We start from the raw sequence: 124,595 nt of genomic DNA on the forward strand, positions 1-124,595 counted from the left end.
TAATCCATTGAGAAGATTATCAAGATTTATTGATGTCACTAATACCTTTCAATTTGTTGTAGAACTAATACTCTAAAACTTAGAGCAGTTCCATGTTTTGTTGTAAAATTAATACTCTAAAATTTAGAGCAATTTCATATATAATGGGTGACCTATTAAGAAATTTATCAAATCATGATGTCACAAATGTTATACCTTTCAATTTGTTGTAAAACTAATACTCTAAAAAATTCTTGGTAGTGAGAATATTGATGTGATATGCCTCATTATGGAGTCGGCATTGCCAAAGGTTGCACAGCTCGATATCTTCAATTCGATTAGTATTGTACACAATATGACATGCATTATTAAAAGATGTTAATTAATTTTGTGTTAAACTGATCAAACATGATAAAATTATTACAATACTTAAGCAATCATATTGAAATTGTAAAATGGGTAAAATGGATGATAATTCGTGCATCAATTGCCAACTAACCTTTTTGTTCTTCTTGGCTCTTTCTTTCCTTTTTTCTTTTTATTTATTTTGTTGATGCAAAATATCTTATTCTCTAAATAAAATATTCCTCCCCTTCCACTTAAGTGGATCATTTTCTTTTCGATATAAAATTTAATGAGTTAATTTTTAGTGTTTCAAGCGTGTTTGGTAATAAAATTATTATAGTAAATCGTTTCTACATAAGAAAATTGATTAATTTAATTGGGACGTAGGGAGTATATTCCAACAAGTATTTCCTTCGAGATATTTAATTTAGTCATGCACATAAATATTTATTTCCCACAAAATGATGGTTACCTCTCAACTGTTTGAATATGATTTAATTTGTGCTAGTTTACTTATTTGCTTTCTATATCCATATTTTGTACACTTCTAAACAATTTTCGAGGGAATTGGGATGGATCATTCATCAAATAACTATATAATGAGAGCAATTGATATTTTAAATTTTCAGCTATAGAATTAATGACTTCTTCATTTATCAAGACCCAAAATAATAGATTTCATGTATATATATAACTTAAACTATATCTTTTGAATTCTAAATTCATAAATTGAAATTTGTCTCACTGTTGGGCTCTTGGTTAGCAAGCACAGATAATTAACAACGAAAGGGATTCAAAACATTGATATTATGAAATCATCTCTACCACACAGATCGCAATCCTGCAACAGTACATTGAATAATAAACGATTGATTACTAAAGTCGTGGCTTACAATATATATATATATATATATATATATATATATATATATATGCTGTTTTAATTAATTTAGTCGTGTCAGAGAATAATAATATATAAATATATCTATATATATGTATTCTTATCACAATCCTGTGCAAGAAAGCATTGTACATGTCAAGCTCACCAGCCATTTTTATTTTGCAGATGTGTGGAATGGAATCATTCCAACTGTGAGAATCACATTGCAGGATTCAGACAACCTCTTCCAAAAGCCTGCTTCATCTCTCTCTCTCTCAAGAATCTCCATGTTTGTCCAGCACGCCTGCCTTACAATGCATGCATCTGCAGCCGCTGGATATATGCACAGTATCTTGGAGTAAATCAAGAAGATACTAATATTTTAAAAAATAGAGGATTTTAATGATTTAATTATTGCATTATGCTGCCTTTAGGGGAAGATTGGGAATATTTACAATATCACAAAGATATTGTCTAAAAATCTTCCTTTGTGTGAAGTGAATCTTCTCGCATTTCAAGAATATATAGTGCTACTCCAACTGTAACCCTTAAAATAAAGAATTCATCATTTCACACTATACTACTAGCTAGTGCTGATTTAACAGAAAAAATTCCATTTGAAACTTTGAAAAAAACCCTAAATTCATTACATTACACACAATCTCAATGTACCAAACACAGTTACAGTAGCCTTACATACCGATCTAAGCATGAAAAAGTAATTAAAAACATGATTCATAATTTCATAATTTCATATACCACACCCCAAATAAGAAAGAAGCAAACCCTAATTAGCTTCTCTAAGCTGAAACTATATTACATAACTAGGGTTTTGTCTTTTAAGGATATGCACCGTTAGCTGTCGGCAAATCGGCGGCCCACGAAGCGTTGGAGCCCCAAAATCCCATGTGATCGGCGGCGGCGGCGACCGCGACCGGCGCCGATTCGAGAATGGCGGAGGAATTCGCGATCTCCGGGTAGAAATTGGGCGACAATCGGAGGCGGTGGTAGAGCTCTTGAAGGCCGTGATGCTGAGCTTCGACGAATTGGGTTTGGTTTCTGTGCAAGGCCAGATTGGGGGAGGTTTCGTCTTTGATGGCGAGGTGGTTAGGGTTTCCTCGGATTAGGGAGAGGAAATGGGAGTTTTGAGGGGAGGCCCAAATCATGGGGTTTGGAATTGGGGAGAGGGCCATCTCGGACTGCTGCTGCGGCGGCGGCGGCGTCCTCAGCTTGGCGGCGGACTTGGCGGCGATGGCGGTGGCCTTGTTCTTGCGGCAGCCGCCGCCGATGGGGACGTTGCGGAGGGCGCCGCCTTTGGTCCAGTAGCGGCGGCAGGTCTTGCAGAAGTGGCGGGGCTGGGTGAGGTTGTAGTTGTTGTAGTAGCAGAATTTGGTGTTGGCGGAGTCGCAGCGGGGGCACCGCAGATTCTCGGGCGCCGCCGCTGAGGAAGGAGGGGGAGACGGCGACGGGGAGGCGTGGTCGAGGAATTCCTCCGCCGCCGCCGCCGCAAGGGGTGGTGGTGGAGAGCTTCGATCGGTCTCCTCCAATTATGCTGACGCTACTCCCCCCCAAGAGCTCTTGAATCATCTTTTTCGTGTAATTGCTCTTTTTCTTTAGAGGAAAAAGGTGAGAGAAAGTAGAGAGAGAAAGGAATAGGATGAGAGGGGGAGATGAGATGAGTTGAGTTGAATGGGTTTTGGATTTGTTGAGCCAAAATTTATGGGGTGGAGCAACAGAAGATCTCTAGCTTTAATATGGGATAAAATAATGAAAAAAGGGACAAACCCACTTTGTCTACTATCGAAACTAAAATGCTTTGAAATTTTGGATTTTAGTTGTTTTTCTGGGTTACTTTTATTTTTCACTTTCCTTGTTTTTTTATGTTTTTAGGGATGTAGAGTGAGACAGCCCTATACTAGTATTATTATTCTTCCAATTATTTTAGTGAGGAGTGAGGACAATACTAAGAGGGGTATATCTAGCTTAGAAGAGATATTAATTAATCTAATACTATATGTGTCTCAAATTTTTACTTTTTTAAAAAAAAATCTGAAGTTTTAGGCTATAAAATATTTTGGTATATAAAATTCAACGAAAGAAAGATGACTTATCTTGCAGTTGTTGGAATATCCTATTAGGAACCATCAGTATTGAAAAACGTTGAAAGTTCGAGATTTACTTAGATTTGCTTCGATACCATTATATTGCATCCAAGACCACCTCTTAATTTACTTTTAGATTTGTTTCGATATTAGTCATACCATGCATTATTATATTTATTCATATAACTTAGCATCATGAAATTCAAAGAATAATAAAAGTAACCTCATAACTTGTGTCGGATCATCTAAGTATTTGTTAGATATACTCCTTTCCGTACTGTAAAAATAATCACAGAAGAAAATAACACGAATTTTAATAAAAATATTTGAAGAAAATAACACGAATTTTAATAAAAATAATCAAATACTTCTCAAGAATTTATAATCTCTTAAATAACTTTTAAGTTATTTTGACCGGGCTTAATAAGCTCAGATCAGTGTATTAATAAACCTAAAACAAATAAACCATTAAAAATTGATGAGCAAATATTAATATCTATATGAAGCAAATGGATGCCATATGTAGGAAACAAAATCAAAATAATTTATGAAAACACAATTCAGAAGTTCATCCAAACAGTTACCAACAGAAAAATTCTGTCGTGGAATTGTCCTAATCCAATTCTTTCTTGTGAAGTGTCAAATCATGTAGAATTTTCCAGCACGTCGAGGTTGCCTTAAACAACTATATATGCATCTCCACAGCACGTGCTGCACGAAAAAAAAGATTGTTATATATGCTCAAATTTTATTTATTATTTATCGAGGAACATATATATATATATATATATATATATATATATATATATATAAAGCATATTACATGTAGAGAAAGTTTAGTTTAAGTGACAAATGCGAGGCATTAAAATCTTTTTCTTATAAGAGATCATTAGTTTAAATTCAGAAATTAAGTTTAATTCAAGTTGTATTTTTATTTATTTAAAATATTTAATTTAATTTGTACTAACTTGATGGTTATGTGATTGCTATTTATTTAATTTATTACTCTCTTCGTCCCAAACGAAATATCCTGTTTTTCTTTTTGGACTGTCCCAAACGAAATATCCTGTTTCCTTTTTTTGGTAATACACTCTCTCTCTATACTTAATATTTAAATAATTTCCACCAATCCACTTTATCTACTTTATACACATTTCTTAATCTCCGTGCCGAAAAGAAATATGACATTTCGTTTGGGACGGAGGGAGTACTATAATACACATTTTGTTGACACATGATATATATATAATTATATTGCAGAAAAATATAAATCAGATTACATGGGCATATATATAGCCATATAGGGCCAACCAGCATGCCTTTTCTAATCCCAGAAATTTGAATCTTTGAAAGTATAGTCATTTAAGTTGGAAGTGGGAATAAACAGTAGGGAATTTACAATGATATCAGCAATCAAGAAAGATTTGTGAAAGGAATAATCTTGATTAGGGTGCGTGTGCTTTTTTGGTGTTGAAATGCAATGATTATAGTTTCAAGAAGAGGGCCTCATGGCGTGGAAAAACGTGAAAAGGCTAATTTGAAACCATTTTCTTATTTCACATTTTTAATTTATTCTTCATGACCTGCATTAAGTCTTGATTTGAAATACAGAAATAGAGTTCTTATTGTAAATTTTCAAGAACGAGGGATATTGCAATTCATCGTAATATAGTCATGACATTCTAATATTTTATTTAGTAGGATTAAGAAGTAGTATAAATTAATACATTATTCTTTATAAATTTAAAAATCTAAAAAAATTATCACTATAAAAAAATACTGCTTTATTAATTGAAAATTCAGTTGTTGAAATAAAAAAACGATCGTCAACGCAAATAACGATTGTTTTGATCGATCATTATTTGTGTGGTCGTTCCAAATATTAACGATTGAAAATTTGATTGTTATAATTTTGATCGTATTTTTTGCTTTTATTTTAATTGATCGAAATTATATTTTTAACGATCGAATTATCGGTCGATAAATTTGCTTCAATCTTTTGCATTTGTAGTTGTAAAATTTGCTCTTTTGTTGTTGATGAGTTCTCCATTAAATTTTCAATTCTATTTCTTTATTCGATTGCCTTAAAAAAAGTAGACATTTATTCCTTTTTTTACCTTTTGTTCTTTTACCTTTTTCACACCTTATGGACGTTATGACGATCTAGAACCACTGCCACTATCACCGCTTAAATTGATTAAAAAAAAAAATAATAATCAGGTGAGATAGGGGATTCTGGTAGTGTATTCTGACTGAAGTAATGAATACCTTTGTTGTCGAGAGTTTTGTGAATGCCAATCAAACTCCTCAAAATCTTTCATAATAGACCACACATGCTCGAACTCGAATCATTTCTTATATTTCACGTCTAGGCTCTAGTGCCTCGATTCTTTTTGCACGAGTAAACTGCATAATGAATAAAGTATTGTATATGCGACGACAATGAAAACGAAGAATGAAGGGGGAAAGGTATACCCTAACAAAAACCCATGCTTGAATTCATTGTTAGTGACAGTTGGTTCAATATTTTAGGATTATTTGCAGGGGTCCATGCCAAATACTCCTACTTTATACAATGGTGGAATAAACAAAAACAAACAGATAATATGCGTACAAAATGTGTTTGTTTTTATTTGGGTGTCTTTTTGGTTTGAATGTGTACAGCAACACGAGCGGGGATACACCTGACCAGACTTGACCGCGCGTGCCGTCCGGAACTCCAGACTCCAGAGGCGAGAGAGAGAGGTGAGGGACTTTTTCTGATAAGAGCGGCTCTTGATTCAGTGACTTTTTCGGCCCATTATTAATAAGATTAATTTGAGGCGGTGGAGGTGGTGGTGGTGGTGGTGGTGGTGGTGGTGGTGGTGGGGGCGGACAACGACGTGAGAGTGGTGGTGACCGGCCGGGCAGCAGCTAGAGGCTGCCCGGAATAGATGATATTGTCCACGTCAGACATTCCTCGATTCTCGGGCTATTCTCTTCTCTTGTTCATCTTCCTCCGCTTTTGCATGCGCCCCACCATTTCGCCAACATGCACGCTGCCCCGTCGCTTTCACGATAACGTTTTCTTTTCTTCTTCTTCTTCTTTTCTTTTTTTTTTTTTTTTAATTCCCTCCATTCCAATTCAATAATAGCCCACAAGACCTGAAAACGAATATTAAAAAATAAATAATTTAATATACTTCCTCCGTTTTATTAAGTACGGCTCGCTATTTTTTGACACGATTAATATTAAAAGGAAGAGTAATTAAAAGATAAAAAGGATAGATAGTGGTGGAACTATAACTTTTTGTAAGGTATAGTAATTTTTTTTTGAAAGAAGCCATTATTAACACGACAGACGGAAATAGAAGGGAGTCCATTATTAATGAAACGGATGGATTAATAAAATAGGAGATATAAAGTAGTAGTAGCTTTTTTTTAGGGTAAAATTGTGAAAAAAAGTAAGAGATAGAAATGAAGATATTATTTTTTAAGTGAAGAAGAGATAATTTATGGAGGCCACCCAATATGGTACTCCCTCCGTCCCACGAATCTTGACACATTTTCCTTTTTGGGCCGTCCCACGAATCTTGAGACGTTTCCATTTTGCGTAATAATTATTACCTTCTCTCTCATACTTTATCACTTTTATATTTTATTAATTACACACTTAAAACACTAATCTACAACTCCTTAATTTCTGTGCCGAATCCAAACGTGTCAAGATTCATGAGACGAATGGAGTATTTGGTGTAAATAATGAGTTGTACGAGGGTGTTGTATGATTTTTCATTTTAGAAAGTGGCCTATTGAATTGGGACGTCCAAATAAAGAAACACGACCAATTGAATTGAGACGTAGACAGTATAATCTTCACCCCGTTCGCCAAAAATAGTCTTATATAAGGATAGATACGTGTTTTAATAATATTGAATACGGATATATTTGTAGGGATAATGTTAATTAATGATAACTTTTAATTGCTTAATCATTCATTAACTTTTATAACTTAATTTTTTTACTTTTCCTTCATTTTAGTACACCTTTTAGGCCATAAAATGAGAGCTCACATTCTTTTGCCTCATAACTTTGATCGTTTTGTAAATGTAGGACAATTTTTTTTTTTGGGTTTACAATTGCATGATAAATTTTCAAAAATTCGGTATAAATAGGACAAATCGAACCCCAAAAAGTAATTTATCCTGCAATTAAAAGTTCAAAAAAAATTGTTCTACATTTGCAAAACGATCAAAGTTACGAGCCTAATAAAAGATTGATAAACGAATTCTCTTTTTCTTTACTAATGTTTTTCCCATTGAACTTTCACCATAAAGATTTTTAATAAGACTCCGCGCGCCCTTAATTAAGTCTTTGTGATTTCAAGAATGTTTTAGATTTTTCTTTTTATTTTTCTCTCTTTTATAATATGTCTATTTCAACATGTATTATATCTCGTGCATTACAAAAAATAGCCACGCAATGAGGACTCCAATTCGAAGAACCACCTTATCTCTCCATTCACCAAAATCCACCTTATATCTCCAATCTCCAATTCTTATATCTCGTGCATTACAAAAAATAGCCACGCAATGAGGACTCCAATTCGAAGAACCACCTTATCTCTTCATTCACCAAAATCCACCTTATATCTCCAATCTCCAATTCGCTCCCAAGAGGGATCAAATTCCGGGTCACTTCACTTAAGTGAGGACCCGGTGGCCAGTGGGCTAAGCCCCCTGGTTAACAAACTGATGACCTTATATATGTTTAGATCATCATATACAAAAAAATGTACTTGGTACTTTTCCTTAGTGGGAGATGTGTACATAAATCGATTCATTTTACATTAAATTCAATCAAGAACCATTATCCCAAAATGTTTGAACCGTAGAAAATTGTAGTCCTATTATATGATTGGACCCAACATTGTTCACATTGTGAATGTGAATATTTTGAGATTGTCCATGATCACTAGGACCAGAAGATTTTACAAGTCTATATATAAATGTCACATTTCCACATGCATGCTAACACCATACAAATTTTAAGACAAAACTTAGTGGTAGAAAGCTACGTGACAATTCCTCTAGATTGAATGACAACATATGGGCCCGTTGTGCAAAAACAAAATCATGACATAACACGTAGATTCAATTCCATTATTATATTGATTGTCGCCAAACATGATAAAATGGACAATAATTGGGCAAATTTTTCTTGTCAAGCAAATTTCATGTTATGACTTGGGATGCATGACAGCTTAATTAGTGTTCATTCAAAATATTTACAAATTTTAAATGGGTTAAATATCATTTTAAACTTTAAATTACTTTTGCACTATTAATTACTTCATCCGTGATCCATTGATCTTGTTCTATTTCTATATTTAATAATGATTTTACATTATAAATAAATAATATGGCCCCACATCTTTACACACTTTTTACTACAATAATTATACTCTGCTTAATAACTGTGCCAAAAAAATGAGACAAACCTAATGGGACGGAAGGAGCATATTTTAAAATATCGAAAATGTATTTTCAAATCTTGGATATTATTGATTTTGTATCAATTGTATTCTTCCTCAATTTTTCACCTTTTGAATCTTCAAGTAATAAGGTATATAACGAAGTCATTTTGTACAATGTGGGTGCGTTCTCTTTGGTTGTAAATTTATCATGGGAAAATGAAGGATAAACAAAATTTCACCCTTTAAATCCTTCCTTTCTTTTCTCACATTTCCTACTTGACCCTTACTCATTCCTCATTTACACTACAAAGGAGGGACGCACCCTGTAAGTTAAAAAATATCTAAATACCGTGGCATCCAGAGACCCACGTCGAATTTTTTAGAACCAAAAAGTTGGACGAATTATACAATTAATACAAAATTAATAGTTCAAAATTTGAAACACTATCTTTGATAGTTCAAAATATAATAAATGGTGCAAAAATAATTTGAGGATAAAAACAATATTTACCCCTTTACACATTTTAAATTCTTAGGCTTCTTCAAATATCAAAATGTGAAGCCCAAACCCACCACCAATATTTATGGGCCCAAACCCATTTTCATCCAACCCAACAAACATCTCAATTCTCAAGCCCATTTTTAAATTAATGGTCTTTTTGGATTAGAAATTTCCAGCTCTAATATTTTTGCATAATTCTTCCTCTCTTTGCTTTATCAGTGCTAAAAAACCCTTCAATTCCGCCAATTCATCTTCCTCATCTGTTTTTGAATGCTCCAAATAGTTATAGAAGCTGCATTTTCTGGATTCTGCTGATTTCTGCTTGAGAGATTTTTGTACACACGCCACTCTATCTCTGATCTGAATTTTTGCTCTTCTCTGTTTTTCTTTTTTATTTTGTTCTTCTTTTGCAAATGAAATTTCACTCGTCTTCTTTCTAAAATCTGGTCTTTTGCAGTTTTGCTGAAGTTATAGATGGTTTAAAAGGCGCAAAAACTGTAGTTACAAAATTACAAATAATCCTCACGGTCGGTGTGTTTGAATATGGTAAATAGATGATTATTAATTTGGTAATTAAAATAATTGCTAGGTACAATGTATATTTACAAAGTTAATCTATTTCATGTTTTTTCCTTTTTCTTTTTTCTTTTATTGAGGAAGTAATATAGGTAATCTGTTTCTTGTTGCAGTCTCTTTCATCGCAGAGGATGTGTATATTTGACGACTTCGAAGCTGCACGCTACCGTTAATCAGTGCTCTCTTTCTCTCCGGTCGAATTTCTCCTCGATTTGCCCCTGCTAGAAAAGCTTGATGAGCTGCGAAGTCTGCCAACTCAAAGAACTCGTGAGTAAATCTCCACGTCGTGAATATTGTTTGTTGGTGTCTATATGTTTGTACATGCTTGCTGTTTAATTGAAGTTATCTTACTCGCTATTATCTGATCTAATCGGATTAGGATGTTGAGCACTTCGAGATACGCGAAGTTCTTCGATGTAAGTTCGCTTCCTCGTCATCTCTCTTTTTCTTCTTCTGTTTTTTAATGTACTGGTGATAATTCTAGGTCTTAACTTGCTTTGATGATTCATTTATTTATTTCTAGGTCTTAATTATATGTGTTTGGTGATTGAATTTAAATTACTGAAAATGGGCCATATTTATTGTATAATATGCTGTTAATCTCATTAGGTGCTGTGAGGATTTACTCAATGTAGGAGGTGTTTGATGTTTTATTTGATATCATGGAAATCAGTTTCCTATGATTAGAAAGATGTGTGCTGCCCAGCAGTTTCTAATAGGATTAAGTTTGGTTGCAGGCATTCTGCACACTATTTTGTTCCACAGAGCTTTAGGGCTTGTGCGCCCGAAAGACATTGATTTGGAACTTTTCGAGATTACATATGTAAGTAATTTCGAGTTTCTTCCGTTATATGCATAGTGTTGTCAGTAGTTATTGAGCTATCATTTTTCAGTGCACATGTTGTTATATCAGCTAAAGCTATCAATACAATTCTAATTTTCTGCACGGTTTTAATATGGTTTTGGTAGCAACATTCATCTGTTGTTAGGACTATACTTTATTGATTTAATCATTAGACATCATTGGTAGGCCTGATTTATATCCTGTATTATGGTAGTCGAATATCTGTATCTTCTACATGAATACTGTTATGATGGCTCTGTGTAATGTTTCTTTGTAATTTATATGATACTCCCTGTTATCGTTATATGTAAAAGAGCATTCTACCCATTTGGGTGAGATGCTCTATATGGTTTCCCTATAATGTGCATGTAGAAAATGAATGAAATATTTTTGCTCAATGATTCATATCTCTAACCTCAGTATTGAATTCGTTTGTGTTGTATGCTCAACATTTTCTGAAATCTACATATGCAGGTGCAATGTGGTGATGTAGAACTTGAGAGGAAAATAGATGAGAAGATTGACCAATTCATAGACAGGGTGGAGAAGCACCCGAATAAGAAAAATCAGGTATTTATTGCCACAAACTTGTAACTTTTTTTGCTTGTTCAAGCTTGGGTACTTTCTTTATTTAAAGATTATGCCCATGTGATATATTGATTTTACATTTTCTCTAGTGAAACATAGAGAAGGTGAGGTACTGGTAAATCTGATTAGCTTTAATTCTGTAGCTCTAGAGGAGTGTCCACTTCCCTTCTCTCATCATTCGTTGTTGTGTAGCATTAGAAAGGGTCTCCACTTACGTTCTCTCTCAATGTTTTTCTTTCATTTTCTTGATATTTCAATCTTTGTTCAGATTCATTCATTGACAGTGTGTAGTGATGCAGATATGTTTGTCCTTCTATGAGGTCAAAAACAAACAGCCTACATGGTTCACTAATAAAGTTGAACGCCTCTACTGGGAACAGTGGTACATAAACTTGAACGTGGCACAACACCAGAAAGGACATTCTGGAAAGTCTACCTCTTCCAAAATAGTAGTCGATCCTGGAGGTATTATCTGTTATGCAATTTTTAATATAATCACAATCCGTTTCATAGTCAACAGGCATATATAATGTTTAAGTGCGTGGTCTTTGCTTTCTATATTGGTACTACAGCTGAGGAAAGAACTGTTCGGCGTGCAGCGCTAGAAGCTTCGCTTCGTGATGTTCTGTTTCAGATAATTAAATTTGTGAATGAAAAGAAGGATCATATTCCTCCGATACCAAACCTTGAAGGCGTCTCATTCCCCTATGAAATTACTATCTCAAGGTATTTTGACTTTTGTTTTTTGCAATGTAGTGATGTGAATACTTGTAGTGTTTTACTACACTATTACATGCTATAGATCTACAGTTTTTCCAAGTGAACTGCTATATGACGATTACTAAAAGGAGGTATTTAAGGTTTAGAGGTCATACCCCTTTTTCAAAAATTGCATATTGATTTCAACACATTTATGGTTTAATTACTGCAAGTTAAAATCTGCCAAGAACTTGGCACTGCATATAAGCTGAAATGTGCACCACTTTCCTTGGAGGTGATATTATAGTATCAGAATGGCATGCTCACTGTGTGTGCTTGCACTTCTAGTGCATAAAACCTTTTACAATATTTTATGACTTATTTTAATGAATCCTTAATAATATTATTACGGAGTGTTATCGATACAACTTACAGGACTACAACAATAGGTTAACTATTGAGTTGTGATTTGAAAGATGAATACTATGAATGATCTAAAACTATCAATACAAGACTTATTCAGAGGCCATCCAACGGAAACTTAGTAGCCATTTAATAACCACATCACCTAGAGACGTCATTTACTTGTCAATTAAATTAAAAGACTTCAAATACACTGTAGCTATTAATGAAAAACCTAAATACAAATCTCTGTCTGCTGTCTATGATTCCATTGTGAATGGTTCCGTAACTCTTTGTCTTTGGTAATCTCTCTCCAAATTCCACCATGAGTAATTGTTTGACATATTGGAAAATAAAATCACAATGCCCCAGAATTGAACTTATAGAATTTGTGCTTTTATCGATCAAGAGTGAAAAATCATTTGACTTGTGCTTAGTACTCAATGCTATAATTGTAATAGGCTGTTAATATGGCATCAATGGTGTCAATGTTTGTGCTTGCCTTCAACTTTTCTGGGAACCATTGATGGTGGAATTAAGGGAGAGACGCAGAGAATGTAGGCTTAGATTTGTGTTTTATTTGTTTATTTATTTTATAATTGTCTATTTGAGTCTCTTTATTTTAGTTGTCAAGAAAATGATGTGTCTTGATGATGTGGCTATCTAATGGCCATGTCTGTATCTGTTCGATGTTCTTTTAATACTATTAAATAAATAAGCCTTAGATCATTGGAATCTCAATTCATCGTGTACTGCATCAATAGTTAACCTATCTTTTGGGTCTTGTATATCAGTTAGAATTTTTTTGTTTAGATTTGTATCATTTAGAACTATCATAAGAACTAGTGAGAAATAGATTTTAAACAAGCAAATGGAATACCTTTACATTGTATTCTAAATGGCGTAATTTCCCCGTGCACACCATGATAAATTCTGTGCCTCTATATGCTCAATGTATTTATTCGAATAGCTTAAAGAATTTAGAAGCTTCGGCTAAGAGACCAAAAGAGACAAGAGAGTTAATACCAACCAGCAGTCTCGTCCTTTGATATGAACAGTGGTGTCCCATTAAGATGTCTTTGTTCTTTTCACTTCACATAACTCTATTGCTCCTCTAATTAGGTAGCAATTTTCTAAAAAATAGAAAAGTTAGTAATAATAGAACTAATGAAGTAGCACTAGTAAAAAATGAAAAATGCAAATGATGACCACCCATAGTTAAGCCAAATATTGTGCTATTGTGTATATTCATCTTTATTAAGACCTCTGATGCTTTCTGTTGGTATCAGTACTATTAGCTAGCAGGGCCTGGTTTAGGATTTTGAGTAATACTGATATTTCCCCACTATAATAGTAAGAAATGAGAATGCTATAAGATGAGTAATCACTCACCACCAATTGCTGTCAATTAATTATAAGAAATCTGATTGTTCTTCTCCATGGGACACAAAGCATTTAGCTTCTATTTTCTATTCAAATTAGGATTCATTTTATCGGGGTAAACAACAAGGAGAAGTATTATGGTCTTAGTGATGAAATGAACCGTCTCTTGTAGTGATTATCTACCATATTTCCTATTGCAATGGCAGAAACGCTTAATGTAGTAGGCTTACTCATGATTGATACATTGGTTTGGTGCTTACAAAGAGTGATAACCTTCTGTTTGGATGTTATTGATATTTTGTGTTTCCTAGCTCGATGTAACTGATGCTACGTATAAGCTGCTGAGTCATGTACTGCCTTCTTTTAGTTCGTCAGATTCTGCGTTTGGAATGGAAATGTTCAAGAGGATGCTCCAAACTGGGCAGCCCACGATGCTCAGCTGACTCGAGGTCATATTTCGTCTTATCGACTTGGAACGAATATGCTGCCTGTGAATATTTTATGCTAAATTATGTAAACTGAGCTCTAATTTACACTCAAATTGAAGTTATGTACCTCCATTGAATATGCTGATGCCTGTGAATATTTTCTGCTAAATTATGTAAAAGGAGCTCTAATTTACAGCCAAATCGAATTGATGCTCTGGAGAAGCACGGTGATTTGTGTACATATCGACTTTATGTAAAACTATACTTATTAACTATTCTTTGTAAAAACTTTTATTCTGACATTTGATGAATTTTAAGATTATGATTGGATTCGTGGTTTTGCAAGTATCAACTATCGGCTTTTTCCTCTCTCTTGACGCGTAATTTTCGACAATTTTTTTTCTTTATAAATTACATAAGTAAATAAATAAATTTCTTGAATTTAAAGAAATTTAAGAAATTTTCGAAAATTTTTGTTTGTGATAGTGTGAACTCTACTAATATTTTTTTTGAAATTAACTCGACTAATATTGAGTCCATTAAAATATATTCAAGAGTTGATTACAAGTAGACTCCATTTGAGCAAATCCACAAAATTTACTACTCCCTCCGTCCCATAAAAATTGGCTGCATTCTTTTCGGCACAGAGATTAAGAAAGGGATAGTTAGTGAAGATTAAGTGTGGTCCCCTCAAATTTTATGTAATTTTTGAAACTTAATTAAATTGTTAATCTCAACCAACTTAACCACCACCTTTTTCACTTTTTGTAAATTTAATTTATTTTATTTATTAAATTAAAATCAATATTTTCAGTTTTATTTTATTCACTCATTACATTTAATTAAATTAAACAAAATTATTTTATTCAGTTTTATTCACTTAATATTTTCAGTTTTATTTTATTCACTCATTTAACTTATTCCATCTACCTATTATATTTAAGGAAGTCAATATTTTAAACAAAATTAAACATAAACACTTCAAATCAAATTTATTCAACCAATATTCATAATGAATGAAAAACGTGTAAGAGGCGGCTGTTAGTGAAAAAACAAATTAAAGAAAGCACACAATTAGAGAAAAGAGGCGCCAGATTGGAATTTTTTTTGCCTCCAAATATTTTCATTTCAAGAGCTGTACATTTTCATTAAATATTTTCAAATAGGGTTAGGGGAAATGAGTGAAAAAAGTAGGTTAAATATGTAGCCAACACAAGGGATTTAATTAAGGGATAGTGAATTAATTAAGGGATTTAATGAAGAGTAATTTTTACCTTTTTCAGAAAGTAACCAACAATAGTGACACAAACTAAAAAAAAAATGTGGTAAACTTTAATGGGACGGAGGGAGTATTATTTTGGTACGAATACATTCAAATTGATTTAAATTAGTGTGATTGTTGTAAATTAGAGAGAACTAGTATTTGTCCCCGTGCGAGGAAATAATTTTGCATATATATAATAAATATTAAATTAATTATAATAGTTATAAATATTTTTGTGTCGAGTTTAGTTTTATTTGCTATGTGTGGAGTTTAGTTTTTATCATCCATCATATTTCTGTTTGCTTATCTGGAAATTGAATAGGATTACTCGTTGTGTTTCCGCTTGTCAGTATCCCTGTGGGTACGATACTCGAGTAACTCGACTTACCAATTGCTATGATTTAATTTTGTGATTGTTAACTAAAATTTATTCCAACTAATTAAAATATATAATTATTTTTAATCATTTAATTTTACTTTTATTAGCTAATACTAATACGTTGATTTTTCAAAGTTATGGTATTTAATTTTTGTAGAGACGTATCATCTATATTTCCAAATAATTGCGTAGTAGTCAAGTGTTCGGTCCCACGAATCTTGACACGTTTTTCTTTTTGGGCCGTCCCACGAATCTTGACACATTTCCAAATAAGGTAATAATTACTCCATCCGTCCCACTCAAAATGTTCCATTTTCTATTTTGGGTTGCCCCACTCTAAATGTCTCATTTATTTTTTTGGCAATACCATCTCTCTCTATACTTAATATTTAAACAATTTCCATCAACCCACTTTATCTACTTTATACTCACTTTACCTACTTTATACATATTTCTTAATCTCGGTGCCCAAAAGAAAGGAGACATTTGGAGTGGGACAGATGAAGTAATACTTTCTTTCTCATACTTTATCACTTTTATTGCATTCTCTCTCCTATTTTATCACTTTTATACTACTTTATTAACTACACACTTAAAACATTAATCTACAATCCTTTAATTCTCGTGTCGAAACCAAATGTGTCAAGATTCGTTGGGCGGAGGGAGTATTATTCAAAAACAAAAGTCGAACATAACATGCAGCAATCACACATGCTGCAGCCCCTACATTCACACACGTAACTCAGATATGTCTCGTATATATATATATCAATTAAGTTGGAAACACCTCACCTCAACCACAAAAAAAAAAAGAAGTTAAAAAGTGAGACATGAACATGATCCAGAAAGGCGAAACGAAGCACTTCGTTCTAGTTCACGGTTTCTGCCATGGAAGCTGGTGCTGGTACAAACTCGCCGCCGCGCTCGAGTCCAAGGGCTGCCGCGCCACCGCACTCGACCTCGCTGGCCCCGATCGGAATGATCAGCTCCACCGCGATTCGTCGTCGTTCTCCGACTACGTCCGCCCGCTCACGGATTTCCTAGCCTCCCTTCCCGGCGGCGAGAGGGTCGTGTTGGTCGGCCACAGCTACGGCGGACTCGCCATTTCCGTCGCCATGGAGAATTTTCCCGCCAAAATATCGCTGGCGGTTTTCCTCACAGCCTACATGCCTAATTGTGCGGACCCGCCCGCATCTCTCATCCAGGAGGTAGGGATCTGACTTTCTAAATTAGGAATTTAATTTAATTTCCTGATTGGTCAATCAAATTTGTGTGAAAAATGCAGTTTTTCAAGAGGAGCTCGACGAAATCTTTCATGGACTGCGAGTTTACGTTTGATGAAGACGGCGTTCCGCTCTCCGCCGTCTTCGGCCCGGAGTATATGGCGACCACAATTTATCGTAACTGCTCCGCCGAGGTCTTCACACTAGCTCCTTTCTACTTTCTTTTGTCATATTCTCAACTCCTTAATTTCAGTTTTTTATAAATTAACAGTGCTAAATAAATAAATTTTATGGTCGCCGTCACAGTAAATTCAAATCTAGGAGCTTTGATTGTAGGTATTAATCTCTACCGTTTGACCAACACACGCACACCACATTGATTATTATTGAATCCAATAGAGGGATAGAATGACTTGCCTAATTTAGTGGGAATAGTTATTTTAAATAGAATGATGATTTCTAAAAGAAAAATACCGGGTAATGAAGATAGTGCTAAATAGTAATCACTCCATTTCCTCCTCTATTGCATAAAAGGTTATTTTTATAAATTGTTAAATCGATTTTAAAATTTTACATAATCTTTCACTCCATTTCCTCCTCTATTTAAAAGGTTATTTTTATAAATTGTTAAATCGATTTTATTAAATTTGTGCTCAAGAAATTTTACATAACCTTGGCGGACGGAGGGAGTATTTTGTAAGAAATATAGTGCAAAATAGAAAAATATCTCACCACTAAATCGAATTAAAAAAAAATATTATTAAAATTTCAAAAATTCAAAATTTGGAAAGCGTAAGTGCATCCACATCGACTTACACTTACTCGAGTCAGTCTATCCGACGAGTCAGTCGATGCAAGCGAGGTCGACTCGAGACTTGACTCATCACATTGATGGACAAAAAGAAAGAAGAGAGAAGATGAAGGAGCTGCGGTTAAAGAGAGAGAAACGACGATTAGGGGTTAAATAAAAAAATTTAATGGGCCATAATTTGGGCTTTTGTTAAATTTTAACGGCATATAGTTTGAGCTTTTGTTAAATCTTAAAATGATATATAGTCATGTATATATTGACTCAACCAACGTGGATGCTCTAATCTCCCGCTAAGTATTCTTACATTATGTTCTTCCTTTTTTGTTTTTTGTCAGGATTTGGAGATGGGGAAAAAGTTGATAAGGCCGAGTTTGTTTTTCATGAAAGAAATGAGCAAGAATGGTGTGGTGTCGGAGGAGAAATATGGGTTGGTAAAACGTTGTTATGTAATATGCGAGGATGACGATGTGATGGATGAAGAGTTTCAGAGATATAACATTGAGAAAAGCCTTCCACACGAAGTCATTTCCATAGAAGCAGCTGGCCATATGCCCATGCTCACCAAAACTCTTTGTCTCTCCTCTTCTTTGCTGCAATTATCTCATAAATATTACTAGTTCTCATTATTTGAATTCTTTTTTTCACAATTTACTTGAGACGCCAATTGTATTTTCTATCGCCGCGGGAAAAAATAAAATGAGTCAAAAGTTCGTGTATTCAGGTGTCAATAACCCTTTTGATTTTAGTATATACATATTTTAAAGTTTCTTCAAAATTGGAAAATGATTATTTTCCAATTTAAGAGTGGAAATTATATCTGCAGAGGCACAATAGTTAACTTTCACCCTGAAGAATTATGGTATTATGAGACATGCGGAAATGATCTATATTATAAAGGTGTTCTAAAAGGAAGTAAGATTGGAGATCATTGCAAAAAATGCTAAAAGACGATTGGATCTATATTTATAAGGTAATTACTTTTGTAAACTTTAAGCAATAAAAAAATTACATATAATGTGATGATTATAAATAAAATCTTAGTAACTATGTTTTTGATTTCCTATTATAATAAGTTACTGCTGAAAGTCATTTTGGTTTCAAAAATACATATTTCCTCAATCTCACTTCACTTGACCTAACTATTTTCAGCACAATTATTATAGCTATAGTGACAAACACATACTCTGACATAATGAACAATGCATCTGATCCAAAAAATATTAAGGATAGGGCTATCTTGGCCTCCACCAATAAAGTGATTGATACGATTTGGACGCATTTGATAGGGCTATCTTGGCCTCCTTATAAGAAATTCAAATTAACTTAATCTCACTCAAAATATAATTATTACATTTTTTTCTTAAAACTCGTTACTTTTATTGGACCCTAATTTTTTATTTTTAGGGATGAAGGGAGAATATTTTATTTAATAAAAGACAAAGAAAGGGAAATGAATGAAGGAAAGAGCGTGGAGAAACTATTCACGATAACGAAGTAAATGGCAATTAGTAGGAGAGCGGGCCCATAACCCATTCGACGGTGCCTTTTCATGCTTCTAATGGTTCCATCTAGATCCAAATTAGGATTACGAGTTACCAGCATTAATTGGTATTTACGGTGCTTAATATTGTGATTAATAATTGGGAAAAATGCGATTACTATTATTAAAAGATAGAAAAAACAAAAAACACGTAATGGTGTGTGTTGTCTAAGCGGTAAGGGGTTAATGCTTAATACCAAATGTCTTAAGTTCGAGTTATCTGTGGGGCAGTCTTTAAATTTATTTATTTAATACTGTTAGTTTATTAATAAAAAAAAAGAACCTAGCTTAGGAGCCGAACCTAGTTAAAACCTTCTTAAAGAAAAGTCGAAGAAAAAAGCTTTAGGGAGGAAATTGTGTCGACAAAAATGAAAAGTCCCCCTTAAAGAAAAGTCAAAGAGAAAAGCATAATTTAAGGGGAAAAAGAGTGCCCCTAATAATAATCCGACGAAACAGCGGAGAAAAAGACAAAGGAAGATAGCAAAATTGAGCTTCCGAGTAACTATCACCCAATTCATATAATCTTTCGAGAGAGTGCAATATGAAATTAATTTAATTATATTTTTTTTCTAAAAAAAAGTTGTTATTACCCAAATAAAAGGAAAAAATACACTCACACTCTATTCCTCTAGGTGACTCGAACCATCGACCTATTGTTTTGAGGAGAACGTCTTACCAACAGAGTGCGCTTCATCGTCATTAATTTAATTAGATTATCAAGGAGCAAACACGTTTTACATAATTATGAGATCCCCGTCAATTTTTTTTGTCTTGAACCTTCTCTAATTAGGCTTATATAGTTATATATACTCACATTAATAAATCACAATTCACAACACAAACCACATATATATCTATATATAGCAATGTCGAAGCATATTGTTCTAGTCCACGGCGCGTGCCACGGCGCATGGTGCTGGTACAAGCTCAAGCCGCTGCTGGAGGCGGCCGGCCACCGCGTCACGGCTCTCGACCTAGCCGCATCCGGCATCGACCGCAGAAGCCTGCGAGAGCTCCGCACCCTCGCCGACTACTCGCAGCCTCTGCTGGAGATGATGGCGGCGATTCCGGCGGAGGAGAAGGTGGTTGTGGTGGGCCACAGCCTAGGTGGGATGAATATTTCTCTTGCAATGGAAATGTACCCTCACAAAATTAGTGTTGCCATTTTTCTTGCTGCTTTCATGCCTGATCACACACATCCACCATCCTATGTTCTTGATCAGGTAATTTATCATCAATTTATACTTCTTATTTATATAAAGTTGTTTGAATTAATAGTCTTTTAAAAATTGTAATAAGGTGAAACTTAAGAACAAATATAGAAAATATACAAAACAAAAGTAAAGTATATACCTTGTTTTTTTTTTTTTTTGATAAATTACATAAATACTCCCTCCGTCCCGCGAGTCTTAACACGTTTGGGTTCGGCACGGGAATTAAGGAGTTGTAGATTAGTATTTTAAGTGTGTAATTAATAAAGTATAAAATTGATAAAGTAGGAGAGAGAAGGTAATAAAAGTGATAAAGTATGAGAGAGAATATAATAAAGGTGATAAAGTAGGAGAGAGAAAGGTAATAATTATTGCCCAAAAAGGAAAACGTGTCAAGATTCGTGGGACGGAGGGAGTAAATAAAGAAATTCAAAGACTGCGCGACTGAGGACTCGAACCCAGGACCTCAAGTCTTGGGCATTAATCGACGAAGGAGTCGAATCCAAGACCTCAGGTCTTGCGTATTAGCCTCCTACCGCTAGGCCAACACACACACACATAAGTGGTGATTTTTATATAGTGGAAAAATGGGTTCAACCCTTGTTTAAAATGAGTGATTGAGATTTTATTAAGGGTGATTTTTTTTAAATAAAGAATATCTGTTAGGATAAAGGATAGAGAAAAAGATGTGAGATCGTATTCCAAAAAAACTTATGTGTATTTAATAGTTTGGTCCAGTTCCGATTTATCGTGTTTAATTATTTGGTAAAAAACTTATGTGTATTTAACAATGAATATATGCATTTAACTTTATACATTCAGCATATTATTCTCATATTTCACATTATTTGTACATTTTAACAAAGATACATTTCTCACAATAGCCTTGACAGCGTTAAGATAGAAGGGGGCATCACCTAAATTTGATCTGACATGGATAATAGTAATTTTTTTTAAAAAAAAATTGTTACAACCAAAGAAAGAAAAAAATCCACTCACACTCTAACTCCTAGGGTGACTCGAATTCCCGACCTATTGATTGAAGATGAAGCGTCTTACCAACAGACTACGCTTCGTCGTCATGAATAATAGTAATTCATTGCATTTGATAGTTTTCAAGGATCTAATATATAGAAGGCGGCATCACCTATGATTTGACATGGATACTAATTCATTGCATTTGATAGTTTTGGAGGATCTAATTAGATAGGAAGGGGGCATCCCCTGTGATTTGACATGGATAATTCAAATAATCTAAAACTAATATCAAGATTATCAATGTATTATAATGAATTTAAATAATTTAAAACGAAGAAAAAGTAAATGAGGGAGATACAAAAGAAATAGATAAATAATTAGGATGTTATAAGTGGAACAGGTGAAATAATATACTACTCTCTTCGTCTCATTTATTTTTGTATATTTGTTTTAGGTACGAAAATTAAAAATAAATGGTTAAGAGTGTGAAGTGAATAAAGATCATTTATTTTTTATGTGTAGAGATGATAGGAATTGCATAATATTTTTGAAAAGCGCCATTATAAATAAGATAAATTGAAAAAGAAAATGTATCAAGATTAGTGAGACGAAAGAAATAATATTAATCGACATAAAACTATATTTGCACAATCGCACTAACTTTAACAAAATTGAAAGTCTAAAACTAATTGTGTGCGTGTAGCTGAGAGCAATCGACAAATGTAACTGCTGCTGCCTAATTTTACCGAAATTCAAAGTCTATTGCAAATATAACTATATGTCGTTGTCTTTTTTTAAATTTTATCCAAAATTTATTGCAAATAATACTCTATCCGTTCCTACTATCTTAAAACATTTTTTTGGACAAAAAAAAAAATTGTGTTTAAGTGAAAAAGTGAAAAGATAAATAAAAGATAAATTTTTTATTAAATAAGAAAATGTCTAAAGATAGGTGGAACGCAAAAAAAAGTATTTCAAGATGTGGAACGGAGGGAGTAATATAATTTTTCTTTCTGCCTACATTAATAATTGAACTATACTATCTTATCAAAACAATAAATAAATACTCCCTTCAACCACGAAAAATGGGACATAATTATTATTTTTGATGTTTATGAAAAATGGAACACTTTTCTAGTACACTGGCCCACATTTTTTTCTTATCTTTTTATCCATACAAATTACTCACTATTTACAAAATAATTATCTTTAATTTAATCTCAATCAATCATTTCATATAATGATGAAATTTTTTTTTCCTCTGGTACCGTTGATGGACTCTTTCTCAATAAAATTTCCTTGTTTTCTGATAAAAAAAAATTCATATAATGATGAAACAATTTCTCGACTACATAAAAATCATCATCTAATTAAAACTTGTGTCTAAAAAATATGCCTTATTTTTTGTGGACGAAGGGTGTAATTAAATTATAATGAATTCTAATTTAGTAGGTGATAAATTTATTTATTCAAACATATTTTATCTGTTTTATCTGTAGTGAATGTATTACAATACTATTCTCTCCGTTCCATTTCTAATGATGACACAATTTTTTAGGCACGAATACTAAGAAAAAAGTATTTAGAATGTAAAGTAAATGAGAACCACTTGTAAAGATGATAAGTAAAATAAGTTTATAGTATAAAGTTAATGAGGACCACTTGTTTAGGGTGTAAAGTAAGCTGCGCACCGAAATTAAAGAGAGTTACCAGCTCTAACTATTTCTATTTTTAGAAAGTGGCATAATAAATGAGACAAATTAAACAGAAAATTGTGCCATTATAAATGGGACAGAGGGAGTAGTATTTGTTTAGCAAAAGACATTTTTTTTCTTCTTATAATATATAGTAACACTTGATTTAATTTTATATACAAAGCTTAATATATATATATATATGTTTTAATATGAAGTATAATGAGAGAACTCCAGCAGAAGAATGGCTAGACACAGAGTTCTTACCATATGGCTCTCCTGAAGAAAATCTTACTTCAATGTTTTTCGGCCCAAATTTCCTCACCTCCAAACTTTACCAACTTTCTTCACTTGAGGTACATTTCATCATATAATTATGTATTTGTGTGTATGTATGTTTAATATGCTTGCTCCAAATTAAGAAATACTATACTCCCTACGTCCACGAAATGAATACTCATATTTCATTTTTCGTCCGTCCACGAAATGAGTACTCATTTCCCTTTTTAGCAAATGTAACCCACAAAACTCTTTAATTAATACACTAAAAAAAGTGGGACCTTTATTCTATTCACACTACACTCAATACATTTATTAAAACCCGTGCACCCACAAAGAGGTACTCATTTCGTGGATGGATGGAGTACTCATTTTCAAGAAATGTATTTAGCCCCTTTATTTGTCTTCTTTGAAAGAGATAATATTTGAAGACTTTTCTTCAAAAGGGCGGACCCATTCAGTGGATTGTTGAAACCATGTTCCTGCAGGATATATTAAAATATTGGGGTTATGATCAAAAAATATATTGAATTATGAATTTTAGGAAAATTTGTAATTTTGACAAATATTTTTTAATTAATTAAAAAATACATGATTTTTATATTTTTGTTGCAATTTTTATCTGAGTTTGACTTTCGGCGAAACTAGAGCTTAGTTGGCAGTCGGAAGTTTACCTGATGTTGGTCTAACTTTTGATGATGAGAAGTATTTAGAAGGCAAAAATTAATATATTTGACTTAATTTCGACTATCAATTAAGCTCTAACTTCGTTGAAAATCAAACTTAGGTGAAAATTGCAACAAAAATATAAATTTATGTATTTTTTTTTATTAATTAAAAGTTCATGTGAATTAAAATTACAACTATTTTCCATAGTTCGTGTATTTTTTTTTACCATAACTCCTAAAATATTTACTGAAATGTCTTTTCAGCGAGGAAATATTCATTGGATCTTTTTATCTTTTTTTTTTAATCCATTAAATTTAATATTTTTTGTGGTATATAAATTTCCTCTGGCTGTACATGACTTTACTTTTTTAATTAAGTAATAATAAACCCCAAATCTTAAAATTATGCCATCCGTGGTGCAAATTAATACTCCCTTCGTCCTGCCTCACTTGATCTAGTTCTTTTTAACACATCTATTTAGGAGAGTTCGATTATAGTGTAAAAGTATGTAAATATGTGTGGACTTATATATGTTGTAGTGCAAATTGATTGCCAAAAAAAGAAACAGATCAAGTCGAATGGGGCTACACGAAAAGAAAAAAAAGGCCAAGTCAAATGAGACGGAGGAATACAAGTTAATTATATGTGGATGATGTATTGTGCAGGACTTGGAGCTAGCAAAAATGTTGATAAGGCCAAGCTCTCTATTTCTTGAAGATTTATCAAAGAGGAAGCCATTCACAAAGCAAGGGTATGGATCAGTGAAGAGGGTGTATGCAGTGTGTACGGAAGATAAGGGTATTCCGGTAAATTTCCAGCGCTGGCAAATAGAAACAAATGGAGTGGATGAAGTGAAGGTGTTAGAGAATATTGATCACATGGCTATGCTCTCAAAGCCCCAAGATGTCTGCCACTGTATACTGGAGATAGCAAATATTTATGCTTAAGATTCACTTAAATCTTACTGTTAATTCATAATAGCATCATTATTTGAATATTCTCGAAGAAATTATTGTATATGAACCTTTTGATTTTACTCCCTCAGTCCACTAACTCAAGACCTAAGAGACAAAACACGGGTTTTAAGAAAAAATGCAGATTTATTAGTTGAGTGGAGAAAGGAACCTACAAAGTGTATTGTTTATTAGTTGAATGGAGAAAAAGTGTATTGCTATTGGGACCCACCAATTAAAATATGAACAAAAACTTATTAAAAATAGATAGGCCTTGAGTTGGTGGACGGACCAAAAAGAAAAGAAGGTCTTGAATCGATGGACGAGAGAGTATGTTTTAATAATGTTTTCAGTATGCGATACTCTTACATTCATTTCTATGTTATTTTACTCAGTAATGAAGTTAGGATTTTAAAAATGGGTGGACGAAAATATATTTATATATAGGGGTGGAAAATCGGGTTGCGGGTATCGGGTATACCCTCACCCGTCCCGATACCCGCGCGGGTATCGGGTACCCGATACCCGCAAAATTAGGGTGGAGGGTCGGGTGCGGGTATCGCATCCTCAAAAATCGTGGGTAGAGGGTACCCGCGGGTATACCCGCGGGTACCCGCAATAAATATTTAAAAAATAAAATTAAATAATTTTATTTAATAATATTAGGAATTAAACCAATTAACCAAAATTAAATATTAGGAATTAAACCAATTTTATTAGGAATTAAACCAATAAATATTAGGAATTAAACCAATAAATATTAGAAATTAAACCAATAATATTAGGAATTAAACCAATAAATATTAGGAATTTTATTTAATAATATTAGGAATTAAACCAATTAGGAATTAAACCAATAAATATTAGGAATTAAACCAATAAATATTATGAATTAAACCAATAATATTAGGAATTAAACCAATAATATTAGGAATTAAACCAATTTTATTTAATAATATTAGGAATTAAACCAATTAACCAAAATTTAAAAATAAAATTAAATAATTTTATTTAATAATATTAGGAATTTTATTCGTCACAGGTTTTATGGATAATCGATGAAATAGAAAGGATATTTTCAATTTTTTTTGTGAAATGCGGGACAAAATACCCTCTCGCGGGACGAAATACCCTCCAGCGGGACCAAAAACCCGCAAAATTACAATTAAAAAAAAAATCGCGGGACTGTGAGGGTACCCTCATACCCGCAGCGGGTATCCGCTGCGGGTATTCGGGTACCCGCATCGGGGAAGAGGGTCGGGTGAGGGTGCCGTTTTCGGCAGTTTTCGTCCCGCGGGTACCCGCATTTTGCGGGTAGGGTACCCGCGGGTACCCGATTTTCCACCCTATATGTAGGAACAAATTTGGGTGAACAAAATATAATTTTATTCATATAAAATTGAATATATATATATATATATATATATATATATATTAGTGGCTTAAAATGGTTCTCCGTTCTTATTTTATTAGTGGTTCTTATTTGAACCTCTCCCTATATATATATATATATATATATATATATATATATATACACACATATATATTAGTGGCTTAAAATGGTTCTCCGTTCTTATTTTATTAGTGGTTCTTATTAGGGTTGGGATCTATGAAGAAGTAACTATATTTCGTTCTGAATAAGTCAATAAATTTACCGAATAAATCACGCGACCGCACGAATAGTTATTAAACTGAATAAACACGTACATTTTTCGTTCATACGCTCGCGTGATTTATTCAGTAAATGTATTGAGTTATTCAGCCTTCGTTGTTTCCTTCTACATTTAGCATTCTTTATTGATCCATTCCATATATATATAATAAGAGTACAACTTAAATACAATAATTAAAAAAAATTATCCGGGCGACTGTCGAGTCGAGCCTGGGACTTGGCCTCGTTCCTAACTTTACCAGTAATATTGTAATTAACGCTCCAGTTTTCTAAGATTATAAATAATATTAGGAAAATATTGAAAAAATCGCTAAGCTGGTCAATAATGGTTGTCCATCCTTCATTAACGATAACTACATTAATATCAATACGAATTAAGGGCGGCCCATCCTTCATTAACGATAACTACATTAATATCAATACGAATTAAGGGCGGTCCATCCTTAATTAACGATAACTACATTAATATCAATACAAATTAAGGGCACGTTTGATTTTCAGTATTGGATTAATCAAGATATAAATTATCCTGATAATTTAGTGTGGATTAGTCATGATTTCTAATCTCATATGGGTGTTTGATTTCATTGGTAATTAATCCCAAAAAGTGTTTGGTATCCATTGGAATATGTTGGATTAACATATCAAATACCTAAATTATCCTCACATATTTTACCAAAAGAAATTCGTGTCCTCAAAAATAAGATGGAGGCATTGGTATCCTCACAGCATCGTTTGGCGTGAAAAGGGTATCAATTTTCGATTTTAACATCTCGGTATTAAATTTATCCCATGAGGAGGGTGGTATAATTAGTATGGGTTAATCCCACAAAATAAGCTAGAGTCTTGGGATAAACCTGGAGTTGACCATATTAGTAGCACATAATACCAAACACTGCATAAATCCATATTAATTTTACTTATCCGGCTTTTAAACCCATATCAAACGGGCCCTAAGGGTCTAGGCTCGACAAGTTAATATTGCATCATATAACCTAAGTCTTTAGTTTTGGTTGAGTCAGTTACTGATTCATCCATGCTCCGGGACTACTTATGAGCTAAGATCTGCATTGATCTGGCCATATCAATTAGTTTTGAGTTTTGTATTTTTCATTTAATTTAAATGACACCAATTTAAATAACACAATTGTTAAGATCAACATTTAATTAATTTAAAATACTAAAAATAAAATTACAAACATCTCCCATTTATCTTCTCTCTAAAATATCATGAGACCTGTACACAGCGGTATATCTTCTTCTTTATATATACGGATGAGAATGAATCATAATTCCTCATATTTTCCACAAATACAAAAAGAGAAAAATTATTTACTCTCTTCAATCTTCTATTCTACTCCAAATCGAATAGCATATATAGTAATGTCGGCAGCCGCGGTGCATATAGTTCTAGTCCACGGCGCGTGCCACGGTGCATGGTGCTGGTTCAAGCTCAAGCCGCTGCTGGAGGCGGCCGGCCACCGCGTCACGGCCCTCGACTTAGCCGCCTCCGGCATCGACCGCAGAAGCCTGCAAGACCTCCGCAGCTTTGCCGACTACTCGCAGCCTCTGCTTGAGCTTATGGCCGCGATTCCGGCGGAGGAGAAGGTGGTTGTGGTGGGCCACAGCCTAGGTGGAATTAATATTTCCCTTGCTATGGAAATGTATCCTCACAAAATTGCTGTTGCTGTTTTTCTTGCTGCCTTCTTGCCTGGTTCTACACATCCACCATCCTATGTTGTTGATCAGGTAAATTCTATCCTATGCTTTCGTATTTTAGTCTCATAGATGCTATAATTGATCAACTTTTCACAAAATATTTGCACAAATAATTCTTCTGTCTGACCGAGTGTATGGGTGAAACGAGTCGGATTGAGGCTAGGGCGCAGGTCTGGGCGCTGACTGCGAGCCTGGCCGAATAATTTAAAGTAATTATTGTTGTGATGAAAAATAATAATCGACGTGAAGAGTACTTAATATTTTTAAAACATTATCTTTTTTTATATCAATAATTCATTTATTTTTATAATAATTATTTGACCAAAATAAGTACTTCGAGGCCTTCGCTCCGCGCTCGCACCCCTCATCCCCACTGCTCTGCCCAAGCCCGCCCCCCACGCCCTCCCCTCACAGTCCGCGCCCGCACCCTCAGCCATGCCTTCACCCTTCCCCTCACAGTCACGCATTGCGCCCGTGTCTTATCTAGCGCCCGCATCTTTCGATAAAGTCGGAGGTCGAGTCAAACTTGTCTCACTTATGTACTCGGTATTACAGGAGACCAACTCAAATATTTGGCTCCGGCTGAAGTAAATGAAATTTATATGTAATAATTTCTCTGCGACAACACAATTAATTAGACAACACAATTAATTAGATGACATATTTTTTCCAATTATAAATTAGATATGATTAATAATATTTTATTTTATTAATTTCATGTTTTTATTTATATAAATTCGTTTGAATCATATGCGTCATTCCGTGTACCAAAGCTAGAGAGTGGATAAACATAAAAACAAAATGCTCTTGTGACTTTAGAACAAATGTGTAAAACAAGAAGATTTTGGATAATATATTCGTTCAAATAGGCCCCTAATATTGTTTTATCAAAATTTATACTAGTATTTATTTCAAAAGAACAAAGTTATGTGTATCATTAATTTCTATATTTGGTAATAAGGTCAAATTTATTAGGCCCCCATTACTAAGAATTAACGTGCTATTAGCTAGTTCCGAACCATGTTCCTTCCTTGTAGTATATGTAGTTCTCAATTTCTGAGATTTAAGATTGTATACGCAGCCCCAGTCACCCTTTTTTACTTTTTAATGGGCCCAAGCCCAAATAAATTTACATGAAGCAAAACAAATCGGTTGGGGTTGTTTGGGGGGGGGGCAAAAATAGTTAAACAATACTAATTACATAACACTATTAGTAATTTTTTCTTTTTTTAGGGGGTACAACTGTACCCTCATCGCTCCTTATAGATCCTCCACTGAACGAATAATCATAAAATTTTGACATGATAATCATATACTCCCTCCGTCCCATTATAAGTGAGACCTTTTTTTTGACACGAAAATCAACAAATGTGTATTTTGTGTGTAGGTGAAAAAGTGAAAAAATGTTTAAATGGTAAAACTTTTACCCAAAAATGAATCACGGGACATCAAAAATAAAAAGAGTCTCACTTATAGTGGGACAAAAGGAGTACATATAAGGAGGGGCTACGCTTAAAAATACAAACTAGTTAAAATGTGTGAATTCTATATATATGTAGAATATGTATGAATTAGTTGTGTAAATATCTGAATTTCGAAAATTAAAATTTTAGTTATTTATAGAATTCGAACGCAAGATTATAAATTCATTCGACAAAATGATGAATCAATCGTAAATCTTGTAACTACGTAATATTGTTGTTTTGTTTTTATTTGAAGATTTCGAAGGAAATTCCCGCAGAAGAGTGGCTAGACACAGAGTTTTTGCCCTATGGCTCTCCCGAAGAAAATCTAACTTCATTGTTTTTCGGCCCCAACATGCTCTCCTCCAAAGTTTACCAACTTTCTTCACCTGAGGTACGTTTATCTATCTGATTTATTTTATTGAATTTTCCTCATATTTTATTTATCATATAAACTAATTGTAAAATAGAATTGATTTTACAAATAATCAATTCATTTCCATCAATTCTCAGAGAATCATTATAAGAGATTTTTTTTTCCTTTCAAAGTTGGTAGCACGTAGTATATATAAATAGGGTAAATATTCGATTCATGAGTTCAAATTCTATAGGTAGCAAAAATTTTAATTTTTGCAATTCAGATATATTTACATACGAAGTGGTGGGATATAGTCCAAAAATATGTAGGAAATTTATTTTGTGAACGTTCCATAAAGAAAAAAATAGAAAATTCTTTCATGAACAAATTAAGGGAGTATGATTATATATGTTTTAATAACTATATTAACTAACTTTTAGGATTGCTCCTAATTAGCTTTAGATTCTAGCGCGCTCTCTGGCATATACTCCCTCCGTCCCAAAAAATTGTGACCTCATTATTATATCTGTACGTCTCTGAAAATTATGATATTTCCTTATTTGGAAATGACCCCACAAACTTCTCCTCTCATTATTTTACAAAAAGATGTGGGATCTAATCTCCATTTAAACACAGCTATCACACTTTTTTCTTAAAACATGCGTCATCTCCATTTGTTCACAAATTTTCGGGACGAAGGGAGTATATATTTAGTGACAAGTTATATATGTTGGGCAGGACGTGACACTAGCAAAAATGTTGATAAGGCCAAGCTCTCTATTTCGTGAAGATTTATCAAAGAGGAAGCCATTCACAAAGGAAAGGTATGGATCAGTGAAAAGGGTGTACGCAGTGTGCAGCCAAGACATGATCATTCCAGAAAGTTATCAACGTTGGCAAATAGAAACAAATGGAGTGGATGAAGTGAAGGTGTTAGAGAATGCTGATCACATGGCTATGTTCTCTCAGCCACAGCAGCTCTGCCAATGCCTACTGGAGATTGCAAATATTTATGCTTAGAGATTCCTCTACTTGTTCATGCATGGATTCTCTGTATTTTAGTAACATACAACGTAACACATATATATATACTTTTAGTATTACAGATGATGTATCTATTTAGTATATTTTTGTATATATCATGGGGCATCTTATATACTAGTGTGATGATGTGGACGTAATTATGTTCACCTGCTCGGGTCAAGTACAACGGGTGAAAAACATGAATAAGAGCAAAGAATCAGCCTTGGCAGATCACCATCGACATCATGGCCTTGATACATTTCTAGGGCTGTAAACGAACAGAGCTATTCGCACTTCAAGAAAGACAAATAAAAATTTTTGTATGAGACAAGGTTCGAACCCTTGACTTCAAGGCATAATAGCACTAAATAAACTTCCATTGCCATTGAACTACATTTAGCAATTGTTGTAAACTTTAAACTTAATAAATTCTTATATATTACAAAAAAATGAATTTATGTATATTACGTAAGAAATAAATTTATATATATATATACATATATTAATATACTCAATGTCTATGTCTATATTTATAATATGTAGCTAGCATTTGCAACCATGCTCCGTGACAATGCATTGAAACATCTTTAATTAAATATAACTTTCATAATTAGTCAAATTTCACAATTTTATAAAAAGAAAAACATAATTTACTAATAAACCTTCAATTTTATTATAGTCACACAATTGATTTCAAATATATTATAGATGTATGTGTCATGTGTGTATAAGGATAAATGTTATGCCGTATACTTTGAATGAGCACCGCTTACATTTAGTCGATATTATAATTATTCTTTTTATTTTATACATATATTTTTTAATTCTAATACATCAAAAATCATTATTGAAATTACTAATTTATCAAATTGCAAAAATAAAAAATCAATTTGTTCATTTTTACCTTAACTCCAAATAAACGAATTAAAAGAACAATCGAGCTTTGTTACTTTGTTCATTGTTATATCGTTTAATAATATAATATCATACATTGATATTATATAATATAATATATATACTATATAATCAAATCATGCACTATAATTTATGTGTTGTAGTCCATATCTATATATATCATGCATGTTATATATGTTGTATACTTTGAATGAGCGTCACTTATATTTAGTCGATATTATCATTATTCTTTCTTATTTAATACATATTTTTAAATTTTTAATACATAAAAAATTATTATTGAAATCACTAATTTATCAAATTGAAGAAATCAAAACTCAATTTGTTCATTTTTATTTTAACTCGAAATAAATGAATAAAATGAACAATCGAGCATTGTTACTTTGTTCATTTTTATATCATTTAATAATTTCATGCATTGACATTATACAATACAATATATATACTATATAATCAAATCATCTACTATAATTTATGTGTTATAGTCTATATCTATATCTATATATATCATACATGTTATGTTGTATACTTTGAATGAGCGTCGCTTAGTCGATATTATCATTATTCTTTTTTATTTTATACATATTTTTTAAATTCTAATACATCAAAAATTATTATATAATACAATACAACATATATATACTATATAATCAAATTATCTACTATAATTTATGTATTATAGTCTATATCTATATATATATCATTACATGTTGAAATTATATAAGTAACATGTATACTTTATCATCATATTATAAAACTATATAATATATAAAATAAATATATATCTAGTAGATAATATACAGTAATAAATTAATATAAATATATTATATCATTCTATCATTGTATTTATAATGCATGCAATATAGTCTATATTAAAGCAAAAACAAAGACATGGAAATTATTATTCAGTGCGTCTTTCCGTTTTCCATGCGTCTTTCCGTTTTCCATTTTTCCATCAGTAATCAATTCACGATCAGTAATTAGGTCTTTCCATTTTCCATCATTCCATATTTTCAAACCCTTCTTGGTTCTTGCCGCCATTCACCGAATCACCATACCCACGATCTTTCAGCTTATCAAGGTTCTCAAACCATCACCGCCGCCGTTCGCTGCTCACGGTCGGTCGACGCTCGCTGCTCACCGTCGGTCGACGCTCGCTGCTGCTGAACTTTGAGAGCAAGTACGTAATAGTTTAACTGTGATGAACTTTCTGTTTTACTATTATATTGTGACTTCAGATTTTCCAAAATTTATGAAACTTTGTACGAAAGTACTAGGGAGTAATATGAAGGTTTCTGTAAATTTTCAGACCAATCCAATATGTTTTGCTATTTTTCCTTGAATTTAATAAGATGCTCGCAGAAATAGTTTAACTATGATGAACTTTCTGTTTTTCTATTATATTGTGACTTCGGATTTTCCAAAATTTATGAAACTTTGTACGAAAGTACTAGGGAGTAATATGAAGGTTTCTGTAAATTTTCAGACCAATCCAATATGTTTTGCTATTTTTCCTTGAATTTAATAAGATGCTCGCAGAAATAGTTTAACTATGATGAACTTTCTGTTTTTCTATTATATTGTGACTTCGGATTTTCCAAAATTTATGAAACTTTGTATGAAAGTCACTATTGACTTATGAGAGTTTAGATAAAGATTCAGGTACCACAGCTACATTTATGGAAAAAATGCTTGAAAAGATGAAGTTGAAGTTTGATAAGTATTGGGGATCTTGTAATTTATTGATTTCTATAGCGGCTGTTTTAGATCCTAGAAACAAAATGAAGTATATTGAGTGGTGTGCTGACAATTGCTATTCTGGCGTGGAAGGGATTGAACTTAAAGTAACAGTTTTTGAGACATTGCGAAACTTGTATGCTGAATATGTAGAGGCTTATAGAGTTAGTACTAGTACTACTAATATTGTGAGAAATGCTAGTGATGCTCAAACAGGAAGTTCTAGCAATGTTAGTGGTGTTAGTAGTGTGAAATCTTGTACAAGTAGAAGCCAAAGCAAATATGAAAGCTTTAGGAAAACTGTTACTAGTGTTGATCAAATGAAGTCGGACTTTGATTTGTACTTTGAGGAGGCAGTTGAAGAATGGAATGAGCCGACTCAGTTTGATGCAATTGGATGGTGGAAGATGCATAGGATAAAGTATAAGATCCTATCAAAGATGGCTTGTGATGTGCTATCAATTCCCATAACCACAGTAGCTTCAGAGTCTGCCTTTAGTGCTGGTGGTAGAGTTATTGATCCACATCGTGCCTCTTTAGGAGTGGATACTGTGCAAATGCTACTTTGTGCCGAAGATTGGCTACGAGCTCGCTACGAGATCAAGGGAAAAGCCAAGGTAAGTATCAGTTTTAATCTTTATGTCTTTACTATATATACGTCTAATATTTAAATTTATGTGTTTATATTTTTATAGGACAAAGAGAATACCAAAGAGATCACTTTCACTTAAGCATGTCATCAATATAATGGGTAAATTATTGTTTTTATTTATATTAGTCTTATTATTTATATTTGTATTATTCTTAATTGTGTGATTTTGATTTTGTTGCTGCAGTAGTGACGCTTTGCTAGATTGGAGAGAATCTACAAAATCAATGCTTCTCTTATATAGTAGTTTTTGGTGTGTATGTTTGGACTTTTTAATGTTCTTCTAGTTACACAAGACATTTTAATTGTTTGGATTGTTGTTTAAATTATGTTATTTTGGCATGCATGTACATTTGTTAGAATGATTTTTATTCGTATTGATGCTTGTTTTGGACGATTGATTAGAATATATAGAAAATAATTTTTCTTTGAGGTCGAGCTCTCGAGCAACAGGTTGATTAAAAGTACATGATTTCGAGCTTGACACGAGCTCGAACTCGAATATTCGAGCCGAGCACATTTCAAGCCTACACGAACCTTTAAACGAACATAAAACGAGCCGAGCTCGAGCATAAGCTCGAGTTCGACATTAACGAATAAAACACGAGCCGAACTCGAATCGAGCTCGAGCTTGATATTTTGATGTCGAGCCGAACTCGATCATGAACATAAAAGCTCGAATCGAGCTCGAGCCGAGCTCGAACACCCGAATATTTAAACGAGCCGAGCTCGAGCAGCCTAGTATTCGGCTCGGCTCGGCTCGTTTACAGCCCTATACATTTCACCCTTAGACCAGCACCAACGGTGACACTGGGGTAAGGTCACGAGAATAAGACAAAATATGTGGAATTAAAATTTAAATGGAAAGTCATGATAAAACCATGACTTGGTGTGTCAGCCGCCCTCCGGGTCATACACATTTTCATTTATATTGTGCCACCTGGCAATTTTTGATTGGGCTTTTCATTGGTGTTTTATTTCTTTATAAATATAATTTAATTACAATTTTTTTATAAATCCAAATCAAATTATATTAAAATTCTTATTAATTTTAACTCAATAAATGTAGCCTAATTATACTATATTCTCACAAACAAATTAAATTTCTCTCTTCCTCACAATTTCACATTCTCTTTAATTTTTTGTTCACAAATTTATTTTTATTTTAAGCTATGAATCCAAATCATACTTTATTTTTATTTTTATTTTAAGCACATAAGAAAAGTTTGGCATTGACAATTAAATATGTAATTTGCATTTTCTAGTTGTATTTTTAAGTTTCACGTATTGTACTTTAATTTATTTAATTTATCTCATCGAATGAAATACTTTGGGGACCGTTATTGTTGGAAAATCATATTAGGAACCAGCATTGTTGGAGAACGTTGAAAGACGTTCAGAACTTTTTGTCATCTTTTCGGCTTCGAATTTTGTATAGCGGGACATTTTGTGGAAAAAACTGAAAGTTCGAGGTTTATTAGGAGAAAATGAAAGTTCGGGATATTTTATGGAAAATGCTGAAAGTTCGGGACATAAAACACTATTAACCATTTTAAAAATGGGAGGACAAAAATATTTATATATGTAGGAACAAATTTGGGTGAACAAAATATAATTTTATTCATATAAAATTGAAAAACATATATATATATATATAATAAGAGTACAACTTAAATACAATAATTAAAAAAAATATCCGGGCGACTGTCGAGTTGAGCCTGGGACTTGGCCTCGTTCCTAACTTTAATATTGTAACGCTCCAGTTTTCTAAGATTATAAATAATAGGAAAATAATGAAAAAATCGCTAAGCTGGTCAATAATGGCGGTCCATCCTTCATTAACGATAACTTCATTAATATAAATACGAATTAAGGGTCTAGGCTTGACAAGTTAATATTGCATCATATAACATTAAGTCTTTAGTTTTAGTTGAGTCAGTTACTGATTCATCCATGCTCCGGGACTACTTATGAGCTAAGACCTGCATTGGTCTGGCTCATATCAATTAGTTTTGAGTTTTATATTTTTCATTTAATTTAAATGACACCAATTTAAATAACACAATTGTTAAGATCACCATTTAATTAATTTAAAATACTAAAAATAAAATTACAAACATCTCCTATTTATCTTCTCTCTAAAATATCATGAGACCTGTACACAGTATATCTTCTTCTTTATATATACGGATGAGAATGAATCATAATTCCTCATATATCCACAAATATAAAAAGAGAATAATTATTTACTCTCTTGAATCTTCTTTTCTATACAAGTAGCCTATTACATCATCACAATTCACAAACCACATCGAATACCATATATAGTAATGTCGGCCGCCGCGGTGCATATAGTTCTAGTCCACGGCGCGTGCCACGGTGCATGGTGCTGGTTCAAGCTCAAGCCGCTGCTGGAGGCGGCCGGCCACCGCGTCACGGCCCTCGACTTAGCCGCCTCCGGCATCGACCGCAGAAGCCTGCAAGACCTCCGCAGCCTTGCCGACTACTCGCAGCCTCTGCTTGAACTTATGGCGGCGATTCCGGCGGAGGAGAAGGTGGTTGTGGTGGGCCACAGCCTAGGTGGAATGAATATTTCCCTTGCTATGGAAATGTATCCTCACAAAATTGCTGTTGCTGTTTTTCTTGCTGCCCTCTTCCCTGGTTCTACACATCCACCATCCTATGTTATTGATCAGGTAAATTCTATCCTATGCTTTCGTATTTTAGTCTCATAGATGCTATAATAATTGATCAACTTTTCACAAAATATTTGCACAAATAATTCTTCTGTCCGACGGAGTGTATGGGTGAAACGGGTCGGATTGAGACTAGGGCGCGGGTCTGGGCGGATCTGGGCGCGGACTGCGAGCCTGGCCGAATAATTTAATGTAATTATTGTTGTGATGAAAAATAATAATCGACATGAGGAGTACTTAATATTTTTAAAACATTATCTATTTTTATATCAATAATTCATTTATTTTATAGTAATAATTATTTGACCAAAATAAGTACTTCGAGGCCTTAGCTCCGCGCTCGCGCGCCCCTCGTCCCCACTGCTCTGCCCAGTCCCGCCCCCCACACCCTCCCCTCATAGTCGGCACCCGCACCCTCAACCATGCCCGCACCCTTTCCCCTCACAGTCACGCGTCGCGCCCGCATCTTTCGATCAAGTCGAAGGTCGGGTCAAACTTGTCTCACTTATATACTCGTATTACAGGAGACCAACTCAAATATTTGGCTCCGGCTAAAGTAAATGAAATTTATACGTAATAATTTCTCTTGGACAACACAATTAGATGACATATTTTTTCCAATTATAAATTAGATATGACTAATGATATTTTATTTTATTAATTTCATGTTTTTATTTATATAAATTCGTTTGAATCATATGCGTCATTCCGTGTACCAAAGCTAGAGAGTGGATGAACATAAAAATAAAATGCTCTTGTGACTTCAGAACAAATGTGTAAAACAAGAAGATTTTGGATAATATATTCGTTCAAATAGGCCCCTAATATTGTTTTATCAAAATTTATATGTATTTCTTTCAAAAGAACAAAGTTATGACTTATGTGTATCATTAATTTCTATTTGGTAATAAGGTCAAATTTATTAGGCCCCCATTACTAAGAATTAACGTGCTATTAGCTAGTTCCGAACCATGTTCCTCCCTTCGTCCCTTACCATTACTCACTCCGTCCCATTATAAGTGAGACCTTTTTTTTGGCACGAAAATCAAGAAATGTGAATTTTGTGTGTAGGTGAAAAAGTGTTTAAAAGGTAAAACTTTTACCCAAAAATGAAAAAGTCTCACTTATCGCAGGACATCTAAAATAAAAAGAGTCTCACTTATAGTAGGACAGAGGGAGTACATATAAGGAGGTATATATGAAGGAGGGGCTACGCTAAAAAATATACGAACTAGTTAAAATGTGTGAATTCTATATATGTAGAATATGTATGAATTAGTTGTGTAAATATCTGAATTTCGAAAATTAAAATTTTCATTACATATAGAATTCGAACGCAAGATTATGAATTCATCCGACAAAATGATGAATCAATCGTAAATCTTGTAACTACGTAATATTGTTGTTTTGTTTTTATTTGAAGTTTTCGAAGGAAGCTCCCGCAGAAGAGTGGCTAGACACAGAGTTCTTGCCCTGTGACACAATGAAGGAAACTTCATTGTTCTTCGGCCCCAATATGCTCTCCTCCAAACTTTACCAACTTTCTTCACCTGAGGTACGTTTATCTATCTGATTTATTTATTGAATTTTCCTCGTATTATATTTATCATATAAACTAATTACTATAAAATAGAATTGATTTTAGAAATAATCAATTCATTTCCATTAATTCTCAGAGAATCATTATACGAGATTTCTTTTTTTTTTTTCCTTTCCTTTCAAAGTTGGTAGCATGTATGTAGTATATATAAGTAGGGTAAATATTCGATTCATGAGTTCGAATTCTATAGGTAGCAAAAATTTTAATTTTTGCAATTCAGATATATTTACATAAAATTTATATATTTACATACGAAGTGGTGAGATATAGTCCAAAAATATGTAGGAAATTTATTTTGTGAACGTCCCAAAACGAAAAAAATAGAAAATTATTTCATGAACAGAGGGAGTATGCATGATTATATATGTTTTAATAACTATATTAACTAACTTTTAGGAATTAGGATTGCTCCTAATTAGCTTTAAATTCTAGCGCTCTCTCTAACATATACTCTCTCCGTCCCTAAAAATTGTGACCTCATTATTATATCGGTACGTCTCTAAAAATTTGTGACATTTTCTTATTTGGAAATAACCCCACAAATTTCTCCTCTCATTATTTTACAAAAAGACGTGACATTCAATCTCCATTCAAACACAACTATCCCATTTTTTTCTTAAAATTCGTGCCATCTCCATTTGGTCACAATTTTTGGGGACGGAAGAGTATATATTTAGTGACAAGTTATATGTTGGGCAGGACGTGACACTAGCAAAAATGTTGATAAGGCCAAGCTCTCTATTTCGTGAAGATTTATCAAAGAGGAGTGCATTCACAAAGGAAAGGTATGGATCTGTGAAAAGGGTGTATGCAGTGTGCAGCCAAGACATGATTATTCCAGAAAGTTTTCAACGTTGGCAAATAGAAACAAATGGAGTGGATGAAGTGAAGGTGTTAGAGAATGCTGATCACATGGCTATGTTCTCTCAGCCACAGGAGCTCTGCCAATGTCTACTGGAGATTGCAAATATTTATGCTTAGAGATTCCTCTACTTGTTCATGGATTCTCTGTATTTTAGTAACATAAATGATGTGTCTATTTAGTATATTTTTGTATCATGCGGCATCTTATATATTAGTGTGACGATGTGGACGTAATTATATTCACCTGCTCGGGTCAAGTAAAACGGGTGAAAAACATGAATAAGAGCAAAGAATCGGCCTTGGCAACGAACTTAGCCTTGGCAGATCACCCTTGACAAAAAGATCACTCTATTGATCTGGTTTTGGTACCTCTGGTACCTTCTGGCTTTTTTATAAATTTTTTCCTGACCAAAAAAAGATCACCCTTGACAACTTGGCCTTGACATTTCACCCTTAGAAGCTTAGCTTTGACAACTCAGCTATGACGTTCCATCCTTGACAGCTCAGCTATGATATTTCATCCGTGATATCTTAGACTTGACAGTCCAGCTATATCAACGCCACCCTTAGCACTCCAGCTATGTCAGCGACATCCTTGGCGATTCAGCTCCAGAACAAAGATTGTTGTAACAAGATTTTTAATGGTACCTTTACCTCATTAATTGGACCAGCAGATTAATTTAGGCTCATACTAAATTTCAGAATTAACAAATTTCGTGTACTTTTTTAATAAGATTATTTATTTGATTATACATGGAAATTTGGCTACATTTTATGTTATTTATTGGCCATTAATCCTATATTAAAAGAAGACAATTATTTAAATAGTTGTTGAAAATGGAAACGAATGATAATTAAAAGAGTGATGCGTGCTTGACTAGCCAATATATTTAATCATTTTGGCTTCCAATTCCAGCTACCAATTTGATCCCGAAATAGCCACAACCATATATCTCACTTGAAAGCATGTAATAAATAATAATAAATGGGTGCAAATCGCCGCATGTGCATACAATATACAATTCAAATGTTTTTATTCCATATATAAATCAAACAAAATTTTGATCGACCTATCAAAGGCGTGAAAGGTTGCCAAACATGTCAAACTTATTATTGTATAAATAAGTCATTTTTTTTAAACCGTCAATTATGAGAAATGATTAACATATATCATATAATAGAGGATGAGATCAAGCATCCCATAATTTTATGTATGGCACTATGTCCCTCTCTTATAATTATTACTATTTTAATAATAAATTTTATTATAATACTATGCATTATATATACTTAACTTTCATTCCAAATAAAAAATAATAAAAAAATACTACCATAATTTTTAATTTATCGACCTATTATGAGCTGATAAAAGTGAAAATAAATTTAGAATTGGCTTAGAAAAAATGGTATTTAGAGTTAAATGCTCAAAATTAAAATTTCAATGTAATTAATGCCATGTTCTCATCATATATATTGCTTAATTATGAGAAAACATGTGGGACATTTAAAGCCAAAGAATTAGAAAAGTCCATGTCAGTTTCTTGCAATAGTTATCTCACAACAATTCTAATCTAATCATGTGTGCAAATTGCCAGAGCCTTTTTAGCTTTATTTTAAAGAAAAAAAAATTATCATCTTCTCCAAAAATCCAAAAGCGGAGAAGAGATCAGATCGAAATGGTTGCAGTATTCAATAAAGAACTCCTGAGTTGGTACCTCATCACACTCAAGCTCAATCAAGCAGTAGAAACCGGCTTGCAAAATGCTCAAAGCCCCACCAACTTAACACCCCTCGATTTCCCAGGAAAAAAAGGCGATGAGGCGGCAGCGGCGGAGTCGGAATGGGTGGTCGCCATCAAAGAGAAGCTCGAGCAAGCCCGAGCCGATGACGGCGCGTGCGCGTGGGGGAAGCTCTCCATCTACAGGATCCCGCAGAGCCTCCGCGTCGGCGGCGACGACAAGGCCTACATTCCCCAGACCGTCTCGCTGGGGCCCTACCACCACGGCCGCAAGCGGCTGCGCGGCATGGACCGCCACAAGTGGCGGGCCCTCCACCGCGTCCTCGAGCGGACCGGCCACCGCGTCGAGCTCTACCTCGACGCGGTGAGGGAGGTCGAGGAGCGGGCCCGCGCCTGCTACGAGGGCCCCCTCGGCCTCCCCAGCAAGGACTTCGTCGAGATGCTGGTCCTCGACGCCGTCTTCGCCCTCGAGCTCTTCCAGGGCGCCGCCGCCGGCTTCGCCGCCCTCGGCTACTCCCGCAACGACCCCGTCTTCGCCATGCGCGGCGCCATGCACTCCATCCAGCGCGACATGATCATGCTCGAGAACCAGATCCCTCTCTTCGTCCTCGACCGCCTCCACGCAATCCAGTGCCCCGCCGCCACCGCCGACAGAGGCGCCGTCGCGAGGCTGGCGCTCCGCTTCTTCGACCCCCTCATGCCGACGGACGAGCCGCCCCCGCCCCAGACCCGGGGCGGCGGCAGGCCCGCCGTCTTCTTCGATCCCCTCACGGACCAGGGCGGTCTGCACTGCCTGGAGGTCTTCAGGCGCAGTCTCCTCCTGGTCCGCACGGGGCCGAACAAGCCCGCCCCACGCGTCTGGATCAAGCGATGGTCCCACGCGGGGCGGGTGGCCGACAGGCGCCGTCAGCAGCTGATCCACTGCGTGACGGAGCTGAAGGAGGCCGGGATCAAATTCAAGCGGAAGAAAACCGACAGGTTCTGGGACATCGACTTCGACAGCAGCCGCGGCGTGCTGCACGTGCCGCAGCTGCTGGTCCACGACGGCACGAAGTCGCTGTTCCTGAACCTGATCGCGTTCGAGCAGCGCCACCTCGAATGCACCAACGACGTAACCTCGTACGTGATCTTCATGGACAACCTGATCGACTCCCCCGCCGACGTGAGCTACCTGCATTACTGCGGGATCATAGAGAACTGGCTGGGCAGCGACGCCGAGGTGGCGGACCTCTTCAACCGCCTCTGCCGGGAGGTGGTGTTCGACATCAACGACAGCTCGCTGTCGCGGCTGTCGGAGAAGGTCAACAGGTACTACGACCACCGGTGGAACGCGTGGAGGGCGAGCTTGACGCACAAGTACTTCAACAATCCATGGTCCATTATCTCCTTCCTTGCCGCGCTCGTCTTGCTCGTCTTGACTTTGGCGCAGACGTTTTATACTGTCTACGCTTACTATGCTCCGACTTCTTGATCCAACAATCATTCTTTTATTTTTTTTGTTTGCTTATTTCTTCATGCTGTTTCGTTTTCTGCTTCACACAATAGTGCGAGTGATATTTTTTTTCCGTCCACAAAAAGTATAACACTTTTGATGGACACGGGTTATAATAAAATTGGCGATGATTTTTATATATGTAGTGGAGAAAGGATCCCACCATTTTATGAGATGTGTGGTTGAGATTGAATTTGAGATGATTTTTGTGTAAATAAGTACTTGTAAGGATAAAAGTTAAGAAAAAATGGCAAAAGTGTCATATTTTTCGTAGACGGGGGGAGTACTTTTGTTTAGAACTATAGTGAGAGTGATTTTGATTCTTTTCTGAAGCATGTATTGAAGTTTGTAGATGTGGATGAATATCTAGATATGTAAGTACTTATTATACAAATTTGAGAACATTGTGGGATGAATATGAGAATTTTGAGCCTCTACATTTGGTGTAGTGAAGTTTTGTAGATGTGGAAGTGGAAAGAAGTGGAATGATTATCAGCAATTTTAGTGCGATGTAATTTCTAATTGGACTGCAGTATTCTGATTTGAGATCACATCTATGATCAATGTTGTTGCAGGTTTTCATAAGTCTGGAGATAAATTTCTGTGTACACACTGTGGGAAGACAAACCACACAGTGGATAAGTGTTTCTTGTTGCATGGATTTGGCAGGGAAGGGGAAAACCTTACCAGAAATTAAACAATAATTTCCATAAATCTATTAATCTCCAACTGTGTCATATCTTCCTTTCTCTCTTGATCAGTGTGCACAATTAATCAGTTTGCTTCAGCAAATGACTACACAAAATCAGCAAAGGGTCTTCTCCTAGCTAGATCTGCTGCAATAGCTACTTGGCCATCTGGGAATAATGGTGCTTCAGTGATCATATATTACTATCTCTTCTCATTTGTTCTACTTTTATTTCATCATCCCTCTGGATTTTGGATACAGGGGCAATACTTTTGTTAACCTTCCAAATGGAAACAAAGCTCCAATTACCAAAATACTATAGTTCTTTCCTCCTCTATCACTTTACATTATGATGCGTTTACTTTGCATGATTGAGTATTTTTATCCTCAAGAGTAGGATATCTCCAATCCCACCCTTTCATAGGATAAGATTCAAGCAAACCTAGCTTGAATGATAAAAATAATCAAGAGCCTTGATATCCCAAAGTTACAATCGATCAAAGTAAACAAGGGATTAGCGCCTTACTATATTTATCTAATCCTTCAAAGTAAACGCCCCCTATGTGTTTTCTGTTCCATGTTTCACATATAATCTTCTTTTAATTAGTGATCTTACCCTCTCATCCAGTTGTGTTGTCACCTTTACTCACTAAACTTGTACTTATTCAGGTGGCTTCTCTGGATACTGCGATTGGAAAGGGTAATCAACTTGGAAATCTCTATATCTTAAAAAGTACTCCATTTAAACAGTACCCTATATATATACTCCCTTCGTCCACGAAATGAGTTTCCATTTGAGGGTGACACGGGTTTTAAGAAATTCATTAAGTGTGTATTAGTAGAATAAAGGGCCCACTTTTATTGTGAGTGAGTTGTGTAGAGTACATTTACCAAAAAAGGAAATGAGTATTCATTTGGTGGACAAACCAACAAAAAAATATAGATACTCATTTCGTGGCCGGAGTGAGTATATGTTATATATATATATATAGGGGAGGGATCTATAGAGAATAGCCCTCTAGTAAAGAATAAAGAATTAATCTAAGCCTTTAGATATACTAGATCCGACAACCATGATTAATTCCAAATATTCATTAAAAAATCTTGTTTAGTTAATATAAACCATTTTAATATTCCTTTGAGGGTTATTCAGTCTTTTAAATCCACCCACGATCTGCCCAAATCTCTCCCTTCCAAATTACACGCCTCCATTAACCCCCATTTCTAGTCTCATTCTCTCTCTCTCTCTAATCTCTCAATTTCGTGAAGCTGCTGTTAGGTGATACAATAGAGATATAGTGCGCACCAACTTTTTAATTTTGATCAAATATGCTTCTGAATCATCTTCTTACTACTATTGAATGTATAATCATGTGTCTTTCTTCACGTGTTTTTTTTTTTCTCTCTTTTGCTGAATTGCTTAAATTTTGGAATTTTGGGGATATGCGTTTAATCTAAAATTTATCTTCAGCTTAATTATTGGAAATTTGGGGAAATTCATGCGTTTAGGAAACCTAGATATATTCTGTTCATTTATAAATTGTATTACGTTCGTTTACAAATTGTAATTATTCATTATGAATTATAATCCAGAATGATATTATTGATATCTGATTCATAATTGTAAAATATTTAATATGAAACATTTTGAACAAGCATAAAAAAATTCTGAACATTTAAATAAATTATTCGAATTTGGTCTTGCTTATAAAAAATATTTCGAATAAGCATAAAAAAAAGCACGAACACCTTAATAAAATATTTGAATGTTTATTGTTGATATAAAATATTTAATATAAAATATTTCGAATAGCCATAAAAAATTTATGAACATCTAAATAAATATTTCGAATAAGCATAAAAAAAGCACGAACACCTTAATAAAATATATTATAATCCAGAATGATATTATTGATATCTGATTCATAATTGTAAATTATTTAATATGAAACATTTTGAACAAGCATAAAAAAATTCTGAACATTTAAATAAATTATTCGAATTTGGTCTTGCTTATAAAAAATATTTCGAATAAGCATAAAAAAAGCACGAACACCTTAATAAAATATTTGAATTTTTATTGTTGATATAAAATATTTAATATATAAAATATTTCGAATAGCCATAAAAAATTTATGAACATCTAAACAAATATTTTGAATAAGCATAAAAAAGCACGAACACCTTAATAAAATATTTGAATTTTTATTGTTGATATAAAATATTTAATATAAAATATTTCGAACAGCCATAAAAAATTTATGAACATTTAAATAAAATATTCGAATTTTAATTGTTGATATAAAATATTTAACTTACTATTCTGAACGTATAGGTTTGAAGAAACTGAAACCCAAACCTAAAGGAAAAAAACTAATTAAGAAATAAATAAAAATTAATGGAAGATATCTTCAAAACTATAACTAATGAAGGAAAGAAATTCGGTCAATTTTAAATTAAGCATAGACGGTTACATTAAAAACACAAAAATTACTTAATTACCCTTAATGAAAAAATCGGTCAATGATAGAAGAATTAATAAGGACCGTGGGATTAAACTAATCTAAGGGATTATAATCATTCTCTATTCTCAAATTACTTAGCTTTCTCTATGGATCTTCTCCCTATATATATATATATATGAGAGTAGCGTAGTCATATTTATTCTCACATGTACTCTTATATATATATTAGAGATACAGCTAAAGTCCATTAATACGCACGAAGTGCTCCTTATTCATGCATGCAAATTCAAGTCCCTGCCAGAAAATTAAAGGCTGAAGCTATGTATATACTTATAAAGTATGGATCCACTGAATACAAACTTTATTTAATTTGTCTGTTGTGTTTAAAGCATTACTGAATGGGTAAAATATTTCTTTTTAGCCCATAATTTGATGAGCGCTTTTTCGAAAATAACCCAACTTTAATTACTGAAATTATAAAAGTAGAGTAATATTCATGGTTGTACACTTGTACTTATTTATTGTTTATGTCCCGCAAAAAATATTCGGCGACTAGATATTGATGTGTTCCGTCGAATGTCCACCATAAAAAATACTCCTACATACATAAATAAGTTATAATAAAAATAACATTGTATCCATTAAAAAATTAAGAAAGAGATAAATAAAAAATTCAGTCGTAAATCAGTTCGTTAGGGCCGCTAATTTAACGACTGAAAATTTTGACCGTTAGTTTTGATTATTATATATAGGTGTTTTTTTAATTAGTAGTGCTTGTATGTGTATAAAATACTATCACTACTTCATTTGAAAATCAATTTTGTTCATATTGACTAGATTAGTTTGTAGTTATTGAATAATATAATAGTTTAATATTAATTTGATCGTTCCCTATATTATATAGATGTAAAAGTGTCAGATTGTCTGGCAGATGGGCATACTCGTCACACGAGTTAAGACCCATGAAATGACAAATCTAAGTGGTAATATTTTAACACTGTATTTCAAATACCTGATATATAGATATTTTAGTGATGTATTAAAAATGGATATAATATGATGGATTTGGTAATATGGGCTCTATATAAATACTGTATATAGTTGGAGAGGTAAACAAATTAAGTGAGATAAAGTGAAAAGAAGAGGAGAGAGAAGGAAAGGATCTATGGAGAAGTACGATGTGGTGAAACATCTTGGAGCTGGAAATTTTGGAGTGGCGAGGCTTCTCAGGCATAAACAAACCAAGGAGCTCGTCGCCATGAAATATATTGAGCGTGGACATAAGGTAAGCTACCTCTCTCCTCTATCTCACCTATTTCCATCATTAATTCTCATCGTGGTGAGCTACATGCTTTGATTCTTGGTATCGGGTTCTGTTTGGAGAATGATATTGGGCCTATCGTGATGTTTACCGATTCGCTTCTGGCTATTCACGTGCTCCGTGACACGTACAAGGGCTCGGATTCTTAGTGACGAACTTTAGGAAACTTTTGAGCATGCTAGGCCGCCGTGAGGCCAATATGGCGGCCCACGAGTTGGCTCGTTTTGCTTTTACTTCTGATGATGTTATGATCTGGAAGTCGGACTACCTGTTTTAGCTTCTGGATATCGTTCATTCGGATATTAATACATGAGTTCGGATTTCGCCTCAAAAAAATAAAAAAAATATTGCAGATTGACGAAAATGTGGCGAGAGAAATTATCAACCACAGATCGCTTCGCCATCCCAATATTATTCGTTTCAAAGAGGTCTTCTTCTTTCTTCTTTTGTTTTTATTCTAATTAGTCGTTTTAATCCATTAATTGTTAATTAATTGATTTGATTAGGTGGTTGTGACGCCCACACATTTGGCAATCGTAATGGAGTACGCAGCTGGTGGAGAACTATTTGATCGAATATGTAGTGCTGGTAGATTTAGTGAAGATGAGGTCAGATTTATTTGATTATATATTACATATAGTAATTAAAAAATTTAGGTTTTTTTAACTTTGATGTCTCCATTTAATTTCTTAATTATTTCGAGCTGACTATACTTATGTATTTTAATATTAGGCGAGGTACTTCTTCCAGCAATTGATTTCTGGAGTCTCCTTTTGCCACTCCATGGTATGTAATTCCTAATTATAACTATATCTAAAATATCGTATAGTTTAATGGGATCTCTCCACGATTATTGATCAAAATCAATTTCGCGCTGTTATTTTAATATAAGCGTAATGTTTTCAATAAAAGGAAGAAAAACATATTGTATCAAAGTTTGGCACTTAATTTTTTCAACATCTTTTTAAAGTTTATTTGTCAACATAAAGAGGGTGTTTGGCTGAGCTTATTTTAAAGAGCTTATAAGTTTTTTGGAGCTTATAAGATATAGTTTCTTAAGAACTTATAAGTTGTCAAAGTGTTTGGATAATTGAACTTAATTATAAGCCGGCTAGAGACAGAATTTTTAGTTAGAAAGAGAAAATTGAAAGAAATGATGAAAATAACAAATTATAGTTAATATTTATAAAATAATTGTTACATATAAGATTATAAAAAAAATAAATTAAGATAGATGAACTTATTGTTTGGTGAACTATAAGCTGTTCAAAAACTTATTTTGTCAAACACTTTAAAAGAATTTATAAACTTTTTAAAACAGCTTATAAACTATTTTAAAGAATTTATAAACTAAGCGAAACACAATCGTCACACATTTTTTCAAATGTTTGGAACTTTTGAGTAGTGGTTTATAATATAACAACTGCATTTTAATGCAAGTAACTTTGCAAAGGCCCCATATTTACCAAAAATAAAAATGCAACATTGACCAAAATTTTTTTATAAGTGAAAATGCAAAAACAAAAGCATCTAGATCTAGTTAAAATAAAAAATAATAAAAGTGCCGTAAACAAATAGCTTACTTTATTTTGCCATGAATTCTAGTGCAATTAATGATTCATTCATACGCACTTCAAGTTTATTCATTAATACATAATGTTTTTCAATAAAAAGTGTAATATTTGACTTGAAGCATCATTTCATATGGCATTGAGTTAACGTGACGGTATTATTTTCAATAGCTCGGTTGATTTTATTTTAATTTATTGATAATTGTCGAAAATATATATGCATGTGCAAAATGCAGCAAATATGCCACAGAGATCTGAAATTGGAAAATACGCTGTTAGATGGAAGCCCAGCACCACGCCTCAAAATCTGTGACTTTGGCTACTCCAAGGTTAATTTGATTTTCACTTAATTAAACTATACTAATTTATCAAATTAATCCATTATTTGGAAATAAAAATAAAAAGTTAATGAAATGAAATTGATATTATTATTAGTCATCGGTGTTGCATTCAAGGCCCAAGTCAACGGTTGGGACGCCGGCGTATATAGCACCGGAAGTCCTCTCTCGCCGAGAATACGACGGCAAGGTATATATCTAATTAATTATTTTATCTAATAATTAATTATTACTTTGAATTAATTCATAAAAATCAGTCTTCAATATAAGATTTTTAATCGAATTTTTGGAATAAAATCAATCTAAAGTACCCTTGATTTCGTTACGATATGTTGTCTGATTAGATGGACTCGGCCCGTGATTTAGTCTGGGGACAATCGACAATATCACATATGATTAATCATTACTTATGAGTCTTGGTCTCTTTATGTGACAAAATTTATCTTGAATAATCTTGAGCCCGTTTAATCTTGAGTAATATCGGACCAATATCATTTGTTTTGGAAATCAACACATTCAAATATATAAGGAACATACTATAGCCACGAGTTGGGAAATAACTATGTGGATGTATTAGTCTAAATTATAAATTGATTAATATGTAGTAATTAGGAAAACTGGAGTTTGATCTACTCTCTACCATAGAAATAATGAGTAACATGGATGAGCACATGGACTGTCACAAACAATATATAATAGTCTGCACTTTCTCCATCTCGAATTTATCACTTCAACTAAACCTTTTCTTTTCGCTTCAATAACATATCTCATCGTTCATAATTATTCTTTTCACATCAGCAGTAAATTAAAAGTTATCCTGATCCAATTGACTTCAACATTTTTTTATAGATTGTCTCATTTAATTATGATTTAATTTCTTTTTGAACCATTTTTTTATACATTGTCTCGTTTATTGGTTGTACCCAAGTTTTTATGTATTATTTTTTAATATTATCTTTTATTAATGACTGAAGCACAGTCTATCGGTAAAACGTTTTTCCTTCAACTAATAAATCAGAGGTTCGAGTCACAGCTAAAAACCTCCAGGATTGTGAATTACAATTCACAACTTAGAAACTTTGTAATTGTAAAATTGGATATTATATTTTTATCTTTGCAACGTATCTTAATATTTGTATTAATGTGAAAATATATAAATAATGTTATTAGTTTGGGAAATAGATGGCAGATGTATGGTCTTGTGGAGTAACCCTATACGTGATGTTGGTGGGAGCTTACCCCTTCGAAGATCCAGACGACCCCAAGAATTTCAGAAAAACTATTACAGTAAGCTAGCTTGTGTTTAATTTGGTTTGTTATACAAATATTATTTCAATCATATCCTTATATATATATATATATATATATATATATATATATTAATTCTGCAGAGAATAATGGCTGGCCAATACAAAATTCCAGACTATGTTTATATCTCCCAAGATTGCAGGCACTTGCTCTCCCGTATTTTTGTTGCAAATTCCTCTCGGGTACGTATTTATCTACTCTACACTTAATTATTAATATATCAAATCCCCATTTTGTATCAAAATAAAAGGACCCATATACATAAAAAAGATGAAAGTTTTTTTTTTTTAATTTAGAATATATCCCTTTCATTGACGAAAATTACAAAATACAATTAAAAAACAAAAGAGTTATGACCAAAAAATACACGAACTTCAGGGAAAAAAAGTTACAATTTTCACCTGAACTTTCAATTAAGCCAAAATATACATTAATTTATATTTTTGTTGCAATTTTCACATAAGTTTGACTTTCGACGAAATTAGAGCTTAGATGACAGTCGAAATTAAGTCAAATATATTAATTTTTGCCTTCTTAGCCCTCCAAGCTTCTAAATACTCCTCATCATAAAAAATTAGACCAACATCAGGTGAACTTCCGACTGCCAACTAAGGTCGAATTTCGCCGAAAGTCAAACTCAGGTGAAAATTGCAACAAAAATATAAACTTATATATATATTTTTTAATTTAATTGAAAATTCAAGTGAAAATTACAACTTTTCTCAAAGTTCGTGTATTTTTTTGTCCATTAACCCCTAAAACAAATGTATTCTCACATAATTAATTGTATGGGTGTTGCAGAGAATCAACATAAAGGAGATCAAGAGCCATCCATGGTTCTTGAAGAACTTGCCACGTGAACTCACAGAAGTAAATCAAGCAGTGTATTACCAGAAAGACAACCCCAGCCTTGTCTTCACTTCAGAGCGTCGATGAGATCATGAAGATTGTGAGTGAAGCCCGAAAACCTCCGGCGTCGTCTAGGCCCCTCGGCTTCCGATGGGGAGGAGACGAGGAGGATGAAGGCAAAGAAGACGAGGAAGCAGTTGAAGAGGAGGAAGAGGAGGAGGTAGAAGAAGAAGAAGAAGATTATTATGAGACGCAAGTTAAGCAAGTTCATGCGAGTGGGGAGTTTCATCTTAATTGATGGATTGTGTTTGTTTAATTAGTTTATTATACGTCTTTTCACAAAACTGCGTATTATGTTATCTAATGATTTTATCTTATTGGATTTCAAAATAAACAACATTATTTACGTCTTTAATTCAAATCCTGCAGCATGTAATCTATAAGTCGAACACACTTAAACGACGATTATTTTTCGTGATTGATAAGGTACATGATTAAATATTTTTCTTTTTATTATTATAACCCTTTTATCCTACCATTTCAACAGAATATGAATCAAGCAAAATTAGCTCAGATGATACTCCTTCCATCCATTATATCGTTTTCACTTTATGAACGGCACGAGTTTTAAAAAATGATGAATAGTAGTAGGTATTGGTGTGAGTGAAAATTGAATCTCACTATTATTATGAGTGAAGTTTGTCGATCCTACTGCTATAAATGAAAATGAAAATAATATCATGGACAGAAGGAATATATTTTTATCAAAAATTTTGGAATATTCCAAAATTTCAATCAATCTATATAATATATAAAAGAGGAGTTTTGTCCTCCATTTTTTTCTTCTATTTTTTCTCTCTCTTCATCCATCGAATTTTTCAATATTTTCTCTTTTTTTATAATTTTAATTATTTTCTAAACATCACAAAATTTTATTTATGAAAAAAAATATTCAATATGCATCTTAAATTTAATTTTGTAACAAGTTTTTTAATATGGTAAAAAAAATCATCAAAAATGAATTTAAAACGAATAAGTTATGAAAATTTTAAGATATTTTATTTTCTCTCTCTTCGCTAAAATTTTATAATTTATTTTTATTGATGTTAGTCCATGAGAATATTTATTCATTTAATATGTCGTGTAATACTCTATAATAATAATGTGTAATGTTAATTTTTATTATCAAAAAATTTGAGATTATTTAATAACTATGATTATCATTAAACATTATACAAAGTTAAAATTTGTAATTGATGAGGTTTATCTTTAATTTATTTTTAAAATATATTTTTATTTAAAACATGTGGTTGAGTTCGATGTTCGTCGTGCATCGCACGAATGGTCATACTAGCTAGTTTTAATAAATAATGGGTTAACCTATATTATTTATATCTATCTATGTTAATCCTCAAAAGTAAATCCACCGAGAAATTATAAAATACTAGAACGTCCATTCGTGCGATGCACGACGAACATCGAAATTAACGATATATTTAAATAAATATAAAATATATTTTAAAAATAAAAATAAAATAATTCACTTCAATTATTCAATAAAATCTTGAATTTAAAAATTATATTAACAACTTTGTATAAAGTGTAATAAAAATTATTCAATAACAAAAATTAGCATTTATACATTATTATTATAGAGTTACACGTTGTAATAAATATTTTCATATACAAACATAAATAAAAAGTTACTCCCTCCGTCCACCAATTAAAGGCCTAGGGGAAAAAACACAGATTTTAAGAAAAAATGTATTTTTATTAGTTGAGTGGAGAAAGGGTCCCACTTTTTTGTAAAGAATCTTTGACTTTTTTGATTAAATAATGAATAAAAACTTACCAAAAATAGGTAGGCCTTGTTTTTGTGGACGTCCCAAAAAGGCAAGTAGGCCTTGAATTGGTGGACGGAGGGAGTATAAAATTTTAATGAAAAGAGAGAAAATAAAATATTTTAAAATTTTCATAACTTATTCATTTTAAATTTATTTTTGATGTTTTTATACAATAGTATTAAATTTAAGATGCATATTGAAAAAAAATCATGAATTAAATTTGACAATATTTACAAAAGAATTAAATTATGAAAAACTAAAAGAAAAAAAGAATGAAAAAATTGATGGAAGAAGAGAGAGAAAAAGAGAGGGAAAAGATGGAGGGAAAAACTCCTCTTTTATATATTATATAGATATGTGGAAACCTGTCTCATCCAACATCAAATTATTACTAACACGGTGTTTTGGACCTTTTGGTTGAGCTTATAAATTCTTTAAAACTTATAAATTATTTAAAAACTTGCTCATGAGAATATTTGACAACATCAAACTATTACTAACACGGTGTCTTGGTCGAGCTTATAAATTCTTTAAAACAAACTTATAAATCATTTTAAAACTTGCTCATGAGAATATTTGACAAAATAAATCCCAAACAACTTATAAGTTTTAAAAATAAACTCTTAACAACTTACAAAACCCCAAATAATAAGTCCCTTAGCCCTAACTTATTTTTTCACAATCTTATAACCCTACAATAGGTTTCTTATTTCCAACATATACCTTCTGATTTTCTCTCTTCAATATTTCCTCTGTAACTAAGATTCTCTCTCTCCAACTCATAATTCTAGGTTTGCTAACAGATCTATCAGAAGTCCAACAAGAAATATACTAACTCATAATAAACATATACATATTCAAAACGAAGGTTCTCATCATTCATCAATATGCACCAACCGCTTAATAAATTTATAAGCGGACATTCATATAAATGACAGGGGTGTATACGACGTCGTGTTCGTTCAATATAAGAAACTTGAGAGAAAAACGAAAACAGAGCGAAAGAGAAACTCTGCTTCAAACCTGAATCATTAGTTAAAGAAAAAGAAGGAAACTAGGTAGCCCACTGCTGGAAAACTAACCTGTACGCCAAGTGATAGACAAACCATGAGAATCTCAGCTTCCCAACCTTCTCATTTGCTGCTTCCTCCTCGTTCCACTCAACTCGATCTAGGTGCAGCGGGAAGTCTCTGATAGATCCAAGAGGTGTGATGGTATGAATATCCTGCTTTCTTTGTATCCGTTTTGTACACAACTGCCGACGTTTTTCATTCTTGATTTCTTATCTAGGGCCCATATATATTGCACAGAGTGTGTGTATACAGAGGCTAGTAAGAGGATGAAAGGAAATGGAGGAAATTGTAGTCACCGAGACAAGGGCAATATACCCCATTGGTGAAGAAAACCTTGACCAGTGGTCACCTCGAGCACCAGTAGAACAAGAACTGCCAACATGGCTGCTCTTCCGTTCCATGTTTCAGCACTTTTTGTCCAACCCCATTCCCAAACTACTACAGGAGCGGGAAGCTCCCTGCGTTGTGAATCATATGCTGCCAATAGCTCCTCTACACTGCCGAGTGGGACTAAAGACTGCAGAAGAAACCATAGACACCTTTTAAATCTGGACAGTCGTACAAAGAGCAGAATACTCGAGAGAAAACAAAGGGATACTGGAGAATCTAGCAGATGACAATTCTATGTTCGATATGTAGATCCAGAGAAAACACAAGTGAATATTAAGAAAAGGCAAAGAATATGGAGATCCAGCAATTGCAATATTTTTGGGGCTAAAAAACACCACTACTTTAACCAAGAACAAGTTGGCTAGCCTATGAGAGGCTGAGTGATAACACAGAAAAAACACCATTACTTTACCACAATTTTGCAGCTTTCAGTAGTGATTGTGACACCTACCATGAGCATTGATACTCAGCTAAAAGGAAGAAAAAAGATGGAAATGGAAATATCAAAGACGGGAAAACTAAAATTGCGATTTTCAAGCTTTGACAAAAAAATAATATTAATTAATTATGTTTGCTTCTAATGGAGGAGCTCTAGTACACCCTCCTACGATAGCATGTCTCAAATAAGAACTAAACATTTTTAATTTAAACATGAGAATTAATAATATAAATTACCTGTCGAGCTTCGAGATTTGAGACGGCCATCGCTCCAACATATGGAAGGCTTTCTATTACAGCATCAGCCAAATCTGAAATAAAAGTAGGCTCGCAACCAAGAGCAGGAACTCGTCCCCACTTTTCTATGCCAGATTTTAGAGCCAATTCTTTGTATTCAACATCCATTTCCTCCAAGGTTTCAATATGTTCACTGACAAAACTGCGGTAAAATATTGATGGAAAAACATGTGAATAGCTAATAGTTGAAACAGCCATATCACACAGACGACGAAAAGTGACCATTTGTATACTCCCTTCCCCTATCAGAGAACACAAGGAAAAAGATGAGCAGAATGGTGGCATGTACTGACTACACAGTCTTACCTAATTGGGACAGCTAGAAGACTTTTCACTCCTTTTTGTCCAAGTTCAATGATTGTATCATCTGTGTAGGGTTTCAACCATTCAACGGGTCCAACTCTACTCTGTAACAGATTAAGACAAAGAAATCAAAATAGCGAAGAGATAACTGCACATTGAGACTCTAGAAAACCAAGAAAAAGACAAAGTTCAAAGACGTAAGAATGAGAACTCAAAGATAGCATGAAGTTCAATTTGTTGCAGTGGTACCACAGGCCGAGGGAAAAATTGCAGAAGCATGTGCAACATGAATGAAGACATAAAGTCAGAGAGTAAATGAACTTTTGTGGTGAACTTTTACGCCGTAGATCTAAAATTCAAGCTTATTACTTTTACAAAATACAAAGCTAAAAAAAGTGTAATACCTGATAGGCAAGGGTATATGCATTATTTACCCTTCTTTTTTCTAGTTCTTCCATGATCAAGTCAACACATTCCTCCATCTCAGCTTTGTATGGATCACCAGCTTCCTCTACATATGCAAGTGGTACCCCATGTGCACTAAAGAAAATCATCACCTGTTATAAACAACTATTATCAAATGAAGTATAATGAGCATCCAACTAATTATGTCTTTTTTAATTTTGAGTTTCTGATTCAATCATGTAAGTAACTTTTACAAAACAACTTGAGCAACTATTGGAATGAAAGGAACGAAGCATATAAACCTCCACCATCATCATTACCTCTTCAGAGCAATCAAAGTTTCCCAACTCCTTTTGAATCAAATCTGCCATAGCTTTTATATATCCTTCTCGCTGGTACCAGGAAGGAATTACAGTATGCTGCATGTTGACTAGATACTCATCCTCCCTAAAGTATAACAAATTATCATGAAACGGGATTTTCTCGGCCATGAAAGACTCCATACATGAAATTTACATCCAGACATAAGCACCTGAATATACTCTCCAGAAGCCGAAGACTTGAACCACTAGTAGAGATTGAGAATTGCGGGTAGAGTGGAAGCACAACAAGCTTTGAAATTCCAGTCCCGCTTTATCTAGACCGATGAAAGTCGAAAAAAATTTAGAGTCACAGATAATAATATTAATACATATTGAAAACTATAATGCTAGAAGTAAAATAGTAATCAAAATTCTTAAAGTTGTTGACTCGCTTACCAGTAAAGAATAGAAATAGTGGGATGTATGAACTACAATAAGAACTTATTAACACACATACACACACAGACAGACTGTTGGGATCTTGACGACCATTGTTTTATTCTACTCTTAAAATTATTGAAACTCCATACCCCCCACTCTCTCTGTTCGCCAAAAGAATAATCTCAATGAAAAGCAATATTTGAGTGTGAGGCTAGACCTAAGACAATTATTAATAAAGAAATCACATACCACAGCTATAAGCTGCTATAAGCCAAATGTCTATGCACAATGATCATAAACACTGCGGTTTAATTCAAAGCAAACTCATAAGCAAGCATACCTGTTCAATAGCTTCTTCAGTGAACGGATGCCAGTAGCGCATACCAACATACACTTTTGCAGGGACATTCTTGTCACACAGTGCCTTTCTCAACTCCTCAGCCTAGAAATAGCAATTTGGTACAGTTTGATGGACTTATTACATATGAATCATATCAGAAACGCCTAGAGAATTTAATATATATATATATATATCTTACTTCCCATGGTCACAGCAGTCAAATTTTAGAATTTAATATAAAGCATCAAGCCATATAAGTACCCATCCTATTAAATTTAAAGATGAATGGGCCTTCAAAACAAGGAAAAGTATTGAAGTATGGTAAACTATTCTCCCATATTTCCCAGTATGCAAACCTTTCATGAAAAGTGAAAAACCAAAATGCATTATAGAAAACTCTGGAATATACCAACGTATATTTATTTCTGATACTTCACATTCTATGCCCCCAATATTTTTATTATTCCCAACTATCTAATGAAAATAAAGTACCTGCTTGATGTTGGTGTTTATATGAATTCACGGGAAATCAAATCACAACCTTGAATATATCCTATTTTAAGCACACATGATATGTTATGTAAAACTATGAAAACTGAGGTAGAGTTTCTATTCATATCAATAAGATCACACCTGAGCATCAGTGATACGACGCAGTGGAGAACCACCACCAATTGAAGCATATCCTTCTCTGCTCTTCCGTGATCTAGCAACCGATATAAATTGTGCCAAGGGCTTCTGAAGAAAGCGAAATAATCTTGGCAGTCGAATGATATCCTACTTCCCAATATGCAAAAACAACAGAGAAAAGATTGTAAGTCATTTCCACAAATTACCAGAAAAATGAAGAGAATGGTATAACCAAGAGATACTAACTGGATCTGCAAAAAGATTAAACAGGAACGGCTGTACATCGTCTAGAGTCTCAGGACCTCCAAGGTTAAGCAATAAAACTCCAATCTTTTCATTACCAACTAGGGCAGGGGTGGACGTTTCTTGAGAGCCAGAGGTAACCAGGGCTCCTGATCGTGTTGAATGCTTGATCGATTGCTCTGCAAGTACAGAAGATGTCTTGGACCACCCCAAGGGGCATCTTGCAACTATGGATGTCTTTAAAAGATTAGGATTGGAAAAAGTTTCTAACTGAGAAAATGGTAGCACATAGCAGACTTTGGCTCGTGGCAGTAGTCTGTAAGAAAAAGGTAGCACATAGCATCAGAATTTTTCAGTAGCGTTATATATAAACCAGAAAACTGGAGGGGAAAAACGCAACAAACAATATGCTGACTTCTGTTTCACACTACATCACGAATCGCATTAGATAATCCAAGCCTAAAGTTATTTTTGCACTCTCTAAAGTCTTCCCCCAGGCCTCAAAGCCCAGCTGTAATGTACAAGGGTTTTACATTACCACTGTAAACATGAATAACTTAGTTGCATCTTCTACGGTTTTTCACGTATTAAATTATTAATACCTCCAGCTGGAAGCCATCCAATACTAGTTTGCAAGCTACATCCATTCTAGCCTAAATCAATAACATTCACTACTCAGATACAATTCACAATTTGAACTGATTGTAGTGTAAAAAAGAAGCAAGGTGATGCCATTTGATATCAATAGGCCAGCCTCTCATAGCTTTGGGTGGATTTATATCAGCACTTAGGACAAGCAGATAGCAAGGTACAGTTAACCACAACCATTGAACATTTGAACTGTATAAACATCACATAAACTTCTCATTCCTTTGCAATTCTCTCCCGAAACATCCTCGTCTTCACGAATTCTAATATTTTAGATAGATTAGTGCACCCCCATTTTCCCATGCACCTACCAGCAAACTTAAACCCTAATTTTGCCCCTCCTCAAAAAATGAAGTCAACTTCTTCAGGGAAAAGCAACCACTTTTACATGCTAGAACCCGCAAAAGTAAAACACAAATAGATAAATCACGGATTAGAATGAGAATTCACACATTGACACCACTTAAAAGCAGAATTTGAAGCAAAGCAGTAAGAAAATGAGTAAGTAATTACAGAGAAGGAGAAGGAGCTTGAATTCGTATATTCATGGAGGATTGGCTCATCTCGAGATTCTAGAGAGAGCGAAGGAGTAGAATCTTTTTCACAAAAAGATTGTGGAAATAGAGGACCCAGCTCTGCATCGTCGCTCAACACTGTGGCTATTTTGTTTGTGTATTGGCATTTGGCCACGTGTTTCACGGATTATCCTTCCCTCGCTCACAGATTAAAACAATGGATATTACACATACATACTCACTTTTGAAGCTCAAAAAAGTCAATGTAACTTGTGCGTCGTGTGACGAAGGTAATAATTAATTCTGTTTAATTCGATTCTCAGTCATGCGATTTTTAATTATTAGTAATTTTAAAAAAAAAAGAAAAAAATACCAACTATGTTATACTTGGTGCTGAACGATAGGGGTTATGTATGACCTGAAGCTTGGGTTCGAGTTTTGTCGTGTGGTAGGATGGAATGAGGATCCGTCAATCCGCGGATCCAGATCCTTTTTTAGGATCTGGACCTGGAAAATGGACCCATGGATTGGACCGGATCTGATTATTTCTATAATTTCGGATCGAATCTGGAGCAAAAATCTGAGACAGCCGTCCATGGATTTTATATATAAAAATTATATATTTATTTTATTAACTCTAATTTAATATACTAACTAAACTATATAAATATAATATATAATGCAATTAAAGATATATTTACTTTTATTAATTTAGGTTAGATCATTATCATATATTATATATGTAATATTAATTTCTTGTTCTAGTAAATAGAGGACACATTGTTCACGTTTTAGTACTTGATTTTATTTCGATGTATTTAACTTTGATAATTTTTGTAGAAATGGTTATTCATTATTTGATATTGTGAACTAGACAAAATTTATTTTATTGGGATTAATTTTTAGATTTACAAATTATTTTAAAGACAAAAATATGATCCGGTCTGGACCCGAGACCCGTGGATCTATGGATCTGGACAGATCTCATTTTTTGATCCAATGATTACCGGATTGGCCTAAGTCAAAAATCCGATCTGACTGACCAAGCAAGATCCGGTCCAGATCCGGCCCATGCATCCCCGTGTGGTTTTGAATTTCTTTGGGTTCGAGTTTTCGTCGCACGGTCTTTGAATTTATTTATTTACTTATGTAATTTACAAAAAAAGAATACCAATGTTATTCTATACTTGTGCGTGTGTTGGCCCAGCGATAAGAGGTTAATGTCTAAGACCTGAGATCTTTGGTTCGAATCCTCTGTCGCGTGTTCTTTAAATTTTCTTTAATACTACCTCCGTCCAAAAAAAAAATTCTTAGTAAGGGACGGAATGAATTTTAATAAAAATGATTATTGTATTGTGAGTGGAGAATGAACTCCATATAAAAAATACTAATATTTATAATGATAATTAATTATATTATGAAGAATATTTGAAAAGATGTCATCAATTACACGAATGAAGCTATGAATCTTCTGAGGATCTCTCAAACATTCCACCAACAGTAGAGCTTCAGACAGCAAACAACAAACTTGAATAGTTTAAATAGCAAAAGAGAAACAAAAACAAGCACAAAATAAAGTAGATTTAACAAGCACAAAATATTGGTTTGACTACCAATATGCCAATGTACCCATATATAACTCCACAACCATTATAGCTACAAAAGATACAAGAAGACATACAGATTATCTACACAGAGAACCAAAGTGAAAGGAAATATATAGCTATGGTCAGTAGAACAACTTCTTCTAAAGAAAATTCAAGCTCAAGCTCAATATCTTGCTATAAACCTCAAGTTTGTGAAACAGCTACTATTAGTCACCCTCAAAATAAAGTGCCTGTCCCAGCATACACACTTCTGAGAACATCAGTCAAGTTCCTATAACATCATCCCATGTTCCGGCTGAAACCTCTAGGTGCAATCGGCAGTTTAAGGCACGATGGTGGCAATCAACTCAAATCCCGACACGAACACCACATCCAACCAATTGAAGCGAAAGGGTAAGCATTTTCCAGAGCGATAATACCTTCAGCTCAGTCGCTAAAATCTGTGCTCCCACTGTGTGAACTACTGGCATTTCTACTGTGTAATGAGAGGCTTCTTATGTGGCCATTAAGAGCTGATCCATCTGTCTTATTCTCCTGAAAGAACTTTTCACGCTCGACGTGTTTAGCAGGCGGTGGAGGGATTGCTACTGCCGGTCTTCCTAGATTTATATCCGGATTCACTGCCAGAGGCAATGGCCTAATGGTTTCTGCCTTAGGCTCCATATTGGGCCGCTGTGTAGGTTCCTGCTGACGCTCCACAGTTAGGGGCCTTATGAGTGGGCGATGTAACATTTCCCCATGAACAGGGAGCCCCATCAGTCCTAGTGGTCGATCTATCTTGTAATCTTCATCTTCGGGTCGCACACAAGCTTTTCCTTTCCTTATCCTGTTCAACATAAGAAGCAGCTATATTGGTGGAAGGCTGAGAAAAGATAATAGATGAATGATCAAACAGAATGTTGTACCAAAATCTAAACAGTATGTGGAACAAATATGACCATTACCATCAAAGGGGAGCAAACATTAAAAAATAGCAATAACATATCATAAACTGCCAATGTCAGACAACCATAAAATATGACTACGGGCAATATTTGTTCCCAAAACATTCAGATGTTCCTCCCAATCAGTAACTCAATATACACATATATATAGTATGCATACCGCCGAAAAAGTTGTTCAGCCTCTTCCTCCTCCTCCTCTTCTTCGTGTCCAATGGGAGTTGTACTAGACATAATTCTGTCAGCTAGAAGAGAATCATGCCTCCGCAACACTCTTTCAAGCTCCTCATTAAGCTCAACTGCTCGTGTAACAACTTTTTCATCTCTATGGAATATAAACAAATTGAGATTTTAATAATAAAAAACACTGTCGCTTGTAAAATTGCAAATCAACCATTGAAGTCAAATGAAAATGTGTCACCTCATTTAAAATTAACCTTACATTGATCTTGTCAAAATTTTGTAAAAAACAGAGCTAACAGAAGTGATGATGAAGGTATGGGAGTTGACGTAACTAAGCTAAGTTAGGAAGCTATGAATCTACAGTTCCTGGACATTGAGTAGTGCCAATGACATTCTTTAAGAAAACACCATCACTTACCGGGAAGTAATTGCCAGGTGCATTACTCGTTGCTTTTGGAATGAACATTGTTCCACAAGATCTAGTGTAAACTCATCCTTTGCTCCCTGTGAGAACAATAAGTAATGATCATGAGTGCATTTCCGAAGGCAATCTCAAGTTCAATTACATTTTTTTGATTGCTGCTCGTATGCTTTCAAGATAAATTTTTATTCATCATTTTACCAACTTTCCATCATAATGTGCTAACAACTGCAATAATATATTTCTGAATCTCACTTCTATATGTCAATATATTTTAGTTGTACTTTGTAAGTTCAAGAAAGTGAAAGTCAATATTCACAAAGCATTCATTTACTGCACACCAGGTGACCCACCTCGCACTGACTATCCAATATCTATCATGTATGTATTGCAAGTTAAGAAGACTTTATCATATCATCGTTAGCAGAAGAATATACATTTCACAGCAAATACCTCGGGGTGTTGTGTATGAATAGTGTCAAGGACATCCCTCAATACCTCCAATGCGGTTCCAGCTTTCTGGAGAATACTGAAGAAAAGTTGAAAGTTTCAGTAAAAATGAAGAACTACAGCATGAATAAAACTGTTAAGAGAACATGTTCCCTCCTTCAATATGTTGAGCTGGTACATATTACGTATTTGCAAAAGTTATACCTTGATTCTGGAACACCATGGGCTTGTGCTTGTGCTTGTGGAGCATTTATTTCAAATTGAGGAGCAGCAGGCTCCTTGTTAGGTGGAGTAGGCGGCTTATCGACATGTGGGGTAGCATGAGGTTTTGGGTTATCGGGTGGCCTCTGAGGAAATTGCACTCCTGCACTCTGGAAAATATTATGTAAATTGACAATGGTCATAAAAAATTAGTTTAGCTAGACATATAGGGTGTCTTGACATGGATATGTTGCACTCTGGCAGTGTCCAAGGTTTTCCTTGTGATGGCGAATAGAAAAATTTTAAAAGCTAGGTACAGAGATATATCGAGGGATTCACATCAAGTAGATTTACAGATTATGTAATAACTTAACAACCAGCCATCTTAATTGGAAAAAACTTTTCAACTTAACCGGATTTTGTAATCATTTTTACAGTATTAGGTAACTCTTATCCAAGTGAAGAAGTATATGGTTGAGCCTCTTCGTAAGTGGGATGGACTCAACTAGTAATCAACCAAATTAACTTTATCCATTATTGTTGAAACGTGGTAATAAGTCACAAAATCAGTAATGGATACCTACCACCAATTCATAATATGATGAATAATATTGAGGAAATCTCCCAGAAGCACCACCAACAGATGTCTGAGCTGCGTCTAATAGCAGAAATACCTTTTCTCGTACTGGAAGGTCCGACTGTAAAAGGTGGGGTAAATATAATGTACGTTTACAAATCAGCCAAGAACCAAAAGACAGCTATCGAAAAATACCCACCTTTTTCTTAACTATCTTCACAAGTATGGGGAGAACTCCTGTATCTATAACTTGCTTATGTATAGGTTCGCCGATATTGTTTATCAACATCTCCAGCAGCTGTTAAAGAATGGGTTGAGAGCAACAGGAAGTAAATCATGTTTGAATGAGGAACTATTGCCAATAGAAAAATCCTCCACTGCCGATAAAGTGGAAGGACTTCAAAATTCAGCACTCACCATTATGGCGTAGAGTTGAGTGTTAGAGTGTTTGCTCCCCAGTCGTTTCTTGATAGCTTTGACAACATCTTTAGCTAATCTGCATTGTTAAACATGCAAAGCACAGCTAAGTAAATAAATCAGGCATTATCAAGACAGAACTGCAGTGTACTAACTTAACACTAGTCATATTTGATACATAAATAAATGCATCTGATAGACTTTAGACACCGCTTCATGCCTTTATGCAATTTAAACTAATCTGATTTTAGAAAAGATGTAGAATGTTATGACCAGAATGTACAAAACATTATCCAGAAGAGCAGTGTACATAAACATAAGATAAAATGTAGTAAGAATTACCTGTGATCATGTGCGACTTGTTCACAAATCTCAATGTTTTTTGTCCAGTCCATTTCATTAAGTTTGTCGCTTGTTGCGGCATTTACGAGTTCAGATGCCATATCGATGATCCCTTCAGCAAGAAATATCACAAAACATCACCATGCAGAAAAGAGGTCTGAACATACATCAGAAAGCCTAAAAAACTAATCGGGGCTACCAATCAACAGCCTGCCCTTCTACAAACTCATCATTAATATTTAACACCCAATAATACACTGCTAAACTTTTACACAACCAATAATCCTTCATGCTCACAAGTTACGAGTTATCAGTTATATCGCAAGAGCACTAAATATTCGGTATGCTAGCATGAACCATAAATTTTGTGATATAACACATAACCATGAGAGCAATATTTCTTGTTACCAAGCAAGTTTGGATGCCATATCGATGATCCCTTCAGCAAGGATTATCAAAAACCATCACCAAGCAGAAAAGATGTCTTACCATATACTATCAGAAAGCTTACGAAACTAATCGGGGTTACCAATCAACAGCCTGCCCTTTTATTCACTCATCATTAATATTACACTACTAAACTTATACACTCATCAACAGCCTGCTCACAAGTTACGAATGATCAGTTATATGGCAGGAGCACTAAATTTGCGGCCATAAATTTTGTGATATAAGTAACACAACCATGAGATCAATAGTTCTTGTTTACCAATCAAAGAAGAAACAATAGGCAAGAAAGTTGAGATCACCCCAAGGCATTAATAACAATATAACACCCTGAGCCCAAATTCGCCATAATGAATAAAATCAAAACATCCGGAACTAGGCAACTACTATTGAGCATCAAGAACCGTTTTCAGAATTGTTTCCTGATGCAAGTGATGGTTTGAACTAATATCAAATTTAGTTAGCTAAAATCACTGTGTTAAAACATATCAACTCTTGTAAAGCTTCATAAATTGTGCTAATCACCTTTTACAGGTCTCGAGATAATTCAAAATCTAGCAATTAGAATAAAGTATCATAATCATGAAAATCCCCCAAAAAAACAAGGAAGAGAGAGAGTGAGAGAAAGGGGAGAGAGAGGGAGGGAATCAATCGGAGCATAGCTTCTAAAAATACTTCTGTGAATAACAAACAAACATTTGCAAGTTCCGTTATGTCATCTCATTCTCAAGCAACTGCAAACTTAAAGATCCAGATATTCAATCATCCATCATTTTCATCTCCTTATACAAGAAATTCAAAAGAAAACAAAATCGGTTTATCCATCTCCATCTCCATCATTCACCCTTTTCCTTAACAACCACTCAATCACCAAAATTTCAAAAACCATATGAATTTAAATTAAACCCTTCAATTCCCTTATCACACCCATTTAGCTCCAGATCTCAAAATTACGTCCAAGCACGCGATCTCCAAGAAACCGCGAACCCATCATTCTTATCAAAAACTAAAATTTAAGTGTTGAGTTCGGAACAATAACAGCAAAACATCCAATAGAAAAGAAAATCTCAAACAATTAAGTAATAATTATGAAGAGAAAGAAAGTGCCCACCTGGGAAGCAAGCAGAAGGAGTGAAACCAGCAGCTTCAAGTCTGTGATTTGTACGTAGATATAGCTGTAATCATTGACGACACGTATGTACAACTGTATACATAGGTGTATCAATCATCAGGAAAAGGAGTAATAAATTGAGATTCTCTGCTAACTGTAATTTTTACTATTTCTTTTTCCGCTTTAAGGGGCTTTATATTCTTTCCATGATTTCAACTTTTCCTTACTGTTAATTTAGCAACCCTAATAACAATGATAAAAACAAGAGCTGTTGAGAATCTCTGGCTGGAGTTGTTTTTATAAATCTTTATCGTGTGTGTTTTGCAGTTTTGAGTTTCTAAGCAGAGTGAAAGTGTGAAAGGGATTGTGTGTCGATCAATACCGGCGTTATTTGGCTGGAGCTCATTTTTAGGACAAAAATATCCCTACTCAACGTTTCCTATACATTTTTTAAAGAGTGAAAAATATAAAATTGACTAATTTCATATAGTAAAATTAAAATTTATTCACAGGTAAAAATTTAAACTTTAGCGAGTTTTTTTGTACAAAATACAAATTTATCCTTAACATTAAAAATTTAAAAATTGACTTCTTCTTTTTTTTTTCTATCTTTCTCAATTCTTTCTCTTTCAAGTTTAGTTTGATATCTCTCTCTTTTTCTCTACATAATTCTAGAAACTCAGCACCCTTTTCAACCCTCTCTATCTTTCTCTTTCTCTCTCTTATACGTTTCAGCGATCGCACGACGAGAACACTCGGCACACCTCCGGAAGAAGGTAGCCGGCGTAGAACATCTACCACCTCCAAGCGCCCTTGACCGCCACGGTCACCGGCTGCAGTATTAAACTCATATGTGGTGTGATTTTTTTTTTTTTTTTTTGATAAATTAACAATTTTGAATAAAAGAAATTTAAAGGTCGCGCCACAGGGAATTCGAACCAAAGACCTTTGGCCATATGCATTAACATCTTAACGCTTGGCCAACACGCGCACACTGTGGGGTGTGATTTTTAATTCTTGTGAAAGTAGTATGTCAGATTTGGAACGGATTTGAAAATTCATGCATTTTATTAAACTTTCATAAGTTCGTGTTAAAAATGAATTTTCGCCAAAATTGATGATTGTTAAAAAACGCTTGTGCAAATATTTTCGGACAGTATAGTTTAACAAATTCAGCCCCCCAATGATGAATCTTGGATCCTCCTTCATTCCTACATATCAACCATCACCTTAGTACTTGGTCTTGATCAGCTCTATGCTCCATTCTTGACTGGGATCTAATCACTCCTAACCTCTACATTTGATTGGGATTACTCAATCCATATCCCAACACTATAGGGCCAATCCCAAGGAGAAAGAGCATGCATGAAATTATCACTTCCAACCATTAAAACCATATACTATAAAAGACGACTACTACAAACTTACAAGTTCCAAAAACAAGTAGAGAGCTGTTGAATTGTATTGCTTCATAAAATGCATTGTGGTTGATTTGGTCCATACATTTATTGAATATGAAATAAGTTGAAGCAAATATTATTTGGGAAAAAAATAAATAACGAAGAAATAGTTGTTGGTTACATGAGCTCGATGATGGCGCGACCAACGATGCTCTTCTGATCGAGGTCTTCAAATGCCTGCGCCGCCTCTTCGAATTTGTATTTTCTTGTAACTGCAGTCTCCAGATTGAAAATCCCCTGCTCTGCTAGCTCCACCAATCTCGGAAGGTCTTTCTTCGCCCTCCCTCCATACGACCCTATTATTTTCACCTACACCAACAAAATTCAACTCATTCATCACCATTTTTCTACCAATAAATTTAAGGGGCGTTGGCGTGTAAATACTCTAACTTTTTCCATTTTTTTAGTTTTGCGTCCCAACTTTAAAATATGTCACATATCGTTGGAGTGTATAATGAAGCAGATAAGTTTATTGTCAATGTGGGATTTGGAAGATGGTAATTGTAGAGTTTGGGATGCCAATTCGGTTGTCGTGTCAGCAACGATTTGGGGGTAGATACTCGTTGGGTGCAAAACAATACAAAATTCGAGTATTTATAGGAGATTTTAGTTACCTTTCTTCGAACCAACTGGATAAGGTCGACCTGTCCTAAACCACCAGAGGGAGAGAGGCCAATCATTACAGCTTTGCCTCCACCTCGCACACTTTGTATGCATTGTTGAAATGTTTTTGGGCCCCCCAATGCTTCCACGGCTATGTCCACGCCCCTTCCATCTGTCAGTTCCTGTTCATGATCATGATTTAGCTTTGTGTATACATTAATTTGAAGTCAAGATTGAAGAGTATATATATATATGTATGTGTGTGTACCTTAATCTTAGCAACAGCATCCTCCTTTCTTGAATTAATGGCGTGAGTGGCTCCAAATGCCTTAGCTGTCTCAAGTTTTTCATCTTGAACATCCACTGCAATTATCTGAGAAGCCCCAAATGCCTTTGATATCTGCATAACACTGTTTCATTTTCTAGAGACGTTTACTTTGCATGATTGATAAAATGCGTGATTGAATATTTTTATCCTCAAATATAGGATTTTTCCAATCTCACATTTTCAACAGGTTAAGAATCAAGTAGAATTAGCTTAAATGATAAAAATAATTTTATCATGTAATAAATAGGGCTTAATCCCAAAATATTTGCTTTAAAGTCCATTAATAATTTAAATAATAGAATGGACTTCATTTAGAATAAATAATCCCAACTTTAAATATTAAAATTTAAATCAAGAGATTTAAATTCACTAAATAATTTAGTGTAAATTCAAACATTTTTTTTTTTAAAAAAAAATAAGGCCAAAAATTCGTAGGCTTTATTAATCAATTAACAGTTCAAAACTTAATTAAAATGGGCCCATTACATTTTATTAAATAAAAATCGGCCCATTCCTTTTTTTTTTACAAAGCAGGAAGGCCCAGCAACATAAAATAAAATCGGCCCATTTTATTTAAAACTTTCGGCCCAAGCTAAATAAATAAATCGGCCCAAACAAAATTAATAAAAAAAGCCCAATTAAATCCTAACCCTAACATAACACACATATATCACACACACAAACACATAACACACGCACATCACACAAATACACACACTCAGCACACACAACACTCTCACTCTCCCTCTCGGCTCTCTCTCTCGCCTCTCTTACTCTCACTCGGCTGAGGGCGGCACCGCCTCCGGCGCGCCGCCTCGCCGGACGTCTCCCCTCTCCCTCTCACTCTCATCGCTCTGTCTCGCCGGAAGTCAGCCGCACGCCGCCGCCTTCGCGTGCCACTGCCGCCTCCGCCGTGGCCAAGCACGGCGCCGCCTGGTCGTCCCCAGCCTTGGAACAGGGTGACAGAGGCCTCTCCGCCGCTGCATGTGCCTTCTCCGGCCGTTGTGAAAAGCCGAGCGTCGCCGCGCCGCTTCCCCCGTTCTCCGCCGTCTCCGCCATGGCCGGAATCGTGGTGGATGGCCGAGCCTTGCCTCGCCGTGAAGGTAGGCTCCAGATCTGAGCTCCCTTTCCTCTCCTTTCTATTTTAAAAAAAAAACAGATCTGAACTCCTCCCTTTTCTCCTCTTTTCCGGCCGAACAGAACCGCCGTTCGTGTCGCTGCGCCGCTGTTTCCGCCGCGTCGCCGGAAAAGATAAGTCTCTCCCCCTTTTTCCCGTATCTCTCTCTCTTTTTTTTATTTTTACAGAAGCCCTAACCATCTCTCTCTCTACCCTCTTCTCTCTCGTTTTGGCAGGACAAGGGCTAGCGGCTGTGCCGCCGCCGCCGTCGCCGACCGTGAGCAGCCCCCGGCTGCTCTCACCTCTTTCCCCATTTTCGGACATACACAGAAGGCAAAGACACAAGAACCCCCAAATTTTTCAGTCCAGATTCAAAATATAGAACAAGTTAGGGTTTTAAAAATCTGTTCTTTCATCATTCATTTCCTTTTTATTAAAACTGATTGTACATGTAATAGATTAGAGAATATAGTAAAATGTGTGCGTGTGTATTATTCTGTTGGTGGTTCTCTGATGGTGATAAGCTGATGTAATTGAAACAATAATAGTCTAAAAGAAGTGGTAATGGATGCGTGTGTTCGATCTGTTTTCATTTGAATCATAGTTTTGTAATTTAACAAATGAATGTATGGAGAAAGTAAAGTAGGAGGTAACCTTGATAATTTTCTGAACTCACAAAGTTTGATCTGCGAATCAACAATTTAACAATGAATTTGGATCTGAATCTGCTTGATTACTGGAATTTGGAAACATAAACATAGTTAAAATGGAGGGTTGTATCCCCAAGGAAGAAGAAGAGAATTGGTTGGAACACTTACCTCTGCACTTTAAACTTTGTTGGGTGTGTTGAAAAGAGAAGGAAAGAGCGGATGAACTAATAGAAGGAAACTTAGCTTTTAAAACTTGGCTTTTGTCTAATTGAAATGGCAGAGGATTGATGATAAGATTTTGATTAAATAAAAGCTAATTGCATGTTGAGATGTTAAAGGTGTAGAAGATGGCTGGCAAAAGAAAGTGTAAAGAGTGTTTAGTGGAATGATGAGTGTGTGGAATAATGAGTGTTTAGTGGAATGATGAGTGTTTAGTGGGATGGTTGGCATATGATGAGTGTTTCCAACACCATCAATTTATTTAAGAGTAAGATGGATGTGGAAATGTGTAGGTGCTAGATGAATGTGATGAATAAAATTCTTATTCTGTATTTGTAATACTAATTTCGGGTTCTCATATAACGAAGCTTCGTTATAACTCTCTATAAATTACATATTTTATAACTCGTTTTATAAGTCGAAAATTAATTACGACTTCAAGTAAATAATAGAAATATTATTTCTATCGTATATAAATTAAATAACATGACTTTGCTAAGTCAGTTATAATCCGAAATAATAATTATTGACTACTCAATAATCCTTTAAATCTCAAACGGATTCAAAAAAAATAATAAGAATTTAGCACATCAAAACACATATATAACAATTAAATCATATCAGATAAATCAAATCAGTTTTATTATTAATGGATGCCGAACCCTAATTATTAAGTCTTTAATCAGTGATTAAAAACTGGGATATGACAGGTATCCAGCGCTCGTTGCGTATCCAGCGGTGCTGGGACTCAGCGGCGTTGGTTTTCATGGAATTCAATTCCAGAATTGTCCCGTAAAGTCTTCGAAAATCAGTGAAAATCGGGGTGAAATTCAATCACGAATTCTTTGAAAGTCATCTGGAATCTATGTGAATTCCATGGAATTTAAATTCCATGGACTTTTTAAAGTCTGTGGAAATCCACAACGAATACACCCCCCTTAGTTTGATATCTCTCTTTTTTTCTCTACATAATTCTAGAAACTCACCATCCTTTTCAACCCTCTCTATCTTTCTCTTTCTCTCTCTTATATGCCTTAGCGATCGCACGACGAGAACACTCGGCACACCTCCGGAAGAAGGGAAGAAGGTAGCCGGCGTAGAACATCTACCACCTCCAAGGCAGGCGGCTTCGCCCTTGACCGCCACGGTCATCGGCTGCAGTATTAAACTCATATAGGGTGTGATTTTATTTTTTTTTTGGATAAATTAACAATTTTAAATAAAAGAAATTTAAAGGTCGCGCAACAGGGAACTCGAACCCAAGACCTTTGGCCTTAGACATTAACCTCTTACAGCTTGGCCAACACACGCACACTGTGGGGTGTGATTTTTAATTCTTATGAAAGTAGTATGTCAAATTTGGAACGGATTTGAAAATTCATGCATTTTATTAAACTTTCATAAGTTCGTGTTAAAAATGGATTTTCGCCAAAGTTGATGATTGTTAAAAAAAATGCACGAAAATGAACTGTACGCAATGCACAAAAAAATTTGCTTCGGAGCGGGGCCCGTGCAAATATTTTCGGACAATATAGTTTAACAAATTCAGCCCACCCATTGATGAATCTTGGATCCGCCTTCATTCCTACGTATCAGCCATCACCTCAGTACTTGATCTTGAGCTCTACGCTCCATTCTTGACTGGGATCCAATCACCTCCTAACCTCTACATTTGATTGGGATTTACTCAATCCATATCCCAACACTATAGGGACAATCCCAAGGAGAGAAAGAGCATGCATGAAATTATCACTTCCAACCATTAAAACCATATACTATAAAACACGACTACTACAAACTTACAAGTTCCAAAAACAAGTAGAGAGCTGTTGAATTGTATTGCTTCATAAAATGCATTGTGGTTGATATGGTCCATACATTTATTGAATATGAAATAAGTTGAAGCAAATATTATATGGGAAAAAAATAAATAACGAAGAAATAGTTGTTGGTTACATGAGCTCGATGATGGCGCGACCAACGATGCTCTTCTGATCGAGGTCTTCAAATGCCTGCGCCACCTCTTCGAATTTGTATTTTCTTGTAACTGCAGTCTCCAGATTGAAAATCCCCTGCTCTGCTAGCTCCACCAATCTCGGAAGGTCTTTCTTCGCCCTCCCTCCATACGACCCTATGATTTTCACCTACACCAACAAAATTCAACTCACTCATCACCGTTTTTCTACCAATAAATTGAAGGGATATTGGCGTGTAAATATTCGAACTTTTTCCATTTTTTAGTTTTGCACCTCAACTTTAAAATATGTCACAAATCGTTGCTGACATGATAGCCGAATTAAGAGGGAAGTTTGGAGTGTATAATGAAGCAGAAAAGTTTATTGTCAATATGGGATTTGAAAGATGTAATTGTAGAGTTTGGGATGCCAATTCGGCTGTCGTGTCAGCAACGATTTGGGGGTAGATACTCGTTGGGTGCAAAATAATACAAAATTCGAGTATTTATAGGAGATTTTAATTACCTTTCTTCGAACCAACTGGATAAGGTCGACCTGTCCTAAACCACCAGATGGAGAGAGGCCAATCATTACAGCTTTGCCTCCACCTCGCACACTTTGTATGCATTGTTGAAATGTTTTTGGGCCCCCCAATGCTTCCACGGCTATGTCCACGCCCCTTCCATCTGTCAGTTCCTGTTCATCATCATGATTTAGCTTTGTGTATACATTAATTTGAAGTCAAGATTGAAGAGTATATATATATATATGTGTGTGTGTGTGTACCTTAATCTTAGCAACAGCATCCTCCTTTCTTGAATTAATGGCATGAGTGGCTCCAAATGCCTTGGCTGTCTCAAGTTTTTCATCTTGAACATCCACTGCAATTATCTGAGAAGCCCCAAATGCCTTTGATATCTGCATAACACTGTTTCATTTTCTATATTCAGGGTGCGTTTACTTTGCATAACTGATAAAATACATGATTGAGTATTTTTATCATCAAATATAAGATTTTTACAATGTCAACTTTTCAATGGGATAAGAATCAAACAAAACTAGCTTAAATGATAAAAATAATCAAGGACATTAAGATATCTCAAAGTTTCAATCCATCAAAATAAACAAGTGATACGTTTACTTTACATAATTGATAAGATGGATGGTTGAATATTTTTATCCTCAACAGTAGGATTTCTCCAATCTCACGAATAAGAATTAAGCAAAACTAGTTCAAACGATAGAAATAATCAAGGGCCTTGGATATCCCAGAGTTTTAATCCATCAAAGTAAATAAGGGATTAACCTTACTATTTTTATCTATCAAGGTTAATCATTCAACGCATGATTGAGTATTTTTTTTCCCACAAAAATAGGATTGTTTTAATCCCACATTTTCAATGGAATAAGAATCAAGCAAAACTAGCTTAAATGATAGTAAAAAATGATCAAGGGCCCTGAGTTATCTAAAAGTTTCAATCCATCAAATTAAACAAGGGATTAACTTTACTGTTTTTATCTGTCAAAACTAATCATTCAAAATAAACGTCTGTTCACGAACAATGTAAGGATGGTTACCTTGAGCCGACACCGCCGATTCCGATGACGGCGACGGAGTTACCAGGTTTGACCTCAGCAGCATGAGCAACTGCGCCATACGCAGTGAAAACAGCACATCCTAAAACGGAAGATTCGGCATAAGGCAGTGTGTCGGGAAGAGGAGTTAATCCGTTTGCTGGCATCACACAGTACTCAGCAAGACCTCCCATGCTAAACATGGAAACCGGTTTGCCTGCAAAATTCATACACCCTCAAATCTTATCTTTCACCAACAACAATTAATGTTAAATAAGCATATAACCAAGACAAGATCATGTTACAACATGTAATGTGGGACCTAGTGAGTAATACTTATTTATTTCTTAACATTCATGCCCGACCCTTGTGTTCTATTAATGTGGAACATAGTGAGCAATACTTATTTATTACTGATGTGACGATGGACGTAAGTTTGAAATCTTTATTATCAAGCATTAACCATTCTATTATGACACTGACAAACGCATAATACTATAATTTCTTCGCCCACGAAAAAATTATCAAAATTTTCTTTTCAGTTCGTCTACAAAAAAAAATTGTTACTTTCATTTATAGTAATATGGTTCTCACAACTCCACTCATATTTAAAAAGTGAAATTTTTACTCCACTGACAACTTCACTCATATTTTATAAAGATTCGTATCGTTTACGATGTGACAAAATTATTGTGGACAGAGGGAATATTATGATTTGATATGAGTCACCACACACACAAAATAGATGATATAAACATAGTGGTAAAGATAAGATGGATGTATGATGATGGAGTAGTAGAATTAGAGATGTACCACTGCCTCGGAGAAATAGTCGTGTTTCACCATCATAAAGTGTCCCTTTTGCTCGGTTATAAGAAAAGAAGGGCTCACACAAGTCATCTTCGCCCTATTTTGCACTCAAAAAAAAATAATCTCACATTTATTCACTGCTCTAATTAATGGAGTATAATAATAACTTGAAATTGAGAAAGCAGACTAATATTAATTATTTCTTGCCTTTGAGCAGTAGAAACAACTTCCGCAGGGCATGATGAAAGCCCCAATCACTTTAGATCCAACAGGATATCTGAAAATTTGAAATGGTAAAATATATGATTTCAAATTTAGAGGATTAGTAATGGTTTGTGTTCCAAAATTTCAAAAAATATGTTCTCAATTTATGCTTTTATTTAAATGTCCCTTTGAGGATATCTAAGTGATGAAAACCTTTTCTATAAACATAGAGGTCTCGAGTTCAAACCATACTGTTTTCCTCTTCTCAAGAATTAAAAAAAATAAAAACTTATTTATATCCTCTTATAAAAAAGATTTATATATGGAGTAAGAGGTTTGTAGTGAGTTAAAAAAAATAAAGGAATTGTGGTGATCTAGTGTTTCAAAATGAAGCTGTCATTTTAGTTTTGAACGAGTAAATCAAACCTTTGAATGACATTAGTGTCGGTGAGGGGGCCGTGTTGAACGACCTCACCGGTAATCTCATGGCCAAGGGTGCAAGGGCACGGGAATTTAAGGTCGCCTTTGATCACGTGCAGATCGGAGCGGCACGCGCCGCAAGCTACATCATGCATTGTAAAACAAGTGGGTAATGAGCCGTTTACATTGAAGGATTAACCTTGAAAGATAAAAATAGTAAGACTAATCATTTGTTTACTTTGTTGGATCAAAACTTTGGGAGATCTCAAGGCACTTGATTATTTTTATCATTCAGACTAGTTTTGCTTTATTTTTATTCCATCAAAAGGGTGAGATTCGAGTAATCTTACTATTAATAATAAAAATATTCAATCATTCATTTTATCAATCATGCAAAGTAAACGCCTCCTAAAAATTTATATAGCAAATCATAATTTATATTTAAATACTGTACAATTATATATTAATAATATTATAAAATACTATTTCTTTGGTTCGGCTCAAAGTGTTTCATTTTATTGGCATTGATATTAAGGTGTAGATGATTTAAGTATAAAGTAAGTTGTTTATATTTCCATTGTCCCAATTATATGGGTTTGTTTTCTTTTTTTAAAATGTTCCAAATATATAGATTGATTTTCAAAGAAAGTGAGGCATTTTTAACTCATTTACTAACATATACTAATTTAATTTTGTGATTAACTCTAGTATTAATAAATGACAAATAATAAATATTTGTATATTTTTTTTTCAATTATTTTTTTAATTACTGTGTAAAATTTAATCCCCCTATAAACAATAAAGTTAGAAAGATAAAATAGCTTTCTTGGTGTATTTATATCCAATCAAATGAAAGAGAGAATATAGAGAATAAAAGTAATACTAATACCTATACAACATGGTATATATGCAAGTCTGAAAAAAAAAAGTTTCCTAATCAAGTTAGAAAGTACTTAACTACCAAGTAACTACCTACCTATACAACATGGTAGTTATATAACTACCTACACACCATGACAAGTTTCATAGTTTGATCAAAAGTAGAAGCTTGAAAAAAAAATTACCCTTAGTTTTGATGAGAACTTCATTGGCCTTGGGTCGTGGCATCTCAAAATCCTCATAAGTGATGGGCTTCCCCTTCTCCCAAAACACCGATCCCGTCATGTACGAAGGCACCGTGTTCACGTGGTACCCGGCCGCTGAACACGTGCCTTCCGAATACCATCGCCGCCCTGACTCTTCAGGGCGGCGATGATAAGAGCCCGCGGCGGCGGCGGCCGCCATGCGGCGGCTGCCGCCGCCGAGGGCCTTGCGCAGGAGAAGAGAGCTCCGGCAAAACGCCATTCCAATAATGCGATCGCAATTATTGGGTTATTGGAGTGGTTGCTGTGAGGTGACAGTGGAAGTGATCATGTAGCTAGCTAGCTACCTTATGTGCTGAAGAAGTGAAGCATTTACTATTTTGTACCAAAACGTTTTTGGCGCACACAATTGTTTTTAAATAGATATATATTTTTTTAAAAATTGGGTTAAATTATTGGAGGGGGTAGAGCCCCACCAATCAATGCTCATCTACTCTGACAATAGGACTGAATGGAGTAAAGAAATGTTACCCTACTCGATGCCAGGTCACGGATTGGTCACTGACAGTGATGAGGGGAATCTTTTTTTAAATAATGTCGAGATTAATTTTGTGATCCTATCTCGTTTGATTCAATTATTCAAACATGAATGAGTTATATATAATTGGTCTTTTTATTTTTAGAATAGTGAGCAGTCGATCTATGGAGTTGGGTATATTATATTTATATACTATTGCAAGGGATGAATGTTTTCCGTAGGCAGTAAAGATGCCTTTGTATCGATTTGATTCGGATCTTGGAGATATATTTTTTTGAAAAGTTAGGAATTCGATGGAATCGTCAGATTTTAATAATTGAAAATTTATCTTTATCTATTAAAATAAGTATTGCTGTCTGTGTAGACTGTGTTTGTTGATTAATTTCACGATAATTGATATAAAAATATATAGATCGTAATCACTATGGTTCACCGTTCACGGCAACAAAATGGAATGGCTGATATTTGTGGGCTTTTAATGGCTGAATGGGCTGCACTTTCGGCTCTAATATGGGCCCTAAAAGTCCGCCAAAAAGCCCTTCCATAATTCGCCCCATACTCGGCTTTATTACGGGTCCCACTCAAGATCATATGAAATCGATACTTACTAATCTTGCTATATTGGATGAAATACGATTAGACAATAAAGGATCCAATTCGAATTTCTTTTTGCTTTCACTAATTTTATTGAAATTTAATTAACAAGAACACTTGAAAATTTCTATGACCGAGTTAAAGCGAAAATCAGCAAATGAGGAAGATATCTTTATTTCTTCTGTGTATGATTCAAAATAACCTTGCAACAAATTTAAAGTTGCAATCTATTGTTGCATTTGTCGTCTTAAGAAAGTTAACATTAATTTACATATATTTTTCTTGAGTATGTATGTAAATTTTATATTTTAATATATACTCCCTCCGTCCCAATAATGAAGACACACTTCATTTGGGCACGGAGGTTAAGGTGGGGTAGATTAGGGAATAAAGTAGAGTGCCCAACTTTATTAGTGTATTTGATTAGTAATTGGTTACTGATTTCTTTTAATTTTATTTAAATGTCTACTGCCGCCGGCCACTACTACACCGCCGCCCACCACTACACCGTCGACCACCACCACTGCCGACCACCACCACCGCCGACCACCACCGACAACACCACCAAAACAGCAAGAGCAAAATCAAAATCGAATCCAGAAATGCAGAAAATTAAAACCATGAAAATCAAATCCAGAAATCAAAACAACACAAAAAATCGAATTATGAAAATCGAAACAACACAACCAGAAATCAAATCTAGAAATCGAAACTAACACATCTAGAAATTTCGAAACCATGAAAATCTGCCAATTTTGTTCTCTCTCATTCCCAAATTTGAACCATGAGAATGGCGGCGGAGATGAAGGGTTTCAGAAGGACGGTGGTGGCCTCACCGCTGCGGCGGCCGGAGAAGGAGAAGAGAGGGAGATGTGCGGCGGTTTCAGACCCGACGTATCCGAGCGATGCCTTCGCCTCTCCAGAACCAGATCCACCACTATCTTCCTCTCTCAAATCGAACCTATAAATTGAGGGTGGTGGTTTGGCGGATCTGGGGTTTTGGGAGAATGAGAGGAAGGGCGGTGGTGGCGGATCTGGCAGAGGAAGGGCGTGGGAAGGGGCGCCGTTTGAGGGAGAAGCGGAGAGAAAGAGGGAGGGGCTAGGGCTCGATGAGATCTGGGGATGAAGATGGCGGCAGAGGGACGAGGAGAGGAAGGCGGCGGCGATTCAGAGGAAGAACGCGGCAGAGGGACGATGAGATCTGGAGATGAAGATGGCGACAGAGGGACAAGGAGGTCTGGAGATGAAGAGGGTGGCAGAGGGACGAGGAGATGAGGACGGCGGTGACTATAGATAGAGGGGTGAGGGGGTGTTCGGCGGTGGTCGTGGCTCGCCGGCGGCGACTCCGCCGAGAAGGGGGAGAAGATGAGCGGCGGGTTAAGGAGTGAAGAGAAATGAGGGAGGCGGGTGAAGAGAAATTAGGATTTTGTATTAATTTGTACCATAATTAAGGTTCAATTAATTAGTTATAATTGAGCCCTAATTATTTCCATATATAGAAATGTGTCTTCATTATTGGGACAGCCCGAAAAGGAAAGTGTGTCTTCATTATTGGGACGGAAGGAGTATAATTTTTCATAAATAACGATGTTTTGATAATTTTACATAATTTAATTGTTAAAATTTTATGAATTATGCAAACTACACGCCTCCCAATCATTCTCTAATCATTTTAACTACTAAAATCGGTATGGAGTACTCTCTCCGTCCCGTCAAGTTTGAACAGTATTTTTTTTTGTGTTGTCCTGCAAAACTTGAGAACTTTTGTTATATGATATATTTATTTTTAATTCACATTTTCAATTTTTAACATATCATATTTAATACACAAAATACTAATTTTTTAAAATTCGTGTCGTGTCGAACAAAAATTGCTTAATATTTGCCAGACGGGAGGGAGTAGTATTTTTTTAGTTTAGGATGGATAAGAAGCATTGACTGCTGCGATTCGCAATTGGCAATATTTTATGCCCAAGAAAATTAAATTAAATGTATCATGCTATCGACAGCTATGATCATTCAGTGATTGTATTCTTCTTTGGGAAACGCTAATTCCAACTTTTTCCATCGCAATCTCCGATGGCATTTTACCGAAGCTCCCTTTTACTGCGCAAGGCCTTCGGCGGAAGCCGCCGCGCGGCCGCCGTGAGCTTTTCGTGCAGTTCTCGGGTGGAAGGTTGCTCCGATCGCCGAAGATGGTATTCTAGCTCGGAAGCGGGCTGTGAAGGTACAACCATGAAAGCGTCGGGGTACCACGTGAGCAGCGGGCCTTCGCACATGACGGGAGCAGTCTTCTGGGAGCCGAATAAACCCATCAGTTTCGAAGATTTTGAGATGCCGCGCCCTAAGGCCAATGAAGTTCTCGTTAAAACCAAGGGTGATTTACTTGACTTTTTTTTTTTTTTTGGTTTTTTTACTTGGGTGGTTTACTTGTTGTGCATTACGCTTTAAAGCTTGTACCTTTTTGTTCTTGATGGAAATAGACTGAATTGCTGATGAGAAAGTCAGTGGTGTGATCAGGTAATGAACTTGTTTTGGTTGTGCATTTCTTTTGTTATGATACATTTTTTTCTTCTTCTTAGCGTTGTTTATTTGTATACTGCTATTTTATATTGATTATAATAAAACCATATACATGCATATTTTTAGATATTCACACAAATAAGGAAAAAGTTTAAGGTCTCGTAACATAAATTAGAACTTAGCTACAAATTAGAAAAGATTAGAATAACAAGTATATATGAAAATCTATATGCTTGCAAAGTGACCAAAAAAAGAAAAATGTCCATTGGCCTGAATGAGACTTCGACTAAAGGTTACATTTTTATTTATGCAAAGAGTATAATTATTCAAAAGTTCTTACATTCAAACAATAATCCCCCCTCTCCCTTTAAAAAGAATTAAGTTAATTAATCTTGAGTCAAAAAGGAACATTATTTATAAAGGGAGTAAACATTCTATTTGTGTATTTGTGTTGATGTAATTCAATAGAATTATTGTGTAGAAGCTAGTAGTGGGGTGGGGAGGACGGGGCAGTTGAATGCGAGTCTGAACTACACAATGAAAGAAAAGAACAAAGTTTTTTCTTATTTCTTTTAGCAGAACTGAATCTTGACTTGATTTTTAGTGGTGATTGGAAACCGTTGAGGGCATTTGCTTTTGCTTTTTTTATGCTTACTATCATGAAATAGTGTATATATGCATTGATTAACTAAAATCGCCAGCATAAACATAGTGATTGCTTCTTGATGATTAATATGCTGATTGAGCAAAATGCTGTCACAGATTAAGTATACTAAGTACTTCTTTTGGCGTGTCTTTGACATTTAGTAATGCTCTATGCATGTACAATACTGCAATTGCGTTTGAACAAATTTAGCGTGTGGAGTCTGCCACTCCGATCTGCATGTGATCAAAGGCGAGATTCCCTTTCCCACCCCTTGTGCTGTAGGACATGAGATTACTGGTGAGGTGGTTGAACATGGGCCTCTAAGTGACCGTAAAACCATTGAAAGGTTTGATAAGCTCGAATAAATAAAAATAGGGAAAGAAAGTACAAATTTGGATCTAAAGTACTAGCATAGTTTCAATTCTAGACTATTATAAAGATATTTACAAAAACGAACCTCATAAATCTACAACAGTTCAAATCTAGAACAGAGTCAATGTTCCGACTCATTTTCTTTTAAACATTAATGAACCAAACAAGGCCGTTTGGTTGTAGATGTGGAAATAGTTTTGTGCACATCATTTTTATTTACTTTTCGAGATTACAATGAGTCGGTTCTAGATTTGAACTGAGTTAGATTTATCAGGTCTGTTTGTGTACTGAAGTGCAGTCCAAACCTGAAACTGTGCTTTTACTTTGGGTCGAAAATTTTACTTTCCCCATAAAAATCGAAAATAAATTATTTTTTTTCTCACTCCAATATTCAACATTGAACCATGTACTTTTCTGTTTGCAATTTTCAGATTTCCTGTTGGCTCTCAAGTTGTTGGGGCTTTTATAATGCCTTGTGGAAATTGTTTCTTCTGTTCGAAGGCAAGAATATTAAGTACTCCTATTTGTATGTTCATCTGCATCTGAGTTATTAACTCGGTAAACTCAAATAACTTTTTGACAGAATTATGACTTGCATGAAAACAGGGTCAAGACGACTTATGTGAGGATTTCTTTGCTTATAATCGAGCAAAAGGGACACTTTATGATGGTGAAACAAGGCTATTTCTTCGAGGCAGTGGTACATTCCTGACTAATTACTCTTCCCTTACGAACAATAATAAAACCTGCAGCCTTTCCTTTTGTTTTTCTTTTTGTTGTTCTATTTTCTCCGCAATTCTGCAGGAATTTTCATCCCTACAACTCTGCATATCATTTAGATGTTAATAATAATATAGTATTATGGGAAAAATCATCAAACTTCACTGCAAGTATGTAAAAAGAATCTTTACTTTTATTATGTCAATTTTATTTTTTTGGCATGTGGCTGACATGTTATTGGTGCCTTTGGGATTGAGTGAAGTAAGCAAGGGCTTGTACAAAAATTCAATACTTAAGCTTATCTGTAATTATCCCGTTCATGAGAGCTTCACCCTTCACTGATGTCTAATTTCTATATGGAAATTCATGTGTTTACCCTCACTGATTAGGTATTTGGTTTATTATGTGCTGGTTCTTTAGGCAAGCCAGTTTATATGTACAGCATGGGAGGTCTTGCTGAGTTTTGTGTGGTTCCAGCACATGGATTAACATCTCTGCCGAGCACATTGCCTTACACAGAATCTGCTATCCTAGGATGTGCAGTTTTCACTGCCTATGGCGCAATGGCTCATGCTGCTCAGGTGCGTCCTGGTGATGCCATTGCTGTGATAGGCATCGGGGGTGTTGGCTCTAGGTAATAAGCAAATGCATCATATGTTGCGGAACTTGCTTCATGTATTTCTTGTGGTTGTACATCCAAGTGTTTGATCATGAAAGCTCTGAAGTTGAAGCTTGTAATAGTAATAAATCATGTCAGTCATGGAAACTCTGAAATTAAACCTTTAAAATAGCAATAACTCATGTCAAAGAACCCACTAGCTATATTGGTTTATGTGTGTTGACAGAAGGGAATATAAGAAGAGACTTCTATCAAGGGGTTTCTTTGAGATCCCGTTAACCTTTATAACTTATCAAAAAGATAGTAAAGTTCATGGTTCTTTACAGTTGTCTGCAGATAGCAAAGGCATTTGGAGCTTCTGAAATTATTGCAGTGGATGTTCAAGAAGAGAAACTTCAAAAGGCTAAGATATTTGGAGCCACTCACGCCATAAATGCACGAAAAGAGGATGCCGTTGCTAAGATTAAGGTGCATCATCTATAATTCATTAATCTTTAGTTTCAACAGATACATGGTTATGAATTTGGAACTTAATGCTTCAACTAGGAAATAGAAAGGTCCACTAGGGTGTTATTTTGAGAGACAGGCACAAAACAAAATAACCATGAAATACAGGTTTAGATTACCAGGAGCTATGAATATTATTTTATAGTCGGTGCTATCCTCAACAAAGCCAAGAGATGTGGAGCGTGTTCCCGAATTAAAGTGGGATGAAGCACGTAAAATCATGTCTGTAGTTGTTTCCCACATCAGCCGAAAAGATTACTATACAATCTACATTTGACAAGCGGCTTTCGTGCTCGTGAAATTTTGTTTTTCGCTTGTTGATCCCTGATGTTGGTCTCTTTTCAGTTTTAGCCCTCAACAAATGATCATTACTGTGGAAACTGTTTGCTTCTGAAATCCCTTGCTTGCAAACTTGAAACAGGAAATTACAGGAGGAAGGGGTGTCGACGTAGCTGTGGAAGCCTTAGGAAGGCCCCAAACCTTTTCACAATGTGTACAAAGTGTCCGGGATGGAGGTAAAGCTGTAATGATCGGTCTAACCATCTCTGGTGCCAAAGGGGAGGTTGATATTAACCATTTGGTTCGTAGACAGGTCCGTACTCTTCTTTTCTCTCTTCTTTCTCTACATAATAAACATCACACAAAGAATTGGAGTGTGTGTAATGAAGGAGTCTCATAGAATGTGTTATGTTTGGTTGCAAACTTGCAATTTATTACAAGAGAAGATGGGAGAATTTTATTACATTTTTGTGATCCCCACCTTTTGTATCCCATGTTCTTTAGGGTGGAAAAGTAAACCTTTTCCCCTCATTTTAGCTGGAAAAGTATCATCACATCAATACCCCATAATAATATTATCATGAATAAAAGTGAAAGTAAGGGAAAAAGGGTTGCCCCATAAATTTTTCATGATGTATTGGGAAAATTATCCATCCTACATAACATATCAAAGGAAAGAGTAGAAAAATGATGATAGTATAAGCTTTCCACCCTTTTTCCATCGAGAATTTGTGGTTCGAGAAAACGTTGAGATGATCCTCGTTGTTTTGCAAATGCCGTTGCAGATAAAAGTGATAGGGTCTTACGGAGGGCGGGCGCGACAAGATCTCCCGAAATTGGTGAAGCTGGCAGAGAAAGGCACTTTTAATCTGCAGGCTGCTGTTTCAAGAAAGTACAAGTTTGAGGAGGTAGGAGAGGCATATAAGAACCTAGATCAGGGGAGCATTGTTGGGCGTGGTGTGGTCGAGATTATGTAATCACAGTGTGGTGAATTTGTTGGAACTAACAAAAGTTTATCTCTTCACTTGTTTGAGGTTGTGTTGCTTCAACTCTTTGCATGTGGTTGGATTTGTCTACATCTCAAGTCTCATCAATTAAACTTCAACAAAAGCAAATTTAAATATTATATTATAATTGTGTTACAATATCAATATAAATAATTCAATTATATTAAATTATAAATTATATGTAACTTATAACATCTATATAATTTACTATATATTACATGAATGCATACAAGTATGAGAATATAAATATCATCAAATGATATAAAAGTGAATAAAATATAATATAGTATGTAAATTATACTATAATTTAATATAGTATAAATTATTTATATTGATATCATAACACAATATATTGATATAACTTACATACTATATTATATTTTATTCACTTTTATATCATTTGATGATATTTATATTCGCATACTTGTATGCATTCATGTAATATATAGTGAATTATATAGATGTTATAAGTTACATATAATTTATATGTTAGACGTAATATTTTTTATAATATAATACTAATATTATAACTATGCTATTATATATGTAACTATTATAAGTTAGATGTATAATCTATTGTAAACAATAATTTTAGTTATATATTATAACTATACTATAATATCAAAATAAACAATTTTATTTTATTGCATGACTTATACTAGTATATTTTATTTATTTTTGTATCAATGATATTTATAAATTCATGTACAGTTGTATATATTCACATAACGTAGATTATATACATCATTTTATAAAATTTATAAATATTTTTAAAAATATAACATAAAAATATATATTATATAATTTAAAACTATAGATTTTGATACGATATATACCGCGATTTTCGGTATACCAATATATATAGACAACTGCGGTATATCAGAATAAGGTATTGTACCTTATTACCGGTATATACCGAATATTAAGGTATATCAGAATAAGGTATGATACCGCATCACCGGTATATACAGTAATATTCGGTATACCAGTAATACGGTATCATATCGTGTTCCGGTATATACCTTTAATACGTTATTTATTGATTTTTCCGGTATATACCGCGGTATCGGTATACACCGGTATCTGGAAAATTCATACATTTATCTTACCGTAAATCTTCGGTACGGTATCATACCTTACCAAAAAAATCGGTATACCTTAAATTCGGTATTTTACGGTACGGTATGGCCGGTGTACCGAGTTTTCGGTATATTTTCCCAGCCCTAGCGCCGTCCTCTGACGGACCGTTTTGCCAATATCTCCCTCGTTACACGTCGAATTGCATGATTTTTGGGCCCTTGGTTATCTTTCATGATGGGGAACATGTGGTGAAATTCCCTCGCCGAACCGCTTCCGTGCTAAAATCGAGATTTCGGCTCCCCGAGCCACTTAATATGGCTAAAATGGCATCGGCGAACCACTCGCCCAAAAATCGACCGACACAGATTTCAATTCTGATCCTGCTCCCACGTAGCCATCCTAAAAATATTTCCAACGGTCTTTGAACGGACCAAATCCGACAAGGATATGTTAGGAAACGGAGAGGACGTAGCGCCGTCCTCCGACGGACTGGTTTGCCAATATCTCCCTCGTTACACGTCGAATTGCATGATTCTTGGGCCCTTGGTTATCTTTGATGATGGGGAACATGTGGTGAAATTTTCTCGCCGAACCGCTTCCGTGCCAAAATCGAGATTTTGGCTCCCCGAGCCACTTAATATGGCTAAAATGACATTGGCGAACCACTTGTCCAAAAATCGACCGACACAGATTTCAATTCTAATCCTGCTCTCACGTAGCCACCCTAAAAATATTCCCAACGGTCTTTGAACGGATTAAAACCGACAAGGATAGGTTGGGAAACGGAGGGGACGTAACGCCGTCCTCCGACGAACCGTTTTGCCAATATCTCCCTCGTTACACATCGAATTGCATGATTCTTGGGCCCTTGGTTATCTTTCATGATGGGGAACATGTGGTGAAATTCCCTCGCCGAACCGCTTCCGTGCCAAAATCGAGATTTCGGCACCCCGAGCCACTTAATATGGCTAAAATGGCCTTGGCGAACCACTCGCCCAAAAATCGACCGACACGGATTTCAATTCTGATCCTGCTCCCACGTAGCCACCCTAAAAATATTCTCAACGGTCTTTGAACGGACCAAATCCGACAAGGATAGGTTAGGAAACGGAGGGGACGTAGCACCGTCCTCCGACGGACCGTTTTGCCAATATCTCCCTCGTTACACGTCGAGTTGCATGATTCTTGGGCCCTTGATTATCTTCCATGATGGGGAACATGTGGTGAAATTCCCTCGCCGAACCGCTTCCGTGCCAAAATCGAGATTTCGGCTCCCCGAGACACTTAATATGGCTAAAATGGCATTGGCGAACCACTCGCCCAAAAATCGACCGACACGGATTTCAATTCTGATCCTGCTCCCACGTAGCCACCCTAAAAATATTTCCAATGGTCTTTGAACGGACCAAATCCGACAAGGACAGGTTGGAAAACGGAGGGGATGTAGCACCGTCCTCCGACGGACCGTTTTGCCAATATCTCCCTCGTTACACGTCGAATTGCATGATTCTTGGGCCCTTGGTTATCTTTCACGAAGGGGAACATGTGGTGAAATTCCCTCGCCGAACCGCTTCCGTGCCAAAATCGAGATTTCGGCTCCTCGAGCCACTTAATATGGCTAAATTGGCCTTGGCGAACCACTCGTCCAAGAATCAACGGACACGGATTTCAGTTATGATCCTGCTCCCACGTAGCCACCCTAAAAATATTCCCAACGATCTTTGAACGAACCAAATCCGACAAGCATAGGTTAGGAAACGAAGGGGACGTGGTGTCCCTAACATGATTTTGCAACCCAAATTTGAGTGAGAAATCAACCATTGACTTTTAATTTTTTTGGGATAATGGTAGTTTATACCATGAACTTTAAAGTTATTTATAAAAATGACATGAACTTTTAAAAAAAAATAAATAAATAAACTAATCTTCAGAGTCATTTGTTAAAATGACATGAACAATCATCCTTAGTTTAAATTGAAGCACTTGGTGATCACAATCTTTTGCATAAACAATAGCTTTAGTTTTTTGCGTGTTCAGTGGAACATCCTTCTCAAATGTGCTATCTTCATAAAAAAAAAATTGTGGCAAAATTGAACTAACCATTACATTCTTTGAATTCCAGACAAATTTTGAAGTTGATGGAAAAATTGAAATTTTGTACAAAATTCATGAATTTTAATGTAATTAACCCATCAAATATTAAATTTGCAACACATAATATTCCCTCGCACGGGAGGTATACTAGTGCTTATAAATATGGGCAAAGTGAAGCATGATAATTCAAAATTCATTAAAATTAACGAGTGCAATGCATAAAATAACAAGATTAGCAGCAACTTCAAATTGAGCGGCCATCTTGATGGGGTATATTACCAAAATTTCCATCCAATGATGGCCGATGAAGCCGAGATTCCGAAAATTCTGTCCCGACAAAGAATGTGTGGGGATTTCATCTCATATAGAACTATCTACTGTATATTCCCAGTAAGCAACAATATCATTCAAGATGGCCTTGCCACTTAACCAGGGTGGTTAGCTGCATCTATACCTCCAAAAAATAAAAAATAATGCCTATAGATCTTTCCACCTGTTCACATACTTAAGGAACGAGTGCGTAGCATTTTCCCCAGGTGGGGCACGAACACGAGTTGACCTCCGTACCAGAGCCTCTTCCATTGCATCCTCCCTTTGCACAGCCTCCGTTGATCTTTTTTCTAGTTCCAAGCTGCAGAAATTGAATTGAAGAGAAAATATATTAGGTTATCCGTTGCGCAAGTTTAGCTTCACCAAGCTCATTGAAAGATGCATCGAGGGGATAACTGCATTCACATAGTAGGTTATACATTGTGCAAACGATAGATTGCATTGGCAATACATTAGGATGGTACCAAAAGGTCATAGAAGAACCATAATATTAAGCCTACTGCTAAAGCAATTTCTTAAGAGGGTATTATTAACAGGAAAGCAAGATATCGTACATTTTAAAGCATATTATAACCATTCAATAATCCAAAGCTCTGTGAGTTACTCGTGACTAAATAAGTACTCAGCTACATTTTGTTAAACCTGCTCGAAATTAAGGATAAATTGATTGGCAGAGAGTAAGATTTCTTCCATTGAGCCAAAGGTGTAAATGAACGAATCTCCAACTCCACAAATGCTTATAAAAAGAAATCAATAATTAAAAGAGTTCAGGAAGGTCTATTGTTTGTTTTTACTTGGATATAAGTAGAACAGTTATTACATTCTTCACTAAACAAAAATCACAAAATGAATCCTCGTTCCCCCCACCCAAAAACAAACAATAGTAAACCAACCATGACTTAGTAAGAAACTAGCAAGGCACACATGTCTCAAATGTGGTACATATGAATTTTCAAATAAAGCATTTATTTAATTAATTCTATTTTAGAATATTTTCATTACTTTACAATACTTTATTTACTGTAAACTATTCTAAAACTGCGTAGTAGAAAAGGCTTGACTAACAGAAATATAATTTGTGTATACAAGAGGAAACTTTGGTATTAAATTCATATTATGTATTAACAAGAAACTATGCCCTTCTCTAAGCAAGGTTGTAAATGGCATATCTTGACCATCAAATTTAGGTTATATATACTTAACGACCCGTAGGAACAATTACATGATGAGGATATACCTCTCCCTGCATTAAGTTTCCAAGAAACACAAACATCTAAAATAGGTAAAGACAAATTGGCTGACCATATTTTGTTGTAGAACTTCTCCAACTGCTTCTTCAGGGCTCTCTCCCTCTCACCTTTTGTATTCATAGAGCCAATCAAAGCATCAAGCTGTTTTAAAAAAGAGATAAATTTTTTTGATATAGCACCAAAAAGAAAATGAGAAAGTCAAATTTGGCCATAATATCATACCTCTTCTCTGGTCTGATAATAACCCCACTGCGTGGATTCAGAATTCTCAACAAATATTCTGCCATCACGCCGAAAAAACCAATACCTGCAATGATTTCGGTCTTTTCCTAATGGACTTGTGCGTATAAATCTCTTCTCAATCTCCCTTTCAAGAAATTCTTTCTGCAAGATGTAGGATTTTGATGTGTCAGAGAAAAGCTCGCATTATACTATACCTCTTTTTCATCTCCATTTTTATCCCTTTCATAGGATAAACAAAACAGACATGCACAATCAAGAAAATATGTACATTGCACACCCATGGGACACACAAAGTGCCAGAGAGATAGAAAGAAAAGCCTACCCTTTCTTTAGCACTCTTCATCTCTATTGATTCCTTAATCTCATTTTTCATCAATTTATGGATGTCCCTCTTTGATGGATGATTAACATCTTCAAAGGTTGTGTTCATCTCAACCTTCCGTTTCTTAGCATTTTTCTTAGTTGTGCTGTCTCCTTCATTCTCACTGTCAGAGGACATCAGAGGATGACAAAGAGAAAAAGAATATAAGATGCAAATCCCAATTTTAACTTAATTCCAACCTGTGTCCAGATGAATGATTTGATTGAGAGCGAACTTTCTCATTAGTAATTCCATTGCGTGAGCCTGTAGCTCTTTTACCAGTAGCTTCTGCCTTCCTACGCTCCCTTTCTTCTCTCCTCTTTCTACCTTCATCTAGAGCTTCATCTCTCCGTGTAGCAGAAAATGCCTGTCCTTCTTCAATATACTCATCCAACATGTTCTTCGCAGTTTCTGTCTCTAGAGCCTGAGTAACCAGTTCGCGGAAAATTGCCAATTTAATATGAATCTCTAACAAGGCGTAATGTCCTCGTTTAATGGTACTTATGTGTGAGGATATTTTCGCAGCAGAAATTGTTTCCAGGAAATCGCATAGATATTCAATCCAGGTAATCTGTGTAATCTGAATGGGGTAATTTCATATCAAATCTCCAAACAGCAAACAGAAAACAAGCTATTAATGGATCAACTTATGCTCAAACAAACTAAAAATAAAAGAGTTCACCTTTGGTTTCCTTTTTCGATTTTCTACCACCATCGCAAACTCTCTGCTGTCCTTCACAAGTAAGCGGAGAAGAGATGAACAAGATTCCACAATAAGGATTGGAGTGCTGTCTTTATAACAAAGCGAATTTTCGAAGTCTTCTAAGGAGAAAGGAGATAAACTCAACAGCTTTCCAAAAGAAGTACAAAAATCCCACACCATCAAAAGATCCCCGACACACTCCATAGGCACATTGAAATCCCTGCATGGGGAAGGCCTTTCTGTCAGAAGTCGATCTTCTGCGGTAGGTTGCACCAGCAAGTCATCAACTGGATACTTAAAGGACTGATCCTCTGGAAAATAACATAGGTAATAAAACAGAGAGAACTTAGTTAAAAAACATCATCCATAGGAGCATCCCAAATATCTATTAAAAAACAGCATGCACCACCCCATGAGACAAAAGAGGCACAGAAAGCCTAAAAGATTAACTTCAACATCATCTCTCCTCTTACCTCCATCAGCACTCTTTCCCATCAACAAAGATGCAAGTTTATTCCTCCGCACATACACTATAATCCCCTTTTCACTTGCGACCTTTTTATAATCAACAAAAACAATCTCATTGACAAATTTCCAAGAGAATTAAAAAGATATATAAGTTAAAAATAATATCATATTCACCTTGGCACTTTGTGTCTCTTCCCTTTTCTTCCTCTTCCTACTACAAACAACAAGTCCATTTTGTAGTGAAATATCACTTTTCATTTCTTCAGGAGGGATAGTTGAGATCCCATGCTTCTTCGATAAATTGTCATGTAAAACCCAAGGAAGACTTCGGTAAGTTGAATCTTTGATGAAAAACTTCAGAGCCCGTTTACTAAATGGTGGATTCTTGACTTTCAATTCATCACCATTAACTAATGCCTTTCCACTGATAGTTTTGTCATGACCCAGCCACTCAATTTCATATTGTTTTATGTCGGCAACCTCAACAACTTTTACAATTTTGCATAGATGTAAACGACCATCTTTTCTTCCATATACTTCGTCACCCTTGGTAAGGGGCCCTTGAAACTTTGAAGCTATTGAATTGACCAGATCTTTTAAGTTCAACATACCTGCCATGAAATCATTTAAAAAAAAATAAGAAAAACTAGGCTAATCCCAGTTCAAAAGTAAAAGGAGTATGTAAATTCGATGAATGCAGTCTAATGACTAAAGGGAGCTTTAAAGAGGTCACCAATGCAAGCATCATAGGTATCCAAGAAGACTAGCATTTTATTTTTTCAAATATAGGCATTGAACAGCCAATTTCAATGCCTGTCATGGAATAACTTCTTATTGATGGCTCTATATCTATATAAAAGGTTAATGCTGCACACAAATAAAGAAAGTTATTTCTGCTTCATAAGACAGGGAGACAAATGGAAGGTCATATGCCACAAGATTACTCATACAACTAGCAGAAAATAGCATTATAATCCCCAGAAAATTGTTGTTGAATTTGGAAGCACCAATTTCACAAGATTTGAATGAATATCATCAGATTGAATCATCCATGTTTGATTCTCAATTGTTAATCTTAGTTTCCTCTCGATACTCTTCCTTGTTTTGCAAATAAATGCTCGATACCAGAAGTTCGCATAAAAGACAAACTACTATCCAACCTCCATCAAATCTCTAGGAAATGCATGTAATGTCAAAAACTACATCTAGGTACAAGGGGTCATATAAAAGATGAAGATTCGTGCATCTTTAATCAATATCTTAAACCCAATGCAAGAGGAAGCATAGTATATGGATCTCTGATCTCTCACACTGTCACACAAAAGACAGTTAATCTTACACCCTAGATGTCACTTACCACAATGTAAACAACTTTTGACTAAATTTAGAAACTCACTCCCCCCCCCCCCCAAAAAAAAAAAAAAACAATTGTATACTTAGACCAGCATGTTTCAGTATTCTGTAACAACATTGTTGATGACGGCGCAGGAAAAAAGAAGCTGAAATAACAAATATTACTAATTTGATGTTTGCAAGTATTTCAAAGTTTCTGTAACCAATTTAATTTAGTTCCAAGAATGTGGTTCTGAGTGCAGAATATAAGCCCAAAAGGAATTCACTGAAAATTTTATGGTGTCTCATTTCACAAGCAAGTACCACGAGGCAATACCATCAAGTACTCAAACCTTTTGCCACGTGTTAGAAGCCATACCTTTACAGTTGGCATTGCATCATATAGATTAGGCAACAATACAACAGAACAAGATAGAGACACGGTTTTTAACATGAGAATCATCCTTAAATTTATGCAATTAGATGGCTAAAAGAAAATGGCAGTGGACTCACTGAATTGGACATCATGAAGAATCGGAGCTACATATTCGGCAGGAACATATTGTATTCCTTTAGAAGCTTCATTTTGTTTTCTTTTAGAAGCTTTTTCTTCTGATACCAAGGCTTCTTCATAGGTCAAGTGTTCCTTCCCTGTGGCTTTGCATGTCCAGACACTTTTGCGATATAAGTTGATCCTCTTCAAATATTCACTACAACATTTAAGATCAGGGCATTATACAAATAGTTACACTACTTGAACTTCTATGAGCAATTTTGCTTGAATAGAAACAAAACTTACTTATAACTCCTGAAGATTTCCTTTGTGAACCGGATTTGAAAGACAAGCTCATTAGGGTTTAAATCCTCAGGCTTCTCAATTAACAATAAATGGCCTTCTTTTCAAAAGAGGCATACTGGATTTCTAAACTTCTCAATTTTCAAAGGCATAACCTGTTAATCAAGAAGAAAAACACGGATCAACACGCTATATCGAAAATTGTTAGTTACTGAGATCCCTGGAAGCAAAAAACCCCGAAAGATGCCAACAAATCACAAGAATAGCGAGAATTCACCTAATTCGCAAGAAAATAGAAACATAAAACATCAAGAACAGAGACCCAGTTCGAGAATCAACAAAAAGAGTAATAAACAAGAACAGTAGAAAAAGAAAAGATTCAAAATAAAATTGAATTTTGACTAATGGACAGCTACATTCAAAACAGAAAAAAATAAAAAGAAGACGGAAAAAGCAAAAAACAACAATTTTGCATGCATTGGAGCTGCGGCGACGAGTCAATGGCGGTTCTACAGACAAATGCTACACAGAAACACAGTAAAAAATGTTCATACAATTATCACACACTCCGAATCAACGGAAAATAAATTGTACATTGACATAAGTTCACATGCATTCGATTTATTTCCCGCCAGGAGTTGATTTAACGAAGCAATAAGTGCAGAATCGTACCGGGGGGAGAAAATCGGTTGGATTGGGGGGTCGATTGAGAGGGTTTTGATGGCATATGTGTGTGTCTATAGAGGGAGAGGGGCGCGGAGAGAGAGAAGAGAGAGGCGGTGGTGGTACGTTTTTTCGCCAGTGAAGACTGACGTTTGGTGCTCTCTCATGGAATCCCCTCTCTAACAAATGAAATGCCTATTTATAGTCAATTGAATCTCTCAATTTTATTTTATTATTTTAATCTATTGCACATGAATCTTCAATTAAAATATTGGTGTTTTTTTGTGTATTTAGTTATTATGGTTGGACGCTTAGCTAGCAATATAATTTTATATTGCTTCTATAATTACGTATAATAATTATTAGATTACGATCAAATTGATCATAAAGAATTGACAAAGGCAAAAGGAAATGCATTCTAAAGTTATTGTATTTTTATTTTTACTTTTTTGTCTCTTGAGATTTTCATAGAATATTTTTCATTTAGGTAGGGACATTCATATACAATTATTAACAATTCAGATATGAGAATAAATAGTGTTCCCCAATACCTTGTCTTGGACATAGGAATTTTAAAAATTTATTTACACGAAGCTCAAAATATATATTCTAAAGTTTCAATTCAATTTAGTAAACAATGAATTAGCTTATGCGATTTTTATCTTTTTAGGTTAATCTTAAAAAATAAACGCCCTTTAAGAATACACCGAACTATGCACTTTGCTTCTTATCACATTTTAATATTACTCAATAGGGTCATATGCATATTTGTAACATCATTTAATACACATGTCGTCTATGACACAACAAGATTTTGCAACAGAGGATGTTGCATACAACTCTCTTCTTTTTTTTTTTTGATTAATTATACAAGTAAACAAAAAAAATTTAAAGATCGCACGACGATAAACTCGAACCCAAAACCTCAGGCCTTGAGTATTAACCACCTACTGTTAGGCCTTGGGAGTACAATTCTCCTCTTATATACATCATGCATGGTTCAATCGTTGCCAAACCACAACACCACACATTATCTACAAGTACCTTAACTCGTGATGGCACTACTCAGTGATTTCTCACTGTCATGTCCATAATTTATGGAGATACTACTCGACGACGAGCGCGTTTCTGTAGAGTCGTCATCGGACTTCTTAATGTTTTTTTCTTCGAGAAGAGAGTCAAAGTACTATTTTACCCTTGACTCTGGCTTCTGCTGCTCCTGTTCAAAGTTGGGATTGACTCGTATCTTTTGCAGCAGATTGCTCATCGGCTCTGTTCGGGGGTGAACGAACAGCTGGCCTGACCGATGGCCTCACAGCTCCTTCTCCTTTCAGAGCGGCCTTGGAAAGGCTTGCCAAATAATTCAGCCAAGCGAGGAGATCGAGGATGTATGCTTCCGTCTTTTGCTTGTCTGCATGGTGGAGCGTCTCGATTTGCATTATATCAATAGGCCCGGCAGCCCTGTTATTCGACTCAGACCTGCATATAGAAGTGAGAGCATTGCTTTCCTAGTTTGGTGCACATAGTTTTGATGGTAGAAATGTTTTCCTCAACTTAATTGTTAGGATACTCACCCTGTGTTTCCCCACTCTCCAACCCAGCCGAAGCCATGATGAGCCCTGTGTAAACCGCTCAACATTAGACACTTTGGTAAAATGGGACAACTCTTCACTAGAAGGATCTTAAATCTTACTTAGCCGTATTTGTGGCGACGGGCACAAGCCAATGTAGAGTCTTTTCCATCTCATCTTTGCACTTCTGCCGCAGTTAACTGCAGATGAGACACTATAAGGGTTAAACTAGTGTGAAAGTGAAACAATTCTGGTAAGGAGATGTATTAGGCAAATGTTTCATCAGAAGCATACACTAGGGAAGGTGCATTCTCATCAACATTGATGCCAGTGCTCACAAATGGCGAATCAGCGTATAAAATGCAGAATCAATTGATAGCGACAAAAAACAGTAAGAATACCTCCTTCTCAACATGGAAAGACTGCAGCTTGGATCGTAAAGAATCTTTTATGTTTGGTGGCAGGCCCTGATACAAAGTATCTCTAGAGCTTTGAGGAATGGAATTCGAACGCGCTACCTGTTTACATAAAATAAGAATTTGAGCCATAGAAAATAAAACTGAAGTGGAAAATACTAGTTAGTTCTCCAGCATAAGAGCTAGTAGACAAAAGACCAAAACAAGCAACAAGCAGTAAAAGCCTTTATATATCAAGACATGAATGAAATATTATTCCCACGGGGCACAATGGTTAGGATGGAAAGAGCAAGAAAAAACTATCTTGGCAGGATTCTCGTAATCACCAATGGCAAGAGCAAAGATTTACTCACAATTGAGTCAATCTGCAGAATGATGTTAGCATAATGTAATGCAAGCCCAGCAGGTCCCAACCTTTGCCGATTGTTGTTGATTTCTTTATCCGGTATCTCACTATCTGTTGGTCATGAAGTAAGAATACATGATCATGATAAGTGCATAAGGGCGTTAGTTATAACTAAGAATCTCTGCATTAAAACAGAACAAAAATTTGTAGAGGAAATTCTCTTATGGAGGAGAAAGCGAGCATCAAATTTTATACTCAATTTCCTAATGTATTCAAGGACAAAGATAAACGCAACTCAATCCTAAGATATTAAAGAGAGAGAAATGATCATATAAGAGGACCAAGTGATCAACAACAATCTCTTACATAAAAACTGGAGCATTTCGAATATGTATAACATGCCTGCCTTTACTAAGGTTCTGCAAGACCAGAAATATAGGACACTGGGCCACCTATAATTTGCAATTAGGAGGAAATTAATTAAAGGCCAGTGCATGTTCTACTGAACAAGGCACTAATTAGATGACAAGTGTTACTGTTGACTGTACAATACCAAGATCCGATGATAGGGTTATATGGAAAACCTAATGGGTTCTTGCCCTTATTGCAATCACTAGTACAACCTATGGTGGCAAATGTATATTTAATCTCGTCTAAGGGAGCTCATACATTAGGACTCATCACAGAGGACACTAAGAGGGTGTTTAGCTGAGCTTATAAGCTCTTGAGAAGTGTTTGTCAAAATAAGCTCCTAAACAGCGTATAAGCTCCTAAAAAGTAAGTTTCTCAACCTCAACTTACTTTTTCTTGATCTTATAAGAAACAATCAATTTATAAAAATAATCCTACTATGGTTTGTTCTTTCCAACATATACCCTTTTCATTTCACTTTGCCTCACTTTTCTCTCTGTAACTAGCAGTTTCTCTCTCTAACTAATAAGCTTAATTATCCAAATACTTTGACAACATATAAGCTCTCGATACATTACATCTTATAAGCTCTTGAAACATCCGATAAGTTGTTAGAGCTTATAAGCAATCTAAAATAAGCTTAGCCAAACACCCTCTAAATCAAATAGAACAAAGGATAATTTTATTGCTCACAGCTTTCAGTTCATTGCCTATTAATTTGATAGTAAATCAAGCTAGATTTTCCAAGTTCCTTGAAAAGAAAAGGTAGTATTTCCAAGACAAGTTCTATGAATCAGATGACATTAATCAGCCAAATTCAAGCTCAATTGCCCCTGATATCCAGCTCTAACAGATACTATGAGAATAGGCACATTTTCCAGTGATTTATGTTATTTGCATTAGTAGAGAAGAGTCAGAAGACGATTTCAGCCTCTTTCTAAAATAAACTTTGAGGTTGTACTTATACCTGGATTGCCAAACTGTATGGTTTATTTCCTGATTAAGAAATAGCACGATATCAACAAGCTTCCCCATAACCTGTTCTCCAACAATAGACAGGTTTTTAGTTGAGAGATCTCAACAGTATACCAAGGGAAAAGGAACACTAAGAATGCATAATACGGCACAGAAATATGTAATTTACAACCGTCAAAGGTACATAAAATCATTTGCTTGTTTAATCAAAGAAACAAAAGTATCTTATAAACCAACTAATAAAAGAAGAATAAGGTTTATATTTTCATTAATCAACATGATTAGTGGTATCATACTATGGCGAAAAATTTTACACATCCAAACAAACAAGGAAGTGAAAATCAATGGTTGTCCACAACTTAATTTGAATAAATATTAGCCAATTTTGAACTAAAGGGAATAACGAATAAATCAATGTAACACACGAATAGCCGTATCAAGTTAATGTGGTGAAAATCTCACCTCGTCCAGCATTCGAACCCATGTTAGAATGACTATTCGTGCATTACATTGATTTATTTGTAGATTTTATTGAGTTATTCGTCATCAATTCTCAATCTCATTCGTTATTTGAGAGAGAGAGAGAGAGAGAGAGAGAGAGAGAGAGAGAGAGAGATTGTAACAGCTTAAACAAGTTAGTAATCACATATTATCTCATTCCTAACGAGAAAACTTAGGTTGAGTTTAGCATTATCTAGTACCGACTTCTTTTCTGTATATTTTCCACTAAAATGATTTATTGAGAACGGTAGAAGCTGATTTACTGGAACTAATTGCTCTTATTGCTAAGGAATTATCAATGTACCTCTAACAATGGACAAGGGTGTATGTCACTGCCGAGAAGAGAATACTTGGTGTATGAATTGATCATATATTCCAGAAAATGAGAAAAGAGAAAACTACCTCGTCCATAGTTCTGGACCACAATGACTTTTTCTTTAAGGTTTTCACCAGTTTCTTTTGGTTTTTCAATTCCGTAGCCAAAACGTTGAGGCTGTTGTCCCTGTCTCCTACAGAAACAGAGCATAAAAGCATATTCAACTTTCAATTAAAAGATACATATCTTATGTTGTGAGTCATTATATGTTCAGAAATGGAAAGAGATCAACATGAGCTGTGATTTTTCAAAGCTTTGGTTTTCAGAAACGTAGATGCTTTACTCTAGAGGTAGACCAGAAAATCAAGTACATAGAAGAAGCTTATCAACACTAGTGTTTATATATGACATCAACTCTCTAATCATACTACATTAGTAAACACATGCTGATCGCCAGATATATAAAATTTCATATAGCAGTTGATGGGGAAAGTTAACGAAAAAAAGAAAGAAAGAAAAAGGGTATTGGAAGCAACATGTTAGAATACTCACATAGTAAGGTAGAACTGATTGGTCTCTTTTTTTTGTGTAAGTCCGATTTGTTGCAAAAATAACAAGTTGTGTATAATTGCAAAGCTCTGAGAAGGTATAGGAAGCATACTAGTGCTGATGTATTGTATAAATAAGGCAACTAAGACTATCGTCAGAACTCTGAATGAAATCAAAGTAGTGAGAAATGTAAATGTTTCAAATTCCATTCCACCTGACTTTTTGTTAGGGGCATACTCATTTTTGGATTAAATATAACAAAAAATCCTTCTTGATATGCCAACTGTAGTTTCTTTATATCTCAAAAAGGCATGAGCTTAGTAGGGTACAGTGTCTTCCAATCAATGATGTGCCCCCTGATCAGGTCAATGGCTTAGCTTCCGGGATTATGGTACAATCCAGATTATGAGATGGGTATGTAAGGTACCAAGTCAGAAGGGCTTAGTCGATTTTTAATTATGTGCATTCTGGTTAAAAGGTGGAATGTAAATTAAAAATGCTTTAAAAATAAATCTTAATTCAAGAAAAAGAATATGCTCTTCAGAAAACATATTGCTCTAGTGCATACCTTTAAAGAAAATAAAGCCAAGGAAAAAATAATAGATATAAATATTTTAAAAAATTGGCATGGTTTCTTTCCTTAGACATTTAAAATTAGAATTTTAGCGGAAGATAATGGATTGTACCCAATCAGCTTTTTGTTCTTCTTATACCTTTATCTAGGTTACATATTATCTATCATTGATTAAACCTTCTAATTCTGTAAAGAATTCTCTAGCCTTAGCCTGTTTTATTCATGAGTGTTTGTGAAATTGTTTTACTTGATTTATAATGTGTAACAAATGCATAGAAACAAAAAGGACAATTCGGTTCACTCCTATCACCAATCCAAATTATGTGGCCAATCAATTGAGGTTGAAAATGATCACTGGCACGTTTTTGTAATAGTAACTAATGAGCAGGGGCACTCGATTAGGCAACTGGGAGCAATGGGCTCTGATTAGTGTAAACTAGGTTGAAATAACCCTAAAGCTTTCTTAGTAAACCATAAACAATTGTTTAAAATCCGTAAATACAACAGGTCTCAATTCTCATGGAATAAGAACACAATTAATCATGGCATACCTCGTTGTATAGCATTGAATCTAAACTCTTCCAGTCGCTTACGCTGATATTCTAATTCAATTTTGTCAAGTGTGTGCAGCTCCTGATATAGTTCCTGAGAAACAACATGTTGAATTTCTTTATTCTGGAGTTGGCAGCTTACAGAGGGACATTATAGCTCGATGCACATATTGAAAAATTGGCCACATATTTCTTGTATTTATATGAGTTGCACTCAGTTGTCTTGGCAACTAATCACACATTCATGCTTTAGAAGAATCACAAACATGTGCAGAATTACGTTGTCCAGAAATAAACAATTCAGGTTTTCTTTATCCAAGACAGAGATTGCAAAATCTTAAGACAACGATATGATAGCAATGCATGGTTAGAGTGCATTTGCTCTTTATACCTAATAACATATACACGAACAAAATGTGAAGTCTTTGGTACAGGATGGAAATGGTGAGCTATAGATATAATCTGGAAATTTTTCGAATTGGTACAAAAGTAACTCAATATAAGATGAAAAGTTTAACATTTGGAATAGGATTCTCAAATACTGTTATAGACCCATTTAAGCGCCCTATTAATTAATCTTGGTTCCATACCCTCAACAAATACAGAAGTTACAGAAATATGCATCACATGCTTTCTTGTCAAAAGCACTTCATACGATAATGCATTTTCTGGGAATTCAACATGATATGTTTAGAATTTGGACACTTTCAGATAAATATCTTCTCACTTTCATAAGAACAATTCACTGCATTAAAAGAGGAAGCAAGATACGGCTATATGTTTTAGTGTTGATCATTCGTTAACTTATAGGTCAAGACCAAATATAACAAAGCTCAAGAGATCCTCTCCAGTTGCTTGCTAAGCATGACACATTTCGTTAGTGTTCTAATTTAAAAGAGTCTTCTGAGAACTAATATACTCTATAACATTAAAAAAGGAAGATGGTTCGGATATTAAATATCTTGATCAGTGAAGACCTAATGTATAATCTCCTATATGTCTCTTCCAGTTTTCAGCTTATAACTTGTTTCTTAAAATTCAAGTTATAATGATACCTAACCAAACCAAATTATACTGTATTGATGAGAAAAGGCATTCGATGAAGTTGAGAGCCAAAACTATAAAACATTATGATGATGATTATGACGATGATGATGGAGACTTAATACAGACAGCAGTAAGTTGGACCAAAGTCATCAGTTGCATCATCACTGATTCGGCTGTTTCCTGCAATTGCTTCTGAGGGGTACGATCTCTGCTACGTCTACAAAAGTGAGCAGCAACCAACCAGTGAAAGATCAGAACTACTTCAAACATGAAACAATAATACATGTAGAAAACTTCAGTAAGTTACTTCTCAAAGAACCGGTCCAAGTTGTGCCACTGAGGATCTTTACATCGATTCCCGAAGCGGATTATTTCTCCAGCAAAAACCTTCAGCTCCTCCCTGTTGCATTTTATATAGAAATCATGTTACGGACTCATGTTAATGAAAAATGAAGTTAAAAGAACAATCATGGGGACTCCAAGGCCTCATCTTGTGTAAGTCGAACCAGTCTCTCCGTTACCAACCTTTTATCTGATGCAACAATCCTTAATAGTTCGTCCATGTCATTTGTTACTAATTGTTGAACACCTTTTTCAGGAAGCACTATTTCTTCCAGTTGTCGTATACTTCGTTTTGAAAGTGATTGCATAAGGCTTGAACCTTTAACTATTGTATTGGCTACCTCAAATGATAGAATAGAAAGTTCATTACTTTTATTGGTTGCTCCCGACACAAATCCTCCTTTAATGTTCAAATTGGACACACTGCTCCCAAGTGAGTCCAAAACTTCTACCGCCCTTCCAAATCCAGCACTGCCAGCTCGGCCTAAACGGGAGCTCACTTCTGACACCTGCAAAGGTGTTACCCATAAGCTTCTAGGGTGAAGATTGAATAGGGCTTGAAGTCACTTCAGAAGGCCAATACTTAGATACCATCGTAGAATTCTTAAAAGATAGTACACCAACAAAAACTCACGACATGGTCACTCAAAATAGTTTCAAAAGTTGAACATTAACTTCACATTACACATACTCAAGTGGTATCTTGTACAAAACCACAGAATTGTTCTTGCAGTGGAACTACCTCTGTTTAATTTGAATCGTTACAAAGAAATACCCAAAAATGATGTGAAATGAATAAGATGCAGATATGGATTAGTATACTGGTGGGAATATCCTGGAGTTCAAACCCAAAGTACAGATAACAATTAAATCACATATCAAGTAACTGCAACTACTATCATGATTTATTCAGGATCATATTATTTACCGACATTGAAGTAAACAATGTTTTAACCTGTACTATTTTATCTATCTAGGCTAATCCATAGCAACACTTTTCTCTACTGGTAAATCAATTCCAAAGGCGACACTGGAAAACATCAACTACCTATGAAAACTGTGATCTTCGCAGTAATTAGGCATAGTGTAGCTACCCCGAAAACATAACTGGGATTACACATAATGCCCGAGATTATACATCTAACTACAGTCATACATAAGCAATCTTCACACCACAAAACTAGTTCTTGCATCCACATTATATGAAACAACAAGAAGTAAACATTTCAACGTCAACCACCACAAGCATATATTTTTTGGATGAACTCAACGATCTCTCCATTCACCACAATTCCTAACAAGCGGAAAATACACAAACAAACAACTAAAAAAATGTCTTACCTTAGCAGACCTCAACGATCTCGACTTCAAATAGGATGAGCTCTTCTGGTAACGCGGTATCCCATCATAGAACTCATCATCACTGGCAGTCGAGAAGCGAGCCGAACCCCTCGGCGACTCTTTAGAAGCCGAAAACCTTGGCGATTCCCTAGCAGCCGAACTCCTCGGCGACTCTTTAGAAGCCGACAACCTCGGCGACTCTTTAGCAGCCTCCACGGGCTCCTGCACCGTCGGCTGAGCTGTCGCAATCTTACTGGTTTCTCTCTGCATCTCTCGCTGCCGCTGCCGCCGCTCCTGATGAAACTGCTTCTCTAGGCCCGTGCTTCTGCCCGCGTACGGGTTTGCCGTCGATTTCGGCTTCGGCTTCGAACACAGCGCTCCCATTTTCGTTTTCTTCGTAATTCACCTAAAACCCACGAATTTCAACATCCGATGATCATCAAAAACCCGACAAATTCTGAATTGCAAAAGGTGGGGAAAGGAGAAGAGAAAAACACACCAGTGGAAAGTCAAATTAGATTAGCAATTAATGATTCAGGTTGATGGAAGGGATGATAGAGATGGTGGTTACAACTCCACCCCCCAAGTCTGAGACGCGCCAAAAAAATATTGATTGTTTATATCAAGGAAAAAACAAATTACTAGTATTAAAAACAAGGAGCTATTAAAACATATGTCGATTAAGATTTTGATTGAAGTGTGGAAGTAGCTGTAGAATCTGGTAGTGAATTAATTAAGGCGGAAGAAGACGAAGTTGAATATAAAAATTAGTTAGTGGAAATGGAGGAAGGTGGCTGTGTTATGATGGCAATGGCTACCGACTGCCTTTGACTAGGAATCGGTCAATGTCTTCTAGTCAAATTTGGAAGATGATTCACAATTTTTTGTTTTGTTTCGTTGAACAATGATAAATAAATAAAAAAACGTGAAAATATTTTCACACTACTATAATATTATTCAATATTCAAGTGAAAATGAGCTAAAATAGAGATAATATTTCATCATATTCGAAAAAAAAGTGAAAATATATGTATTCTTTCTTTCTCCAACAAAGTAAGTACACCCTAAGAAAATTAAAAGTGAAAATATACTAGCTTAGCCCACTTGCTAATACTTTTAGTCTCAATTTTAATTAATATTATCCAAGCTACATAAATTAATTTAATACCAATTTTAGCTAAGTAGTACTTTTTATGCTGAAAATTTTAATTGACAGTTGGGATTTTATCCGTATCTTATCCACTTGTATAAATTTAATGACGTTCAAATTGACAGTTGAGATTTTACCCGTATCTTGTCCACTTGTATAAATTTAATGACGACATGAAAAATGTCTGCGCAATCAAAACTACATTGTTTTAGGCTACATTTAAAAAATAAAAACTAAAAGGAAGACATCGAACGATGTTATTTTGATAATATGGAATATTTTGATATTTTATATCATTAAATTTAGGGTTAAGTAACAAAAATACACCTCTAACATTTGTAGTAAAAATGAAATAAGTATCTTAACATTATGTTTTATGCAATTAGGCTCTTAACGTTTATAAATTGGGACAAATAAGTACCTAACATTGACAAATTGGGGCAAATAACTTCCTTCATCTAATGATTATGAACATTAGGGACCTATTAACCCCATTTTGTGAATGTCAGAGACATATTTGATTTACAATGTAAATGTAAATGTTGTATCTGCTATTTAATACCTGCATACCCTTATAAATGTAATATTTAGATAAGTGTTTCAACATTCCCTTAATACAACAAAGTCAAGCTCTGTTGAATGAGTCCTCAAAAAAAAAGGAAAAAAAGAAAAGCTATGTTGAATGAAGAATTCTAATGTTAACGATGATTAAAGAAGATATAAACAGTTACAAAATCCATTTTTCTTTCTCATTCCGCTTGTATAAATGTTGGTTATCCTGGATTCAGACAAAATTGGGAAATATAAAAACACAACAAAAACAAACAGGTCAAAAACTTGTTCATGGGGTATTCTTGTTGGAGCTTGAACAACAAACTGCAGTCATGTTGTTAAAAGACAAAATAGCCATCTTCAGTTATCAGTTCTTACGTCTCTTCTCCCGCTTCTCTGTTGATGGTTTTGCTTTTCTAGATTCGGTGTCCTGCGTTTAGGAAATCGAATCATAGTTAGTACTTCTAGAGAAGCTAAAAATACTCTATTGTATGTAATAGTATTAGTGAGCTATTCTTCACCTGTCTAGGTCTCTTCTTCTGTTTCAAACGTCCTTTGCCCTTTTTGTTTGGCTTGTCCGGTTTCTGTTGTGATTATTATGTTTAGCATGTTGAATTAGGCAAAGAGGGTACAAAAATAAAACATATCCATAAAGAATAGTACCTGTCCAGAAGCTGTAGTTGGGGCATTATTCTCATAATGCACCTCGCCCTCGATTTCTCCTCTCTCATTCAGCATAAGCTTAAGTCTCCCTTCTCGAAGTAGTTTCTCAGAGCGGATATGCTTCTGCAGATAACAAAAAGTCATCATTCAACACTAAGAGCATGTATAGAGCTGCTCAAGTCGAGTAGAACACAACATAACTGCAAGATTGGGGGGTGAACGTAGAGCATGATTGAGGAATAAGGTAAAGGGCTACAATGCAAATAAATGTCAAGACAGAGGCTTTCAGCTAGAAAATTCTAAGATAAACATTAAAGGCTCATCTGATATTGAGTAAAGCCATAACAATATACTTGCCTTGGAGATGAGATGAGCCTTTAAAGTCTCCTCTGATAAGCAGACTATCCTCGGACAGAGCCTGCATTTAAAAACTGACTTATGCCTTAGAATACAATCTGCAGTATCAAAGTCAGTTTCATCCTTTTTGGGACTATCCTGAGCTATGGTAGGTAAACTGTTTCCTTCTCCGCCACAAAAACTTCCTAGTCCTACAATGGTTTCGCTGCCAATTTGAGCTGTCCGTGTCTTCATCGCTAGTAGGTAAACCTGCAAAGATCAATTCATTTGTAGCAACAGGACGAAAGAATATCGTACAATTGAGTGCTCTTGATTCAAAAATTCTGAAGTGAGGAGTAGTCATCCAAAATAAAATCATTGGAAATGAACTCTCGGAATGTAGGCATAGGATCCACAAAATAATTCTTGTGAATTTAGAGAAGCAAATTTCAGAAAAAAAAAAAACAAGAGCTGAGAATACCGGAAAATGAAAAGGAAAAAAGAGTAAAGAAAGAAGTGATCAATTAGAAAGCCTTAGATAAAGTTAGAACAATGACAAAGGGATTATAGGTAAAGTAGACAAAATAGAAAACAGAGAATGGCACGATCTTTCAGAAACTAAGGAGGTCTAGTAAGCATGAATGGAATACTAAACCTAGAACCTATAATATTTAGTGAAAGGTAACCACTTTTTAACTGAATTTATATTGCATGATGTGCAACTACAGCATAACCACTACTGAGCAATGAGCATAAGCATCAACACATGACCATGAGCCACAATAACTTGTAGCATTAACACCATAGTAATTGCTGATAATTTCAGTATTAGACAAGTCAAATGGAGGTGAACAAAACCAAGGATAAATTTATAAGCACCACAAACCATTTAATTAGCCATGCCAAAAACAGGATTAGATTAATGCACATGTTGAACCGTAAATGTGCTTTTGTGAAATGAAGTTCATTAAAAACCCTGATATAAAGAAGAAAAATCGAACCTGATGAGTCAAGATTAACTTCGTTCACTGAGCTATCCTCGCTTTCATAACCTGAAGTTTGAAGAAAATGCATCAAGGCATATTTGCAGTAAACATGGGTTCCAACTCAAGCCTAGAACACCATATATAGAACATTACTGGCAGTAAGGAGAAGATCACATGAGAGTAAGAGATCACGGACCAGAAGAAGACGAAGCTTCTCCCTTCTCTCTCACATCTGAAGCAACATTTTCTTCTTCTGCTTCTTCTTCTTCTTCTTCTTCTTCTTCAATATCTGTGGCATCAGTAGCTTCTGCCTCTACTTCGGACCCTGACGAAGACGAGGAAGATTCTGATGCAGCATCCTTATCACCATGTTCATACCTATAGAATCGCCTTTTTATCATAATTATAGCCTCTTCTTCTCACCGCTGCAGAAATGAAGAAATGACTTGTAAGCGGTGAGCATCAACGTTAATGTACAATAAATCCAAGCAACAAGAGAACAAGTACTCAATGTTGTGAAAATCGCGGCGCTGAGGCTATGCGAGAATGTAGGAATCGGGAGATGCAGGCATATTTAGATAAACATGATTTCGGCAACAATTTCAAAATTTCAGACGTGATTTTCAGCAATTTTACGCATAAACATGGATTTAAGTAATCACACCAACAAAATTCATTCAATATTTTCACCATAAAAAAGAAATGTAATGTGAAATCATCTTCCATAAATACCTTTTCTTGAATCTGCTGTTGTGTCCCAAACTCTGGAACTGAAGATGCAAACTCTGGAATTGAAGATGCAGACGAGGGAGAAGGGAATTAGGGTTTAAGAAGAATGATGGGTGTTTTATTTCTATTTTGTCTTCATTTTTTAATCTTTCTCTTTTTAATAAATAATGCAATTCGACTAATGCAAACATATTCAATCTAAAGACCATGATAAGAATTTTAATTTGATACATATTAAAATAATTTAAAATTAAAAATACAAATTAAAAGTTCTATCTAAAATTATTTTATCTCTCTTACCTCTTATTCTTTTTCTCTAATATTATTTTCTTATTCTATAAAAATCGAAATCCTTTGATTTTATTTTATGTTCTTTATTTTTAAATTTCTTTATTTATTTATTTTATAATTTGTTATATGGATAAAAAAGTTTCTTCATATGATAAAGAATATTTTACACCATTTATTTGATATTTATATTCCAAATGAATGTTTAGTATACATAGCAACAAAATTTTCACAATTAATAAAAGAGTTAATTGCCTATAAATTCACGAGCTTTAATCAATTTTTGATTTTTCTTTTCCACGATATTTAAAATTGTCAAATTTTATCCTTCAATTGAAAATTCATTATTAATATTTATACAACGGTGAACCGATCCTAGCCTTATACAATCGCGTCACCCTGACAATCTTGATGTCCAGCTCAGCTCAGCTTTAATTTGAAACAGGATGCCATCACCCTTTCACATTTGCACTCATCCATTTCCTATCAATTCAAAAATGTTAAGAATTGTGAACCTTAATTGCTACGGATGCATTGTACATTTGAATGTACACAAGTTTTTGCCATAAATAAATCTCTCAAAAAGAAATTGTCTAGATTCATATCCACGCCAAGGTAACTCCAGATAATGGATATTCTATCTACAACAAACATTTAGAGGGTGTTTGGCTGAGCTTATAAGTTCCTCAAAACAGCTTATAAGCTGATTAAGAGCTTATAAGCTCTTTCAAAGTGTTTGACAAAATAAGTTCCTCAACAGCTTATAAGCTTCAAAAATAAGCTCCAAGAGCTTATAAGCTTCCCAAAAAATAAGTTCCTCCACCCCAACTTATTTTTTTATAATCTCATATGCAACAATCTTTTTACAAATATTTTTCAACTATAATTTATTATTTTCATCATATATCATTTAAGTTTATTTTTCTTCGATTTTCTCTCTCTAAAAAAATATTTTCTCTCTCTAGCAAAAAAATTCACTCTCTAGCTTATAAGCTCAATTATCCAAACACTTTGACAACTTATAAGCTCTTAAAACATTTAAGTATCACACTCAACGAGCAGCAGCAAGATGCACCTTCTTACAGTTCCGAATGCAGCCCCGACGAATCACCGCTGAAGCTCTTCAAGTTTGGCGAAGCGCTGTCCGATTCTTCAACAATTCTTGAAAGGATTAGGCGTGCTATGTTCTCAGCTGCAACAGCGCTTGTTTCCATGGTGCTAGCTGCATTCTCGAACGCGTTGACATAGTATAGATGCTTACCATCTAAAATAAAGGGAGCGTAGACCTCCGGTGCGTGGTAATGAGGATAAGCAGCCCAGTCGATCCTGACCGTCTCCACTCTCACGCTGCAATTCAAAGGGCAACACCAACAATTAGGGAGCAAGAAAATCACCGGAGCAAGACATGCAAATCTAAGTGTATGTTTGATGATGGAGAAACCTAAGTTTGTTCATGATCATTGTCTGCAACCTGCTGGTCATTATTGCTTAGGTTATTCTTGAATTACAACCCGAACATGACCCCATGGTGACTTTTTAGCCCGAACTTAAAAAATACTAGCAAATATAGCCTGTACTCTCACTTAATACCCCAAGTCAAAATTTTCAACCAACTTAAGCTCATGCATCTTCAAGAAACAGACATCAAAACCGATGATATTGTAATGCTTTTTTGAATGCTGAAAGATCAACGCAGACTCTTTTAAGTGGTCCAATAATTGTGACCCGTGCTATTAAGTGAACAATGGAGACAAGTACAAGCTATATTTGTAATATTTTTAAGTTCGGGCTAAAAAGTAGCCATTATTGCTTTCTTAGTCAGAGAATTAGATAGAAGGACACGGGTTCTAAGGAAATATTGAGAGATGTATATAAAGTGAAAAAAAAGAGCCACCAAGTTGATTTGTTAGGTAATTAATAAATGGTTTGTGGGATGAGTTCTTTGTAAATAATGTGTGTGAATGAGAGTAAAAGTATAATGGTATATATTCTAAAATGGAAAGACCACACTTATTGTGGACACACGGAAATGACAAAAAGACCACACTTATCATGGACGGAGGGAATATTAGCTAATGAAAAATTCTACTATTTTGAATTCAAACGTACTAAATTAGAAGGATCAAAATTACAATATATGAAGCTTCAAAAGAGTATTAGGATAAGTGTTAAATGTTAATCAATTAAACTAAGAGGGAGTTTGGCTAAGCTTATTTCAAAGAGCTTATAAGCTCCAACAACTTATAACATGTTTCAAGAGCATATAAATTGTATTTTCCCAAGAGCTTATAAGTTGTCAAACTGTTTAGATAATTGAGCTTATAAGCTATAGAGAGAAAATCTTTGATAGTGAGAGAAAATCGAAGAGAGCTTACCTTGAAAGACTATATGATGAAAAATAACAAACCATGCTCAAATAATATTTTGTAAAATGATTGTTGCATATAAGATCATGAAAAATAAATTGGGGTAGAGGAACTTATTTTTGGGGAGCTCATAAGCTCTTGAAATTTATTTTTAGAGTTTATAAGCTGTTTAAGAGAGCTTAATTTGCAAACACTTTAAGGAAGCTTGTAAGCTCTTTATAAGTTGTTTTGAACAGCTTATCAACTCAGCCATACACCCCTCTAAGCATATTGTTGAAATAAATCCAATCTACTTATTGCTAAAACAAAGGCAATTCAATCATTTAAAACAGACATTCTGAGAGCTTCTCGGCAAGGCTGAAGTTGATTTAAAGAAGACACAAAAGTGGCAGTTTATGATGTCTCGCAACATTCCACTATTGCATAGTAACAGAATAAATTGGATGCTTTTTTATTTATAAACACAAGTTACCTGAATATCTTATCAAGTAAGGCATCTGCCATTGCTTCCCGGGAGAATATCTTATAGGTCATATCTTTCTCATGTTGCTTAAGAATGCTGATGCTTGTAAATGGTAGATCGGCAATCTCCATGGTGCCAACCAGTTCTGGGACATCGGATACCAGGTCCAGACCGAAATATGCCTGATCAGAGCAAACCCTCAATCTAGAAATACAGTTGACATCATTCACAACAATTTAGGACTTGACGATGCCATATATAAGATATACTCACAGGATTTAACAGGCCCCTAACAAAAGTTGCATGTGTGTGCTGTAATTTTCTTGGAGGTATTGCTATTGCGGGATTAAAACGAATATTGACTTCATCCAAAGGCGTCGCCACCACTGTGACTTGACAGTTGTAACTCTTTCCTTTTGTGGAGTTCAGCTCATAAACATCTCCAAGGTTATAGACAGATTCTATTTCTTCATTAAGGTGCAACTCAACATTTGAATTGTTGATTAATCCAGCAGCCATCTGCCAGTTCCCTCCTTCAACTGACCATAAACCACCTCCAGATCCAGCTAAGGAAACTCCACCCGCAAGTCCACTCATATTCACACTTTGCCCATAGTTTATTCTGGTGATCACCTGCACAATGAAGAAAGGGCTTAGCATTTAGTTAAATATGTAACATCTTCCGAAGGATGCATTGTACCCTCAAAAATCCTAGGCAAATCCTATCCGAAACTGCTACTATCTCCGTCCCATTACAAATGTCGCATTACTTTTGGGCACAGAGATTAAGGAATGTTTAATTAGTAGATAAAGTGAATTGATGGAAAGAGATAAATGAATTGAGATTTGTAAAAGTAGGTATAGAGAGAGAGTGGGTGGTGGGCCCATTGATTAACTAGTCTCTTAATTATTTGCCAAAAAAGGAATGAGACATTTGTAATGAGACATCCCATTATGGAAACTGAGACATTTGTAATGGGATGGAGGGAGTATTATAATAGCTAAAGAAATTAATGCACCTATATTGTACCATACAATAACTAATAAATAAATGTACACGAACTCAACGCTCAACTTTTCTTAATGAAAGATTGAGGAAATCCTCAATGCAGAGTAAAGGAATAAGAAAAGGTTCCATGATTCAAAGGTTCTGACATCAAGATCTACATGATCTTTAGATATATCATACATATGAGAAGAGCAAAATGGCTCGGTGCTGTTAAGATCATACTGGAATAATGTTTAGACCATAAAAGTGCTCAAACATTTAACATATTCTCCAGTTCCTGAAAGTTAAGCAAGTTAAAAGCTACACTAGAGAAGTTTGAACGGTTCATTACCATTACAAAGCAACAGTCTCAAACATGCAATGCTTCAGCCAACTAATATGTTCTGTAACTTTTTTTGTAAGTGATAACCATCTATGAAGGGATTGATCATTTTGTGGCAGCATATGGCTGAATCAGATGTGCTAAACTGACATAAACTAAAATTTGAAGTAGAGCAGCCGAATTATATGTCAGCACATTTGAGATATATTCATGATGAACCGAAGGTATATAGCTACATAAGGGCAGGAGCAAATCACAAGCATTCCAAAACAGAGCTCATTAAATGTAGATCATTGTCAACAGACTCAACAACTGAAAAAGAAAAATCTTATTAGGAAAGAGCAAGAAATCTGGAAATTAATACTTACAGTCACAAGTTCTTGAATGAGTATAGGAGACAATCCAACTTCCACCAATTTCTCTCCTAAAGTGATTGTTGTCAGATTGAACAGTCCAGCCCATTTAAGCATTCCTTCGACGCTCTCAAACACCGGTCGAGATTCAAAACCTTCATAATACCTCAAAAACTTATTTACTGTCACCTACAAGCCACAATACCATACATCTTTACATCAAACTAAAACGTCAAATAGTGATCGAGCAGTACAACAGCAGCATATTCTTGTATGCAATAGCAAAACAACATGCTGGAACACCATCATGCTGGTGAGATATTATCCTATAAGAATTGGATGATTCCAAATTCCAACAAGCATTAAATATTGGGATAATTGTGCCTAAATACACGAATTTTCACCTAATTCTAAGTTTTCGTATGAACTAAAAGTTATGCTTACAAATGTAATTTTTTTTTATTGTTATGATTTTTGACAAGGTTATCAATTTCCAAAAAATTAATGCCATTGTGGCTAGCTGAAGGGGAAAATTAATGCCACCATGACTAGCTGAAGTGGCGTAGACATCCATCTACACTGTTTAGTATACCAGTCATTTAAACCATGCAGACATTTCAAACAACGACCTAAGTATTAGTTTGGAGGCAATCAGCAACCGTGTGAAAAATAATAAAAACCGAAAGTCAGTGTATTTGGAGGCAAAATTTTTAGTTCATGAGCGAAATAAGCTAAAGTTCGTGTATTTATGGAAATTATCCATTATACACGCATAAAAATGGGAAATTTTGTTTTTATCAAAACATAAATTATGCTTAAAAGGCACATAGAATACTAATTTCACTTCGGATTGCACCAAGAACAGCATCAACTTATCATCGGATTATACTTTTTATCATCAAAAAACATTATACTACTTTTTATAATCATCCAACAAAAAGATTAGCAGCAGATAAAATTCCAAAAAGATGAAGAAAAATACGCAACATGAGCTAACTACCTCAACGAAGCTACTCATCCGAAAGAGCGAAAAGACGCCGTATCTCAACGCCATGATGATGGAATTAGCAATCGAGATAAGGCGGTGGACAATTGGCAGTTTGGAGTTGGAATTGAGCGTCTTGTAGACGAATTGGCGGCCGTCCCATATGCCGAGAGAGAGAGAATCATCGGAGGGTTTCGGTACCTTGGCTTGAAGACCAAGGAGCTGGGTGTAATTCCATGCGTGGTAGTTCTTGGGGTGGAGAATGGATGCGCCGGCCTCGAAGGTCTCGCCGGCGATGGTAACAGTGGCCATCCGGCCTCCGACGACGCCGTGGCGCTCGAAGATTGCGATCTGGGAGACGGCGTGGGGCGGGGAGTAGCGGCGGAGGAAATGGGCGACGGAGGCGCCGCCGATGCCGCTGCCGATGATGCAGACGGTGTGGGGGTGGGAGTGGGCGTGGGAGAGAAGGATGGAGCAGAGCAGGAGGGCTGTGATTTGGTGATTCATCGTCGTTTTGGTATTTTGGAAAGATGGTGAATGCTATTAACATGCGATTTCTGTGTTGTGTTCATGCCTTTGGCTTTGGTGTTCAGGTGTTGACTTGTTTGGGGTGTTGACTTCCAGATGCATCTTTTTGCTTCTCTAGCTTGAGTAAAGAGTTAATCATTATTTTTATTTGAGGGCAACCCAATCACTCAATTTATTACAAGAATTTTTTTTATTAGTGATTCATTTCCATTGTTAAAAATTAATAATTATTGTTACCATTTTTTTCCTTTATTTGATTTGATTCTCTTTCTATTTATATACTTGAACCAAACGAGCACTAAAAATAAATGATACTCTATAAAATCAACTCGAGACTAGCTACGATTGCATATATATGGAACAAACTTTTCTCTCAGTAGATACAAAATAGCTAGCTGGGATGATCTTCTAAAAAATATTGTTGTAGATCTACTGTTTAATATTGTAATAGTAATGGATCGGCTGAATTGATGTGATAAAAATGTGATCTTGCAAGACAGAAGAGAAATAGAAAGAGAGAGATTAGATAGGGTAGAAGGAGGCGAGAGAGAATGAGAGATTAATCAACTTCATTACTAGGGTTCTCCTGCATGGCTGGCCATTTATATTATATGGTCCCCATGTACCTTACATAAAGCTAAAAGCATATTCACGTAAATAACAAAATATAATATAAAATAAGGATAAAGTGTTAAAAGCGCATAAGATGGTTGCACTCTAACACACGACTTCAACTGCCTCCCATTCCTTAGCCACATGTAGGACAAATCTCAATTCCTTCTTCAATCACAGTTGAATAGTCAAATTTCCCAAAACTCTCTTTATCTACCTTGCTTTCCTCTTCCTCACCCAGCCGATTATCACCAATTGCAACCATATTCATGACAATACCTCCCCCATTTCCAGATCCTTGACCGCAAGGATCAAGCTGGTATTTCTGGTGAAACGGCTTCATATCCTCCCAGCTGATAATCCGGTCGTCGTCCTTCGCCCACTGTACTAAAACCTGAGGTACAACGGCACCATTCCTCTCAATAGTGCGCCGCTGAAGAACAGAAAAAGGTGCAATCTTGAAGTGGCCCTCAGCGTCAACATCCGGTAGTTCAGTGGATGGGACGATTTGCTTACCCAAACATTTCTTGAGTAGGGAGACATGGAATACAGGATGGATCCGTGACTCTTCGGGAAGAGATAGCTTGTAAGCTACAACTCCTATCTTCTCCAGAATTTCGTAAGGCCCAAAGTAGCGTGATGCGAGCTTTTGATTTCGCCGGAGAGACACCGAACTTTGGCGAAACGGCTGTAACTTCAGGTACACAAACTCACCGACCTCAAAAGTCCTCTCGCTGCGCTTCTGATTTGCATAAAATTCCATTCTTGCTTGTGCTATCTGGAGATTTTCTTTCAAAACCCTTACTGCAAATTGCCTCTGACTCAACCACTCCTTTACTTCTTGGTTAGTAGTGCGTAGAAAAGAACCCAGACCTGTATGGGGTGGAGGAATTCCATATAAGGCTTGGAATGGAGTACACTTGAGACTAGTGTGATAGTTTGTGTTATACCAGTACTCTGCGAGGGGTAGCCAACTAGCCCATTTTTTCGGAGCAGCCCCTGCCATACAACGCAGATATACCTCCACACATTGATTAACTCTTTCTGTTTGCCCATCCGTTTGGGGGTGGTAAGCCGTAGACATGTCGAGTCTAGTTCCCATTAGTTTAAAAAGCTCCTTCCAAAAATGACTGGTGAACACCTTATCTCTGTCAGAGACAATACTCACAGGCGGTCCATGAAGCTTGTAAACATTGTCTAGAAACAGTTTGGCAACAGATTGAGCCGTATAAGGGTGGGATAAAGCTAGAAAATGACCATACTTGCTGAAGCGATCCACAATAACTAGGATGACGTTCTTCCCGGCTGACTTGGGCAGTCCCTCAACGAAATCCATAGATATGTGTGTCCATGCCTTATCAGGAACAGGTAAAGGTTGTAGTAGCCCAGGGTAAGGTTGATGCTCAGTTTTATTTCTCTGGCAGACATCACATTCTCTGACCATCTCCTCAACTTCTTTTTTCATGTTAGGCCAGTAAAAGAATGATTTTAATCTGGAGTAGGTAGCTTGTATCCCAGAATGTCCCCCAAATGAAGTTTCATGAACTTCTTGTAGAACCTCAGCTCTTAGGTTATTACCAGACCCAATCGTGACTCTTCCCTTGTACTGTAATATACCTGCAACAACTTGAAAATCCTGGTATTGAGAGGAGTCAATGGCTTTGGCAGTTAATATTTGAGTGAAATGAGGATCCCCCATATAGCTAGCTTGAACTTTCTGCATCCAAATAGGCACCACTGTGGATAGCCCAAAACAATCATTCCCTTCTTCATTACATCTGGATAGTGCATCAGCTGCTCTGTTCTCTGCCCCACTTTTGTACTGTATTTCATAATTGAGCCCTAGAAGTTTGGTGATCCACTTCTGCTGCACTGGATTCATCACCTTCTGATCTAAAAGGTGCCTCAGGGCTTGTTGGTCAGTCTTAATCACAAACTTGTGGCCCTGTAAATAAGATCTCCACTTTTCAACTGCCATAATAACAGCCATAAATTCCCTTTCATAAACTGATAGTGCCTGATTCCTGGGACAAAGTACTTTACTCATAAAAGCTATAGGCTTCTGATTCTGCATCAGAACTGCACCTACTCCATTCCCACTAGCATCTGTCTCCAAAACAAAGGGTTTAGAAAAATCTGGTAGGGCCAGCACTGGAGCTGTTGTCATGGCTGTCTTGAGCTTAGCAAAGGCAGTATCAGCTTCCTTGGTCCATTTGAAGTTATCCTTCTTCAATAAATTAGTGAGTGGATGACTAATTGCCCCATATCCCTGTATAAATTTCCTATAGTACCCAGTAAGACCAAGAAATCCCCTCAATTGTTTTACTGTTTTAGGTGTTGGCCAATCCCTCATACAAATTATTTTATCAGGATCAGTGGCTACTCCTTCTTGTGAAATGATGTGTCCAAGATATTCCACCTTGTCTTTACCAAACTGACACTTGCTTTTCTTAGCATACAAGACATGCTCTCTCATCTTGAGTAATACCTGCTTCAGCTGCATAAGGTGTTCATTCCAAGCCTTGCTGTAGACTAGGATGTCATCAAAGAAGACCATCACAAATTTTCTTAAAAAGGGTTGGAACACTTTATTCATTAGAGATTGGAAAGTAGCTGGGGCATTGCACAATCCAAAAGGCATCACTAGGTATTCAAAGTGCCCATGGTGGGTACTAAATGCAGTTAAGTACCTATCTTCGGCCTTCATCAAGATCTGAAAATACCCAGATCTTAAATCCATTTTTGAAAAATACTTAGCACCATGGAGTTCATCCAGCAATTCATCAATAAGAGGGATGGGGTAGTCATGCTTAACTGTGAGTGAATTCAAATATCTATAATCCACGCACATTCTCCATCCACCATCTTTCTTTTTAACTAGCAAAACTGGGGAAGCAAAGGGACTCTTGCTGTGTTGTATTATACCCGAGTCAAACAACTCTTGCACTATCTTTTCAATTGCATCTTTACTGTTATGTGTAGTTCTATATGGGTATTGATGCTTTGGAACACTCCCTGGTTTGAGGATAATTTGGTGTTCCACCCCTCTTACAGGTGGCAACCCCGTAGGCTCATCAAAGATGTCCTGAAATTCACCCAAGAGGCTGCTGAGCTCTGAATTTCCCTCCTCAGTATCTGCCGAAAGATTAGAGGTCAACAGGTAGATCTCTTCAATGTACTCCTCTTCATAGTGTATTAAGTGGAACAACTCCTGGACAGAGATCATTTGGAACTCAGTATTGTCTGTTATAGCCTTTAATTTCACCTTCCTTCCCTCCTGTAATACCCCGTTTCCCTGAGTTAAATTTAGAATTTATTTTCGAAATTTAGAAGTAAGATGATTCACGCCGGATATAAAGAAAATAAATTTATTTTTAATTCCAACAAAAATAATTTACAAAAACATTTGTAAATTTAGTTATTAAATTTATGTGCGTCGCATATTTATTTAATTTAGCATTCAAAGCATTTTTGCGAGCATTTAGTCAGCAAACCCTGAAGAATTATTACAGTTTTCATAGTATAACCTGGAAGACTTTATTTTATTATATTTAATTTCTCCACCAAATTTCCCACATCTACCTACTCTTCCACCTCCTCCATGACAGCCATGCCACCTTCCTTTACACCTCCTTTCCACCTCCATGACAGCCCTTTACACTTAACATCCACTTTCAAATTCCACTTAACATCACTGCAGCCAAGTCATTCCTCCTCCTACGCCATATCCCCTTCTCCTACAAATCCGACAGCAAATTCATTCTCCCAATCTCCAAAATCTTTCAACATTCATTATATATTTATTTTCCACTCAAGAGAAGCTCAAAAGAAATCCAGACAACAACGACTCAACTCCATCCAAAATTCCTTAAGGTTTCATTTATAAATTTCCTTGATTATTTCAGTTTGCTCACAATCACAGCATCTAAATTTCAGTTCAGCAAACCATTTTCATACTTAAAAGAAAATCATTTTAAGCAGGCAACTCATTCATTGATAAACATGCGTAGCATATATTTGTGTTTTCTAACAAGCAAGAAACTGAGTAAAGAAATGAACTTTACATATGTATATACTTTTCTTTACATACATGAATGAACATGATTAAATGAAAATAGAATAAAATGAGTTTTGAAGCCTTAAATTTATCTTCAATTTTGGAGTGGGTTTTGTGCGATTGGAGTCGGGGGACGTCAGTTGATGCTGGGGTCGAGAGATGCGGTCGGCGGCGGTGGTTCTCCTGCTGCTGTCGGCCGGAGTTTTGAGGGCGTGGCGGCTCTGCCGCTGTCGCTCGGCCACGGCCGAAGAGAGAGAAGAGGGGTGGCTAGGGTTCAGGCGCAGCAGCGGCTCGTCGCTGTTGTAGCCGATCAGTCGGGGGTGAGGGAGAGGTGGTCTGGTCCGGGCACGATGGAGTAGCAGCGGAGGTGGAGCCTGTCGTGGTCGCCGTTGCTCCAGCGAGCTCCAGCGGCCGTGAGAGCAGTCGAGAGGGAGAGAGACTGGCGGCGGCAGCGAGCTGTTGTCGTTGGAAGGAGGAGGGAATCGGTGGTTTCAGGGAAGCTAGGTCAGGCGGCGGTGGCTGTTTCTGACTGCGGCGGCCGTGGGTTCTCCGCGGTTGCTGCTGCTCGGGAAGCCGGCGCTCTTCGCCGGGAAAAAGGAAGAAGAGGAGGGTGCAGCGTGAGATGTATGGGTGTCGAGTTCAGTAAGGTCGTGTGGTGGTGACCGAGGTTTGAGAGAGAGGAAGGTTGAAGGGTGAGTCGCCGGTGACGGAGGCGGCGCTTCGCCGAAGAAGAAGGGAGGGGCGCCGCTTGAGAATGCTGCTTCATGTGTGTGTGAGTGTGACCGAGAGAGAGAGTGCTCTTATGCGTGTGTGTGTGAGCGGCTGAAAAGGGGGGGAAGAAAAGGGAGTGGAGTGTAGGGTTGGGCTTTGGAGTGGGCTTGAGTGTTGGGCCGGGTTTTAATTAGTGTTGGGCTGGGTTTTAATTAGTTTTGGGCCGAGATTTTTTTATTTATTCTGATTGGGCCATTTTCATTTAATCAACTGGGCCGATTTTTATTTAGTTATTGGGTTGGGGTTATTTATTTCTTTTGTTGGGCTGCATTTTAAAAAAAAAATGGTTGGCCCTTGTATTTTTTTTTTTATTTAAATGAGCTATGCAGATTTTATTTAAATGAACTGCACTATTTTAATTAATTAGACTTATTAAGTTTGATTAATTATTTTTAATTTGCATAATAATATTATATTATTATTATGTGCATATTTTAAGTAAATTACTTATTATATGCTAAACATGACATGATTTGCATTATATTTTGCAATAAGAATAAAAGTATTTAATTGGTTTTAATTATAATTCCAATTATTAAAGAAAGATGAGTAAGAATATTGTTGGTGTTCTTAACTCAAGAGAAATATTTTCAAGTATTTATTTATTAAATTTTGAAAACCCGGCTAAGTGAATCATAGAATATTAAGCACTACACCATGACTTAAGATTAGAATTTAAGGAGACCTATTGAGAATAGATTTCTTGTAGGCTTTGAGCATCATGAGGATTAGCACTGCTATTCCGATTCAGAGATAACGTTAAACGACAGGCATTGCCTATACAGGTGGGCATTACTTTTACTATACGTATATAGAGATCCCCTGCGTGTCGTAGGCCTCTTATACGAATATATGCATGAGATGATTTTAACTGTTAATTTCAGTTTATTATTATGCCCAAATGATAAATGACTCTTATGAAATGAAAATGAAATGTTTATGAAATGATTGACTGCCAAAAATGTTTATGTTTTTATATGTATCCTATCTGTGTTGGTTCGCCAACTTTAAAGGAAATCCAATTGGGATCCTATGCTAGACAAAGGTCGCTAGCTAGGGTTAACGTGTACACTCATGGAGACCACGAGTCGCTTGCGATCGGTCTTGGCGTCCGTGGTAAGGAGGCCTCCTTCCCGGCGCGTGACAGAAAGGAACAGATATGGATCATATGAAGGAAAATGATCGGCCGATCGACTTTATGAAAATGAAAGAAATATTTTAGTAAGCACAGGTCATTTAAGAAAACCCCTGTGTGTTACTGTTATGGCTGTTCAATTTATATATGTATGCATGAATGTATTTTCGGCTATGTCCACTGAGTATTTTTATACTCAGCCCTGCATGTATTTCTAAATGTGCAGTTGAGCAGCTGATGGAATGGAATGATGTTGAGCGGGTGTTCCTTTGACATTTCAAGAAATGTAACCTTGAGTATACATCTTCATATGTATATCTCACACGTTTTCCGCTGCAAAACACTTTGATTAGGATAACTTTATGTTATGAAATTGTGACACGTGTTATTGGGTAACCCACCTTAATCAGTTCTCATTTATGTGTATGTTTTATAAGTATCCAAATAATCATATATGATCCTAGCATTTTATCTATGAGTGACATTTCCATATACTTTAATGTTAAGTAATTGTCCATTTCCATTTCTTATTGTTCACCCCAAGTCATAACCCCTGTTAACCCGTCATTGGGATAGTGGGCTGTGACACCTCCACATTCACTGTAAAGACCATTTTGTTATAATCTAATGTAATAGGTGAGCAATATCCAAGCCAGTCACTGCCTAAGATCATATCATAGCCTTCATTCTGGAGAATTCGTGGGGAGAAAGAAAAATGATGCCCCTGCATGTGCCAAGATAGGTTAGGTGCAGTTTTAGTACTCACCAATCTTTGGCCATTAGCAACCTTAATCAGCAGTGGTTTATCCCCCTCAGTTGCTACTCCTAACTCCTCAGCTATCTTTTCTCTCAAGAAACTAAGGGTACTACCTGTATCAATGAGGATCTTGAGTTTCTTGCCTCCACACTCACCAATCACCCTCATGGTCTTTGAACTGGTGTTGCCCATCATAGCATGTGCTGTCATGTGTACTTCCTCCAATGTCTCACTATTCTCAATGAACACCTCTACCACCTCACCCTCCTGTTGAATATGTGCTAATTCCTGCTCCTCTGTCATTTCCATATAGAAGGTCCTGTGCTTACACTTATGCCCTGGCACAAAGGGTTCATCACAGTTGTAGCAGAGGCCTTTTTCCCTTCTAGCTGCCATTTCAGCCGCAGTGAGAAGTTTAATAGGAGTTTTAGTGCTATTAGGAGTATTTGGCTTGTGTATCATCACCCCTTCAGGCCTCTTATAGCTTTGGATCTGGGAAGGCTTAACTGGTTGCTTTATCCTTTTTGACAAGGCCTCGAGAGTAGATATCTGCTTCAACCCAATATCCATAGCTTCTTGGACTGTTTTAGGCTTGAATAGCAACATAAATCCTTGCATTTCCTCAGCCAACCCACTGATAAAACTAGCTGTGAAATACTCCTCAGTATAGTCCATATTACTGCTAAGTAGTAGACAAGCCCTTAATTCCTCAAATTTGTCTACATAATCAGAGTAAGATCCAGTTTGCCTCAAATTCTTAAATTCCATAATCATTTTCCCTTCATTAAGATCATCAAATCTGGCGGCCACAACCTGTAAGAATTGTTCCCACGTTATCTCTAAAACACTTTCATCAGCAAAATTCTGTATCCATTGTAGAGCTCTACCCTCAAAATTATGGATAGCTAACTGCACCATATGTTCATCAGCCATGGCCGAGGTCAACCTGAAGTAGCTATTACATTTGAGGATCCATGCCCTAGGATTTGTACCATTAAACTTAGGGAAATCCACCTTATGCAAAGAGTTATTCCCGCTAGACTGACCAGAAGTATAATCTGTCTTAAACTTTGAGTTAAATGGCATGCGTTTGAAATGACTTCCTTCAGGTTTTTCAGTAAACGGAGTTTCACCAAGGACATAATTCTTACCTCCATTTTTTCCAATATTGAGCAGCTGGAGTTGGATATTTGCCAAAGTTTTGGTAAGGTGGTCACATTTCTTATCAATGCTCTCCATCTTTTGATCCACCTTTTTATCAATTCCTATAATCTGCTCATGTAACCTATCTTCCGCAGCAGTGTGTTTGAGAGTCTCCGTCTGAAGAAACTGATCCAGCCGCTTTTGAGATTCCAGAAGATCATGCAAACGAGTGCCGTCTGCCATATTCCCAGATTTTTACTAATAAAAGCAAGAACCTAGGCTCTGATATACCAAATGTTGTAGATCTACTGTTTAATATTGTAATAGTAATGGATCGGCTGAATTGATGTGATAAAAATGTGATCTTGCAAGACAGAAGAGAAATAGAAAGAGAGAGATTAGATAGGGTAGAAGGAGGCGAGAGAGAATGAGAGATTAATCAACTTCATTACTAGGGTTCTCCTGCATGGCTGGCCATTTATATTATATGGTCCCCATGTACCTTACATAAAGCTAAAAGCATATTCACGTAAATAACAAAATATAATATAAAATAAGGATAAAGTGTTAAAAGCGCATAAGATGGTTGCACTCTAACACACGACTTCAACTGCCTCCCATTCCTTAGCCACATGTAGGACAAATCTCAATTCCTTCTTCAATCACAGTTGAATAGTCAAATTTCCCAAAACTCTCTTTATCTACCTTGCTTTCCTCTTCCTCACCCAGCCGATTATCACCAATTGCAACCATATTCATGACAAATATTCCCTCCGTTCCGACTTTTGGTATCCAGTTGAGAACGGCACGAGTTTTAATAAAGTGATTGATGTGTTGTGAGTGGAATAAGGGTCCCACATTTTATGTGAGAGTTAAAATAATTAAAGTGGAGTAAGGGTCCCACCTACTTTTACTAAAAATAGAAATGGATACCAAAATATGGGACGACCAAAAAAGGAAAGTTGGATACTAAAAGTTGGGATGGAGGGAGTAGAAGAAAACAGAAAAAAAACAAAAACCTTGATTAATTTCTTTTATCACTAATTAATTTTGCATCATCATCCTCTTCCAGCTCCCATCGTCAACATCTACAATACACTGCTAGGTATTCAAGCAAACATATGCAACCTGCATCTTATCTAACATTCTCTTAAACCAATAATTCTTGGTGGAAATTCCATATACCGATTTCCACACCGATTATCTGGTTTGAATCAACCTCAGAAATTCAAAACGGCAAGCATGATGGCGCGCACCACCAACACTGGACATTGTCGTAAAGTCCCTCATCACCATCACCGCCACCGCCACCGTCGCCGTCACGTTTCCCGGCCTCGTTGTCTTGTTTCTTGAAGTCCCTCGACCTCGACCTCGACCTCGACCTGACGGACGCCGCCCGCCTCTGGTCGGGGCACCTGCCGACGACCTCGACGTCCCACAGCATCTTCTCGCGCGACTTGCTGCGGTGGGGGACGTCGTGGGTGACGGCGTTCCGCCACGGGGTGAGGCTGCCGTTGGGGCGGAGGAAGTGGCCGTAGACGTTCGACCTCAGGCGCACCTCCATGCCGTCCCTCGACGGCTCCCACTCCGTGGCGGAGTCGTACTGGCACGGCCACGTCTGGACGACCCTCTTCCCGGTGACGCCGGGCATCACCGGCGTGCCCGAGGCGGTCAGGTACGTCCCGTGGCAGCTCTTCAGGCGGATGGACTCCTTTCCTTCGACTATTTCCACCGACCAAACCGCGTTCCTCGCGTATCGGTCGGTGCCGTGGCTGACGCCGACGCAGTCGGCGTCGGCCACGAGGAATCTGTCGTTGTAGCTGATCAGCCTCACCGTGCTTGCTCTAAGGAAGAAATCCATCTTTTATTTTTGTGAGTGTCTGACAAAGTAGTTTCTCCTGTTACATTGTACAACAAGAAATTTATCACAAAATGAAGGAAATAAAGATGATTTTTTCTATATCAAATTTTAGTAGTCTTTGTCTTTCATTATTTTTCATAAATCATCCGAAAATATTATCACATCAATACTCCATGATAACATTATATATTGTGAATTCTTGAAAATGTTGGAATGCATTACTTGTCATGAAATAATGTGATATTTGTGAAGCCCTATTAGCCCCTCTCTCTCTCTCCGAGAAGAGTTTGGAGAGAGAAAGTGGAGGGCTGGAATGAGGTTGAAGGGCCAGAAACTGCAAAAGGAAGCCTTCACGCATGCACAGGGGTTTTGGACGATGAAGGCCGGGATTTGTGAAGGAATATCTATCTATGATTTTTGATAGTAAACAAAATGGTGATGATTCAACATGTGTATTTTGTTTATATATTAGTTTTTTGAGTGGTTTGATATTTGTGCTGCAATTGAGGATGTCCTACATTTTCGCCCATTGCTCAAAACAGTTAGCGGTTATCTTGTTCCTTTTATTTAGGTGTGATGTAATTAATTACATATAGGAGATTGAGATTGAACTGGAAACTGAAATAATAAACGAAAACCTTGCTGCAAGAGATAGGAAATGAAGTAAAGGGTCTTCATAGAGAATTGCAATGAATAAAGTATTATATATTTAGACATTTCAATCAAAAGAAAAAGTATTATCTAGTCATTACTAACAACGAAATTCTCGCGTGAGAGTGAGTGTATGGGTGAGACGGCTCGAGACGCACGTCTAAGCGCAGGTCT

General features: G+C 35.6%; 17 protein-coding genes across 23 annotated transcripts; 8 read left to right on the forward strand and 9 right to left on the reverse strand.

Moving 5' to 3' along the window:
- Positions 1 to 1,801: 1,801 nt before the first annotated feature.
- On the reverse strand, positions 1,802 to 2,980 carry LOC130989956 (uncharacterized). The gene has a single exon (XM_057914135.1). It carries the CDS (start codon positions 2,395 to 2,397, stop codon positions 2,044 to 2,046), a length of 354 nt encoding a protein of 117 aa, XP_057770118.1. The 5' UTR covers positions 2,398 to 2,980; the 3' UTR covers positions 1,802 to 2,043.
- A 6,448-nt stretch (positions 2,981 to 9,428) lies between these two features.
- On the forward strand, positions 9,429 to 14,535 carry LOC130989957 (autophagy-related protein 101). Of its 3 annotated transcripts, none has more exons than XM_057914138.1 (9): positions 9,429 to 9,598; positions 9,721 to 9,809; positions 9,953 to 10,106; positions 10,219 to 10,255; positions 10,577 to 10,662; positions 11,158 to 11,253; positions 11,571 to 11,736; positions 11,844 to 11,997; positions 14,123 to 14,535. In XM_057914138.1, exons 3-9 carry the CDS (start codon positions 10,074 to 10,076, stop codon positions 14,196 to 14,198), a joined length of 648 nt encoding a protein of 215 aa, XP_057770121.1. In that variant the 5' UTR covers positions 9,429 to 9,598; positions 9,721 to 9,809; positions 9,953 to 10,073; the 3' UTR covers positions 14,199 to 14,535. The 3 variants fall into 3 exon arrangements, with proteins under 3 accessions (XP_057770121.1, XP_057770119.1, XP_057770120.1); XM_057914136.1 differs by having other exon boundaries at positions 9,449 to 9,598; positions 9,721 to 9,790; XM_057914137.1 differs by lacking the exon at positions 9,721 to 9,809 and having other exon boundaries at positions 9,463 to 9,598.
- A 1,989-nt stretch (positions 14,536 to 16,524) lies between these two features.
- On the forward strand, positions 16,525 to 18,576 carry LOC130989958 (methylesterase 10-like). The gene is made up of 3 exons (XM_057914139.1): positions 16,525 to 17,034; positions 17,112 to 17,243; positions 18,196 to 18,576. Exons 1-3 carry the CDS (start codon positions 16,657 to 16,659, stop codon positions 18,475 to 18,477), a joined length of 792 nt encoding a protein of 263 aa, XP_057770122.1. The 5' UTR covers positions 16,525 to 16,656; the 3' UTR covers positions 18,478 to 18,576.
- A 1,560-nt stretch (positions 18,577 to 20,136) lies between these two features.
- LOC130989959 (salicylic acid-binding protein 2-like) lies at positions 20,137 to 25,267 on the forward strand. Of its 2 annotated transcripts, XM_057914140.1 has the most exons (3): positions 20,137 to 20,623; positions 23,502 to 23,639; positions 24,897 to 25,267. In XM_057914140.1, exons 1-3 carry the CDS (start codon positions 20,267 to 20,269, stop codon positions 25,176 to 25,178), a joined length of 777 nt encoding a protein of 258 aa, XP_057770123.1. In that variant the 5' UTR covers positions 20,137 to 20,266; the 3' UTR covers positions 25,179 to 25,267. The 2 variants fall into 2 exon arrangements, with proteins under 2 accessions (XP_057770123.1, XP_057770124.1); XM_057914141.1 differs by lacking the exon at positions 23,502 to 23,639 and having other exon boundaries at positions 20,174 to 20,623.
- Positions 25,268 to 27,120: 1,853 nt separating this feature from the next.
- LOC130989966 (salicylic acid-binding protein 2-like) lies at positions 27,121 to 40,075 on the forward strand. 3 transcript variants are annotated; one of them, XM_057914150.1, is made up of 3 exons: positions 27,121 to 28,605; positions 30,295 to 30,432; positions 31,135 to 31,557. In XM_057914150.1, exons 1-3 carry the CDS (start codon positions 28,087 to 28,089, stop codon positions 31,414 to 31,416), a joined length of 939 nt encoding a protein of 312 aa, XP_057770133.1. In that variant the 5' UTR covers positions 27,121 to 28,086; the 3' UTR covers positions 31,417 to 31,557. The 3 variants fall into 3 exon arrangements, with proteins under 3 accessions (XP_057770133.1, XP_057770132.1, XP_057770134.1); XM_057914149.1 differs by lacking the exons at positions 30,295 to 30,432; positions 31,135 to 31,557 and adding exons at positions 38,840 to 38,971; positions 39,716 to 40,075 and having other exon boundaries at positions 28,144 to 28,605; XM_057914151.1 differs by lacking the exons at positions 27,121 to 28,605; positions 30,295 to 30,432; positions 31,135 to 31,557 and adding exons at positions 36,798 to 37,416; positions 38,840 to 38,971; positions 39,716 to 40,075.
- LOC130989967 (zinc finger BED domain-containing protein RICESLEEPER 2-like) lies at positions 33,974 to 34,815 on the forward strand. The gene is made up of 2 exons (XM_057914152.1): positions 33,974 to 34,688; positions 34,767 to 34,815. Exons 1-2 carry the CDS (start codon positions 34,014 to 34,016, stop codon positions 34,800 to 34,802), a joined length of 711 nt encoding a protein of 236 aa, XP_057770135.1. The 5' UTR covers positions 33,974 to 34,013; the 3' UTR covers positions 34,803 to 34,815.
- Positions 40,076 to 41,407: 1,332 nt separating the features above from the next.
- LOC130989961 (UPF0481 protein At3g47200-like) lies at positions 41,408 to 43,623 on the forward strand. Its single transcript, XM_057914142.1, has one exon. The coding sequence runs from the start codon at positions 41,458 to 41,460 to the stop codon at positions 43,087 to 43,089; it is 1,632 nt and encodes a 543-aa protein (XP_057770125.1). The 5' UTR covers positions 41,408 to 41,457; the 3' UTR covers positions 43,090 to 43,623.
- Positions 43,624 to 47,315: 3,692 nt separating this feature from the next.
- On the forward strand, positions 47,316 to 52,065 carry LOC130989965 (serine/threonine-protein kinase SAPK7-like). The gene is given in 10 exon segments (XM_057914148.1): positions 47,316 to 47,548; positions 47,938 to 48,012; positions 48,091 to 48,192; positions 48,317 to 48,370; positions 49,392 to 49,484; positions 49,591 to 49,683; positions 50,676 to 50,780; positions 50,885 to 50,983; positions 51,603 to 51,707; positions 51,709 to 52,065. Coding segments are annotated over 10 exon segments (1,086 nt in total). The 5' UTR covers positions 47,316 to 47,428; the 3' UTR covers positions 51,949 to 52,065.
- A 2,261-nt stretch (positions 52,066 to 54,326) lies between these two features.
- LOC130989962 (ferrochelatase-2, chloroplastic) lies at positions 54,327 to 59,772 on the reverse strand. The gene is given in 11 exon segments (XM_057914143.1): positions 54,327 to 55,084; positions 55,633 to 55,834; positions 55,999 to 56,099; positions 56,400 to 56,552; positions 56,721 to 56,847; positions 56,933 to 57,024; positions 57,026 to 57,037; positions 57,484 to 57,585; positions 58,117 to 58,260; positions 58,360 to 58,672; positions 59,518 to 59,772. Coding segments are annotated over 11 exon segments (1,521 nt in total). The 5' UTR covers positions 59,568 to 59,772; the 3' UTR covers positions 54,327 to 54,859.
- A 1,311-nt stretch (positions 59,773 to 61,083) lies between these two features.
- On the reverse strand, positions 61,084 to 66,585 carry LOC130989964 (TOM1-like protein 5). The gene is made up of 10 exons (XM_057914147.1): positions 66,217 to 66,585; positions 64,659 to 64,770; positions 64,317 to 64,395; positions 64,099 to 64,197; positions 63,907 to 64,020; positions 63,326 to 63,492; positions 63,125 to 63,200; positions 62,669 to 62,754; positions 62,231 to 62,392; positions 61,084 to 61,952 (listed from the first exon to the last, which is right to left on the reverse strand). Exons 2-10 carry the CDS (start codon positions 64,757 to 64,759, stop codon positions 61,553 to 61,555), a joined length of 1,284 nt encoding a protein of 427 aa, XP_057770130.1. The 5' UTR covers positions 64,760 to 64,770; positions 66,217 to 66,585; the 3' UTR covers positions 61,084 to 61,552.
- A 1,083-nt stretch (positions 66,586 to 67,668) lies between these two features.
- LOC130989963 (uncharacterized) lies at positions 67,669 to 77,051 on the reverse strand. 2 transcript variants are annotated; one of them, XM_057914146.1, is made up of 8 exons: positions 76,622 to 77,032; positions 75,564 to 75,699; positions 75,141 to 75,210; positions 74,937 to 75,030; positions 74,127 to 74,340; positions 73,335 to 73,476; positions 73,074 to 73,244; positions 67,669 to 67,985 (listed from the first exon to the last, which is right to left on the reverse strand). In XM_057914146.1, exons 1-8 carry the CDS (start codon positions 76,899 to 76,901, stop codon positions 67,794 to 67,796), a joined length of 1,299 nt encoding a protein of 432 aa, XP_057770129.1. In that variant the 5' UTR covers positions 76,902 to 77,032; the 3' UTR covers positions 67,669 to 67,793. The 2 variants fall into 2 exon arrangements, with proteins under 2 accessions (XP_057770129.1, XP_057770128.1); XM_057914145.1 differs by lacking the exon at positions 67,669 to 67,985 and adding an exon at positions 72,421 to 72,737 and having other exon boundaries at positions 76,622 to 77,051.
- Positions 77,052 to 79,658: 2,607 nt separating this feature from the next.
- On the forward strand, positions 79,659 to 84,486 carry LOC130989968 (uncharacterized). The gene is made up of 8 exons (XM_057914153.1): positions 79,659 to 80,148; positions 81,151 to 81,286; positions 81,744 to 81,813; positions 81,919 to 82,012; positions 82,453 to 82,666; positions 82,978 to 83,119; positions 83,580 to 83,750; positions 84,223 to 84,486. The coding sequence occupies exons 1-8, from the start codon at positions 79,851 to 79,853 to the stop codon at positions 84,412 to 84,414; spliced, it is 1,317 nt and encodes a 438-aa protein (XP_057770136.1). The 5' UTR covers positions 79,659 to 79,850; the 3' UTR covers positions 84,415 to 84,486.
- Positions 84,487 to 87,797: 3,311 nt separating this feature from the next.
- LOC130989969 (uncharacterized) lies at positions 87,798 to 93,218 on the reverse strand. The gene is given in 11 exon segments (XM_057914154.1): positions 87,798 to 88,249; positions 89,251 to 89,339; positions 89,421 to 89,582; positions 89,764 to 89,926; positions 90,003 to 90,382; positions 90,485 to 90,816; positions 90,979 to 91,060; positions 91,148 to 91,584; positions 92,819 to 93,015; positions 93,105 to 93,187; positions 93,189 to 93,218. Coding segments are annotated over 11 exon segments (2,109 nt in total). The 3' UTR covers positions 87,798 to 88,095.
- Positions 93,219 to 94,483: 1,265 nt separating this feature from the next.
- LOC130989970 (protein PSK SIMULATOR 1-like) lies at positions 94,484 to 103,552 on the reverse strand. Its single transcript, XM_057914155.1, has 13 exons — positions 103,204 to 103,552; positions 102,705 to 103,110; positions 101,547 to 101,872; positions 101,329 to 101,421; positions 101,148 to 101,238; positions 99,975 to 100,068; positions 98,387 to 98,493; positions 97,476 to 97,546; positions 96,105 to 96,204; positions 95,719 to 95,853; positions 95,458 to 95,522; positions 95,339 to 95,383; positions 94,484 to 95,243 (listed from the first exon to the last, which is right to left on the reverse strand). Exons 2-13 carry the CDS (start codon positions 103,086 to 103,088, stop codon positions 94,988 to 94,990), a joined length of 1,767 nt encoding a protein of 588 aa, XP_057770138.1. The 5' UTR covers positions 103,089 to 103,110; positions 103,204 to 103,552; the 3' UTR covers positions 94,484 to 94,987.
- A 1,029-nt stretch (positions 103,553 to 104,581) lies between these two features.
- Positions 104,582 to 107,291, reverse strand: LOC130989971 (rRNA biogenesis protein RRP36). Its single transcript, XM_057914156.1, is given in 8 exon segments — positions 104,582 to 104,836; positions 104,928 to 104,990; positions 105,070 to 105,192; positions 105,427 to 105,561; positions 105,563 to 105,675; positions 106,407 to 106,457; positions 106,588 to 106,816; positions 107,124 to 107,291. Coding segments are annotated over 7 exon segments (753 nt in total). The 5' UTR covers positions 106,793 to 106,816; positions 107,124 to 107,291; the 3' UTR covers positions 104,582 to 104,773.
- Positions 107,292 to 108,418: 1,127 nt separating this feature from the next.
- Positions 108,419 to 113,529, reverse strand: LOC130989973 (farnesylcysteine lyase). Its single transcript, XM_057914157.1, has 5 exons — positions 112,922 to 113,529; positions 111,937 to 112,110; positions 110,511 to 110,870; positions 110,247 to 110,419; positions 108,419 to 108,755 (listed from the first exon to the last, which is right to left on the reverse strand). Exons 1-5 carry the CDS (start codon positions 113,411 to 113,413, stop codon positions 108,488 to 108,490), a joined length of 1,467 nt encoding a protein of 488 aa, XP_057770140.1. The 5' UTR covers positions 113,414 to 113,529; the 3' UTR covers positions 108,419 to 108,487.
- A 9,373-nt stretch (positions 113,530 to 122,902) lies between these two features.
- On the reverse strand, positions 122,903 to 124,212 carry LOC130989975 (uncharacterized). The gene is made up of 2 exons (XM_057914161.1): positions 123,993 to 124,212; positions 122,903 to 123,807 (listed from the first exon to the last, which is right to left on the reverse strand). Exon 2 carries the CDS (start codon positions 123,768 to 123,770, stop codon positions 123,138 to 123,140), a length of 633 nt encoding a protein of 210 aa, XP_057770144.1. The 5' UTR covers positions 123,771 to 123,807; positions 123,993 to 124,212; the 3' UTR covers positions 122,903 to 123,137.
- Positions 124,213 to 124,595: the final 383 nt, after the last annotated feature.

The sequence above is a fragment of the Salvia miltiorrhiza genome, chromosome 6 (assembly GCF_028751815.1).
Source record: "Salvia miltiorrhiza cultivar Shanhuang (shh) chromosome 6, IMPLAD_Smil_shh, whole genome shotgun sequence".
Taxonomy (NCBI): Eukaryota; Viridiplantae; Streptophyta; class Magnoliopsida; order Lamiales; family Lamiaceae; genus Salvia; species Salvia miltiorrhiza.

What these genes read in the sequence shown, in the direction of transcription:
- LOC130989956 (XM_057914135.1), bottom strand. Translation starts at nt 2,397, where the DNA reads ATGGCCCTCTCCCCAATTCCAAACCCCATGATTTGGGCCTCCCCTCAA.
- LOC130989957 (XM_057914138.1), top strand. Translation starts at nt 10,074, where the DNA reads ATGAGCTGCGAAGTCTGCCAACTCAAAGAACTC. An exon ending in TCTGCCAACTCAAAGAACTC is followed by an intron (nt 10,107 to 10,218) that starts GTGAGTAAATCT and finishes TAATCGGATTAG; the next exon opens with GATGTTGAGCACTTCGAGAT. An exon ending in AACTTTTCGAGATTACATAT is followed by an intron (nt 10,663 to 11,157) that starts GTAAGTAATTTC and finishes CTACATATGCAG; the next exon opens with GTGCAATGTGGTGATGTAGA.
- LOC130989958 (XM_057914139.1), top strand. Translation starts at nt 16,657, where the DNA reads ATGAACATGATCCAGAAAGGCGAAACGAAGCACTTCGTTCTAGTTCAC. An exon ending in CCGCATCTCTCATCCAGGAG is followed by an intron (nt 17,035 to 17,111) that starts GTAGGGATCTGA and finishes TGAAAAATGCAG; the next exon opens with TTTTTCAAGAGGAGCTCGAC. An exon ending in ATCGTAACTGCTCCGCCGAG is followed by an intron (nt 17,244 to 18,195) that starts GTCTTCACACTA and finishes GTTTTTTGTCAG; the next exon opens with GATTTGGAGATGGGGAAAAA.
- LOC130989959 (XM_057914140.1), top strand. Translation starts at nt 20,267, where the DNA reads ATGTCGAAGCATATTGTTCTAGTCCACGGCGCGTGCCACGGCGCATGG. An exon ending in CATCCTATGTTCTTGATCAG is followed by an intron (nt 20,624 to 23,501) that starts GTAATTTATCAT and finishes TTTAATATGAAG; the next exon opens with TATAATGAGAGAACTCCAGC. An exon ending in ACCAACTTTCTTCACTTGAG is followed by an intron (nt 23,640 to 24,896) that starts GTACATTTCATC and finishes TGTATTGTGCAG; the next exon opens with GACTTGGAGCTAGCAAAAAT.
- LOC130989966 (XM_057914150.1), top strand. Translation starts at nt 28,087, where the DNA reads ATGAGACCTGTACACAGCGGTATATCTTCTTCTTTATATATACGGATG. An exon ending in CATCCTATGTTGTTGATCAG is followed by an intron (nt 28,606 to 30,294) that starts GTAAATTCTATC and finishes TTTTATTTGAAG; the next exon opens with ATTTCGAAGGAAATTCCCGC. An exon ending in ACCAACTTTCTTCACCTGAG is followed by an intron (nt 30,433 to 31,134) that starts GTACGTTTATCT and finishes TATGTTGGGCAG; the next exon opens with GACGTGACACTAGCAAAAAT.
- LOC130989967 (XM_057914152.1), top strand. Translation starts at nt 34,014, where the DNA reads ATGGAAAAAATGCTTGAAAAGATGAAGTTGAAGTTTGATAAGTATTGG. An exon ending in AGATCAAGGGAAAAGCCAAG is followed by an intron (nt 34,689 to 34,766) that starts GTAAGTATCAGT and finishes ATATTTTTATAG; the next exon opens with GACAAAGAGAATACCAAAGA.
- LOC130989961 (XM_057914142.1), top strand. Translation starts at nt 41,458, where the DNA reads ATGTGTGCAAATTGCCAGAGCCTTTTTAGCTTTATTTTAAAGAAAAAA.
- LOC130989964 (XM_057914147.1), bottom strand. Translation starts at nt 64,759, where the DNA reads ATGGCATCTGAACTCGTAAATGCCGCAACAAGCGACAAACTTAATGAA. An exon ending in CATCATATTATGAATTGGTG is followed by an intron (nt 63,493 to 63,906) that starts GTAGGTATCCAT and finishes AATATTTTCCAG; the next exon opens with AGTGCAGGAGTGCAATTTCC. An exon ending in CATGGTGTTCCAGAATCAAG is followed by an intron (nt 63,201 to 63,325) that starts GTATAACTTTTG and finishes ACTTTTCTTCAG; the next exon opens with TATTCTCCAGAAAGCTGGAA.
- LOC130989963 (XM_057914146.1), bottom strand. Translation starts at nt 76,901, where the DNA reads ATGGCGTTTTGCCGGAGCTCTCTTCTCCTGCGCAAGGCCCTCGGCGGC. An exon ending in AGTTCTCATCAAAACTAAGG is followed by an intron (nt 75,700 to 76,621) that starts GTAATTTTTTTT and finishes TGCATGATGTAG; the next exon opens with CTTGCGGCGCGTGCCGCTCC. An exon ending in GACACTAATGTCATTCAAAG is followed by an intron (nt 75,211 to 75,563) that starts GTTTGATTTACT and finishes TCAAATTTTCAG; the next exon opens with ATATCCTGTTGGATCTAAAG.
- LOC130989968 (XM_057914153.1), top strand. Translation starts at nt 79,851, where the DNA reads ATGGCATTTTACCGAAGCTCCCTTTTACTGCGCAAGGCCTTCGGCGGA. An exon ending in GACCGTAAAACCATTGAAAG is followed by an intron (nt 81,287 to 81,743) that starts GTTTGATAAGCT and finishes TGCAATTTTCAG; the next exon opens with ATTTCCTGTTGGCTCTCAAG. An exon ending in ATGCCGTTGCTAAGATTAAG is followed by an intron (nt 83,120 to 83,579) that starts GTGCATCATCTA and finishes AACTTGAAACAG; the next exon opens with GAAATTACAGGAGGAAGGGG.
- LOC130989970 (XM_057914155.1), bottom strand. Translation starts at nt 103,088, where the DNA reads ATGGGAGCGCTGTGTTCGAAGCCGAAGCCGAAATCGACGGCAAACCCG. An exon ending in ATTGTTGCATCAGATAAAAG is followed by an intron (nt 101,422 to 101,546) that starts GTTGGTAACGGA and finishes AAAATGCAACAG; the next exon opens with GGAGGAGCTGAAGGTTTTTG. An exon ending in CATACAGTTTGGCAATCCAG is followed by an intron (nt 96,205 to 97,475) that starts GTATAAGTACAA and finishes ACCAACAGATAG; the next exon opens with TGAGATACCGGATAAAGAAA.
- LOC130989973 (XM_057914157.1), bottom strand. Translation starts at nt 113,413, where the DNA reads ATGAATCACCAAATCACAGCCCTCCTGCTCTGCTCCATCCTTCTCTCC. An exon ending in TCATTCAAGAACTTGTGACT is followed by an intron (nt 110,871 to 111,936) that starts GTAAGTATTAAT and finishes TTCATTGTGCAG; the next exon opens with GTGATCACCAGAATAAACTA. An exon ending in TTAGGGGCCTGTTAAATCCT is followed by an intron (nt 110,420 to 110,510) that starts GTGAGTATATCT and finishes TGCTCTGATCAG; the next exon opens with GCATATTTCGGTCTGGACCT.
- LOC130989975 (XM_057914161.1), bottom strand. Translation starts at nt 123,770, where the DNA reads ATGGATTTCTTCCTTAGAGCAAGCACGGTGAGGCTGATCAGCTACAAC.